This window comes from Macrosteles quadrilineatus, unplaced genomic scaffold, assembly GCF_028750875.1.
Source record: "Macrosteles quadrilineatus isolate MER2022 unplaced genomic scaffold, UCM_ALF_1.0 Scaffold_5__1_contigs__length_97177068, whole genome shotgun sequence".
In the NCBI taxonomy this organism is placed as follows: Eukaryota; Metazoa; Arthropoda; class Insecta; order Hemiptera; family Cicadellidae; genus Macrosteles; species Macrosteles quadrilineatus.
The window spans coordinates 86281969-86426147 of record NW_026542598.1 but is presented as its reverse complement, the minus strand read 5'-3'; the positions used below and the strand labels follow the sequence as shown (position 1 = coordinate 86426147).

Sequence of the window (144179 nt, the reverse complement as noted above, 5' to 3'; positions counted from 1 at the left end):
TTATAACACTTACAATGCTAATTAAGAAGCTCTTGACAATAAAATAATAAAACGGTAAAAACATTTAATTAGGCTGACTGTTTTTAGTTGAGTAGGGAAATACGTTTACAATGGGCATGGATGCATGAGCTATTACAGGACTCGGTGGACTCTATACATTGTTGGTTCAAAACCGGAGTCTACACTTTATCAACCACCATTTTATCACAGTGCCATATTATCACAGTGACATATTATTAACAGCACCATCTTATTACATCACCCTTACCCCATTACGATCTTATCACACCACCATCTTATTACATCTTATCGCATCACCATCTTATCACAGCAACATCTTAGCACACCACCATCTTGTCGCATCATCATCTTATCACCGTGCCATCTTATCACATCGCCATGTTACAACAGCATAATATTATTACCAGCATCATCTTATTGCGTCACCATATTATTGCACCACCATCTTATCACAGTTTTATATTCTCACAGCGGCATATTATTAACAGCGCCATCTTATCACATCGCAATCTTATCGCACCACCATCTTATCATATCACCGTGCCATCTTATAACAGTGTCATGTTATTAACAGCGCCATCTTATCAAATCACCACCTTTTCACATTACCCTCTCATCACACCACCATCTTATCACATCGTCATCTTATCACAGCGCCATATATCACTAAACCAGCTCGCTCACCAATACTGTAGGTCCTAGCTGAGGATCCAGCGTATTTTAGTCAGTAAACAATACTACAAAATGCATCTCACTCCACTCCGCACTCTTTCACAAATATTTGGCATAATAAACCAAGGTGTGACCCCTTCCAATTATATATAATGATGATAATTGACTTAACTTTCGTCGGTCACCACACAAACTAGCATGCCTTAAGAGGAAGAGTAGTGACGTAAACGAATAAAATGTAATGCAATTTTGACAATGATTATGACGTATTTGAATTAAATCTATTTACAGTTAGCAATATGCTCAATGGTACTAAATGAACAAATAAAAACAATAAAACATTGAGTTAACTAAAAACAGCAACCATAATTTAGGAGCTAACACATGTTTTTTTATTAAAAAATTGCATTACACGGGCATTACATGCACGTGCGAAGTTTCCCGCGTGAATACCGAGCAGGGCCCGCGGTTTCTGCACCCCGCACATACTAAGTAGGAACACCTTGAGGATGTCGTTGTATAAGACATGAACTAGACCTTTCAATAGCTTGTAGATTTTATTTAAAATATTTTTAAAAGTGATGTAAAATTAAAGAAAACTTATTGATAAGACATTTAATTCCCATTTCATAGGTGTAGCCAGTTTAATTGGGTTTTGGTAGAGAAGATTTTGGCATAAAACACTACAATTCATTCAACTCTGTTTTATTCGAATGGAACAAAAGCTACAGCTGGTTGATATAGAAGGGATGTCTACCCTCAAAAGTCAAAGTCGAAGACAAGAACCGTACAGTCCTTTTAATAACGTAAATTGGTGATGTAAGGTTTTGTAGAGTGGTTGAAAGATTTAACTAAGCACATAAATATAGATTTTATCCCATGTCCAAGTGTTGCCACTATTATTGGTAGATCGATAATTGCAACTTCAAGCAAAGAGTTGAATACTTTAATATAAAGAATACTAGAAGTTTATAGCAGAACATTGTAGCTTAAAAGTAACTATTAAAACATTTTAACCCCAAAGGTACCGTTAATCTATTATAGTTTTGTGTGAAAGAGGAATACAGGTGGATAGGATATAGAGGAGATAGGATCTAGGATATATGATCTAGATATAGAATGTAGAGGAGGATGGGATTAGAGGAATTCAGCTTTAAAGTAAGCAACCTAATTCATAGCAATATAATTAGTGATGAATTATTTGTAATGAGTAGAGTATCGTATCGTACCCCATTTATACATCTATTTCATTATTGTAACAAATATTTTGGTACTATAAAGGGATTTTAACTCTGGTAAAACAACTAAGCTTGAATAATGAGCAAGGTAATTTTTCAAATGACTTCGCCAGCAGAAAGTCCCGCCCAGCTACATATCAACAGCAGAAACAAAATACTCATCGCCACAAGTAGTAAGTGGTGGTCCATGATAGCGCCAATCCCTTTTGTTTTGTGTAAAAAGTTTTGTTCAAATTACATTCTTATTCTATTACGTGGCATTGTTTTGTTATCTTCTATACAAAACGTATTGTAAAAAAGTTGTTTAATAATATTTATAACTCTCTAAATAAAAAAACCTATGCTTGAAAAGCATCTTAATATGGATATTCATCATAGAGAGGTTAACCATCCTATTTTTCAGATTTCCGATAAGTTTTCCCATTGTAAAAACTTTAGATACACTGCAAGGTTAAGCATAGATAATCCTGGATTTGATGAGAACTCTAAGATTAGAAAGTCGATGTTTTATTTATATTTTTACTTCGTGCCAGAATAAAACTACAATACCTTTTATTTGAAGAAGTTGATACAAATAAATATCTTTCTTTGTTACTGCAGTATTTTTTTTAATATTTAGTTGAAACTCTTGATAAGTTTACATTATGTAGATAAAACACAAAATTATTACTTGATGTTCTCGTTTTAACTATCTTTGAAGGAAATGTGTACGAGCTACACTGAGGAAAAAAAACTTATTTTCTAAAATCGAACCCTTTTCTAACTTTTAAAGGTCACGAATGAAAATAAAAGTAGTTAAAAATATACATTCAGTGGTCTAACTGCAAGAATAGTAAGCTAGAAATAAATATACATTTGCCACCAGTACGGAGATCGGCGAGCGTGGACTTTTAAGAATGGTCCATTTAAATGATTTATATTGCGCCTTTTACTTAGGCGACATTTATTTGTATCCTTAACAAATAAAAGTGTTGCTCTTAAGCTGTTTATTCTAAGAATATTTTCTTGTTAATACTGGGTTACGAAATTTATTTTCCACACGGATTTGGCTAACATTTGATCAAACTATTAAATTGATATTGTGTGAACTGAAATTTTTTCGAGTGCAGGATTTTTTATAAGCTGCATTATCCTATTTCATATAGAACACAATTAGAAAGAAAATATTCCATTTTATAAGGATTGAATTTACAACAGAATTTTATATCACCCCTATTTTTAAAACCCCGGCTACAATCGAAATTTTACCTATTTCTCTCCAGTAGGCTAACTATGATATTTCATGATGATTGTTGTTCATGTACTATTAGAGGTCTTAGGAGTATTACTATTTGGTAAAACTTTCAAATTATTTATTGTTATAAACACTGTTTCATTTCTGTATCAGAATCTCAATTTTTCTCTGACTATACACCAAGCAGAGTGATCTTAGTAATTGAATAGCAAAATACCACAAAACTGACACAGGTCCATAATATATTTATGGAGATATAAAAAAGATAAGCTTTGCATATCTACACTTTTCCCTTTGGTGCAAAGGTCATCATTCTCTACTACAAGAGAACTACTTTTGAATCTTAAAATTTTATATTTCTAGGATAACTAGTTCCCAAATAATGTTCCTTACATGAGAGTCTATAAAATTATTGCGATTCAAATTATTATCCATAAAAATCATCAAATGAATTTGAACATGAAACTAAAACATGTAAAAAATATAATTATTTTACTATAGCCCCAACTCATTATTTGACTTATTATTGAACACAACTAGTAATCCTATATTGTATCTTTTTAATCTGCTCTCAAAGAAAGGGTCGAGATGGTAAAGACAAGAGGAAGGGTAGGGAGAGAGAGAGATAGAGAGAGGGGGGAAGAGAGAGTGAGAGAGAGAAAGAGAGTGAGGGGGGAGAGAGAGAAAGAGGGAGAGAGAGCTGCAACAGGAGACGAGTTAGTGAGATAAATAAGTTCACTTCCACCTGTCAACTTATATTTCTATCTCGAGGTCTAAATCAAAACTGTAACAATCCATCGTGAGCTGGTTTATCAAACTGAGACCGATATAGTCGAAGACATAAGGTGTTGTTTATTTTATATTGCCAAATTCTCTGTGTATTTATCTTAATTAGTCATAAGATTGGTTGCCAAAATAGGCAATGATGACATTTATGGCCGATTTTGTTTAAGTTCACAGATTCTATCTTAAAATGCCCCCACCCAACGATGGTAGTTATTTACATCGTTGCCCCCACCACAGCAAAACTGTAAACTAAGCAAGTTTATATTTTCCAAATTTCCTGTTTTGCCTACACTTTTAGGTCCCCATTTCATCAAAAACCTTAATTCAACTATTTATTCTTGGTTTCATTTTAAAACGTCTTAAACTTATATTTACCCACACTAATCACGAAACAAATGTGATATTGTTAATTAGAATCTAAATAAAATGTCTTTACTGCTTGTAACATGGAAATACATGCATGCGTTGCAATATTTATAACAATATAGAGTAACTTAAGACATACAATGCAAACCTTTTTTTTAAATACAAGCTCAGAAAGTACAAATCCCATTCCTTAAACTTACTACTCTCATCAATCTCTTTATATATATTACTCTTTATATATTACTACAGTATTTAATCACTCGAAAAAAATATCTAAAGACAAACAAACCATCTACTCATACAACGCCCTTAACTTACTCCACATCTTCAAGGCTGCCTGGACATTTATTGCTAAGTCAATTTTTAAAACAATATATGAATTTTTGCTCTTCTAGTTCCTTAATGAATTTAGGGAATCTATTAAAAAACCAAGTATTCCAATGAGTAATTATTGTTACCTTTTCCAGGGAAATATATTAATTTAAAGGTTTCCTTTCATACATGATTGAACATAAAACGTCCACGCAGGTTTCTGAAGAAAGTTGCCCGTAAAAGACAACCATAAATCAAATAAATGGAACTCTATAAAACATGTGAGTCCTAAGAGACCTGTGGCTGGAAACGTGGTCTTCTAAAGTCACGTATGTGTTAGGCAAAATGTGGGTTTTATAATAAAATATAGTGCTGACGTAGTATTACAATTATTGCAAGAAGTAATTAATATTCTTACAAGCTTTTATTGTTATTGTTTGGCATTTATCTGAATTTAGTTTCTGATATTATTGTGCCATTTTCAGAAATAATAATGTAATTTGAAATATTTTTTAAAATTCCTTTAAAAAACTAGTAAAATGTTGGTTTTCCTATATAAAAAAAATATTTTGTAGTTTAAATTCATAACTAAAACTAAAACCTATAATACCTTAAACTGACACATATACAGGGTGATTGATATAAGTGTGCCAGCCGTTTTATTCGAAAACCATAAGAGATATAAAAAAAAGTTACATGGTAAGTGCCTTGGACTTTTTATTTAAAAAAAATTAGTAAAGTCGAAAAAATTATTTTAGCCGCCATTTTTCCAATATGGCCGCCAACTGTGATTTTTCTTATAGAACACCCTGTATTTTATGATGTATTCTGGTAGAAAATGTAATTTTAAGATGATTTTATTCTTGTAATTTTTTCATAAGCCTAACCGTTTCAAAGATAATCTTTGAAACGGTTAGGTTTATGAAAAAATTACAAGAATTAAACTGTGTATGATTTTAATTTAATGATAATTAACCAACAAAATAAGAATAACATTGATAATGCCACCACGAAAAAACATTGCGGAATGAATTGACACATATATCTGGGTATGTAGTATTATTGGTACTTATGCTCGCTAAGGAAAAAAAGTTTAATTTGAAAAAAGTACGTCAGTTGCTTTTGAAGGTTCGAAAATGGGTTTACGTGTTTCTTAGTTCTTAGAATTTTAAAAAATTACCCAGGGTAGAAACCAGCTGATATTGAGAAAACTAAGATATACAAAATCTAGATGCATCTTTCATTTATTCAGTTGAGTCCAATGTTAAGAGATAATATTTCTCAGATTCTACACTCTTTTAAAACTTTGTATTTAATTAAATTAAATGGATTTTATTAGCATTTAGATTACATCACCCAAGTATCTTTACATTGTAATTGTGTGCACACAAAATACATTTTTAAGTAGACCCTTTCTTTAAATAAATGGTTTTGACTTTTTAGTTCCTCTCCTGAAAGGAGATTTGTGCGGTCGGAGGCAGACAGTTAAGTGAGATTTTCGCGTCTCACTTCGATTTATTAAGGTTCGGGGTTTCCTCAAGTACGCCATATTACTTGAAAACAGCTGATGTTGTAAAACAACCTTTATAACAACTTACTGAACCCTATTGGCCATTATAAGCCACATGTTGGTTATTACAAGATTGAATTTTTACTATCAATTTATGGTACACACTACTTTTTTAAAGTTGAAAAAATATTTCCAGTAAAAAAGAAAGAAATAATGGAAACCTGTGCAGATATTTTATTTAACTGTACTTAACTTTATTTTTTTATAAGTTGGTATACTAAAATAACCTATGAAATATGTCCTAATAATTAAAATAATGGTGAATAAGAGGTAGGGAATAAACGAAAAACTAATTTCAAATATAAATATTATAAACAAAAATTAATAAGAAAATTTTAAAATGAAAAAATATTAATAAAAAAAATATTGACACAATACAGAAAAGTATATGGAGCGTAAACAGGTTGACTTGTACACTTTATTTTTGAATGGATAAATTATAAATCTCGCCTTGTAATCAGAGGATCACCGGTTCAATCCTGTCAAACGTCAGAATCCTTTTGACAACTCGAACCCCAACATTTATTGACAATTGGCTTTTAACCAATTATCCTAGCAAAAGCAACAGACTGTCATAGTCACTAAGCTACAAAGAACTTCTCAATCAATTTCACACCACTCTCCATTTTATAACTCATATTGCATTCTTTTTAAATACGTCCCCAAATTTTCACTTTTCATTCTCAAATTATTCGTTGATAAAATCCCACCATACACATGATCCTCTCGGTATCTCTTTTTCAGAAACAGCTTGTTTTTAAAGGACCCAAGCTTGTATCCAAGGATGAAATACAATCCAATAAATTCCCCCTCGATATACGTCAGGTGGGCAACTTCCTGACCTCTCACTGCCCACAAATCTTCTTCAGTCTGGATATAACCTGCGGAGAGTATTTGTCAGCTGAGCATTTATGTTTTCAGAAACCTCTCCTATGGATAATATTAAACATGTATTTTCAGACTCCCCTCCACTAGTTTGTATTTGTTTAATGCATTTATATGGTACGTTTTACTACATTTCATTTCATTACAAAAACTATGGTTTGTATAAGCTTTTGCCACTCTCTGGCTTTGTTACCAGATAGTTTCTGACTTTTTATAAATCAAATTTAAAGGGAACTTTAAGTCTTTTGAGTATTAATTAGACCTCACCAACACGTTTTGAAAGCTTTGAGAGGATATGCAACTGTTATATTAAGAATGAATAGATACGTTTTTAATTGAAGTGGAATTAAATTGACTGGGTATTTTTTTAGGAATCCATACAGTACCCTTTTAACACAATTTTAAAATAACTTAAAAAACAATGTCAGTGTTAAAAGAATTTTATCCTTTAACATAAGTAAAATTATTAAAGGTTTTTTTTATTTGTTTTGTTGTGTGCATGTGTTTTTTTTTTTTTTTTTTTTTTTTTTTTTAGGGTGAGGAGGGAAAATGCTTTTACGCACACAGATAGCCAGCCTGTAGTGTGAGACTCCTGAGTTTATCACAGACTACTCACTAAAAAAACCCCTCTACTCTGTTGGACACAGACCTGGAATTGTTTGTCACATTACTTCAAGTCAGGCCAACATGTGACCTAAGCCCACGGGGCTCGCACCGTTTCTGGCATTATTTATTTTTTGACCTACACCGCATCCCGGTCGAGGTCAAGCTTCTTGGCGCGGAGAACACCCTGGATGTAAAGTGACACACAGGTCCAATTGTCCTCACCCTCCATCATCATCGGTATGACCGTGTCCACCGACAGCAGTCCTACGAACTGTTGAGCCTCTAGGCGGGGCCTTTCCCAATGCTGGCAGTGGAAGAAAGTGTGTTCCACGTCATCGGGAATGCCTGGGCAGTATATGCAATCGGGTGACACGGCTTTGCCCATCCTGAACAAGTACGACCGGAAAAAGCCGTGACCCGTCAGAAATTGGGTGAGGTAGAAGTTCACCTCTCCGCACCGCCGATTAACCCAAGGTTGGACCTGTTGTATCAGTCGCCTGGTCCAGAGCCCCCTTGTCTCCTGTTCCCAGTTCTCCTGCCACAGCTGGAAGGTCCGGGTGCGTTCCTCAATTCTTGCCTGGTCCTCCCCACGGCGCTGATAAATTGCCTTCCTCTCCGCCGCCAAAAGTTTGACGGGGATGACCCTAGCAACCACCAGGACGGCGGGTTCGGACACTGTTCGATAGGCAGATGCTACCCTTAGTGCTATCTGACGCTGCACTCGGGCGAGCCGCATCCTATATACCTCCTTATTGAGAGCGTCTGCCCAGACCTCCGCACCGTACAGGAGCACGGACTGGACCGCAGACATCAACAGCCTTCTGCGGCTGGACCGTGGACCTCCGACATTGGCCATTAACCGACTAACGGAAGAAACCATTTTAGCGGCCTTGTCCGCCGTACGGGTGATCTGGTCTCGCCAGCTGAGCTTGCTGTCCACCATGACCCCAAGGTACTTTGCGGCACGAGTGGTTTGGACTTCAACGTTCCCCACCATCAAAGGCACGATGGTGTCAATCCTCTTTTTAGTCAGAATCACAATCTCAGTTTTGCTCAGAGCGAGCGAGAGACCATGTTCTGCCATCCATGCGTTAATGGTTCGCATGACTCGATTTAGTTTCAGCTGGGCAAGCTCAATGCTACGTGCAGCTATTAAAGCCGCAACGTCATCTGCATACCCAACTAGGACAGTTTCCTCAGGCATCTCGGATCTCAAGAGGCTGTCATAGGCGACGTTCCAGAGGTCCGGGCCCAGTATGGATCCTTGAGCAGCACCAGAAGTTACATCCATCGTCCTGGAGCCTTCTGTAGTGTCGTAAATGATGAGGCGGTACCGGAGGTAGTCCTCTATCATGCGCATGAGGTATGCCGGGACGTGGAAAGTGTTCTCCAGTGCGTCGAGCATATCGCACCACCTCGCGGAATTAAATGCGTTTCGCACATCAAGTGTTACAAGCAGCACAACCCGACGAGAATAGTTGTTAAACTCCTCAGCTCTCATTACGGCTCGCTTTACCTCCTCAATAGCGTCAACCGTTGACCGTCCCTTCCTGAAGCCGTACTGACGAGGGGATAGATTCCCTGCAGCAACCACGGCTGAATTCAGTCGGGAACGGATCAACTTTTCCAAGACTTTCCCAGCAGTGTCCAACATACAGAGAGGTCTGTAAGAGGAGGGTAGGTCTGGGTTTCCTTTTCCCTTCCCCACGAGCACAAGCCTAGCTGTTTTCCAGCAGAAGGGAAACTTCCCCTCGGCCAGACAGGCATTGTACGTGCTCAAAAGGATTTGTGGGTTTATTGAAAAGACTCTCTTCAGGGCCTCACCAGGTACCCCATCCGGTCCAGGAGCCTTGTTGTTCTTCAGGGACAGAACGGCCGCCTCCAACTCCTCGAGACTGAAAAGCGGTACGTCGTCCACCCTTCCGAACTCCCGCAATGGGCGCAGTGTGTGAGTCGGGAAAAGGGACTTTACGATCCTCTCCATAGAGGCCCCGTCCATAACGGAAGGTGGAGAGCGGGTGCCAAGCTTCTTGGTTACTATCTTGTAACCAAGGCCCCACGGATCGGAATCGACATCGTCCCTTAATTTCTCCCAGCAACTGCGTTTGCTCCGGTTAATGGCCCGGCGAAGAGACTTCCTAGCCACCTTGTAAGCGTCAGACTTAAGACGTCTATCTTCAGGTTCTCTGGCCCTGGTAGCAAGACGTCTGGCTCTCAATGCTGCCCGTCGTAGTTCTGCGATCTCGGTTGTCCACCAGTACAAAGGTCGCTTATCGCACCGGGATCTCCTGCAAGGCATTGACTCTTCGCAGGCCGAGACTATCAGCCTCGTCAATGATGTAACTGATGTCTCTGCGTGAGCCCCGCCAGATGCAGCAGGTACCACTGGCTCTCCCCGTAGTATGACTTCAGTGAATTTAGCCACGTCCAGCTTTTTGGTGTTCCACCGAACGGGCACCTGCCGAGACACGGTAGCTTGTCTCTGATGACTATCCATGACATCAAAAATGATGTACTGGTGGTCACTGGCCGTATAATCCTCTAGGACTCTCCAGGCTCGTATCCTCGGCAAGAGGGACTCAGATGCAAGCGTGATGTCTGGGATCGTTCCCCTCATTCCGGGACGCTGGAAAGTTGGCGTGTTGCCCTCGTTTATGACAACAAGTCCAGCCCTGGCAGCAAAGTCCAGGATGTACTTCCCCCGGGAATTAGTGAGAGTCATTCCCCACTCGACAGCCCTAGCATTGAAATCCCCCGCCACGACAACGTGCCCGGCGGTATCGCGCACGCTCTCTTCCAGGCGGTCTATCTTTCCACGAAAGTCACGGATAGCCTCGTTGGGGGTGAGGTATACACTAAAGTAAGTGACATCCCCGCACCGAACCCAAACGAATCCTCGGCCCTTCGCGTGACTCCTTACCTGCACTTTAGCTGTATTACGAACCCAGAACGCAGCAGTACCAAGTGTATCGGGAAACCAAAGAGATGGGTCCCTGTCCCGGTACTGGTACTGTTCGCTGACCAAGAGCGCGTCAACACCGTGTTCGAGGGCAAGCTGACTGAGAAGCGCGTCAGCCGTCCTGGATCGATCTACATTGCACTGGAGGATCCTTATCTTCGTGGTTGGGCTTTCGCTTGTTGTAGTGCGCCTTTAAATGCACTGCACTGCCCAGACCCAGCTATATGTTTAGCGTTTTTATCATTGAGGCCTTTCTCCTTACAGAGGAAACAGGTCTCAACTTTACAGTCCCTACGAGTGTGACCCACCTCCCCGCATCGAAGGCAGTTCTTGCCTCGGTCGGGCCCTTCGCAGTTTCGGGAGGAATGGCCGAAATCAAGGCATTTAAAACACCTCGTTACTTCCACCCTCCGTCTCAACCTGCAATTAACCCATCCAACCCTCAAATGCTGGAGTGCCAAAACCTTACTGGCGTTTGCGTCTGCCATTTCGGCGACCGCCATCCGCTGTTGACTCCGGTTTGGTTTCGTGAGCCACACCCTCCGACTAGCCGTTTGTCCGGCAAGCTCGGGGACAGCTTTTTTTAGGGCATCAATGACGTCATCCTCCGTTGACACACAATCCATATCCCGAACCTCGACGGACGTCTTGGGTTCGAGAGCACGAACGGTGCCCTGACCTTCCACAGCTGCCTTTAGTTCGGCAGCAAAGGCGGCTTTATCTTTAGACTTACCCAGTTCGAGGAGGACGTCCCCGTCCCGGGTTTGTCTAATCGACCGTACAACCGTGTCGGTTTGCTCTGGCTTAGCCTTGGCCTTGATAACACCCAAGACTTCGGCGAATGATCTTCCCTCCAAAGGCTTGACCAAAATTGCCTCAGTCCTGGGCTTTTTGGGCCGCGACTTTTTAGCGAGTGCCGAGCCAGGCACAGCTTGGGCCACGCCGGTCGACTGCGCCCTCACTGCCACATATGTCTTGGAGCCGACTTCCGCGTGCCTCAATTTCCTCTTCTCCTTTTTCGTAAGGCGCTTTTCCCACACAGTCCCAGATGGTGTTTCTACGACTGACCCCTTTCGGGAGCTACCCTCAATGGGTGTCACAGGTTGCTGTGGCTGTTGAGGTTTCGCTGGAGCGGCAACTACGTCAGAGAAGGACCTAGAAGTCTGGGTCGCCTTGACCTTAACTTTAGGCTTTGCTGTCTGAACAACCTCTTCTCTTTTTGGAGGGCTTTCTGATGTAGGCCTCCTGCGTTTCTTGGAAGGTCGCGCATGTGTGCATGTGTGTGTACAACATTTTCAATAATATTATTTTTTGGGGTAAATGTTTGTAAGGTTGTGCATCAGATGTCGTTTAAAAAATTGCTAAACAAACGAAATATGTTATAAAAGATACACTTATCCTTTGAGTTGTTTCCAGCAATAACATAAATCCTAATATTTAATTGTTTTTGATTTGCTTACGCATAAATTAATGGCAGTTATCCAGAATTCATTAATAATAACAACTGTATTCAGGTAATTTATGATCACCGTTTAGGACGAAATAATTGCTGATAGTGGTTGTGTCCAGGATAAGTAACCCATTTAGTAACCTAAAACCTGTAAACTTTCCATTATCACAAAAAAGTGATTTGTCATATATATTTGTTGGTCTCTTCTAGGTTTTTCCTATAGGTTTTTAATATTTTTTGGTTGCCACAATCAAATTAGGTGATATATTCTTTACTATAGAATAACACTACATGTTTATGATGTAAATACACAGCAGTGCTCTGAAATATATTTTATTCGTCTTTGCCAAACTTTTAAAATACAATATGTTCACACGAGTATTTTATTTCCACCCTTGTAACAGTATGATATAACTGATTAAGTATACAGGCTAATTAAAAAAGTGTACTTACCATTATAATTTAGGAATACAACATTTATTTCCTCGACCTAAATTAATTCCAATATTTGAACGAGTAAAATTGTACTAAATTCTGACTCTAAGGCATAAAATGTCTTAAGGGGCGTCAACCGTTTTATGATCCCCATCAACATGATTTATGTGTAGACTTTTACACGTAACAAAGCTTTTGTTATGTCTGTAAATATAATAAAATACTGTTCACGTTAAAATGCAATGTTTCAGGCGATTGCTATGTATTTAAAATCTAATAAAACATAAAAGAAGAATTTTAATACCTAAACAAACTAAGTTTAGTACAAATTTTAGTATCCAGTATGTTTTATTTCATAAAATACGATCTACAATCTTTTATCACACGTACTAGTATAGTCTAAATATTGTATATATAAGGAAATACTTCCTATGCCAAACCCTTAACACTTTCTTAAAACAGTGACGAAATTCATCTATGTATTTTATTCTGAATGTGAATTCTCGATGAAAATAGAATGGAGTGAGATGCCTTGTGTTGCTTTCTTACTGACTAAAATCAGCTGTTTCATTAGCCAGGACCATTTTATTAAAAGTCCAATGATCAAGGACAGCTGGGTCCAGTTTTGAATTATCAATGAATTACTGATCTTTTACAGGATCGAACCGGTGCCCTTACAATTACTACGCGAAACAAATTCATTACAAATTATTGGCCAATGTTTTTTACTCCCTCGTGTCTCAGAGCTCTTGAAACAATTAGCCTAAAGAAGAAACAGTTTCATTAATTATAATTAATACTTTCCTATAAAACTTCTTCCAATAACGTGTACACTTACTCTTATTCTAATATTGAAATGTAATGGTAAAATTTTACATTTTATTCGTAACAGCGTAGAATATAGTTATTTGTACAACTAGTGAGAAAAGTGAGCAATTGACTCACTCGAGAGAAATCCTTACTCACGAGCCGTAGGCGAGTGAGGAATGGTTTCTCGAGTGAGGCAATTGTACTTTGAACTCGAGTTGCACATTATACTTTTCCTACAGTTACCATAAAACAAATAAATTGGTGAAGAAACATAACCTATTTTTACACAGAACTGAACTTTTAATATAACATTTAACGTGAAGTGACAAATACAACAGTACAACAGCTGACCAGCTGATTTACAGCCAGTGCTGCCAACGTATTTCGCGCGCATACGACGTTGCCTGCATGTTACGCGCTCACTATTTCGTGCATTCACGTTGCAAATCTGGAGTGAGACAAAGTAATTAGAGTGAGACAATGTTAACATTGTCTCACTGATGAGCGAATTGGCCACTTTGCTTTCTCAAATCAGTGAGAGAACATGTACATTGTTAGGTAACTGTAGGAAAAATTATTTATTCTATGGCTTTTTAATAGCAATTTCCTGCCTCTAGTAATGAATTATAGCATTAAAACTTTATAAAAAATTATTACGAAATTTGTACATTTAGTAACCTAATACCTGTAAACTTTTCATTCACAAAAAAGTGATTTGTCATGGATATTTGTTGGTCAGACTCTTCCAGGTTTTTTTCTGTATTTATTTATTAACGGAAAACACCATTTTACATATGCATACAAAGATGGAAAAACGTTACATTTCAGGTTTATATTTGTCATACATGAAGATAGAACAGACTAAAAAATGACTTAATATATAAAAATGAATCAAATCATACTACAATCAACAACAATATATAACAATTTAACAATCAACATGGGGAAGAACAGGTTTTGTAATTAGCTAACAATGATAAAGAATAAAAAACAAAAGTAACAGTAAAATAGTTCACACAAAGATTGGCAATTAAAACAAGAAGACTCTACTAACCCAAAACAACATATATTATATTCGTTTCTGTAGGGTTTTCTTTATACTTTTTTTGACACCACAATCAAATTAGGTGATATATTTTTTACATAATACACAAAATGTTTTACTTAAATGCCCTAACATCATACATATATAATTATATCATAGATAAAAGGAAATCTATGATTATATTACCTCTCCGTTCAGCCTAGATACTGAGAGAAAGGGAATCTGCAGTTTTTACTGTTAAAAAAACTGTCAACTTTTATGTTTAATAAAAAATAACAACTTTAACCTAAGTGTAGACGCATAATTGTAAAAAACCAAGATATTCATACAGTTATTTAGACGAGTAGTTTATGTAAAAAATAAAATGACCATCTAAACAAAAATAGGTTGTGTAATTTTGTTGTTCAATAGTAACTACTTTGCAAACTCTCAATCACTTTTATTCATAAACCCCTACAGTAAACGTAAATTGTTTGTGTAAGTATGTTCTGTGGTTTCAGAGGGAAGAATTTGAAACTCCAATAAATGTAAAGTAGGTGGTGTGAAGTTAACTGAATTCACTGGTTTACGCGTGAAGGGTTCACGTTGTAGAATCTCTTCCTAGCAGTGTTGTTACATTCTCACCTTCACCTTGCATTGATTTTATGAATTTGAAATAGGATGGGATGAAAAACATCTTTTGGGTTTTGTTGTTCTGTAAAACCTTAAATTTAAAATACTGCATACGGTTTTGTTTTAAATATTCTTCCTCAATATCCGTTTGGATCAGCTAAGGGAAAATTTAAAGTATGTTTATTATTGGAATATGTAAAGGATTTTTTCTTTACTAATCGCATTTTCTTATTGTTTTTAGGCCAATATAAACTACTGTGTGTTAGCTTTGTTAAGTGGTTGGGTAGCTGAGTGGTTATAATGATCACCTAACAATCAAAAGGTTTCCAGATTGATCCTGAGAAAGGTCATTAGCTTTTTGATGGTTCTAAAATGGACCCAGCTGTTCCTGATCATTGGGCTTTAAATACACAATCCTGACTATTGAAACAGCTGACCTTAGTCAGTAACAAAGCTACACAGATTATTACACTACAATCTATACTCATACTTTATTTATTTATTTATTTTATTTCCCAAAGGCATAGCCACTTTACAATGAAAAAACATTCACAACTTGAAATGACAGAAATAAATAGTCATTTTTCACTCATATTTGGGTAAAAATACTTACATAGGTTGCGTCAACATCTCATTGAATGATTGATGGTTGTAATTTGTGATCTTATTCCACGACCCCTAAATAGTTCCCACAATGATGAATTTAGCAGAGGTGGTCCTTCACCGATGGTTTCCACAAAACAAAGACATAGCGTTGTTTTCAAGTCGTGTGCTATTCGGGAATTTATATTTATCCGTGAGAAAAAAACCGATTTGTAGTTTATGATGTTTTTATTTTTTGAAGAAACTAGCAACATATAGGCTGACAAATAATATCAAATGGATGTTTAGGATCCACCATAAGTCTATTTAGTTCATCTGTGAGTTTTAACTGTTTAAAGCATTACAGGGCAATTTCCATGTTAACTTTATATTGCATTTCAAATTGCAGAAAGATGTCAAATAGAACATAAAAAATTGAACCAAAATCATTTTTACAATTGGGCCTTGTATGATTGATGTAGAACAACAGCTAATTAATTTATTTTAATTAATTTTGGAAGTCATTCAGTTGGCTATTTTTAGGCAAACTGAAAAGGATTGTACTTGTTATTGAATACATTCGTTTATTTACGTATAAAATAGTAATATATAATATAACTTTTACTGGATAATACATTTTATCAAATAGAACACTTCGTGTGGGATAAGGGTCTAGTTTGACTTTATTTGTTGCAATAAAGAATTCTGCAAGACAAGCAGCATTGTTACCCATGCAATGCAAAAAGTGTTGGTTAGGAAAATAAATAATTTTTTTCAATCGGACAATTTGTCGAAAGACTTTGTTTTCAACCGTCGACTGTGATTTACGCCACGGTCAGAAGCCAGGAAGTGTGTCTGGCCCGGCGGGTGTCTGCGATTTATTGAGATCCGTTCTCTTCCGCCTCCTAAATTTATATGCATTTACAAAAAAAAAACATAAATAATTGAGTATAAACATATCTTTGAAGTTTGTTTCATTTATTGCAAAACAGCTCATTTGCTTATACGTTGTCTTCTCTAAACGCAAATCATATACAAAGAAAAGTTCATAAGGAGTGATCCTAGTTTCTGATATTTAATTTTTGCGTATTCAAATATGCAGCTTTTGGTCAAGGCGAATCGAGAGGATAAACTGTAGGATGTTTTTGCATATTGATTATTGTGAGAGATTCATTTAATGATCATCAGACCATTTACTTAAATATAATTTTTATTAGGGATAATATGAATGGTTCACTCTGGTATCCAAAAGTCAATAAGGTTTGTTATATTATTACAAATTTAGATAGGCAAACAACTCGAGGCATTTTAACCTGAATGTGAGTGAAGGATGAGTGGAAGATAGATTGAAATTATTAAATAGCTTAGTAAAAGTCGTAGATGCTATTTATTTAGTTTAGGTATTTAGTTGTTTACTTAGCCAGAAATACGTTAAAGGTCCTATACAATTAAGTACAGCTCGTTTCATCCATCGAAAAGCTTACTTTTCAAGGAATAATCAGGTGAAATTCTGCTAACCAGGTGAGAAAAATAACTACACGAAAAGTTCAAACTATATTAAAAATCCATAAACTATATTACATACTCAAATGAACAAATATAAATATTAGTTATAGCAATATTACATTCAATAATATAGACACAAAAAAATGTGGTAACAATTCCAACTAATCATTATTTCCAAACCGATTTCGTGGTAACGCAGCTGATGGTAACCAACATAGGTTATGATGAACAGCTGATTGTCCATATCCACACCACAAAGTGTGGACTAACTAGCTCTCTGGACCGAGCTGGAATGACTGCGGACCTAATTTAAGGTCTCGTTATCCTTTGTGTGGTCAGCACGGCGTGGTATTGAGGTGATGATGTCCCGCGCTGTGAAAATTACTGTTAATACCACATAGCTATGATCACATACTATAACACTCACTCCCATACCATACTTGCATAGTAGTATCGTTATACAATAATAGTCATCAGTAGGGGTTCGCCATTTGATAGGAATCCTATACATCATCTGCAGCTTATTCTTTGAAAAAAATAAAACAATTGATTTGTTTACATAGTGAGGTATTTTCAATATTACTAACATATACTTCCCTCTTATTTGTTAGTTGGTTTAACTGTAATACTGTAATACTGTATGCTTCATCAAAGACATTATAGCTTATGACAAATTCCATTTAGGCGTAGTTGAAAAGTTGGATTATACAAAGGAAATCAAAAAATACAATAGACAACATCATTCTCTGTTGGAGGCCCCTTCAATTACTTTTCTTTTTATTCTAAGACTGGCTGCAGGTTTTGCATTGGCAAGATTTTATCTCTATGGTCAATCGTAAAGTTTTTACAGTACATTGTTTTCAAACAGTGATCCAAGATTGGTATTCTTCTTAGTTTATATTTTAAAATTGAACCTTTTTTGTCAGATGTGTAATAAGAACAGGAGCAAAGATTTATCCTGTTATACTTCATATTACATTGTAAAGCTGATAAGTACTTCAGAACTAGATATCAAAACGTGGCCGGTTAGATCCTAAAACTGTTCCAGGATAAGGAAAATCTGTTCTTAGTCAGTAACAAAACTACACAAATATCACATTCCATCTGATACTCACCCTTTCCTCATCTTTGGGCTAAAAACGCCAAGTCGCAGCCCCAAATTAATTTTTATCAATGAAATAATAATAGATAATTTACATACCCTAAACTATAGAATATTCATTTCGCACTATATTGTTAACTCGTGACATAGACTATCCAGCGATTTGTATGTCAAATAGAGGAAGTATTTCGGCATGTTTCAGCCTCCATCAGCAAATCCCCAATGGACATAGCGAGTTTACGAGACCCCATTCCCATGATTTACAGCTGACTTTCTCACAGCTTAAGTGACGTTTGCTTTAAAAGCAGGTCTATAAATTTACTGACACTTCGGAGTTTTATGTAAATATCTAACTTGAAATATGACATTCGTCTTTGAAACTTTTGATCTGTGTGCACTAAACATGTTGGATGCATGCACACAGCTTAAGATACATTGTATGTCACATTTTGACTTTCACCATTTGCAGTGATTTTCTCCAGTCAATTTATAACGCAAGAAGTTGATCTGTAATCATTTCAAGTGGTGTTAAGGCTTCTTATCAGCCTAGTCTGACCTACCGTCTTCTGTGTTTTACTTTGAAAGGTATCTTGAATTTGCAAATAAAATATTCATTTGAAAATCAATATTTAAAATACATAATGTATAGGTTTTATCCTTGTGCATTTCTTAAAGGTTCCTATCGATATACAACCGTAACTTAAAATTGGATTTATTTTAGTTCAAGTAATGACTGATAAAACTAGTCAAAATCGTTGAAATTGTCATGTATTTCACTCTACATCTCCCCAGTATGCATCAAAAAGTGTTGTAAAGTGTATTTTATTATATTCATTATATGGTTTTATGACACATCTATGGGAAAATATCCAAGGATTAGAGGAGGTAGCTGGTTTAGTAGTAGAGCGTGGGACTTGGGTATTTAAGGTTCCGGGTTCTAATACCATCTATCACAAATTTTTCAATTCCCCAACCCTCTAGGCCTAGCATGAAATAATGTGTAAAGTTCCGGGCTACGACCTGGCGAGAAAATATTCAACAATATCCAAAAAAAGTCAGTAAAGCAATGTGGCTCTTAATAAGAAGACATAAATGTGCCTTAGGGTTTCAATGTGCCAATATATTGCTCAGTATAATTTTACTGAACCCCATCAACACCTCCCACTTCCGTATATGCGGTAGGAAGAGTATTGTTTGGCAATACCACACCGAGTTTATGGCGAGCGGAGCCATTACAGTAAACGTGTAAACTGCATTTGATGGTTTAACACTTTCGACTCTTGAAAAAGCTTCATGACCTGAAACCTTATGGCGTGTGAATATAAGTCAAACACCCATCCACTCGAGTAGTTCAATGGGTCTGCAATATAATTTTGTTTATTCATTCCAACAGTAGTTACAAAATAGTATAACAGAAAGGTTATTTTCTAATTTAAAGTAATAATAATAATTCAATAACTTCTTCATCTTGTTATTAAATTACTTGAAAGTACAAAATATAAATCAAATTACTCCTGTAATTATATAAGTACTCCCAAAAATCTACAAATGAAATTGTGTAAGTGGTGATCAATTTCGATTGGACACTCCAATCATCATCAGACCCAATAGGCGAATGACAACGGGTGGCGTCATCCTGTAATCCAGCTACTAGGAGGTCACGAATTGTGGATATTTATAGGCATGCACTGTGGATGCGATACTCCCTGGTGTGGATTAACGTCCGCACGAGTGAGTGCCACGACTATCCGCAGTACTATCCTGATAATTAGACCAATTCGTATATACCAAGGAAAAATGTGGTTCGGAATCCACTATAAACTGTAGGTCCCTTAGTTGCCATTAGCTGTATGGGCTATTAATTAACAGCTGTGTCTAAGGAATGTCGGCCTTAGTCACTAACAAGACTACAAGATCGCGCCACTCATCCTACACTCATCTCCATTCATACTTGGCTTAAAATACCTACTATGTATGGTCGCCATTTCATTGAACAGTAACAGTATTAACAGACAAGAATCTTAATATCCAATAGTAGATGACGCCATTGAGATTCTTGTCATTCGCCTATTGGGTCTGATGATGATTGGAGTGTCCAATCGAAATCGACCACCTTTCATGTATTCACCGACTTGTGAGTAAACAGTATGTGTGTAAATATATTATTACAAGTGTTATATGACTTATTTTCTTTCAGGTAATTATAGTTCTCACCTTTGAAGGTTGAATTGGTAATCGTGACTTTATGGTATTTAAGGGATTGTTTCTGACATTTCCGTAAATAATACACTCGTGATCAATGGGAAATGTTTCAAATTCTTGTAATAATTACCTACCAATTATAATAATAAACTAGTGATGGCAATACACAAGTATAAATTAGATAAACAACAATATTAAAACAATATGATATTGTGATCATTACAGAGTCTGATATTATTGTTACTTCAACTTTATACATTATTGTTGTTTTCTTCAACTTCAACTGTTAATTGTTATATATTTCTTTTCTCTTAAATATTTTTTGTAAGCTGGAATGTACCGTTGGAAGTAAAAATTAATAAATGTATGAAAATACATACCTATCTAACTCATTACTGAAAACATAAATTTGCTGACCAAGAACTCTCTGAAACCTGCTTTGAGCCAAATAAATAATACATGTAATATCACATACAACATTACCCACAACAGAAGATATTGGGGATATTTGAGAAAAGTAATATCACAAAGAAGCAGTGTGATCACGTCTAGTTTTGCAAGCCCAGACGAAGGAGATAAGACTGGATTCCACCGACAATATCTTCTGCTTAGGGGATATTTGTGCTTCCTAACTATCTCACCCGGTGGTGCAAGTCTCTGTGTAGGTTTTCCAATATGTTCCAATACACAAAAGTGTATTTGTCTGCCAAAACATATTGAAAATAAATTTATTAGGTACTGCACAAAACTAGTGGTATAAAAATATAGAAAATATGTCAAGTCAATTTCTACTTAGGTCAACCGAGGAAAGATTTACTATAGTTATTTTCATTAAATTGTTACAATTAATCAATTTAAATTTCAAACTTTTTTTAAAAAGAGAAATACATATATTAAAATCCTAAATAAATGTATAAACTGTAATTCCTACCCATTAGCGTCCTAAGAATACTTTTCGTTGATATAATTAACTTCAATCACAGATTACATTAAAGTAAATTATTTTAATTAAATTATTTGATTACCTTAATGTTTACATAACTAAACTCTTAGCCAACTAATTTATCAATAGTTCTTAACCTGTTCAAATCGAATCAGTGTGATGAATTTTGAATGAATTCTCGAGCCAACAGATTGTAAATCAACAATTGATTGAAAACATAAATATTCAACCAACGATTAATATTGAACGATGCGGCAATGAAAGCGGTATTTCAATTACCTCCGTCCGTAAGTGATTTAAGTGCATCAATAGTTTATATTTCACTATCTACCATTAATTATGTAATCCAATTACTACGAAATTCGAATTTTGTTGATAACTCAAAACACTAATTGTGCTATTATTGGGTAAGTTATTATTTGTCATTTGGTATAAGTCAATAAGTAATTTATTGGGCCAAACTGACAATAGTATTGGGCTTCATTGTCAGTTTTTATGGGACACGTGATAGTTTTGTTTAAGATTTTTTAAATGTAATTACCTCATTGGTAGTGATGAACTATGCTGGATTTCGTTTGCAAAATCCAAGGTGTGAGGGAATTTAAATAAATAATAGTTTTATGTATAAATTATTATTGAGATAGGGACGCCACCTAGGTGCGTTTTTCACCCAAATATGGGTGAAGGATGAGTGTAGAATGGAGTGTGATGATCTGTGTAGCAATGTTACTAAGATCAGCTGTTTTATTAGCTAAGATCACTTATTTCCAATGATCAAGAACAGCTGATCCACTTTCGAACCATCAAAAAGCTATTGTCCTTTCTCAGGATCGAACCGGCGATCTTTTGATTGTAAGGTGAGCACTATAACCACTGAGCTACCCAGCCACAGATTGGGAAGATGTGTGTACCTTTGTTACTGACTAAAATAAACTGTTTTAACGTATGACCAGACCCTATGTATAAAAAACCATTTTCAAGCTGGTCCAGTTTTTAGACGACCATACAAGAGAAGCACTGTAACCATCTATCCACTTATTACTTGAACTTTTTAAGAACTAAGCCATCTATCAATTATATTCAATATCTATTAACATCACACAATAGCAGGTTTCCCTGTAACATCCCTTTTCCAGCCGTTCTACCTGATTTTTATGACTGAGGTGTCATTTTAAGACGTAGCACACCTGCTGATGGTAAAAAGATGATTACTCTTAGAGATTTGACCCCCTTTCTTTCATTTTATTTATAGAGTCCATTTAAAAACCCCAGTTATACTAACCATTTTTTATAGCATTTTAAATTTGAATTGTAATTTAACAGCTGTGTCTTTAGTTGACAGTTCATAGTTTGTGAAAATAAAATTTAAATAGGTTACATTTTTTATCACTACGGCCTGATTAAGGTAGGTAAATCTCTTTATGGTATATTTAAAATCAACAAATTAATTGCAAATTAGAAGTTTTATTCACCTAACAAATGTTATAGACAAACATAATTTTGAAAAGGTAAATGGGTATCGCACTGGATACATTTTGCTTTGGAAACAGATTTTAGGCCCTAACCTGCGCTAATTGTGCACGGGTACCCTTGTTTGTCCTTATTAAGGACCAATAGATAAAATGGGTTCCAGAACAAATTGGCCTGTGAACATAAGTAATTAGCATCTTGCCATCATAGAGTCAGGATAGTTAGTTAACAAAGAAAGTTTTAATTAAGTAAGGGTCAATATTGTTTCGTGTACACACAAACTAAAATGCATTATGATACGACTTGAAAAAAGCCTTTGAAACAGCAGTTGAGTAAATATAACTTGAAATTTGAAGTCAAAGTAGAGTTTTAATGCTGCCTTGGTTTTCCGCTTTTATGTTATGGCCGGAGTTTTAATTAACCGAATGTCTCGAACATAGAATGACACCAGAAAACCCGAAACTTTCCAAACCATTACAAATTCTATTAAAAGTTTTAGACTTGTTCAATATGTTACATTTTATTTTTAAGGATATAATTGGACACTCCTGCATTTAAAAACATCCAACAGAAAAATCGTATTCCTATAATCACGCCATGTCATAATTTTGATGTAATGTATTATTTCATTTACCTGCTTAAACAAGGTTGAAAAATCAAACTAAACCTATTTGTTCATTTAAAATATCATTATTATATACTAGTACTTGTCCTAACTCTCTTAATTTGACAACTATTTATTTTATTTATTTATTTTTTTTTACTTTAAACACCAATGATCTTAAAAGTTTGTAAGAATTATTGAAAAAACAAGACAGTATGAAATGGTTCGTAAAATTTACTTAATAAAGGAGAAAAATATTTTCAAATGTTTAAATATCTTTCAATGAGTAACAAATCTATATGGGCAAATCAATTAATAATAAGGGCAAGTTTGATATAAAAGCACACACAGGCTATCGATTATATTGGTTTTATCTATATTATATATTTTATATATTTTATCTATATTGGTTATATGTATTATATTATATTACTTTAATATTTGCAATTCAAAAGTAAGAAAAGTTTTGGAACAGTAATAACCATTTCAAGAGGTTGTTTAAAATCACAAGAATACATAAATAAAGACGAAAATAATTAATTGTCTTATATGTCCGTTTTTTATGGATTTAAACATGATGGATTCAAAATACATGTATTCATATGGAAAATTAAATGCATTAAACTTAATGTATACAATTGAATTAGAATAAAAGATTTCATCTTTTATACATTTTTATGTAAAACCGATGATAACTGTTTTCAAGGTTCCTGGATGTGATCGTGAATTGTATTGAAAGAGTTATATATCAAAACAATAATACATTATGTATCGTAGAGCTATCAACTTTAGCTTGGTAAAATTAAACAATATATTGGTAGACATGTTTCATTAGCATGAGGAGCTTAGCGACTGTATAGTTTCGGTGCCGAATTAGTGCCATATTCAGGTTGTACATGAATAATATGTTGAATAGTATATATAATCTTGTCGTTCTCTATTGAGGACGCAGAACTTTAAAATGTTACCACTTCAAAGTTTTATTTAATTTTTTTATTATTCAGCAGAAAATGCATCCCGTTAACATTAAGTAACCTGACCTCCAACTGCCTTAGTGTAAACGTGGTTTTAGTGCAATTTACACAATTTATTTTGTATTCCATTTATTTAAGAGATAATAAACACACATTTAAACCATTACCAGGCTACCAGGCTAGCTCGTGTATTAGAGAACAGTTTACTGATATAATATCAGGTTGATATAGTGTTAGTGTTTGCTTTATGAGTGGAATTGCAAATGATATCAGCCAATACTGCAATGGTGGTTTACAATACTGCAATATGCATTAACTATCAAATGACCAATAATACCTGTGCGTTTGTATCAGTGCTGATTTAATGGCCATGGAATGTGTTTTAAGGTTAAAGTATCGTTTCTTAAGAAATCATTTGTTTTATTAACAAATCAAATGGGTAACTAAGAAAAACAATGAAAATGAGAAAAGAGGATGAAATATACTTAGAAGTGCCAGGATGTTTACAATGATTGATGTGACATTTATAAAAAAATACTTCCTTCAATTACTATTTCTTTCGATACCTAGTATTAGTAAAACGATAATGGCATTGAGTAATTTTATTTCATAATTATCAAGTTTAAAAAGAATTAAGTAAAAATAAATGGTATCAGCACTCTGACACATCATATTTTCTCCCATAAGCTTGTCAACATATAAGCGGGGAGAGTAAAAGTGATATTTATAGATAAAAATTACAAAAGTTAATAACTTTTCAACCGTAATTGTAACAGCATGGAGTGTTGTACTATTTTTTTTAGAATTATTACGACCATAACGTATTGATTTTGATCAAAACCAGCTTTTCACCAAAAATCCATTTTTTTGTTATTTCATGGGTGTTATGGGAAAATAACATAAAACATTATTTTAAATGAATGTACAGTAATAAAATACGTTTCCGAATACTTTTTTTCATTCCTCGTGTATTTATAAACATACACTAGGGCTATACATTATGTTACAATGGCTGTCATTTTTCAACAGTATTACTTCGCTTTATCAGGCCCAAAATAAATCCGAAATCTAAAATGATACTAAAGTCTTTTATACATTTATTTATTGACTAGTAAATCTCTGCAGGGTAGTTATGAATATGTACAATGTTAAAGTAATATTTTACCATAACCATATTTCTTTATGAATCTTTACTACAAATGTTTCAACCTAATGTATGGGAGAAGGCAAACGCATTTGTAACCTCTCAAATGATGTTTTCTAAGGCTCGAGACTAAAAGCATTGTGACTGAAGTGCTTAATGGCTTGAATTGTGCGAGAATTAAATTAATCCGTGAGCGAGAAATATTAGGCGAAGTGTTGAGTGTAAGTGTTTGAGACAGGCTCCGAGTTTTAAATATGACTTTTTATTTATTTGCTTAAAGGCGTTATTTCAATAAACAAAATCATAGTCAAATAAATTTACTATCGTTATTTCACAACCACTCTATACAAAAATATTGTTATTATTTATTTATATTATTTATTACAAGCAACTGGAGTGGAGCTCGGAAAGTTTTTTTTTTTAATAAGAGTGCGTCTGTATGTTAATCGGGAATGTTAGCTATCATCACACCAAATTTCAGCCCAATCCGACCAGTACTTTACGCGTTTAATTGTCACAAACATCCATAAATAAATCCAAACTTTCTTACTTATAATATTAGTATGATTAGTGCTTAACTTGCAGTAAATTTAACTATTTCATTTACGTTTTTACACCAGAAAATTCATATGCATCTACACATATTTATAAAGCCTTATAAAAGTAGTTCGATTTGTAAATAAATTGGTTTCTCCCCAGAGACATGTTTTCGGTTATAAAAGAACATTAAAAACTTAACTTCAAAGTAGAACACTTTGAAAACACAAGCTATTAAATATTATTTCAATTGCAGCTTTGCTCTTTATAAGTCTGCGACGAACAGTCTTAAAATAGAGACTCGTGTTTCTTTGAAGATATTAGGGAGAAAATGTTCAATTTATTTCTTCATCGTTTCATATGACTTAAAAATATTGTTGAGTTTTATATATTCAGGTAGACCTCTGATTTGTAGTGATTATAATGTGGAAATTTTTATTCAAGTACAACGTTGTTGATGAACTGGTAGAGTAAGCTACATAATATAATTTCATCCAGATTTCTGCGAAACTGTTGTAGCAACTGTAACATAAAAATGCTTTATTTCTTAACAAATCATCATTTGAGTTATGTTTGGTAAAAACCGTCAGTGTGTACCAAATAAGTAGGTAATTGGCAGAAGCACACTACGTCAATGGCTAAATTTAATTACCATTAACATAATAAAGATTAACATAAAAAAAGTTCATTAGATTTCTACTTCTGCCTAGTGGTTTTAAGGGCATGTCAGATTTATTGTCTAACATAATGTGTGTTCGTAAATGTCAAATGGATATCGTGCCTTTTTTGTTTACTTTGTATTGTTTTGTATTGATGCCAAAATAAAATTACAATTTTCATGTACAATTTGGTAAACAACATAGTTTACAGTTGTAACAAATTGGAACGAAAATGATAGCATTATCTTTCGAGGGTTTTTGCTGTAGTTCCAAATTATTTTTCGTTTACGCCTCTAAGACAGTTTCATTTAAATGAAATTTTTTATATTGATTGCGTTTTAATGAAGAATAAATATACATAATTAAAAATATTAAAATTAACTAGCCTACATGAGAAAAACTCTTTATCAATCAGTTTTTTACAGGAAGCATTAAAAACACTAAACCACTTTTGTAATCTTAGATGAGCTAAATGGTTTAATTGATAAACATTAGTTTTCCTTATCCGTTTGGTTAACAAATCCGTTTGGCTGATTTTAAAATTAATAAACTCATTAAGTCCCTACTCGAAGTTTTTAATTTTTCCAATACTGTGAAAAGCTTCATGGCAACTTTTTTTTAATGAACAGTAAAACCTGGCACCGTTTATACAACATAACATACATTTTTGGGTAGATTATAGGCTGAATTACAACTGGATTGAAAAACGATTCACATAATCGAAACTGTAAAATCCGATTTAAAACGTGAGCTCTAAAATTATGACACTCACTCATAAATATTTCAACAGTCGAAAACAGGTTAAAATCGTTTCATCGATAAGATTTGCAGTTATTGTCAGGCGTTCCATTAAAGGTAATCCGTTTAGCTTTTGATCGCGTGCGTAAATATTCTTTACGCCACAACAATGCATCACACATTATTGGAGTGGGTAATACAATTATCTGTTATGCCCGATAATGGAATAGGCCTGGATCAATGGGATGAATTTCAGTTGCTTTTCAATAGCTGTGAAAAGGGTTTAAACGGAGTACAAAATATACGTAGGTAGAAATTAGTTCTTTGGAATTAACTATAGTTTTTAACAAGGGTGTTTAAGGGAAGTAGTTGAGTATTAGATTATTGTTAAACTTCAATACATGGCTAAAATTATACGAAGCATGCTATGATTTTCAGCAACTGCTAAAAATATTGTTTACGGTTATGCCCCTAAACACAATAAAAATTGGTAACCAAACCTAAAAAGGCTGTAAACTATTCAGGTAATTTAATTTTAGTACGGTACTCTTAGTTAGTTAATTGTGGTTTAAAATAATTTAAAGTAATGAGTATAGATGCAATTATAATGTTTATGAATAAATATAATGTGTTTAGGACGTTTATTTATCATATATAAGTAAAACTGAACATGACATAAGTAATAAACTGTAGTTGGAACGTATATTTTCTTTTACAACGTTCTGAAGTAACTATTCTTAGAAACCTTTCTACATTTTTCACACAGCAGTATTTAGTAACATGTGTTGTTATATGTTTCAGATTTGCTGAGAAACGTGTATTACCAGTAAGTATTTATTATTCATCTGAATTATAAAAGATTAGAATCTAATCTTAAAGTTTGTTGCCAGTTTAGCATCAAAAAGACAAGTAATATTACAATGTTACTTATCAATAGCTAATATTCTTTTGGTAAGAATATTGATTGAATAGATCGCTAACAAATATCTCAAGGCTTAGGTCATATTTAGAAATATAGCACTTAGATTGAACTGTGTCAGATTCAGTATTGTGTTATTAATATAGACAGAATCAGAATCGGAATCTTTATTGCTGGTAAATATTTTCACAAATTCATTAGACAACCTCTAAATAAAATTGTTGTTTCAATACAGTAAAATTCTTTCAGGTTAACGGTATAAAACCTAGTACGATATTTTAGGTTACTTTATCAGTTTTGTCTTAATAATATGGTTAAAATATTAACCTACGACAGTTTTTTTAACTAGCCTTTTCAATTCAGTTCTTAGAATTGAAAAGGTTCATTTTACAGTATTGTATACTTACTTTATAGCATCGTTTTGTTACTTTACAGTAAACCCAATTTGGACCAATGAGGTTCAAGTATTCAGAGAAAGAAGTAAAATTGTAATGCTTCGAACGTCAACTTATCAGCTGTTAAGGCCAATTAAACTATACAATGAGTGAGTGGTTGGGACAATGAGTTGTTGCATTACAATCAGAGTCAAGGAGAGGTTATAAACGAAAACATGACTTCTTTTATATGTTATAGTAGTGGTTGTACTAATTAATTACAAATCGGTCTTGGGTTACGCATTAAAACGCCTTAAAATTCATTACTTTTCACGTTAAAATATACACAATGATTTAAAAGTTTTCTGACCCTACTTTATAACCATGTACGCATTTAAAGATTTACCAAAGGTCTATAAACGTTCCTCTAAATATTTTCTACAGGAAATAGAAAACATTTCCACAGACAAAGTAAGTTTCACCCAACAGAAGTGTTCTGGCGCTAAAGACTTCGCACACAAAACCCATAAGAGGATTTGTGTCTTCGGTTCGGCATTGATGTTTTCAAAGCGCAAAGTTTCCAAAGAGTCCGCAAACCATTGATTTAAATCGGAATCACTGCCTTGAATATTTATTTTGGTATTGATTTAATTTGCAATGAAATATAGATAAGTACTTTACTCGCATTCACTTAATTGAGACGGTGACGTATTAATGTACGTAATTCGTTCTTAATATTAATAGAAAGAGATAATACGTTCAGGTTTGTTTCTTATTAATCAACTGTTAAAACAGTCAATAGGATAATAATTTATGGAAATCAAAGATCTCATCAAGATCATCGAATATCTAACCACTAAATAGCTACTGACTATTTTCAGGATAAGCCCGGCGGCTTTTTGATTGCAAGGTGAGAACTATAACTTCACTACTCTATGCTCCTCTACTGTTGAAAAATTAGGAATAAAATCAATGTTTGTAGCATTGGATAGGTTTAATTTTGAAGTCAATGACATAGGCTTACGTATTTTAAATACCGAATTTATCTTTACTAACGATGCCTTTATGGGGCAAGTACGGTATGTGAATAGGTGTTATAGTATGTGATCATAACTATGTGGTATTAATAGTAATTTTCACAGTGCGGGACATCATCACCTCAATTCCACGCTGTGCTGACCACACAAAGGATAACGAGACCTTAAATTAGGTCCGCAGTCATTCCAGCTCGGTCCGGAGAGCTAGTTAGTCCACACTTTGTGGTGTGGATATGGACAATCAGCTGTTCATCATAACCTATGTTGGTTACCATCAACTGCTTTACCACGAAACTGTGTTGGAAATAATGATTATATGAAACCGTTAACACTTATTACAATGTTTTAAAACTTATTGAATGTGTCGAAAACGTACATAACATTTTAGTTGCACATAGTAACAGGCTCAGTCGACTATGAAGTCTGTATGTATTAAAATCTTTGCTATAGCTAGATTATAAATATGGATCCGTGTTAGGTTAGGTTGGATTATAATCAAGATACACTTCTTAGTAGCTCAACACAAACTTAAACACAGGTAGAGGTTTTTTTAACCAGATAGGTTAGGTTAGGATGGGTTAAGTTAGGTTAGGTTAGGTTATGTTATAGGTTAGGTTAGGTTAGGTTATGTTATGTTGTGTCAGTTTGTGTTACTATAGGTTAGGTTAGGTTACATTAGATACACGATTCACTTCCTGTTAGCTAAACACAAACTTAAACACCGGTAGATGTTTATTAATCAATTAGGTTAGGTTAGGTTGGGTTAAGTTAGGTTAGGTTAGATTAGGTTATGTAAGGTTAGGTTAGGTTATGTAATGTTGTGTCAGGTTTTCTTACAATAGGTTAGGTTAGGTTACATTAGATACACGATCCTGGTAGCTCAACCCAAACACACAGGTTGAGGTTTATTTATCGGTCCTAAATACATAGTACAACATGATACTGCAATGGCCACAGCCCGGTTAACACTACGGCTTACACAACATTAAACCTTGTTTATAGATGACACATTGACTCACAGATAAACTTCATGGCTGCTGAACATACACTTCCTTCAACCCTTTTTTTATAATCGCTTATTCAATTACTTGCCCAATTGATTTACCAATAAAGAGATACAGTATACTATGTACAAGAATTTAAGCAGAATATGAATTATAAAAGTTTGTGTAAAATATGAATGGAGTGAATAATCAATGCAGTTTAAGAACAGCTTTTTTACCAGGATTGCTTAAATCCAATGGCCCAGGTCAAGAACTTCATGGTTTATGGACGAACAAATAAATAACCCCCGCTACACACTATTTGAATTTACATCTGCCTGATTTGTTATAAAAATATTTCCCTAAACATTTTAGATTCATTTTCTATTTATGTAACATTAGCATAGACGATTACTTAGGTTTGCTGCTACGCGAAAGAAAAAGGAGTTTTTTTTCTAGAAAGATATTAATAGTATATTATAAAAAATATATTCACCAAATTTGATTACATATCCAAAAACAAAAAGCAACAGTTTACTTTTCCATTACCATAATGAGGATTTTTTTAATGTTTAGTTTTTGGGGATTTTCTCCGTAACCCTTAATTGTACAGCAGTTCAAAATCTTCTATGATATTTGAGCTTTACTAGCTCATAGTTTTTGTGAACTGTTTGAATGAAAGGGATTTAAATTAAGGAAGTACAGAAAACAGTCTGCAACGTTTTCGTCTCGAATTTCCAATCCAGCAGCCAATCACTCGGTTGGCACAGTCTCGGTTTTCAAGTAAACAAGCCGTTTCTTGGAATTGGATAAAATCTAATTCCCGTTCTGATATTGTTATATTGTACGTCTAGAGCTAAGCACAGTTAAAATAAATACGATAGTACCCAGGCAAATTGCCTCTATATGCTATATCTCTCAAATAGGGTTTCAATGCAAAAATATTATTAGATTGCGTTATATTTTTATTTTAGTTATCAAACCCCCTTTTAAGAAAGTATAAATCTGTTAATGGAGAAGATAATATTGGAACAAAAATAATATAGATCACTATCGTTGCGTTATCCGAGAAAATAACAGTTAATAAAGTCTTTTTATCTACAGTTTTATACTTTATGTTTATAAATATTTTAGAAAATCCAATTTTACCTTGGTAATAACGAATTCTAGTGAGGAAACAAACGTTTCGAAGCAGAGCGTTGTGACTGAAGTGCTTAATGGCTTGAATTGTTCAAGAATTGAATTAATCTCAGAAGCGGAATATAATTATTTAAGTTGGCCCATTGCACGCCTAGCAACTAATGTATTTTGTATTTTGTTTTGTTGTTGAATTTCTTACAAATAATGTATACCTTTTCCCTTTACCTACTATGAATTTTTATTATTTTTTCAAGTTTATTATTGTTTTAGTTGATGAATTTATTCCAAATTGTTTTTAAGGCCAGTACAAAATACTCCCTAATTCATCAGAAGAATTGAAAAAAAACTAAAGGAGCTTTGCATCTTCTAGACGGGTCAGATTTTCTTTTAACGTGTTAAGAATTTACATTTTTGAAATCTAGTGTTAGTTCTTCCACGTTAAATGTCTTAGAGAAAGATAATTCTAGGTATACATTGAAAATGAAATTTTTTGTACAAACTGTTCTGTAATCAAAATTTATTTTGGCATTATTTTGCATTGAGTCCCTATCACAGACTAGGGGTGAACTATATTTGAATTATATTCACTCAATTGTCTTAATAAAAAATACAAGTAGTAAACGTTATATAGCCTTGTCAACAAAATAAAACTTACAAATAATTTTCTAAAAATATAACTAAATTTAAAAATTCAAATAAAAGCCAAATTAGAGTAGAGAGAAAGAGTGGTATCCTAAGTACCTAGATTCTAAACTCTACACGAATAAAGTTGTAAAAGAAAGGGTTATATACTTTTTTGTAAGTTTGTCCAGGTACTTCCTTCTAAGAGTATCTTGTAGCGTGGTAAACATTTTCCAAGAAGTAAATGTTTTTCTAAGAACGATGTATGCTTTGGGATATATATATATCCGTTCGGTGTCTGAAAACGTAGCCATTGGCGTGTGAAGGGTTGTAAATAAGAGTTTTTCTCACAACCTAGCCAAGAAAAAAATACTTTTGAGGATGTAAGATTCCTATTACATTAGAACAGTTTTTGTATGTACAAGATTTTAAAATATATATTATTGTTTTGTTTTATTTACATCTTTAAAATATAAATGTCACAAAATACTAGTACTTTCTTATTTTTATAAACCATTTAATAGAGGTTTTAATATAGACTTCTTCCTTACATGTTCCTCTAACCCTTCTCGGAGTCATCCATTTTTATTCGGACGTAAATAGCAATCAATAAGGACAAGTCGAGTAACTATTACACTTCACCACTTAAAGATACTCTTTTATACATTTTTAGACATAACAAATACAATCCTTAGTATGTTTTTGACATTTTGTCCACCTATCCATTCAGGATATATGAAAAATAGGCATAAATTTACCATGCGTAACGTTGCATAACAATAAATAATATATTTATACTTATACAACAGCTATACAATTAAACAATATATCTTTTAAACCTCTGAAAAATACATAAGGAAAAATGCTAAAATAAACAAAGGCCTAGGTATTTTATGGCATAAAGTATCCCTGTCCAACGATTGTGAACGGGTGAATTCAAGGTTAAAAGATGACTATTATGTTAAATCAAGTTTAAGAATATAAAATGGGCAATTAAGTACAGCATTATATGTTTCTGTTTCATTTTTTGAAGATTTTATAGTTTGTATGTGAATGTATACATTTCCTTATAATTTCACAATTAAAGAACATCAATTCTTGTTAAAGAAAGGCAAACAGCAGCAATAAGGCAAACGTCCCGAAATGTATTCTGAGCCTAATTGCCTGACTCAAGACAAGCTAATCCGCTAAGTGGCATAGTCATAATGTTCACTGCATCTGCACCTTACTGTTCATTCTCACAGATATTAAACATTTTTGGAAGATAGATTCATTTTGTTTAAAATTCGATGGTATTTTAGTTGTTGTTAGTCTGGTAAATTATCAAATGATTGGTGTGTGTATAGTGAATGGTGTAACGTATTGAAATAATTAATTCATGTAAATTGTATTTAACACATTCAAATATATGTTTTACCTTTAACTATTTATACAACTAGACATTTCATCCTCGTGTTAAATTCTTCGCCTGTTTTCTTTAAACAAAATTGTCGTAGTTGATGTGAGCTACTGACAGATTGCGCTGATCTAAATTACAAAATTTCTTTCGAATACAAGAATTTTTTAACAAGTCAAACTAATTAAGTGACTTGTTATGAGCTATAGCAACTGTTATGATGAATACCAACTTGTTCAGCAATAACAAATTGGTAGGAAATAGAAGTTTAGGCATTAGCTTATTCTATGACTGCTCACACAACTTAGTTCTTTTTAAATACAAAATTGGCAAAAACTTTTCCATATCGATGGAATGTCTACTCTAGTATCCAGTAGTCAAAGGTTTTACCCTTGGGTAAGATTTCGAAAAAAATACTATGGAAAATATTTGTATAGCTACCATTATAACAAACTCCACAACAACAAAAAATCGTTTTTTCCAAATCAAATATTTTGGAGAAAAAATGCAATCTTCTATATATCTAATTCCGTAAGCCCAAAATTTTACAATGAAATTATGAGCGAACGGGAGGCCGTAGAAAGCTGGGAGAGGTCTCATTTAAAGGTCTGGGCATGAAGTTTTGGGGAAAATTATTCATTTTTCTAAATTATGCACCAAAAGGTCGTTACGTAATAAAATAATTTACATTTAAATAACATGGGAATCCAGGTCATGTCTGCTTTGGTTACTTAAAAACATGTGGTTTATTTAATTTAAAGCATATGGTAATATGTACTGTAATATGTATACTATTATAAAGCTGAAATCTATATATCTAATTCCGTAAGCCCAAAATTTTACAATGAAATTGTGAGTGAACGGCAGGCCGTAGAAAGCTGGGAGAGGTCTCATTTTAAAGGTCTGGGCATGAAATTTTGGGGAAAATTATTCATTTTTCTTAATTATGCACCAAAAGGTTATTACGGAATAAAACAATTCACATTTAAATAGCATGGGAATCTAATTTTATGTCTTTTTATTTAGTGCAAACACAGCTGTGATTATATAAATTGAAAAATATAACCACACCTGAATGTGCATTATTTTGTTATTGTAAAGTTGTTAGTGAAGTAGTAAACAACACAAAGTGAAAATTATATCAAATCTTTTGAACAAACAATTTGATACTTTTACACTTAATACTTTACAATGGCTTGCACAGTAATAATGTATAATGTCGGAAGACTACCACTCAGAGGTATTGTTCCTCGAAATGAGAACTACAGGCGCCAGATTTGGCACGATATTAATGGAAGAAGAATAAATGAGCATCGGATGAACATGAAGTTATTCCTGTGTATAGATTACCAATTTTAAATGAGATTGCATTACACAGCATAGGGCCAATGAACGATGGATGCATTCATTGTGGTGCATTGCACAATTTGATTTGGTGAAATTGTGGCGCAAGGCCGAACCTTCACAAAAGATGGCATTTATTTGAAAATCCCAGTGTTTACCCATGGTCAACTTTATATTGCTTTTAGATGGGTAAAGAGGGTAGATGATGTTAATAGTACTAGAACCAAAAAAAAGGCCAAGGAATAGACCAAAATGGATACCATACAACAAATGTTGTTTCAGAGAGATTTTGTTATAGAATTAATTAGCATTTTACAATTTGGATGATGACATTATCTCTATATGTGTTTTTCTAAGTGAATTTGTCTATATTTAAAGAAATCTATATATATTTAATTAATAGTCATGAAGATTGTTATTGGAAAATGTTCCTTAGTTGTATTATGATTTGAAAGTTTATATTATAAACACACCGCATATCCTTTGGAATTTGTATTTTAAATAGAGCAGACATCAAAACACATTATGCAGGTATGTAAAAACTATTATACATATCATAATAAAAAAGTTAAATGATAATTCAAGGTAGGGTAACCCATGAGACCAATAATTTGTACAAAATAATTACTATAATCTCAGAGTAAATAAAACAAATTTTGTTTTATTTACTCTAAGCTATAATATAGGGGCTATTGCCCCTACAAGCCACTAGTATAAACAAATTGTGTAATTTTATAGTGGGAAATTAGAATATGGTGGTTCCCTTGTTATTGAAATTGATACGAAATCAACATTTTATATCAAAAGCTCCAATTAAAACAGTGGATGTCCACATGGCTTCGATCCAGTGGATGTCCACATGGCTTCGATCCAGTGGATGTCCACATGGCTTCGATCCAGTGGATGTCCACATGGCTTCGATCCAGTGGATGTCCACATGGCTTCGATCCAGTGGACTTTTTATAAGATAAAGGATAAGGTTTTGTTTTATATGTGTAATGATATGTAAGAATATGTGTAACCTTAGCTTATTGGTGCAATCGTTTTTGTGTTCACACTTTCGAATAAAAATTACAGATTACAATCAAAATGGAAACATTTGTACCTCATACTTATCCTCTGTTCGAAGCACTATTTGTATTACAGGCTGGACCACAGTTCTAGGCGTCTGGCTGACGCATGCGCATTAATTTGCTGTGTTAATTCCCAATCTGTCAAAACTTGGGCTAACATATGATTAAATGCAAATTCGTTATTACGCATGCGTCAGCCAGACGCCTAGAACTGTGGTCCAGCCTTTACATCTCTTTGAAAATACCTGAAACATTTTACACCTCCAGCGATGGTAAGGCTGTAAAATAAAGAAAGAAGAAGGTGAATCGTTGAACAGTATTGAAGTCGATTCCAATACCGTAAACCATACTTAATGATGCGGAGTGTCGTGATCCTGGGCCTGGCTGTTACCGATACTGACCCTCCCCCCTCAACTGTTGCTGTTACATTTACTGGCATCCCCCCGCAGGTTATACTTTTGTATTTATTTGACAATGTCATGTAATAAAAGGTTTACATTTGTAGGAGGTGGAAGTAGTTTTAACGTATTCACCGTGGCTAAGAATAGTGGATATAAGATTAGAGTGTAATTTAAATTTAAAATAACCAAACCAAAAGTTAAACTAAACATTTACATTGATGGAAATGATTTAAAATTAAATGTAAGGCTCAAAATAAATAGAAAATTACATATTAATGTTAAAGAAGGTTGGTGAATTAGAAAAGATTTTGCGAGTGATTTTTTTTTATTGCGTAACAAAATATGTAAATCACTTAAATATTCATGTAAGAAGATTTGCTTCAATAAAGGCCTTTGAAATCATTAGCACCTAAGAACACCAATATTGACCATACATTTTACAATGTTTGTGGTGACTTTGTATCCAGGATCTTTACCTAACGTAAGAAAGCTTATAGGAATGAAAAACGTCTTGGGAGAATTTTTCTGGACATAGGTTTTACAAGCATAGCTCATTTTATCTTCGAATGTAAAAACTGATTACTTTATTATCAGTTGTAAATAATTTATCCTATGATATGTTAAAGTCGTGAAAAATTTCACTTACTTAAAATACAAAACATACATTGAAGCAAAACTTACACACCAAACATAACATCTTTACCATTCTAACTCTAGAAATTAATATATTACTTACCTGTGTTTAATTCACGATCATCTTCTCTAGTAGGAACCTTGTTGAGGTTTAACCGTTGTGTACCTGAAACAATGTACTATATGAACCTTAAACCAAATGAAACTTAAACAATTGAAAAGGTTAAAAGTAAAATGGCAAATGTCCCAGATACTTTTTAAGAAAGAAAATAAACTTTGGGGTGGCCAGTCACCTGAACGGCCTTTTGAGTCCATTCCAGCCCCGTAGACTTAATGACGTGGAGTTTGTAACCGTCTGACTGAGTGTCAGAGATACTGCTGACCCACCCTGTACTATCAGGACACTTTTGGATCAACTGTTGTGACCAAAGTATTTGAGGGGTGTAGCTATAAAAGTAGGCAAACTATATAGTTATATAGTTACATTAGTGGAACTGGTTTCGATTAAGTTACAACTAGTAGCAATTGATTTTGTTTAGGTAATTATGCCATTGACACATTTAAAGGATTTTTTTTAGTAAGGGAATGGTTTAATCCTGGTCTTGGAACCATGTAACGTCAATGTATTGTTAAATAGAATCAATAATGGTGTTGCTATCTGATGGGCTATCAATTATTGATAGTTCAGTGACAAATGGGTCTGGGCTTAGAATCGATTGGGCATGGGTTAAGTCAGCAATCAAAATATTTTAAGGTGATTAATATCTATGTAATCAACTTGCCTAGATCACTCCCCCTTACATTGTCAAAATTGCTGAATCCCTATACTGTGCTCTACGTAAATGGATAATATTTATGAAACGGTCAAGATCACTTAAAGTATTGAATATTGTAAGCTAAGCAAACATAGCTATGAAACTTACAAAATGCGGAAAAAATCACATAGTGAGCGCAGCGAACGAGCTCCAACCTAAAAGTGAGTGAGTGTAGCGAACGAACTTCAACCAGGACGTGATTGAGTCATGCGAACGAGCTCATCTTGAAAATAAAGAAGTTAAACGGGGCAAAGCCCGCGGGTACAGCTAGTCAGTCTATATCTAACAGTAAACCTTAATATTGATATAAGAAGTTGGTAAGCAATACTTTATACAAATGATAAATTGAAGCTACCAATGTTTACATGGGTTTGTATTAGATTGGATAAGAATTTGTCAGCGCTATTTCCAATTTATATTATTTAAAGGTTATGTAGAGAACGATCTATTTCGATTTACAAGACGTTTTCTGATTATTGTGTACAGTAAGGCATCGTGTCAAAAATTATTGAATATTAATTTTCTATTAAATAAAACAGATAAACGTCAAGCATAAAGTATATAAATAGTTTGAATGTTCTTTTATGCTCATTCCTTTGTATATTTATCTCGAACCATCGTGAGAATTAACAGAAGTACTCATCAACAGACATTATGACTAAAGCACTTAACATCTTAACTTGTTTAAGTCACGCAATTAGCGCGGGAATACATCTTGCAATATGGCGCGAAATTTCTCTTCCTGCATTTTGTCACTAAGAACCCAGTTTATCTTATGAAATGTATAATTAATTATGACTTTCACGTTATCATTCTTCAGCCAGAGTTATAATGTTTCACCAGCTATTAAGTAATAAGCTTAGGTCATTTAATGTCTGCGGTTTTATCGCATGAATGTGTTTAAAAAAAAGTTTAAATAAGTTTTAAATAAGTTTTAAAATATAATATAGCAAACAACAAAAACTAAAACAATTCTTTTCAGAAAGGACTTTTACTTTGTTTTGACAGTTACCATTTACAGAGAGTCCCTTAGGAAAATAGAGTAGCCTATATTTTTTCCAAAATAGTTTCTTTAACCAGACATTTGCTATTTTCCCCCATAAACGTTTTCATCTTAGAACAATTCCAAACTATCTTTATGAAACTTTGTATGTATGTAAGGTAGAAGAGACTCATGTAAAAAATAATCTTGGCTAAGTTCAAAACTTTAAAATGCCAATTAGATTAGTATAACTTAAATTACTTTAAAATGACAGATTTTTTTAACTACATCAAGTTATAAAAGATCGAATAAAAAACAGCTGTAATTTTAAGATTTTTTTTTGTAAAATGAGGTGGAATGAGTCTAGTCAGATTGAACCTCATTTGGCTTAACTTACTTTGCATTACATTTTCTGCGGTAGTATTATTGTATTGAGTGTTTACCAAACAAAGTCTCAAAAGTAATTGAAAATTATCTACAACTTTGATAACTATAATTTTTATAAATACATGTAGTATCCTTACTACTATGAAGAGTAGAATACATAACTAAAAGTTATAAAAAATATGAATTGGAAATGAGTGTAAGTAACATAGATGTAGCTTTGTTCGAATTAGAAGGCCAGTTTAACCAAACTCTTCTCAGGGTTGAACTTGAGTCGTTTAGTATGTAAGGTGAGAGCTATAACCACTTGGTTACCAAGCTGAATTCGTTCATGCCACGAGTACATACGATACAATAGCAAAAACTTTACTAAATTTCCCTGAACAAATTCTCACACAAAGATTAAAAATATGTTACAAAAGCATAATTTAAAAATTGTATTTAATCGTAATTTTTACTCTATTAATGTGTTAACATGTAAAATAAAATTATACGTCCTTATTTGTGTCTTTAATTATTTAAGCTTCTTCCAAAGTCTCACGACTCGAAGCAATACATATTTCCTCTGTCAGATTAAGCTGCACTGTGACAACTGTTAGCTCTGCGGGAATAAAACTGAACAACACTGAAGTCTCTGTGGTTTAAAATCAGTTTTCTCCATCAATCATTACCAGTAAGCTAGGTTTATCATCATTTAATTATCATATTGTCAGGACTAATATCATACGGAATAAGTGACTTAAACTATGCCATTGTTGGTACTTTGGAAAAACAGGTGCTTAAAAAACTATATTAAAATTTAAATATTTTATAAAAAATTAAAATTGAAAAGGACAATTTCTTTATAAATAATGTATAACATTGTTTATCTTATGTGGCGTTCAACTTGTAAATGTAGAATATATAACATGGTGTAGATATAAAGTCAATGTTACTATTCAGCACTTTGTTTTAACATAAGCTTTAAAATGACACATAAAATGGTTTAGTAGGGTTTGTAAAAAAGGGATGTTACAGAGAAAATCCTGGTTTTATTAAGTATATACAATGATAAATATAAACGTTTTGCTGCTATAAGTTATAGCTTCCAATAAGGAGTGATAGTAGCGACAGAAGTTGAATCAATAACTCCGGTTGAGTCGGGATGGCGAGACCCAGTAATAAGTTTAATCCTTTGTACCACACTGCCTCCAGACATGGTCCGTGTATAGCTGGCCTTACCCTGACTTTATATATTGCCTCCACCACTCGTACCAGTAGACAATGGAATGGGAAGGCTGAATAGGGAATATTAAGTTGTCGACCAAAACTTTAATACCAAAACTAATTATGTTTAAATGGGAAATGTGGTTGAATTCGTTCACATTTTCTTGTGTGATTTTTATTTATAGAGAGTACTCTAACGCAGAAAATTATCTACTCGGAAAAGGATACCAGTTTTATAGACGGGTGGATTTACACCTCAAGTCAAAATGATTGGGTTATTATATTATGTATCACACACCTTAAGGTTGTTATTCACGGATGCATTAATCTGAGCCAACATTACATACCACCAGCTACTCATACAATTAAATACCCCCACCACATCAAACCTGCAGACCAAGGGAATTTACATTTGCTTGATTGTTTTTTCAGACGGATCAATAATTTTTTCAAACGCAGTAGAATGGTAAAGAAATATTTAGTGACAAAAACTACTTGTTAGACAAACAAAAAATCTAAATGTTCGTCTTAAGATGGAGATAGTATCCGTAAATTCCATTAGGCAAGGGTAGGCTTTGTATTTAGTGACTCCGTTCGACTTGAGTTCAATTCCCTACATATTTACGAAATCGCCGAATAGTAGGTAAGCGTTTCCCTAAAAGTGTCAGTAATTCCATAGACTAAGCAACACAAGTAGACTCCTCATCCCATTGTAAATTTTGAAGCTTGTTTTTTGTGTCTAGTTCATGTACGTCCACACTGATCGCTGGGGTAGACGACATTTTATTTCTATTATTTTAGGATTATTTTCATGATTTTTGCGTAACTAGTTGGGTATATAACTAGGAGACCGGTTATTGTTTATGATTATATTCGTTTATTTGGTTAAATGAGGTTTTAAATGACTGAAATAACAAGAGAAACAAATATTATAAACAAAAACTATCTCTAGAGTTAGACGTACAGAACTAACAATAAAATTGGCTTTAGCTTTTCCATAAGGATGACAAATCTACTAAGGGAGTATGTTTTATTCGTGGTGACCCTTTCATTTAAGATTTAACTGGTGTACAATAGTAAAATATAACACAACTGCAATGCAATGTAGAAGTAAATCTTAAAAAAGTAAAAAAAAAAAAAAAAAAAAAAAAAAAAAAAAACTATCATTATTCTAGTGTTAACTGACCAGAGTGTTTTGTGATGTAATGCTGTAACAACATAGCAAAAGGAATTTTATGTTACTTCTTTAATCTCAATTAATGATTACTATGTTCATATGATGTTCATATATAATGGTTACTTTTGTCTCAACATCGAAAAGTAATTAGTTTGTTATCCTTCCTTTAGAAAGTGTGTATTAACGAACAGTTGAGTAAAGACACGATCAGGCGATCCACTTGAAATCCCCAGAACAGCAAAGCGGATACTTAGAGCAAACACTCAAATATCCAGTTTCAAGTAACTTAGTTTGATACAGTCTTCGATCTTGTGTCCAAACAGTATGATGTCACACTTGTTACACATTTTTACACTTTTTTTGTAGGTAACCACTCTGATATGGTATTTTGTATGAAAACAGCATTATGAGGTCTATACACTTTTCAAATTTTCATCCTGATAGTAAAGCGTAAATGAGGTTATAACATTGAAAGTGAAAATTACTGGTGTACCTATTCCAAAAGCCTTGGTCGCATCTTCTAAATCCATTTAACTCTTGTAAATTTGTATGGTGGGAATGTAATTTTTTTGAGGAATATTGTAAAATGCATCTTATTATATCCCTATTACAGCAACAAAGAGTATATTTTTGAGCATTATTTAATAGTAGTTGAGAAGAAAGTAATATGCTTGCCAACTTTATGATTGAATGAACATAAAAATATTATAAGCACATACTAAAATAAGAGTGGATATTTTTAAAGTGCTGCAATGAGGATTTTTTAAGCAATTTACGAGTATTCTTAACTTGATATTTTTTAAAGACAGATAATACTACATTATACCTTACTCAAAGTCAAATCATAGCTAACTTCTTTATAGAAAAATATCTATTCAACTATTCAATATTTTATTCTAATGTTTAATTGACCAACCATAAATTTCGCATTTTTCATGAGAAAGAGAATAGAACATACTATATATAAAAGCAAAAGTTATAGAAAGAAGCTAAAATGCATCATGAGCAAATTATTTTCCAAAGCTTTAAGGTTGATACTAAACCACACTTGCGAAGCTCCGGCTGGCTTGGTCCCAACAATATGTATTGGAACTGGGCCAGTTTAATGTGTAGTGTTTATAGAGAAATAAAGAACTGATAATTAAATTTATCATGCTAACTGTCCAACCAGCTATAAATCTCCATGATTTGTTTAAAAATATTATTAATCCGTGCAGTTTTCATTACAATCACTTCGCATATTTGTACGTTATTGACATTGAAGTTTGCTATTGTTTGATGCACTCTTTAAAATACCAATAAAGATCAAAAATATAATAATGACGATGAATGCTAATGTTTAATACTTCATTTTAGTTTGTTTGATATATATGATTATCACTACAACTTTACAGGATGGACATCTCAGCAATGCAACAAATGGTATTTAAAAACAATGTATTTTAGTAAACATTTTTAATAGGAATAATACCTTTTTGTATGACGATTACAATTGAATAATAATACAAACAAGTGGAATTGATTACTAAATTGCCAATTAATTTATTGTGACAGATACAGAAGACAGGTGTAAGAAGAAAATTTTATAATTCTTTGTTCTTGTTGTTTCTTTAAATGTAGAAATGAGGTATTTTGTTCCTTAATAAATAGATTTAAAACATGTGTATTACATTTTTCAAAAACTGGTTCCTGGATGATAATGTGTTAGAACCCAACCCACATTTGATCATGATATAACCACATAACATAGTATGTAGCAAGAAACCAAATGGAAAAGCAAAGTATTTCGATTTGTATAACACGATTTAAATGGTTTTTATCTTACACTGTTTTAATTTTGCAAAGTTATTATAAAAAATCCTCCCTAAATTTCCCCTTGAATGTTTTCATATAGACAAAATATTGAATTTCCTTAGCTAAAACCTCTAAAACAGATACATACATATTATTATGAATTGCAAATAAAATCTATAGCTGTCACAAAAAGTATGAATTTTGGCAGTTAATTTACAAGTTCAACGCCACATTAGATAAACAATGTAATACATTATTTATAAATAAATTTTAATTTTCAATTTTAATTTTTTTTTTAATATTTAAATTTCAATAGGCCTATAGTTTTTTAAGCAGCTGTTTTTCCAAAGTACCAATAATGGCATAGTTTAAGTTACCCTTTCCGAATGATATTAGTCCTGACAATATGATAATTAAAACATAATAAACCTAGCTTTTGGTAATTATTGATAAGAAGATAACAGATTTTAAACCACAGAGACTTTGGTGTTGTACAGTTTTATTCCCGCAGAGCTAACAGTTGTCGCAGTGCAGCTTAATCTGACAGAGGAAATATGTATTGCTTCGAGTCGTGAGACTTTGGAAGAAGCTTAAATAATTAAATAAGTAGTGGCACAAATAAGGACATGTAATTTCATTTTACATGTTAACACATTATTAGAGTAAAAGTTACGATTAAATACAATTTTAAGTTATGCTTTTGTAACATATTTTTAATCAATGTGTGAGATTCTGTTCAGGGAAATTTAGTAAAGTCAAAGTGTTTGCTATCGTATCGTATGTACTAGTGGCATCAACGAATTCAGCTTGGTAGCCAGGTGGTTAATCCGTTTTTGCACTTAAAACGGCAGCAATGTTTTTTCTCTAAATCTTTCAAAATATTTTAGTTTCAGGGTAAAATAATAAAAACTATGTACTTAAAATAATTAATGGCGATTTGTAGTGTAAAAACTCCGGTTTGATAATTATCTTGTTTTTATTCATTACCATCATAACAAGGCAGGCAACATATTTTGTTCTGTTTCGCAATTAAAGCTGGCAGGAAGAGTTGGATGATTCCCAACTAGAAGTCAAAGGACATGTCCATGTCACAAGTACATCTACAATACGTCACAATACAATGCAACTAGTTCTGCATCTCTTGGCAGTTGATGTTTGAATTAGTCAAGCCAACCATTGGTCCTCAATCATTGGATTCAACAATTAAACTGGTTTTATATGGGTTTTAAAGTCGGTGGCTCAGTCAAGCAAATCGGACTTTATAACAGTGATGTCATGGGTTCACTTCACGGTTCCACCACTAATTTTATCATTAGTACACTCTTTTATTCTACCGTCTTCACTCCTTGATTTGCATACATTTCACATACATAGATATTTGAGTTTGGATACACCACATACAATGTGGACAAGACAATTACAGATTTAAAGAGGCCGACAACCTCTAAAAGAAAAGAAAAAATAATGATTCAAAACCCGAAGTAAATAATAAAAGATTCAGCTGCTAGCCATTGAGATGTTAAAATCCTTAAAACAGCTGTTCTTTTAGTTTTTTTTTTTTTTTTTTTTTTTTTTTTTACTTTATTTAATTTACAATCTGTTCAAGTTGAACAATAAGCAAATTACAAAATTTCAAACTAATTAATAACAACTTTTATTCACCTGCTCAGGTTGAAATGCCTTCAGTTTTAGGAGATGAAACTGGATGTTTACACAGTTATGAATTAATAATAATCTATATGTAACACGAGGTTTTACGATTGAATCATTCGTTTTAATTTTACCTTAGATTAAAATAATAATCAGCAATTATAACATAGTCCAACACCAAATCAATATTAACTTAAACAATTATGGAGGAATTGCTTTATACTTACTCCTAATATCTTATTACTGTCATTTATCATAAATATGAGTGTAAAAATATAAATAGTTTTTTAAAACGTAATTTATATATATAAATAAACTTTAAAGGATAAAGGTTTCCTACAAAATCCCTACTGAGTCTGACTTGCAGTTATTACACTTCATTGCAGACGTTTCTTGCAACTGTCTCAGCGTTTATAAATGAAGCAGTCTGTTCATGACTCATACTGTAACCGTTTGTAATTATATTTGTTTTCTCATGCAACATTATACTTGACATATAGCTTTTGCACCCTTGACTCTTAAACCAACATGTAAAATTTTAAACTATAACAAATCTAAATGATTTTAACCCACTGCTGAAATGATGGGGTCCTTTGTAAAGTATATGTTATAGCAATTTCAACAATTTAAAAATTATGTTTTGTGTTCAAAAAAAGAAATTGCAATTACTTACAATTACAATCCGAAGCAGAGTCACAGGTGTTTGAGATGTCGCATTGCGTATTTGAAACGTGTGAGTGAAACTACTGCACTGCAAGTAATTGAGACTTGAAGTCTTAAGGTTTGCCTTAGAGTTGAGTGTGTTTTAAAGTAATGAAATAACATTTAATATTAAAATGTTTTGTGTATATCACCCCTAATTTATTGCATACAAGTTCCTTCATGGTTAACTTGCTAGCTAAGGTTATTGTGGACATTTTCCTTAAAAAAAAACAAAGTTTTAACGACAATTCAGGATCTGGACACCTATGTAATGTTTTAATTAAGTTTTCACCTGAGGACAGGATCGGACTCTAAAACGTCGTGAAACATTTTTTTTTTTTTGACTAGGCAAAGTATATGAGAGCATTATTTCATATTATAATTCATTTTAGGCAATGTACAGAATACCTTATTGCCTTTGCCTGTAACATATACATTATTATATCTGTCGATTACCTACATAGTGTCTAATTCGATCTGACTAGGTGTTCATATGTTAAGTGCTTTGCTATTGATCTGTCAGATTGATTGACAGATACACTAACTAACAACAATACATGCATATGTATTGTCGAACATAAGTGTTGATGTACACACGCATATGTATTGTATTGCTACTTCATGTACTATTAGGATAGAAGAAGAACAGGGTGGTTTTTTATTGTACAGAAAATCATGGGGTTTTATGTTATGAAAACATAAGGAGATTAATAAATCAAAGAAATCCAAGTTGTGGATAAAATCCCTAGTGATAATGAATTAATTGAGTACCGTTAGTTCTTGTTGTTTCAAATTACAATCACTTTATCTATGTTACAATTAAAAACACATTTCGGTCCTTTCCGTTAATTCACTACCCGACCAGAACTGTTTCATAATCAGCAAGTTTGATTGGTTAGGTTAGTTTAGAATAGTTTCATTTTATATTTTCAATATTTATTGACTAGGCTAACTTTAAAAAATATCGGAATTGCAATAAAAATAGTAGTAGTAGTGAATTAACAGAAAACAACCCACATTTCAAATACAACTGTATTAAGCATTACTTAATAAGCTCATAATCAATCAATCATTTATCTAAACTATCATGACATTCATGATCAGATATAAAGCATGTATTATAATTATTATCCTAAGCACTTAAGTTAGGTTAAAAAGTCCAAATTTTTGACAAAATCGATAATTAACAGCAATAAAATCAGTGACTCGACTAACCTACGTTAATTTTCATGCTAAAACTGACTACAATTTTGACAAGGGAATTAAATGTCTACTTCAGTAAAGTCAAACATCATGTAACCATTTATACTACCTTCCCCCTTTAGGTAATTCTGACAAATAAAATTACTTTTGTGCTTAAAAATAAACATTGCATTCGTTGAAGTAACAGAAACTGGGTACTTTTTCGAAATTCACAAATGCTGGGATAACAGGGAAGGGGTTGACCGCAACGTTCTCCTTCCGCTGGAGATAATGCAATCACATGGTAGATGATCCCTCGACGTCCCCCCTTGAAACCCCTTGTCATCCCCCCCCCCCGCTGGACCACCCTCCTCGCCATGCTACCCGACAAAACCACTTCCCTTGGGTGACCGACCTAACTTCCTAACATTTACAAATTTAAGCTTTTCACTTTTTCATTTGAATTTCCGAGATATATTTGATCTCAAAGTCTGTGATGTGAAAATGTTTTGGTTTTAATAACGTTGCAAGGGGGTGTGCTAGTTTTCGTTCTTTTTAACCCTAATTACGATGTTTTTTGTCACTTATAATGCCTGAAATTGTTGGGTACAATTATTTATAAACAAATCTTGGATGACGAAAATCTCAGCTTATTCAAATAACGTAAAATAATTTACTCCAAACCTTTTTTTGTAGGCAAGCTTAAAGGTATATAAGTATTAAATAGTGGCGTTTATTGGAATTATTACCAAATGTCCAAAAGAGTAGAATCTAAAGCAGCTAAAGTGAAGACTACGTATGCTTATAATTCAACACGGCCCTTTAAAATCTTTTAAATCATATGTGTTGAGCATTGAAAAATCTAAAATCATGTTTTCAAACTGATAAAATTGTATATTTCCCTTATGAATGGACATGAAGGACAATTTATAGAACTATCCGTTGTAATATAAAAGTGTTCTCTAAGTTCTTAACGTCTTGACATCTAGAATTCATCAATTTTGAAAACAATGGGGATCCTTTTACTTAACATATCCAAATAGGTCAAACAAAAGTATTCATCATGAACAATATAATGCTTGATATCTCAAAACTACCATCTTAAGAAAATAATAGTTGATTTATAATGTCACTAGTCTCTAAAAAATTTTGATTTCAAAAAAGGGACATACTTCATTTTCATAGTCATGTTGACACAAAAACTCAATGCAACGATACGATAATTACCTTTATAGGCCTAATATCCAAAAGAAATCTGTTTTTGTGGGTGTTTTTTGTTTGTGAAATATACCAAACCCCCAAGGGGAATGAAAATAAATTTTCATTGTTTCTGCAATATTTTGTTGTACCGGTATTTAAGTTTTAAAATTTCAAGATTCACAAAAGATTTGTAAATTTAAAAATACTTTCAAGTTGTACATACCTTCCAAAACTAGGCAGTCCTTTACATACTAAAAAGCTGAAGAAAGGTTAGTAACCTGCCTTTTTTGCTTACAAAAGAAAGAAAAAAGTCATTCTAAGAACTATTACTAAATCCAAGCTGCAGATAAATGGGCTATTCAGAGGTTTCCGTCAAATATTGCACACGGGTCATAAACTTAAGCAAATTCCGCCAGGAAATGGAGACCTAGCGACTGTGAAATGTGTGACATTCGTAAGGTAATGTTTTGTCACACTCCACACTGCTCAAGTGACTTAGACTTTGCTATTTGTAAAGACCATAAAATTACTTATTGTGAAAAAAGTTTACGAACATACTTTTCGATTTAATATTGTAGGTGTATGTACTTTATTAATTACTTTTCGTCCTTGGATGACGATTTTGTATGAGTTTGCTGATTTCGTGAATCTTATAGCAGTTTATGCCTTCTTTATCAGTTCTAGTATGGGTTAATCACATTCCTTCATATATTTATCACTCATAAGTCAGCTGGAGACATTTCAGAGGTATTTAATTTATGTTGTGTTTCAACACCATTGATAAGTTGCAAGGGAACGGTCCAAACCCTGTCCTTGTTAATTTACAATGTCGACTTCAAGTTAGATGATATCATTAGATAGCGTAATGACAAATATCATCTGGGTCTAGTGAGGATTGCCTTTGCTTGGAATCAGACCTGCAAATATTCTGGTGGAGAGTAAACTGAATATTTATAAATATTAGAGGTTTTATTACCAATAATTATTTTTTAAGGTAATATATTATTTGGATAAATATTATATATCTGGTTGTAATTTTTTATCGACATACATCGATTGTACGTATATAATTTGAATATCTTGAGGGGACGGCTTTTGAGTAGACTCTTTCACATTGTCCTGCTGTAGTTAGGTCAGGTCACCGTTACACAGTTTAGCTTAATTTACTTTATAGTACGCTACGAACAAGGTACAATACAATTGATAAAAACAATAATTGATATGTTTGGTAATGTGTTGAAGAGAAATTTACAAAGGCGTAACATCAAAACCTCTTTTTTTCATGAGTTTCAAAAGGTAAAATTTACTTTGTTTGTCATGATCATAGACTAAACTGAACTAACCTAACCTTGGGTCAGCCCCCATCTTGTAAGTACTATAATAGTAAATAAATATTATAATTACATACTTATATTGTATTAAATATATATATATATATATATATATATATATATATATGGAATAAAATTCTTTTCCGCTCATACACCAAAGTTTCTCCGCCGATCTGTATCAGTAAAAAATTATACACTGGCTGTTTCATAAGATTTCAAGAATATATAAATTCAACTTTCAGTCAATTTTCAGTTGAATAACCACAAAAACTTTATATGAAATATCAAACTTCGTGAAAACCCGTCTCTACGCGAGCGTTTGACAAAGTTTACTTGTAAGCTGATATTCCGTTGACGATATCAATTTCACCGCTAGAGGTATATTATTTTATTTTAACTTGAAATAAATATTATGTCTCTTTGACTAGTCTGCTGTTTAAATTTACCTAGTTTTTACGAAACATGCATACGATATTCAAACAATAAGACCCGAGGTAAAACATTGGCTTGTGAAAACACAATTACTTAAATATTATACTCTTTTGTAACAATCCCTAATAAAAATCACTTGTATATCATAAACTTACTTAATGGCTTAGCTTAACGTAAAAAGATAATTAGAAACATCTCATGGAAAATAAAATGTTAATAAATAATAATAAAAGAATAGTACAGTAAAACAATGTAAGCTAAAGCTATTTCAATTTTAATTCAGTTACCTTCTTACATACACAATTAAATTCAAACTAAATTAGCGTAAAAGTAAGCAACGTCCTAATCGGTAATCATATGTATATAAGGTAAAGATATACTGTATAAGTAGTAGTATTTAACAAGTAAAAAAGCAAGAGCCAAAAATAGGAAATTAAACCTGTTTAGAAACTGTTAATCAGGGTTATACTTGTGTACTCCTTTTTAAAACAACAACAAAACACGTCTGTTATTTATTCATGTCCACTTCTATTTTTGAATTTTTTTATAAATTTAAATACATCAAAGTTCTTCAATGGCATAATGTTTAATTATTTTAACAGGAATTTACAATGATCTGTTCTGATTGTACCCAAATATTCCTTGTTTCAACATCCTTCAATAATCTAATTCAAGTTCTATATTTTAATTGATTAAGCCTTAATATATTGATCTAATTAATTTAGGGTAACAAACTGTTCTTCTGTTTATGTATTGTTTTAAATCTTTGTGATTCAACAGTAAACATTGTCTTGATTTCTGAAACAGCTGATTTTATAACATTTCAACAGAGTACCCACTGTTAGGTATGTTTATAGATTAAGTCAATTTCCAATGTTTCTGCTCTATAAATCAACAAAATCAGAAGCAAGACCCGTCCATTAAGCTCAGCTCTGCTGTGCCAAGAACAGTTTCAGCTCATTCTCTCCAGGGATTAGGGAGGGATTAATGTAAGCTTTCACGTTTACATGAAGTCATTGTCTCAGAATCAATTTCGTGTCACAAGTAAACAATTAGACCCCAAAGTAGTCTTGCTATTAACGAATTTGTTACGATTATTGTTGGAAATAGGTTAACTAGTTAATATAGTAAAATAGAAATCGTACAGCGGTTGAAAACTCGACCAAAAATAATATGTAATGTACAGACTTCTCTATTTCAACCCACACTGTAAATAAAACATGTTATTGGAATTTGTTTGGATTTTATGTTTTTTGTTGTTGTTATTTTGTCACCAGCATTGCAACCCATAAGGCCCTGTTATTTTTTTAAATTTAAAATTCATTTTTCGTGCTTATTTTTTAGCTTATTTTAATTTATAAAGAGATTCTGTACATCTACAGGAAGATATCTTTCATTTGGTACAAACCGCGTGTTAATCGGTCCAGTAGTATGGTCAGGCTAGCTTTCATAAGTTTTGCAAAAGTTTTTTAGTATATAAGATTATTTTATACTTATTATTGCCGAAATGTCTCTCAGTCATGGATCCAAATTAAAAAATAAATTGTAACATAAGTAATAATAAATAATATAATAATAATAATAATAATAATAATAATAATAATAATAATAATAATAATAATAATAATAATAATTTCAATTTCAATTTCAATTTGTTTATTTTCTCGCATGCGAAAATTTGTTGTACACTGCAGCGCCTTGTATACCTCTCTAGCTGCAAGCTATTTGAGAGGAAAACTTATATCTATTGCCTTATTATACTATCTTTTACAGGTACATCGTATAAATCCATTTATTTTATTTTCGAATTAAATAATATTTAATAAACAACCATAATTTGAACAAAAACATTTTTTTTCTTTTTTTTTCTTTTTATGTTTTTTTTAATTATTATATTTGACTATGAGTTTGTATGTTTATTATATATGCGTGTGTGTGTGCATCATAATAGTATTATGGAAATAGTTAACCCTGGGCCGGGCTGGTAGCCCCGTGTTAAAACTCGGGGCCGTCAATGCCTCTGTCACCCAGTTTCACCATTCCATATCATGTGTAAGTTTACATATACATGAGACAACCAAACACAATAATACTCATACTCATAAAATACTCATAAAACAACGAGTGATTAGCATTTTACAATACCAAAAGACTTTATGAATAAAAACTAAAATAAATAATAATAATAATAATAATAATATAGAGATATTGTATAAATAAATACTATGTATTGTATTGTGAATAAACTGTAGTTAATAAATCGATTGTGTGTAGACTGTTCCAATGAATATTTTTTAACCAATCTTTTACTGGATCCAGTTTGTAGTTTTTTAGTTTTATTTTTAATACTTTATCACATAATGTACATGTTTAGATGTTTTTTAGGTTTTAGGAGAAACGTAAAGAGTCAATTTTATTGTATATGTTTTAAATATTCTAATTATTACACACATTTTTTTAGTTATCAGCTTGACAGAAAAATCCATTTCACTGTGTTGTTAAATGTGTGTATAATACAAAAAACCAAATAATTTGTCTATAAATTTGTGATTCATTTATTTAAGCGAAATAGCTAATTTCAAAATATAAATATTTACAGTTATCTTCACCCTAAAAAATATATCAATCTAAGGAAATTTAAACGTCTAATATAATTTTCTAAGTACGGTATTACCGTTTATATTATTTTGAAATATTTAATCACAATTGATTTTTGTTTTACTTATCTACAAAGAAATCCTTTCCTTTTTCACTAATCTAGTGACTTAAGTTAACTTAAGATCAATTATTTATAGAATTTCAATCACTAATATTTTACATTGTTATCTTATCACTGCGGAAAACAAAAGCGGTGCGAAATCCTTTACGAAAAATCTCACTGAGACAAAAGCTACACGCTTTGTATAACTGTTAATGGATTGCTAAGTTAATTAATCTAGTGGAAGCTCACCCTCGGATATCTGACAGCCTCTCGTCCAGATACTAGGTGTACAATGCAGTTGTCTGCTTGCAATATTGAGCGGAGCCAGCATATTCAATATCAATGATTTTTTTGCATTTTAAATAGAATGCCTATTTGCAGAGGTATCCAAAGTCAATCATAAGTCAGGATTAAGTGAATTACTTGCAGGAACCGTATTCTATGTTTCATCTGGTTCTCATAAATTAAATGTCTACTTGCAGTATCCAATGCCAATGATATATTTGGTTCGCATAAATGGAATGCCTATTTACAGATTCTAAAGTCAATAGTACATATGGTTCACGTAGACGGATTGTTTACTTGTAGTATCCAAACCCAATGGTACATGTAAATGAATAGTCTACTTGCAGTATCCTCAATAAATCAATGGTCCATTTATTTTGTTCACATAAATAAAATGCCTAATTGCAGTATCCGAAGTCAATGGTAGGCTTAGGCCTACTTCTGCTTCACTTATATGGGATGTCTATGTGCAGTATTCAAAGTAAATGATACGTCGGGTTCAAGTCAACGAATTGTGTTATATTTGGTTCACATTAGTGGAATTCCTATTTGTAGACTGCAAATAGGAATTGAACATGTTCCAATCAGATAGATATTCAAAGTCTACATTAATTGCACGTCTTGCTCACATAAAATGCTGTAAGTTATTTACAGATTCCAAACGCAATATGGTGCATCAGCCTAATTCCGGCAACCCTTATTATTGGTTTAAGTCCTGTGGTCCGAATATTACCATTTCAGATTTATACCTTCCCATATGGTTGGTTACATGACTGTGCCAAATTTCCTGCAGATCGCTTAAGCCTGTCAGGTGGAGCCTGACCTGTATTTGTAAAACAAAGGCAGTGAGTGTAGTATAAGAGCTTCGCTTCACTCCGCTCAATAATTTCGGTACTGCAAATGAATCATGGTAGGCCTAAGCAATACCTGTATTATTAAAAGGCAATAACGATTATTATTATATTATTATTACCCATTGTATGTAGAATTTGCTTTTCTTTATTTTTTTTCAATGTCTTCTTTCTTCATTATTAAAAAAAGAATCATTTATTTGTACAGAAGACTTATTTGCATTGAACATTCATAAAACTCACCAATTCAATTACCTCAATAACTGTTTACCAGTATTATTGTTGTGAGGGATTGGGGTTAGCCTCACTTAGTATAGGCCTATAACTTAGGTCTAGTTTTATTTTAGCAGTTAAAAGTAAGAAATTGTCGTCAACCACTTTCAAAATTTCCCTATTGTGCAATAAAATTTATCAATACAACTATTTTATTGTCTAAGTTACACCATTTAGTCTTAAACCTTACCTGTAAACCACGTGGTTGTGATTTCATTTCGTAAAACGATTTTGTATTTTTAGCTACAAGAACATTTTTTACAAAGTTTCTTGCAAATCAAGGGCGGTGTGATTTTTGTTGGTATAATTATGTTGTAGTGTTTTTTTAATGACCTCGTTTTATCTTCTCCTTCTCCAAGCAACATAAACTTAGGCCTAATTAGTTAACTATTCATTGTTGTTAAAAAGAACAGAACCATTTTACAATTAAATATAAACGGCATGGAGTTTAATCGGGTCGCCGGAATTTTATCCCCCTGGAATTTTACCCCCTGGGCAAAGCTGACGTCACTATGACGTAGTAACCTGAGTGGCCAAAAGTTTGTTCGTGGCCGGAATTTTACCCCCGCGGATTTGGAAGTCTAATGAAAATAGTCAGAGCGTGATTAATTAGATTAGCGATAAAAACCGGAATTTTACCCCCTATCCATATAACTAGCGTTTAGGCAACTGAAGATGTACGGGCCGGATTTTTACCCCCGGAATTTTACCCCCCGGAATTTTACCCCCTGGCTGATTTTAGAAATTGAATGATTGATTATCTTATTTCAGTTTTTAATTAATTGTAAACATTTCATTATTTAGTAGCCCATCTTTATTTATTTATTTTGTAATCTCAACTAAGTAAACAGAATTCGCTGTTTTATTTTTATCATATTAACCAACAGTTGGCTTCAAAGATCGAATCCTGACACTCGAATCTCAAAATTAATATTAAAACCCTGTTCGATTAGTTAATGTTACATATAAATTAAGATAGGCTACTTATTAATAAAATGTTTACCATTAAATTAAAACTGAATGACGATAATTAATCATTCTCACTAATTTATATCTGGCCAGGGGGTAAAATTCCGGGGGGTAAAATTCCGGGGGGTAAAATTCCGGGGGTAAAATTCCGGGGGTAAAATTCCGGGGGGTAAAATTCCGGGGGTAAAATTCCGGGGGGTAAAAATCCGGGACGTACACTCTAGGTTTTTATAATTTGATGTGTTCTGATTAAATTCACAACCGTGAAAATATATGTTTAATTCCGCGTTTATCCATCGAGCTGATGTCGCGAAACTCAAAAGTTCGCGGCCGGAATTTTACCCCCTGGTTTGTGACGTCACGTTTGCCCAGGGGGTAAAATTCCAGGGGGATAAAAATCCGCTACCCCGTTTAATCACTCAATATAGAACTGATTGTTAATCATTTCGTATTACATACAATATACTATAATATGCTCTTTAGTATTATCCAATTTTTTCTTTTGTACTGTATTTATCATGTGGTAGATTTGTTGACTAATGTTGAGGCTCTTGTTTACTTTTTAGTGTTTACTCGCAAATAATGACATGGCGACCAATTAACCCATAAGGCCCATGTTAAATTTCCCAAAGTTTGCAATCATGTAGGGAAAAGTCCTATGGTCCGATTTGTACCGTTTCAGATTTATACCTTCCCATGGTTGGTTACTATGACTGTGTTAAAATTCATGCAGATCGCTTCAGCCGTTCAGGAGGAGTATTTGTAATAAAAAAGCAGGAGTGTAGTATAAGAGCTTCGCTCGCTTCGCTCGCTCCGCTCAATGATTTGTTAAAATACCGAAATGCTTTACCTTTCTCACTTGGACTTTCCTCAGAAAATAAAATTTGTATTTTTTAGGCTATTTCTTAGTAGAGAACGATTAGAATATTTTGTGCTCTGCAATAATTATTTAATCATATCAATGGTGTTGATTTATATTCTCCAATTGCATGTATTTTAACTGTATTTAATGTTAGCGAATTCCCATAAATGGAAGTAACTATTACCATAAGTGCCCGGGACTGATGAGTTCGCGAACCGGCAAGATCGTGCGATGGAAACGTATTATCGCGTTTTGAATTGCTCATAGATGTTTTTTTTACAGATTTTCCCCTTGAAACCCATGTTTCCCATCCCATGTTTAAGGCATTTCCATAAATGCCCAATTCTCATAACAGCCATCGTGTAGAGCTTAAGAAAACGAATAATTTTGTTGTACAAAAGGTAAAATAGAAAATAAACAAAACTGTAATTTTTTATTTCAATCTTATTCCTATGGAGAAAAAGAAATCTGTTGCGTTTTCTCATTTATGGATAAATGTTCCAAATTTGGCAAATTTAATTTGTTCACCCTATACTATTAATGTGTGGTAAAAACGCAATTTACCTTCCCCCGTAGCAGTAAACTTAAGCACTCGTTTAATATATTGTTATTTAAATGAGGAATTAATACGCCTTGTTTTGTGGAAATTAATTAGTAAAAATCCAATAAGAAAAATTAAAATTCGCTAAGTCTGCAGGTTTGCTGTGGCGGGGATATTTTAACATAAGTTGACCTTAAACATGAAAACAACTTGCTTTACTAACTAAATAGATTACTTTTATTTAAAAAATGTATTAAACATATTTCTGTTAAGGAATACGTGGCTTTATTAAATTAAAACCCCAGGGTAAACACATGTTGTGAGGTTTTCGTGTTATTTCAACGTCAACCATTGTTTACCTTCTGATATTACTCCATTTGCATATTGTGTTTCTACTAATTCGATTTTTTTTATGCTCTACTTACAATTATCAAGGAAGAGAATTAACTACACCACAAAATGACGATTGGACAACCAGATTTTATTCAAAAGATATAAAAAGTGTTAAAAATCCCGGGAAATGAGTGTTTTACATTTTGTGAGGACAGAAACACGACCACAGATCGTAAATTTGGCGGTTGTCATGACGACTGCGGCAAACATTCAAATAAAATATATTTAAAACTCTTTCTTGGTAAAGAAAAACACAAAAAATGACATTCCTGCTGGGATTGAATAAATTATTTTTATATAAAGGAGGGGCTTTATTACAGTACGTTTTTGATATTATTTTGTTAGCTATAAGTTATTGGATCTTTAATTTTTAGGTTGCTTATAACTAGATTTATTGACAAGGTAAATTTTAATAGGCCTATGTAATAGATAGATGTGATGGATTGTAAATTGATAAAATTGACAATGCTAATTGCAAATACTAAATATTAAACCAAACATTTTTGTTTCAGATTGAGTTAGCTGTCCAACTTTTCTAGTAGCGATGGTATGTTATACATATTTTTGTATTTCATTTATTGGTCAATTACTTACTACATTTAATGTAATTGGTACAATGTTTAAGTGTAAATATATTACCAGAACCCTACTAAGAGATGAAAACAAGAGTTGGGACGGATAAGGTTAGATTGACCCAACTCATTGTATTTGTTTATTTTGGGGTTTCCCCGTAAAATTATGAAAATTAAAAAATAACCATAACCGCTATACTGACTAAACTTACATTCAAAATGCTAAGGGCAACTTATTGCAAGATGTTCTAAAAAAAAAAACCGAAAAAGTATGCAATTAGTATGTCAATATCTAGATAACATATAACATTGTTAATATAAGAGTTTATAGTTACCGATAATATAAATTAACACGAGGTAAGTGTAAAATGAGTTTAGTGTTCAACGTTTTTATATCGTTGCTTCGTAAATTTGTGTTTTAACAACTAACGCACATTAATTTCCAATTCTAATGAAAATCATCGATTCAGGAAACCTTCTAGGGTTCATATATCATTTAATAAATGGTTTTATGAAATATTTAGACGCAGTAAAGTTTGAAAATCTAGTAAATTATTTACATATTGTTGCACTCAAAGATGTCTCTAATGCATAAATGATATAAAAATTCTAGAAAGTAAATTCGACCCTTTAAACAGATTTAGCAAAGGCGGAAGGACTACTAAACAGGTTAAAATTATCTTCTTAGCTCAAGTTCCTGGTCAAGAAATAACCTAAGTTAATTTTACTTATTTTGATTTGCTTGTAATGTGCCTCTAAATGTCTCCATGAATGTCTACAAGACAAGGTTTACAAGCTAGATATTGAATAATCCACAAGTGGTGTATGTGGTAGAACTTCCCCAGAGGCCTGTAAATCTTTGGGAGTTGTCTTAACATTGAACGCACACTTGATATATCGCTTACGCTCCTGTATATAGTATCTATGCTTAACACTATTAACGTTAAGAATCGTTTGATGTATACTCAAGGAAAATTTTTTTGAATTTTAGTTACTTGTAATTAAAATAATAATTTACATAAAATTATGCATACAACAATTGAGACAGAATTAAAATTCTAAGCTGTAAAAGTAAAATTGAAAATTCTTCCTTTCATCTCTTTCTGTATGTGTCGTTAGACTGTTTTTGTTGTTTATTTTCTTGCTTAAATAAAGTTAAAACTAATCACTTGAAAAAAATAAGTTGAATAATTATCAAGTTTTATCAACTACAAGCTATAAAATATATAAGCTGAACATATGATAGTTAAATTTAAAATATGGGCAACTTTGTTTATTTTGAGAGCTGCCTAGGCAGAAATGAACTATTATTTTGAAACAATAACTTGTTTACATAAGTTTTGCGATTATAAGAACCGCGAATCAGAAAACTGTATGGATCATAAACGGAAAAAAATGAAGTCTAACCCGACGAACTCGAAAACAAACATGTTTGTATTTTATTTAATTGGAACTTTTAAGAAAAGCCATACGTTAAGATTGTCAGAATAAGATTAAGGTCAGTGACTTTATTTGTTTACGTATATGATCCATGTCGTTTCTATTCTAATATACGTGGTAACACCTAACAACCTGTAGATTTTACTAGCTTTCGATTAAATATACCCACCAATCTTATGAATCAGGTGGATACAAAGTCAAAGATACAATTTTAAAGTTAGTTCTCTCTTATTTCAATAGAGGGTGTGTTTTGTTCATTTATTTTTTATCGAAACTTAAAACCTATTTTACTAAAAATTATAATATTCTAAATAAACTGTTGCTTACTCCTCTGTTATAACAACCAATTAAAAATCATGTTCGTAAAATCCACCCTGAAATAAAAGTAAGAAGCAAGTAGTAATCATCAGATACTTATAGGCCACCACAATTTTACCCAAATAAACACGTGCTTAACGTGATTCAATAGGATAAGAAGTCGAAATTCACAGATAAAAGACAATGCACTGACTGAATAAAAATTCATAATTAAATAAAAACTGGGACGAAAATGTTATACTGTTCATGAGTCATATGAGGAGTTTTACAATCCTTATATGACTCAATACTTGCTCAGCTGATCAACCCCTCTGCCAACCCCCATCTTGGTTCAAGTTGTAAGTGGATATCTTAGTGTTTGCCCAAGTATCGGCTTACCCCACTGAGGGATTGAATGCGAAGGGATTATTGTCAAGCTTTGTGCGAAGACTTACCGTCAACTACGATTGTAATGGCTTCCAAACTCATTGTGTGAATTTTTTAGGATTATAATTAGGTTTGTCTAGATGTATAAGGTATTTCTATCTAAAGTCTTTGACTTTATGATGGTAGAGCAAGTTCAGAGATGGTAGTCAGTGTCAAAGATTATAAGGTATTATGGCCGCAGATTTCGATAAAATAAGCAACTTACTCATATTTTAATTTGGATATATCTCACTCTTCCTTAGAGAAACATATATTTTTGGATTTTCTAAATTTCTTGATGTTAGGCTACCCTTTGAAATCTTACTTAATGCTACTTTTAGTCGATATAGTGGATTTTGTTATATCAGGAAAAGTATAGTTTGATAAACTGATTAAGATTTACTTCAAACCTGGTAAATTCGAATTGAATTATACATTTTGAAAAATATATAAAAATAGTGCCACAACTTGCTTAAAGCTTTTTTTACATTCTTTTAGAACTTGACAGATAGTTTTAAAAATTGTTGCGGATATTAAGCTTTAAACTATATACAGCATCTGACATTTTATTCCCACTTTAGGGGAGTCATATTGCGTAAACCATAATTTTAATATTTTAACCAACACCATTAATTAATTTAATGAACATATCTACTGAAAATAGTATTCGAAAGGTGGTAAGCTTGTAAAAACTAACCATGCAGTGCAGCTTAAAGTAGCCGTAGGGCAAAGAATGTTAGGTAAAATAAAAACATAGTATTTATTATTTAGGACACAAGGTTACCAAAATAAACAGTGCACATATTCGTGATAATTTAATTGTATTGCCAAATAAATTTTGAAAATATAGAGTAAAATAATTAAAAATATTTAAAACAGACAAAAATCATGTAAAATCTGCATCCTTGGATTATTTTAGTAAAATCCTAGAAAGAAAGGAAATTACTTATGGTAATAAAACTATTTCGTTACTAATATTTATGTGAATATTTAATTTTTATTTTCGTAAGGCTTTCAGCAGCAAGCGAGTAGGACTTGTTATCTTCGTCGTGTATTCTCGGGGTTCATCTTAAACAGCCTCAGTAAAGGAAACCTTTCTCTGTCGAGATCGTTACAGGCAAGGGAGCTCCACTGATGAAATCTTGATGAGAAAAATCCGTTCTCTCTTTCCTTGTCTGTTCTTTTATGGAAAACACGACTCGTCAATAACACAAACAACGTCATTGACTTGCTTTTCTGAGGTGGGTTTTATGGCAAAAATTATAACTTGTTATGATGTCAAATTAAATCAGATGTAAATAAGCATAAACAGTATGTTTTATTTAACAACTTGAAAATGTATACATGTGGTCTTTATCACTCCTTAAAGATGAAAATATGAACTTTAAGAGCAAAAGTGTGTTCAGTATGGCTTTCATGAGGATTGCGCAATTTTTACAACGAGCCATTAAAGTGTCCCGAAAGTTTTCTTTAACCTACTTATTTGGAATAAATTAAAAACAAATTCTAAGACCAGGTAGTTGATCAATATCCTACACTACAAAAGAGGGAAGCGAACTGGCGTAGTGGTTAGAGCGCAGGACTTCAGTCCCTGAGGTCCCGGGTTCGATCCCCACCAAGTCACCAATGGATTTTATCCAAATGATAATGCTGCAACTCCTAGATCTAGCCTCAAGGAATGTTAAAAACAATCCCGGGCTCGTGCCTAGCGTACTAGGACAAAAAAACATTACAAAAGAAAACTATATACTTAAAATAACTCACTATATAGCAAGCGTCATTTTAAGAGTCACATAAGTTATGTCATTTCAATATGTACTATTTAAATGATATACAAACGTCGCTATGTAAGTGAAGAAAATATATTAGACATACCTAAAAAAATAAAAATGAACAACACTAATTTTTTTTTACTTGCCACAACTTATTGTAAATATAAGATTTGGATTGATAATGTTTAAGTTTTATCAATATACAGTATATACATATATTTATAATATATTAATATATATATAATTTGAACTACGAGAACAAAACCAGGTTAAAAATTAAAAATACAAAACAGTTGTATCCACAGAGAAGGGTCTGAATCGCTGCAAGATCTCAACTCCATCTTAATTCCTAACAATCAAGGAACTGTTGTTGTAGTTAAGCCTAGGATACAGCCTGTACCTGTTAGTCTTAGTGGTAATTACAATAGACTCCGTTACACAGAGTTTCCCTTAACTTAGAATAGTAGGTAAACAAAGGAAAGTAAGGTGAATACTGGCTTTGCAAATTTAACAAATTAAGAGGAGAAATCTATTAGAATCACATTACAATTTCAGTTGAACCGTGATATAATGAGCACAAACAATTTAAGAAGTATGAAGTATTTGTCTCCTTAAAGACTCACAACGCCATAAATTGAATGCTGCATCCCAAAATATAAAATCGTAACCAGTATATACAAGATTAATTGTGAATGTTGTGCCAATTGCTAGGATGGACAGGCTATAAATATTTTCAAAATATTTTAAAATGTAATCTCTGCGTGAAAACCAGAAAGGTTGGAATATTGTGGATAACATATTTGAAAAGGCTTCAGCTAGTATTAAGGAAAAATAAAAAACCTTGAAGTTTATGTAATTATTGACGTCCACGAAGAAAATATAATGAATACTTGGAATTCTGTGAGTTTGTAAGGCTAATATAAATAGTGACAAATTTAAAAAAATACACATCGACTTCACCTTCTTATAACACAAACGAGCAATATTATTAATGCAGGAACGAAATTTTGATTTTCTCGGTCTGCGATCCTTATTATGTATGTATTTATTTATATTATCAAAGGTACCATAAGGAGAGTTAACATTAACAATACATAAGTCAATATTTACAAATGATTAAATGAAAATACTAATAAAAATTTGTAATTAACGACTTGTAATTAACGACAGTTTATTGATTGCACCTTTTGATGGCCTGAGTATTTGAATAATATTGATCTCCATTGTATTATTTGCAATATGTTTACCATCCTAAAAAAGTTTAAAATATAAATAATTACATAAAAATCGTTTTTGAATGTGTTATATATGTAAAAGTCATGTTATCAAGCTGTACACGTTTACTGACAAAGTGGGCTACATGGTGAAATTGACATGCTGCCCGGCAAGAATTCAAAAAATAAGCTAAATTTATCCTATATGTAATTATGTTTTTTTTTAGTTAACCAGAATAATATCTTAAAACATTTCCTATTACAAATATTTAGTCATTATATGATTTTCCTATTACAAATTCAATGCAAAAAAATAAAATAATATAGTCGAAGAGGCAATAATGTAGTATCTTGTACAAGAAATCTATCAATAGTTAGATTTGCAGACCAAGACAGGTTGATTGCATTCTCGTTGAAAGTTGCTGAAAAGTTTTCAGCCGACGAAAACTTCAAACTCTGCAATTAAATTTTATCCCCTTGTTACTTTGGTCTTGGAAAGTCAGACTTTATTATCTGTGGCTCTTATTTATTGGGATCGTAAGGCCTGCCAAATTTTAATAAATAAATATGAATATTAAATAGTTATACATTTTATGAAAAAAAAATAATTTTATATATTGATAGCTATAGTTACGAATTACAATAAAGGTGTTTCTATGAATCCTCATATACTGCATTTACGAGTTATCACCAGAGTATGTTTATATTAGTAGAAACTTTTTATAATTATTATGAGTTTTTTTAACTGTTAGTTTTAGTGTGGTTAACACAACCATATTCGTATCTCAGATGATGTAAGTAATTTGAAGCTAACATCTTTAAACCATCCTCGATACTTTATTTTTGCTAGGGACAACCATTTATGTAAGCATTAACTACAATAACATACTAGTTCAACAATTAGCCTAGGATACACAACAATGAAATTATATTTCTCTTTTCAGCCAATAGATACAAGAACATAGTGAGAAGGTGATTTCAAATGAGTTACAAAATACACATGTATATGTGTACGTACATGCAGATTAAATTACAGGGGAAGGATCTATAGGCATAATGCATATTGGTAGCTTAATCAAACATGTAACAATAAATGAAACTCCATCGGACACCCGAAATTATCATAAAGGAATCTTGGTTATTGGTAGACGAGGGTGGTTGAGTTGGTAGCGCCACAGACTTTGGACCGAGGCAGCGATGTCGTGGGTTCGAATCCTGGTTGCTGCCACTACTTTTTATCAATACAGTTTACCCGTGTATTGTACCGGCTCACCCCTTGCTTTGCTGGATACGTACCAAGTACCTGCCCAATTTCTTCAAGGGATTAAAAATAAATACCCCAAAAGAGTTGTTTTAGTAAACAATCAATGACTAAACGGCAATGCAATAAAAACAATTATATAACTCCTAAGCTAAACTCTCCAAGATGTTTGCAATATATACGTACTATTGAGGTTTCAGATGTGAGTTCAACGTAAAGGAAAGTTTGATCAAAGTCTTTGAGCCAAAAGAGGTAGAGACAAGCTTGTGATAATTATTTACGTTCTTTGTCAGCATCTTCGGTTCTCTTTTACAAATTTATTATTCTGGATGCTCAGTTTTGCACTAAATCTTTTCTACTGAAATATAGTTAACAATTTTTAACTGTCTTGATTTCCTATTTGACCCTTTTGACAACTATTCTGTGTTTATTTGTATGTAAATTTAATATTTTCGTTATCTTAATTTGTTATATTTATGAATTTGGTATAACGAAAGGATTACAATATAATTAGAGATATTATTGCTCTACTCGGCCATTTCTTAACATCTTATTGACGTGTGGGTTTGATTTAATAAAAACAATTATTTTTGTCACCGATTTAAATCTTCTGCTAATAATACATTGACGTTGTTCTAGTAGGTTTTTGTATTCCTTTGTTTGTGTAGTAAAACTTTTTTTATCATAGTTTGAAATTATTTACATTATCCTGCCTTTGTGTGTTGCATTTATTGAGCATCATCAAAATAATTTAATTCGCCCACTTAATGGATGATTCTTTTACTAACTTTGATGACTTACAAAACGACAAAGTTACCAAGTCTTGTAAAAAACTGCAAATCATTTCTTATAACATTTTAAAACAATTCATTATGAATGATTAATGTCAAAAACAAATCTGTATTAATTTGAAAGCAACTAATTGTAGACTAACTGAATCTGATTTTAGAACTGGTTAAATAATCTATTCCGAATTTTAGTTTGCAGAGAAACTCAAAGTTCGATCAGACAATCTTGATCAAGACAGATTAATGAGGACTGACTCTTGTCTAAGGGACAAGCCTGATTGAGATTATATTACAAACTTTCCTACCAGTATTTAAGTTTCTATGACCTTAATAAGGTTTTATATAATAAATACCCCCGCCGCAGCAAACCTGCCGTCTAAGCGAATTTCCATTTGGCTGAATTGATTTTCAATTGATCTATTTAAATAACATTAGGTTTAACGAGTACCTAGGTTTGCTGCTACAAGGAATCTAATAAAGTGTGTGTTTTAAGTAAAATAATTATTGCTTAGTATAAAATGAATATATTTGCCAAGTTTGATCCAAATATATCCATAAACAAGCAAACTACAACATTTTACAATATTATCCATAAAAATAAAAAATAACATGGGAATTTTAAATTTACCATTTTTTAGTTTTCTCCGTAACCAATAACCGTACAAAAACATTTTGATATACTAAATTGTTTGTTTTTTAAGCTCTTTAACACGGTTTAGAGAAAAATTGGGAAATTTTGTATTTTGAGGGTCAAAAGTGAGAAAACCCAATTTTTACCCCATAAAACCCTGTTCCCATGGTCCGATCATGCTGGATCACGAACTCATTCAAGTTTATCCCGCCTTGAATTTTTTAAATCGGATAAAAATTACTCAAGTTATCGTGTTCACGGCCATATATATATATACATACATACATATATAAACATTTGAACGATTGGTGTTTTTGGCCTCTGGGGACATCAAAATGAAAAATTAAATCGGTCCCGGGCCTAAGTCTTACCATGAGACCTACGGTAATAACTACTTCCCTATAGGGAAATTCGCTAAAAGACTGTCCCGAAACTACATAGCAGCATTAATAATGTTTTATCAGTAGAGGGAATACGGGGGTTCTACATCGCCCGAAGAGGACCCTCTTTGGGCGAGGTGAGTTATTGGTTGAGATGTGGGGGCAGGTGGTATGCGGGTGTGGTTTAGTATGTAGTGTGTACGTACTAACCTTACTTAATGTACTGCATACGTAGGTTGTCTGCTTTCCCGCCATAACGTTACATTACGTACTTATACGTAGGTACCTTTGTTTATTAAATCAATTATTAAACTATATTTGTTTATTTGTTAAATTAAATTATGAATAAAAAGTGTGCCTCGACTGGGTATCGAACCCCGGTCTCCTAGATGAGGGGTTGACGTCATATCCATTGGGCCACGATGCCAGTTACAGGTCCTGCGTTTATAGTGGTAAATGACAACCTCATACATTCCTAATGTACATATGTACAGAGTGTGTAATATACTTAAAAACATTATACTTTTATTCTATTTAATATATCTATATGTTGTAGTCCGTTACAAATGTCAAACAAATGATAATTATGGTATCCGCTGTTAAAAACGGTTGAAAAAAGATTTAAACGGAACTTAAACTTAAACGGAGCTTAAAAACGGCCTTTCTAAAGGCCACCAATTGTTAAATGTTAAATGGACATTTCATAGATGTTATGTTTTCGTGGGATGATATATTATCTGAATAATGTTTTTTCTTAACAGTTGACTGTGTATGAGCCAGAGGTTCATGGGTTCGATCCTTACCAATCACCAAAATGTTTTTTCTTCTGGTAATATAGCAGATATGTTGTAAAAATAGGTTTTCCTATTTTTGACCCTAAAAACCCAAAATTTCAAAATTTCTTTCCAAACCATTTTGTAGAGCTTAAAAACTAATAATTTAGTATATTAAAGCATTATAATGCACCTATTGGTTACGGAGAAAAGTCCAAAAATGTTTAAATTTATAATTCTTATGTTATTTATAGGGAGAAAAAGCCAAATGTTATAGTTTGCATGTTTATGAACATATTTTGATCAAATTTGGAAAATGCATTCATTTAGTACTAAACTATTAATAAAAAAATAAAATTATAACACTCTTTCACCTTCCCTGTTGCAGCAAACCTAAGAATTCGTTTAAATCATCCAATTTAAATATATAAATGTGATAATTTTAAGGATACATTTTAGTGTAAATCCAATCAGGTAAATGGAAATTCGCTAAGCATGCAGGTTTGCTGCGGTGGGGGTATTGCTAGAAGTATCGTGTCTATGGCGGAGTTTAGTAATACATCCTTCATTCTTCACACCCATTTTGTTATAGTAAACTTAACACAAAAAAGCTTAGAATTAAGATCTTAAATCCCAAACTGTAAGTTTTAGTAATTCAGAAAAAAACACACTTCCTGTTGTGTTTATTGGTCGGTGGTTCGTTAGTTAAAAAGCCTCTAGAGAAACGTCAACCTCACCACCATGCTAGAGGTCCCTCTTTTTCTTCTTTTATTATTTTTTCATTTTTCTTGTTTTTCTTCTTTTTTAAATTTTTCTCATATACATTTTCTTCTTTTTTATTAATAATTCCAGTTATTTATTGGGGGGGAAGAGGTTCACACAGGTCTAGACCAAATAACCCTGTGCTATGGAGACCCCCCTTATGCAAAATTACTTCAAGCTTAGTCTGTCGAAAGTGAGTGTTCTTCTTCCATCTCTACGAACTCTTCTTGTGGGATTTTTGAGTGTCCCCACGGTAAGGAGCTTATCCCATTGGATAAGATGTATCTTTTATCATCATTAGCTGATAATGCAATCTTGTTTAGCTCAACACTGTATAAATCATGCTTGTAGCTTCTTATCATATTCATCTTGCAATACCGGTCAACACGTGTTTTTAAACAGTCCTTATAGTCTTGAAAAGATATGGTATTTTCCACTACTGATTTGGTTATACCTTTACATTTTTTTATGAGATGTTCATCTTCAGATCTGCTTGCATACATCTTTGATCTTAACCCTGCGTGTTCATACATGATTTTTCCTTTGAGTTCATCTTTGAATTTTCCAATAACCTTCTTGTTTGTGGTGCTGAAGCAGGGGTGATTTGGTGGATAATCGCTAGTGTCAAAGTAATTTATCATCTTCTTCATGTCATCATAGAAATCCTCGGTTTGTATGTGATAGGTCAGACTGTCTGTATCAGTATATTGTAATTGAGCTTTGTCCTTGTATCGAGCTTTTATTACATTGTAGTGGAAATCGTACATTAGCGTCTTTGATATATCTAAGATACTCATACCCAAATAAATAGGTTTGTTAAATAACAGTTTTGTTTTACTCATATGGAGAGCTGCCAGTTGATCTGTAAAAATCGTTCTCCTCTTGAAGTTGGGTTGTGCCAACCACTTGTCTACTTGTTTTTCTTTCGTTGCCAACCGGATGTCTACTCGATTTCTAACATTTTCCATCGTCTTTCCAAAAACACTATTATTCATTAGTTTGTAAAAGTCCTTGTCAAATTGATTTGTAGCACTTGTTCTCTTGTTGGTATTCAAATCTATGTAGGGTTTGAGCCAGTTCTTTTGTTTAAAGCTGATTGCTCTATGGATTTTCTTTACTTTCAAACCGAGAGACATATATTGTTTTAGGTTTCTGTAGTGTGTGACGTATTTTTCTTTATCGTATAATGTTGCTAGCAATTTCTCTTGTCTGGATCCTGGAGGAATTCGGCGTTCAGGTGCTAGGGGGAAATCAGAGTGTAGATCGTGCAATTCTTTTGGATACTCCAAGTCCACTTCTAAGATATATCCAATGTCACTATCATCGGGAACCTTTGTTACGTCAATAAGGTGGGCATCTTCAACCCATTTGAATTCTGCATATGGCATGTGTTGGCACATTGCCCATCCATATAAGTTGTTGGCATCAAGATATGTTAGGTATGATGAAGGAGTATCTTTATCATAATTATTCTCATCCATATATTTATTGTTGGCGGCTGCGTAGCGGTTTGAAACTTGTGATAGACCTCCCCGAATTCCGTTGCCAATCATCAAAATCATGTTGTAATCAGTTAAAAGTTCTAGTTCTATCCTGGTAGTCTTGAACATGGCACTCCACGCTAGTCCGGGAGCTGTATAATACCATGCAGGGTCGAGCTTGTAGGTCTGCATACACACATTCCTAAAATTTTCCATGACGTCGGCTAACTGTAATACATCTGACTTGTTGTACAAGAGAGTATATTCCTTCATATTCTTTATCTCAAAAGTCCTCCATACCTCACTTGCATGCTGGTAATCTTCTTCTTTAATTTCAGACATGGTCAACTTGTTGTAAAAGTCCGTTTTTGGTAGTAATGATGTACGCTCATATTTTTCTAATGAGTCCATTGCATCATATGGATACACACCCTTTTGAAGCAGGAGTTGTAGCTGTTTACCTGAGTAGTATTTTGATGTATGTTTGAACTGAGAGGGTGTCAAGTTTTTGACTAGTTCCCCCAAGCTACTCGACATGAATTTCAATGAATCTACGAATCTCAGATCAATACCTCCTTTCACATGAATAGTATATGAAATATATCGTTCTTCGTTGTTAGGGATAACATCGATGGTCTCATTGTTTAATCCAAACATTTTAATAAATATATGAGTATCGTAACCAGAAAGGTTATGGATAAATATTGGGATAAATGATGGTTTTTTAAAGTTTAAGTTACAGCTATTGTGTGCAGGACCTCTGAATTTTCCTGACAGATGATCATGATCCCTAACTAATGGATCTTGTGTTGTAAACTCTCCTCCACAAATGTGACATTGAGTAGCCATTGAAATAGTAGTAAGATTCTCCTCTGAAAGTATCATGGGTTTGACAGCTTCTTTAGAATATAGATGTCGTATTTTCTTCGTCTCTTCGAGCATCCTATCTACAAACATGCGGGGTGCATCCTCGCCAAAGTATGTTACTGGCGTTCCATAATTGTGTTCTTCATTTACTATATAATAAGAAAAACTAATTGCATCATGTTTCTGGTATTTCTTCGTGTACGATCCTGTCGTGTCTTCTTCTTCTTTGCTGGTAGACTGTATTTTGCTGAGCATACATTCGAAGTCAGCATATATTGTGAATGGCACTCTCATACTTCTGTTGTAATCCTTAAACTTCAATACTTCTCCTTCATTCGGCATTATAATTTTTACTGGTTCATGTTTTTTGCAATATTCCTTGTGCATCTCCAACAAATCTTCTGTTCCAAAGTGTAATAAACATCTCCTACATAGCCAAATACGATTCTCGTGTTTTGTTTTTTGTGAGCGCACGAGTCTACTAAGGTCATTAATTAGACAATAATGTGAATTTCTTCCGTCTTTTAAGTAAAGCAAGTCTACATGTAGCTCCTTTTCTTCGTTGGTTGTAAGTAGGGGGAACACTGTAAATTTTTCATCATAGCTGTATACATTGATAGATATCCCAGATCGCTTTTCAAACAACTTCACATTGTTTAAATCTATCGGAAATTCGATCCCTTGTAGAACACTATCAAACTCGTGTTCATATTGTCTGTAGTTATGTACTCTATGTGGGTTCTCGTTAAACCCTACTGGATGAATGGCTGCGAGCACTGACCACAGGAAACATTTATAGTCGTTGTTTTGAATATTGATGATAGCTTTCTTTAGTTTTAATGGTGTCGGTAAATCGATGTAGGACGATCCTCTCAGAGGAACATAGCGGTTGATTCGTAGTTCAGTGTTAATAATTTTACTTAGAGTCCAGCCCGAGCCTTTCGATTGAAATTCCTCCATCTCTTTCAAAATCTTTTCCTCCTTTCTTCGCAGCTGTTCTTCGATGTCATCAGTAGGATATAACGTTACGTTTTTTGTTTTGAAGTTCATTTCTTGCATAATTTCTTCATCGTTACTTATTTTTTTGTATTCAGTCAAGAGTACAAAGTTTATTTTAATGTTGTGCTTTTGCAAGTTTTCACGCACCTTATCACTTAGTAAGTTTCTTGAAAGTTGAAAAAACTGCTTTGTATCTTTAATGGGTGATTTATTTTCAATTAAATATGTTTTCATCCTGTTCTTGAACGCCTTTTCCACTTCAATTATTTTCAAACTTTGTTTAGGATTTTTGGTTTTAGCGTTGTTAGGGTCCTCGATGAGTAATGATGATCTGATGTTATCAATATTGGAGCTGGCAGTAGGTTGGGTGATGCTGGTCGATGGTTGTGTATCCGCTGGACGTAGTTTCTTTGGAGCTGGTGCATATTCACTTTCACTTTTCACTCTGCAACGCTTAAGATGACGTGTCCTATGTGATAGTGTAATCAATGTTCCACAAAAATCACATGGCCTCTGGGGTTCGATGGTGTTTACTTGTTCCCCGAAACATTTTTTCAAGTGACGCGAAAAGTTTTTTGATGAAATAGTCTTTTTACACTTGTCACAAGTTTTTCTCTTCATGTTTTTTTCAATAATTCTGTTTTTCTGCAAATAAAAACAACTTTCTAACAAAATTTCATAAAAAGACAAAAGTAATGTAAATACAAAAAACTATTCAAAAACTATTAAAAAGATAAATCCTCAAACGATCTAATATTGGTAGTACAGAAACTGTAGTGCAAATGATCTTCACTCCTCGGCAGTCGAAGACTTAATGACTGAGAGGCTCCTGCGGTTCTATTTATACCCTCGGTTATTCAGGTTTCGATAGAATTTGGTATTAAGGAGACAAATTCACAAATAATGAATAATTGGTAGAGTTTTGGCTTGAAAAGCCAATTATTGATCGGTAATGATCTTTACTCCTCAACAGTCAAACAACAGCCAAAAGAATCAATGACTTTGAGACTCGACCTGCAACTCTTTTAAAGTCCCTAATCGCCTTATTTTAGTAATATTTGACGTGAAATAGTTAAATACCTCCTTTCGTTCAGTTTTATCAAACTTAGTATAAACATGTTATACCACATAAATTTAATTAATTTCATGAACTAGGATAATATAACTATAAGATGAGGGATTTATGGGTATTTAAATGGGCTAGACATTGATTTGTAAGATTTCTAAACTTAAGTATGAGGGTTCTGCTACTGTAGTGTATTTTAGTTTAAATATCAACCAGTTATAGCATATAACGACACATTAAAGGTTTATTGAAATATATTTATAAAGAAGTAAGATATAACTTCTTGATCAGCATTGTACATGTTATTGAATTTACATGTCATTCGCCTATTATATATATATATATTCGTCTATATCCTATTGACTGGGACGGGTGGCGTCGTTTTATAATCCAGCTACTAGGAGGTCTTGAATTATGGATATATGCACTGTAGATAAGATTCTCTCTAGTGTGGATTAACGTCCGCAGGAGTAATTACTACGACTATCCGCAGTACTATCCTGATAATTAGACCAATTCTTATATGCCAAGGCTAAAAAATGTGGGTTGGATTCCACTATAAACTGTAGGTCCCTTAATTACAATTAGCTGTATGGCATATCAATTAACAGCTGTGTCTAAGAAATATGTCGGCCTTAGTCACTAACAAGACTACAAGATCGTGCTACTTATCCTACACTCATCACCATTCATACTTGGTTTAAAATACCTACTATGTATAGTCGCAATTTCATCGAAACGTTTAAGTATTGGGTCTGATGATGATTGGAGTGTCCAATCAAAATCGATCACCACTTGCCATCTTTTTTTGTATTTTGGCCGTGTTGTGAGTAACAGTATAAGCGTAAATATATCTTTTAAGTGATATAAGACAACTTTTATTTACTTTCCGTAAGTAAGATATGTTATTTTATAGATTATCCTTGATAATGAAGGTTATTCCAAGAAAGCTTTTAGTTTTCCTCCTGACAACTTAACGTGATTTAATAACTCGAATAAGTGGGTTTTAAGTAGTATTAATACTCCATGTCAATATTGCGTCATTAAAACATACCATTTGACACAATAAAAAAAAAAGAAAAGATTTTTGAAAACATTTTTAAAACCTTTTTAAAACCGTTTGAAACCAATTTTGCCTAATATAAACATAAAATATCAGTAATATCACATACACTTATTCACGTTCGTGAACAAACTTGATTAAACCATAACAAGGAGGAATTTGGCATGAACATATAAAGTCACATAATCTTATTTGCGTTAAACCGTCCATGTGATATGAAGAGATGAAGTTAGATGTGAATTTGATAATATATAGATATATATATATATATATATTTTGTATATATATATATATATATATATATATATATTTTGTATATATATATATATACAATGATATGAACAGGTATTTTATGTAGGCATAATTCAGGGATGAACATAAGATCACATAAGCTTATTTGAGTTTGACCAAAATGACTAAACCACGGAATAATTAGAGGTTTAAATGGGTCAAAAGAAGGAATTTTTAATCTATTTGTATCGTTTTTTAAATATAAGTATTGTAATAGAAAATACCATTACGGTATATTATTAATAAGTATATAATTGATTTATAATCATTAACTCAGCTTGATCGGTAAAGAAATAAATAAAAACATACACCCTTAACAGCAGATCAGCGCATTCAGCAAATTTCCAATATTTTTTTCTCGTCAAAGAATACATTAGGATATAGGTATATTAGGTTAGCTGTTTCAAAAGTTTTTAAATCAAATTATTAGTAACACCTAAAGGAAGACACATACCGATTTCAATGAACATATAAAAATCGATAAGGAAGGAGAGATAAAAAATGTTTATTCCAACTTAAAGTTTCTATCCATTTTTACTGTATAAATTTAAGGATATAGTTGCTTTTTTATAGTTTTTACAGATCAGCAATAAATAAGAGATGTTTCTATGTACGATACGTTTCCTCCCCTTTGACTTTTGGATCCGGAAACAATAGATCCGGTCTATTGTTTTCCAAATCTTGGAGGTACTCACCCTATGTAAATTAAATGTCGGAATGTAAAAAAAATAACTTATAGAAACAAGTTTTAATTTTTTATGCCTATTACTTTTTGTTATCAGTGATAAAAATCTGCACTTATATATATATCTAAATCTATATATATATTTTTTTTTTTTACTTTTAAAATAGTTTTATATGAAGGTATTTGTTGTTGGTGCCAAATTAGTCGATGCTTGGTTACAATTACCAACTAAGCTCCTTTGACACTATACGATTTTTGCTCGTGTGGCTATTAATCATTATGTAATCGATCATTGGAGCTTTTGACTCCATTCACATTAATACGATTAGACTACCAATCGTGTACGACTTTCACCCGCGTAGCAACCGTAGGTGACAACGGTTGTGCCACGGTCCGGTATCCGACTCCCGTACAAGTAATAACCGTGTCTAGAGCTGGAACCGTGCGGCCATACGTCTATTACTTAAAAAGTAAAATATTAATGGAAATTCTGTGACAGTGTATAGGTAATTTGTCCGGTTAAAAGTGATAATAGCTGAAACATTGTTTAGAAAATTAGTCAAACGAGCAAATAATAATCTAATTCATCACCTATTGGCATACATTCGAACCAACCTCCTAGTCCCTAAATACCCTCTTAAGTATGTGGATCAGTCTTAAAAATTCATAAATGGTTAGTACAACCGTTTAAAGATTATGTCAAGAAGGTAGGTTTTATAAAAAGAGATTTTTTTTAACCATACACTCCATCATAAAGAGATATAAACAATATTTATTTTGTATATAAAACAAATCCATGAAGTCATACGATTTATGAAGTATATTAGAGAGTAAACTTACGATCGTGGTGTTTTTATATTTTTACTTTCATAAAGCAGCAGTTCATTCTAAAAATGTTTTGTTAATTTTAATATTTTTTTTTATAATATTTTAAAACACGCTTTTACATGTTGCTTTCACCTGTAGAAAGCTGTTTTATTTTACGCTAACTGAATAGTTAAACAGTCAAATAAACACACGTTTTTATCTGTTTCTAAATCTTCGAATGTAGCAAACGATTAAATAATAATCAACAAATTAAATAATTTGTTAGAAACAAATTTTAAACATCTATATTTGTGTTGTCAAGGCTCACCTACATTATTTATGCTATAATTTTTTTTACTGATAACTTCTAATGAATGCTTAACGATCTGTTTCAATTTGAGTTAACATGTTGCAACAAAGTTTTTCCAGCATTGGGAATTAAAGAAAACTGTTACCTTACTGATAACCTGTCATTTAAGCTGGATCATTTTATTTCTTTGATTTGAGACATCCCCATAATCAAAAAAATTTTCTCTGTACAGAATCCTGAAAAATGGGGTGATATCAACCATTTCATGAGCTCCATTTTTTACCCAAAAACTCTGGGTTACCAGCTGGACAGTGATAATTTGCGTTGAATAGGCTAAAGCAGCAACACCATTGAGAGTTGGTTAACGTTTTTTAACGTGTTGTCTGTAAGTCACAGTATATGCCCCACATCAGAAAATTCTCACGTTGTTCAGTGGAGTTTCTCTTAATACCTGTCCCAAAGTTTGAAAGTATAGACTCATTTGTCGAAATAGGTTGGATAACTCTTGTAGCTATAAGATTTGAATTGCAATTTTCATTTCCTCTTTTTGAACATGGAAACTATTTGACTCTCCTAAATCATAAAAATAAACTTGACCGTATCTAATCGATCGTTGAATACATAAACACTAATTCCTTCACTTATGTTAGGTCTAATATTTTCACTAAAACTTTCAATAGTAAATGAGTTTTTGAAACTTCGTATTTTTGACTTAAAATGTCTGGATTGTGTTGGTGAATTCAGTCAAAAAACATTTTATAAGTTTGTCAGAGCAATTGGCAACATAACCTAGAAGTAAACAATCCATTTTGCGTTTTTTCTCAATTGAAGTAGAGCGAGTAATACAAAAGTTTACAATGAAAACATAAGGTCCGCCAAGATTTGGTATAATCTTACTACTTGAACTTATCATAGTCAAGGCATTAATATAGTTTGTACTAAATGTGTTGAAATATCTCGATCTATAAGTGTCAGAAGTAAACATTTCTTGCATATGCATTCGTTTGATCTGACATTAGGCAAAAATTAACATCGACCGAATGGGTTGCCATGCTGGTGACAAAATAACAATGAAATATAAACAGAAAATTTGTGATTTACTTGTATATAGAATGTATTTTTTGATAAAACTTGAGAAATCTTTTTATGTCATTGTAAGCTATTGAAAATTCAGGTAAATAACATTTTTTACCTTTTGTTGCAGTGAATCTAAGTAGGATCTATTCATAAAAAATAATGCTATTTAAATTGCGAATAAATCCAACATGCTTGCTGAGTGACTTTTCATTTAATTGCCTAACTCAAAACTCTGGATTGTGTTGGTAAATTCAGTTAAAAAACTTTTGTATACGTTTGTCAGAGCAATTGGCAACATAACGTAGAAGTAAACAATCCATTTTGCGTTTTTTCTCAATTGAAGTAGAGCGAGTAATACAAAAGTTTACAATGAAAACATAAGGTCCGCCAAGATTTGGTATAATCTTACTACTTGAACTTATCATAGTCAAGGCATTAATAAATGTGTTGAAATATCTCCATCTGTAATTGTCAGAAGTAAACATTTCTCGCATCTGCATTCGTTTGATCTGACATTAGGCAAGTTTACTTTACCACCTTGACAACACTATGTGCTTCGATCATTTTTTCTATTCCAAATCAAGTTGGCTGCAAATCTGGCAAATATTATTCATCTCACCAAGTGAATGTGTATCTGGATGGGTATCTGTTAGACCAGACCTCTCTTTTTCTACTCTCCACATACGCATAAGATATCTTATTATTAATTGTCTCCTCCTTCCGTTTTCAATATTTCTTCTTTAAACTTGAGACATTTTCTGTTCTTCCAACAAAACTGATTAACTGTCTAACTTGGTCTACTGAATCTACTGGATCTACTGAATATTAAAAACATTAATATTTACTCTCAAAAAGCTAAATAAGTTTCTTTTTATAAACAGCTGTTTCTTTGAGAAGGTCTCACAGCCTTAAGAGAAGGAACTTTACAATTCTAAAACCTTATTGCAAAACTACATATTGAGACGAATCTTTTAACACGTTAAAGATTAAAATTGGTCAACAAATAAGGGAGGAGTTGCGTTAACAAAAAAAAAACTGCTTCACGTATTATTTAAAAGCAGAAAAATGAATATTAAATTTATGAAAAATTAACATGGACCTAATGGGTTTCCATGCTGGTGACAAAATAACAATGAAATATAAACAGAAAAATTGCGATTTACTTGTATATGAATGTATTTTTTGATAAAACTTTTGAAAAATCTTTTTATGTCATTGTAAGCTATTGAAAATTCAGGTAAGTAACATTTTTTACCTTTTGTTGCAGTGAATCTAAGTAGGATCTGTTCATAAAAAATAATGCTATTTAAATTGCGAATAAATCCGACATGCTTGCTGAGTGACTTTTCATTTAATTGCCCAACTTAAAATATATATATATACACTTACTAATATTATAAATGTAAAAAATTGTGTGTTTGTTTGTTTGAAGTTCAATCACGCATTAACTACTGGACAGATTGGACTCAAATTTGGCATGATTATAGCTTAAACTCCCAAATAACATATAGGCATATTCTTATGCCAAAATTCCTTTCGGGCTCCAACTCAGTGGCTCTTATCTGTGGTTCCCCATGTTAACCTTATGAGTATTCATATTTAAAGGGAATAAAAGAATTTAGTCAGCTGTTTCAACTAAAAAATTTGGTTCTATGGTATGCAAAAGCATTAAAAGTTATAATATTTACCAACAGGGTGCGGCACTATTACATTTATTTTGCATTTATGGAAACAGCTAATTTGAACTAAGCAACAACAAAAACCTTTGATATGCAATGTCAAAGAAGAATTGTTGTACAGTTACTTTTATGTTTTAAATTTAATAAATAATTTGTGATATATTAGTAATATTTAATAATTAGTTTTTCTCTATTGTTTAGGTGGTTTAGTTGAAGTGGTAGGACATTATGGCTATAGTAGATGTGTAATAAACTATACCGTAAATTTAAAGGAAAATGTTATCAAATTGTGTCCTCCCCATTGCAACTGCAAAGCTTGAGTATAACTGCAATAAACATTTTATACAGGGTGGCGCAGATGGATCGGGTGGTTTTAAAATACTTGTCAAACTGTCAATTTTAAGGGTATTGGATTGAAATAAAGTGCAAAACGTGTAGTTACAATGGAAGTTTATTGACAAAAAATTTGTTAAGTTAGTTTTTAAAAATTACATACATTAAATGCCTTCCTTCTCGAGCGACGCATTCTTGAAGTCGGTCTTGAGGTTCCGCATTGCTCGCTCAAGCACATCACCAGGAATTGATGTGATTTCGTTGTGAATTGCAGCCTTCAACTCCTGAATGGTCCGGGGTTTGTTCATGAAGACCCTTGTTTCAGGAGTTGAAGGCTGCAATTCACAACGAAATCACATCAATTCCTGGTGATGTGCTTGAGCGAGCAATGCGGAACCTCAAGACCGACTTCAAGAATGCGTCGCTCGAGAAGGAAGGCATTTAATGTATGTAATTTTTAAAAACTAACCTAACTAATTTTTTGTCAATAAACTTCCATTGTAACTACACGTTTTGCACTTTATTTCAATCCAATACATTTGAAATTGACAGTTTGACAAGTATTTTAAAACCACCCGATCCATCTGCGCCACCCTGTACTTATATGCCAATCCCGTACGAAGGATGGGTACTCTGCTAGTATATATATATATATATATATATATATATATATATATATATATATATATATTAAGCTGGGCAATTAAATGAAAAGCACTCACAATTTGATTGAGAGGTCAAGGAAAAACATCCGCCCCTGCAGCACAGCTATCAACTGAGTGACTTTTAATTTAATTTCCCAACTTAAAAAAAAAAAATGTACACATATATATGCTCGTTGTCCATAATGTATCAAATTGTGCTTTTGAACTGTATAAAAACATGTCCTTGACAGTAAGCCAACCCAATCTTCTCAGTTTATAAAACTTTTTGTTATTTTACAGTATCGCATTTTACCTTGTTATTAATAAAATACCCCCGCCGCAGCAAACCTGCAGACCAAGCGAATTTCCATTTACCTGCTTTGATTTCTGATTAAATCTATTTCAATAACAATAGGTTTAAGTACTTAGGTTTTTTGCTTCTACAAGGAGGGCTATAAAGTAAGTTTTTTATTAAAATATCACTTCCTTAGTATAAATTAATAAATTTGTCAAGTTTGATCAAAATCTATCCATAAACAACCAAATTATAACAGTTTACTTAATCTCCATAAAAATGTTAAATTGAAACTTTTTATTTTCTCCGTTACCAATATTCGTACAATAACACTTTGATATACTAAAATATTTTTTTTTTTTAAACTCTTTTAAAAGGTTTAGAGAGAAATTGGAAAAATTTCATGTTTTGAGGTGCAAAAATGAGAAAGACCAATGTTTACCACATAAAACCTGTATAATCCCTTTCCCCATGGTCTGATCGTGCTGATTTGCAAACTTTTTCGAATAGACATGGCATGTACGTATTTATATAAAAAATGTACCAGAGTACCCATTTTAGCGAATAGCCTCGGGACCGATTTACTTTTTTCATTTTGATGTCCCCTGAGGCCAAAAAAAACCATTCGTTCAAATTTGTATATATGTATATATTTGTAGATTTGTACATATGTATCGTATATTGTATATATGTCCGTGAACGCGATAACTTGAGTATTTTTTGTCCGATTTTGATTAAATTTGGTTTAAAGGTGTAAGGCGGGATAAACTAGAATGACGAACCAGCATGATCGGACCATGGAAAAGAAGTTTTACAGGGGGTTTTATGTGGTAAAATTTGTTTTTATTATTTTTGAACCTAAAAACATAATAGTTTTCAATTTCTCTCTAAACCTTTTTAAAAATCTCAAAATAATAATTTAATATATCAAAGTGTTTTTGTACGATTATTGGTAAGAGACGAAATTCTAAAAATGTTAATCTTTTATTTCTATGTTATTCTTATGGAGAATATTGTAAAATGTCGTAGTTTGCTTGTTTATGGATACATTTTGATCAAACTTGACAAATTTATTTGTTTGTACTAAACTATATTTTAGAAAGAAAAAAAACACTTTATTTGTGCCCTCATAGCAGCAAACCTAGGTATTCGTTAAACCTAATGTTATTCAAATATATTTAATGGATTCAGTTACGTGTAAATTCGCGTAATCAACAGGTTCGCTGTGTGTTCACATTATCTAATATGAATTTGAACGGATGGTGTTTTTAGCTGCTGGAGACATCGAGACATCATAACGAAAAAGTGAATTGTTCCCGGGTCCATGTCTTGCCATTAGCCTGTGGTGATAGCTGATTTCCTAAAACCTTTTTACTTTCACCCCTATACATAGTACGTGGAGAAATTATTGTTTTCGTCAGAATTTTTGAGTCACAGTTTTGATTGGATATACCGGTATCCGTTTTGAGTCACTTTTTTGCCCCTATACATAGTAAATGGAGTAAGTATTGGTTTCGTAAAAATTTTTGAGTTTGAGTTTTGAATGGATATATCCATTTTGGGTCCTTCTGAACCCCAAAAAAGTGGTTTTCAAAGTGATGTCTGTGTGTCTGGATGTGTTTAGTGCTAGACACTACACCTGTGGTCTGATTTAGATCAAGTTTGGTGGGTGGGTTATAATCCATGGTATCTCCAGGCGTTTTTTTTCCATTTTTTAAGTGTTCATTTTTAAGATTTTCCTATAAAAACCCTATTGAATAACGAAAAAAATCAGATTTTCTAAAAATGGACAGAACGATTTTGATAAAATAATAGTATGTCGTAGCCCTTTAAATTCTGTACAAAATGTTACGACTTCCATTTCTGTAAAAATGTACGGTTAAAAAGTTATTGTAAATTATGTTATTTTCCCATAAAAACCTGATAAATAAAAAAATCGGATTTTCGAAAAAGAAATCGGTTTTATTTAACTTAGTATGTTATGGTCCTCAACACTTTAAATGTTTTTTATGTTTTTTTTTTATTTAGATTTTTATTGAAGATTTTTCTATAAAACCCTGTAAAATAGCGGAAAATCGAATTTTCTCAAAAATGACGCGAACGATTTTTTTAAAACTTAGTATGTTATAGTTCTTTATATTCTAAACAAAATAGTACAAGCCCAATTCCGTAAAAATTACTGTTTAAACGTTATTGTAACTTATGTTATTTTGCCATAAAACCATATAATTAAAAAAGCCAACCTTTTTTTAGAAAATCAGGTTTTGATCGAAATAATATGTTACGGTCCTTATAATTATAACAAAAATATAGTACAACACCTCATTGTTGTAAAAGTTACGGTTTAAAAGTTATTCCAACTTTTGTGATTCTTCCTACAAAATTATTATAGTTACTCCCACTGCTTACCCATGATAAAAGTTGTTGACAAGCTTATGGGGAGAAAGTATGTGTAAGATTGCTGATACCATTTATTTAACAAATTTTTGACAAGTATAACTTAACGATGATTAGATTTGCTCCAGGGCAACAATAAGGGAAAAATAAAAAAAGATATTCAAATCTATTACGCGTAACAATGGTTTTCTAAGAATGATGGCACAAAAATACAAAATGTGTTTTAATGTAACCATCGATAGATTATTTTCTATACGCGTAAAAAAAGCTCTCTGTGTACTATAGTTAGTTTTAAATACAGTACATTTAAAATTGGAAAATTTAAGTGGCCACCTCACCATGTTTAGTTAGTTTTAAGTGGAAACTTTCTTTTAAATTTCAACTTAATACTTTGTATAGCTATAGGCCTATTTAACCACAATTCATGTACCAAGTTTGTATACTCTAAGTAGTCTAAAGTGATGCAAGAGAAGCAAGAATAAAACGAGAATGGTTCTACTGTAATAATGTTTATGGGGAAACTTGGATAGTTAATATTTCATATAAATAGTTGCGAGAAACATAGTATATGCTATACAATAAATATGTATTTTTCAGACTCACTTCATATATATTATTGGCTATGTGTTATTTTGTATTTTATGTAAGTGAATAATCCTGTACTATTACATCAAGTAAGGTCGTATAAACTTAAACCCGACATCCTAAATATACAGTACTTAATGGTTTTGAATAAAGGAATCTATACAGTAACAATTTCGAACACTCTAAAAACAAGTACCTGACCTTAATACTATGAACTGTAATCCCTGTTGCAGCAAACCTGCAGACTCAGCGAAATTCCGTTTGCCAGATTTTACGTTTGATGAGTTTAATTGTTGATTGTCATTTGAACTCATTACTTTCAAACAAACTCTCCATCAGGACATCAGGATAACACTACTTTAAATATCTCAGTTACAAATGGTATTCTGAATGTTATTTTTAAAGCCTAATGCGGTGATGATAAAAACATATACGTCAACATTTTAAATTTCATGGAATAACATAGTCACATACAGTAATTTAAAAATAGTAATATTTAATAAGGTGAAAGTTGTACTTTAAATTAATAACTATTTATACGTCTCTTTTATTTCCTTAATTGAAATTATATCATATTACTATTATTTATTGTCTATCAAATAAAAAAATAAGGACTTATGAATATTATTATACCGAAGCATAAGGCATTTGAAATGTTAAAAGTATTTAAGATATTATAAAAAATGTGATGTTTTCTAGGGAATTAAAAATAGATTAGGAAACCCTGCAAAAACCTGATAGCTGGAGTAAAATTACATTTAGAAGTTTTTCAAATTAAGTATAAATAGGTTTATCCAATTAAATTACAGTTGCAAAACGAAGCCTTTCTATTTAAGTGTAGCTAATACTCAATTTTTTTTGTAATATTTGTTTACTTTTAAATAATTGATATTAAATCATAATAGCTTTAACTACCTACCTCATAATAGAGCGGAGTGAAAGCGAACTCTGTGTTGTTGCCTCCAGAGCTGACCGCATTCTGCCCTTCTTTGTCAGAAATGCTAATCTCAAAGCGGAAATATATTTCCGGTAGAGCAACCGGTAGGGCCAACGATACATCGTTGGGTAGGGCAGGTGGTAGGGCAGCCGGTAGGGCACCTGTTAGCTTCTTGGCAGTAAATAATTAGCCCACATCCGCAGTACTGAAGTTTTGCAGTATACACTGTTTTAGGAGTGGGTTCAAGTTACACTGTGTAGAAACTCGAGAAATCTAGTGATAACCGTTTGAGCATAGATAAAACATACTGGAGTTATGACTGAGTCTATTTTCGGGTAAATGATTTCTTTGTTGTCTTATTTTTTTTCTGTTGCATTCAATTGTTTTTCATTAAACACATATACATATGTTCAGTGTGAATAATGTGTTTACGTTTGCGTCCAGATCAATTTTAAATTATGATAACAGAGATCTGCCAGCTTCTATTAATACAGCGTAAAGTCGGATAAGTTTATTCCTAATAACCTTCATACATTTATTTTCATTATTAGTTGACCGTTGTTTGTAAGGTATCCTGTGCTTTTACTTTGATATGACATTTTCTAATATATTAGAAACCAAATATCGTAATTTCTTTTATTGAATTTTAAATATGATATTGCAAATTCAATGGTAAATTTGTTATTTAATTAGTATTTGTAATATCATGGCTAAAACATATGTTAGTCTATAGTAATATTACCTGGAGGGTAATACTTTGGACAATTACCAAAACTATTAACTTAGTTTTTTTTTTTTTTTTTTTTTTATCAAATGATACATTAGTCAAACTAACCAATCTTGGGTACAACGTGTTCCGTTCCTGGTCAGAACTATTTTCAGGGATTATTTACGCCTGAGTGTTTGTAAGGGGCTTAATTATTTTGTCTAAATATGAAATGACCGGTTAAACGATAGGCGTATTGTTTACTTCTGTGTGTACATACGTGTCTGTAAATATCCGACAAATATCACATAGTTGGATTTATCTTACTACAGTATTATAAAGCTGGGCTCAAATTGACCAAAAATTAAGCTACAGTTACGAGGATACTTATAGAACTGTTCCCGCTCCGATATTGAGCTAGGGCTCTGTCCCGTGGGCATTCAAGTTCTGAGGTTAGAGTTTTTAAAGTAAACATTGATTGGTATCAATGATAACGAAGAACAAACCCACACAGTTTGAATGTAAACAAGCAGAACTGTCACAGGTAAATAATTATAATAAAAAAAAAAATTAATCCAGATTTTATTAATTAATTAATTAAGGTTCAGAGTGTTTTAATTAACCCTGTGTGGTAATTTTTTTTTTATATTCCCAAATTATAATGCTGCTATTAACACTGTATAATAAATATTGATTTTATTCTATATGTTAATGTCATTAGTATAGGATTCTTTAAGTTTGTTATGTTTTTAGTCTACACTGAGTCTGTTCTAATATTTGTGGAATGCTGTAATAGTATATTAAGTTTCTGGTTCTGGAAATAGGTTTTTACCGGACGAGTGTGGTTCAATAAACACATTTTAGCCGAGTTGCATACTATATTTTATGTCATACTACTCTAAGTGAACGTAACAATAAAAAATCTGTACAAGTCCTGATATATTTCCACCGACTAAATTACTAACAATCACTACCCATATCTCCTAAAGAGAGGTTATGTTTTTGTTTATAATCACTTATTCTTAAATATAATCAGCTGGTTGGTGTCTGGTAAAAACTCAATACACTACAATAGTGTATAATGAAACCCCGTCCGATTAAGCTAGTGGAACAGCTATTTCCAGACTAGATCCTGCGTGATAAGTTTAATCATGGATATTATATTGATTAAAATTTAATAATCAATGTCATATAAACCTAGGCTCTTATACTGCGTTTTAAAAGAATTAATTTTTATGAAAATCAATTCAAACAAATTGAAATTCGCTGAGTCGGCAGGATTGCTGCGGCGGAGGTATTTATATATATTTTATTTGTAAACAGTTAACACTATTGCGATATTTTTTCGTTTACAGTACAAACCATTCACCATGTGATTAGATTATACATTAAAATCAATCATTAGTTTTGTATCCTAGGTAGGTTATATAAGTTTTTACTGTCTGAGCCAACAAAAACGCACTACTGTATTATCAAACTACTCAATACGTTCAATTTAGTATCTAAATTAAATGGTATATGTGAAACAAATTTTTCAGACATTTTAAAAGACAACCAAAATTGTCTCTTTTGTATACACTGACTCCGTTAAACAAGGCACGAGTAAAACTCCTACTAATGTGTAAACTAGTGATTTGTAGGCACAAAAGTAAAAAAAAAACTCTGATGTGTAACAAATTATTGTTATATCTCCAAAATAAGAACTAAATTGTCTATGTGCCAGAATAAATGTCACATGGCAAAACTACTACAATACTGAGTATGTATTTTTTAATCTTATACTCCTTTTGAAAAGGCCAAGCAAAACTCGTATAAAGTTAGGGTATCAAGCAAACATTACCTTAGATTTATGTTTCTGGTTAACATCAAAATGTAAATTGAATTCTGTGTAAGTTTATGTGGTGCAATTCCTTCAGATAGTGTTCTTAAATTAACTCGCTCCAAATAAATAGACTTATTTAAAATTTAGCAGGTTCATCAATGATAGATGCCTAGTGATAATGTTGACCATACAGTACTGAATTATTAATTTGTTTCTTAATCCACATTTTTAACTATTCATTTGTAAATAGTATTGTGATTTTCTTTCAACGAAGCCATTATTATATCGTTAAAAATCTTTAAAATGTTTTTGATAATCATTGAAAAAAACAAAGTTTTGGTTGATTAAATAAGAGTATTTCCTAGTTGTCTAAGCCACCCACGGAGTTCCTTTTCATTAATGTTGACACACGTATTTTTTAGTTAGCTTAAGAAGCATAAAGAAAAGAAACACCACTTTGGGTTTTATAGTTATGTTTGAATGCTCTCCTTAAATTTATGTATACAATTTTAGTATTTACCCTGCATGTTAGGTAACTATTTAACGTTTTATTTAACAATTGGAGCTGACACTCTGGCGTCACACATTTACTTACTGAATGACTATCAAAGATTTACACACTCTTAAGGCCTTTTCACACCGGCGTACTGGACGTACTGTATGTTTGGTACGGCCAGTTCGTACAGTACGCGGTCCTTTCACACCGCACAGAAACTTCCAAAACGTACACTTGTTCGTTTGCAGTCAGACAAGTAACACTGGCTGAGCACGTGGTTTTGAAGTGTTCACTGCGCATGCGCGAGCCCATGTACGCCACGTACGATTTAGAAAAATCGCTCTCCGAGCGATTCTCAGAAAACCATCGCGTACGTGTTCTGTACGCGCGGTGTGAACGAGCTTATATGATAACATGGACAGCGATTTGTTGAAAAAAAAAACCTAACAAACGTACAGTACGTCCAGTACACCGGTGTGAAAAGGCCTTTAAACTTAATTCATACTTAAACAAAAGTTTTATTCGAACAACTTTTAAAGATCTATACGTTTATTTTACTAATAGCAGTTTACCTTACAAATGGAAAAATATTTCCTCTAAATATTTAAGTGTAAGGTAATTAAAACCACATAGTAAAGAAGCGTTACTTATTATCGCGATATTATAATTCTACACTACTTGACTTGATGAGTTATTTGCAACCTGAAAGTTTGGTGTAGGTATAACTAACACGTTTGGAAAATTCAAAGATGAACTCAAAGGAAAAATCATGTATGAACACGCAGGGTTAAGATCAAAGATGTATGCAAGCAGATCTGAAGATGAACATCTCATAAAAAAATGAAAAGGTATAACCAAATCAGTAGTGGAAAATACCATATCTTTTCAAGACTATAAGGACTGTTTATGAGGTTGTCATTTACCACTATAAACACAGGACCTGTAACTGGCACCGTAACCCAATGGATAACACTTCAAACCCTTACCTAGGAGACCGGGGTTCGATACCCGGTCGAGGCACACACTTTTTATCCACAATTTAACAAAAAACAAATATAGTTTATAATTTATGGTATACCTACGTATACAGTACGTAAAGTGAGGTTATGGCGGGAAAGCAGACAACCTACGTATGCAGTACATTAAGTAAGGTTAGTACGTACACACTACATACTAAACCACACCCGCATACCACCTGCCCCCACATCTCAACCAATAACTCACCTCGCCCAAAGAGGGTCCTCTTCGGGCGATGTAGAACCCCCGTATTCCCTCTACTTTTATCTATTGTATTCAGACAAAAACTCATTTCTCAATAGGCGGAAAATCTGAACTCGCCTTTCTGTATTTGATTTTCCTTATATTTTACTAACGTACACATTAAATTAGGCGTATTAAATTTTATTTCAACTGCTGAGTTGAAACATAACATATGTTTTTTTTGTTTTTTTTTCACCAAGTATAATCTAAAACATATACCAAACAAACATTGCATTTCTTAAACACGCAAACAATAATTTTTTTGTGAGAAGTTTGAAAATCGAATATTTCAGTAACAAATTAAAATTAAAAAAAGGGAAATAACAAATTTATATTTTTAAACTAACTCATTCAAGATATTATTAACAACCCAAACAAGTTCTTAGTTAACGATTGAATCCATCTCTGGACCTAATCAAATAGAAGGTCCTTTTATAAAAGTCCATAACTAAGAATATTGAGTGTAAAATCTTTATGAGCTTCCTTACTCTGTTCATAAAAAACAGTTTCTAGCTTTAATCTTTCGCAATTTTGGCTTGTTTAAAACATTCTACCTAAATAAAATACCCAATATTTACATGATACCCATTTGTAATAAATATGTTTAAATTTGTTCCTTTAGGCCTACAGTTAGCAGTGGTTGAAACATGAACCATTTATTTTAAGACTTTTGTTCTTCTGTTGAACAGAAGTTTTCAATTTATAAAATTTTCTCCTAAGAGATACCTATTTTTACCCCGAATATCTATGGACGGCGTAGGATTGGCGATAAGCTGCTAGTTTGTAGCGTCAACACATGGCTTAAACACTTTGGTGATCGGAAGGATTTGAACCGGGCTTTCTCAATATAATATAATATAATGTGCTAGTTCCATTTGTTTATTGTTGAATATTTTGGCTCATTAAAACTTGTATGTATTTTACTATTTTTAGTGTCATAAGTCTCTGTTAAGTATATTTGATTTTATAATCACTGTTTGTAGCCAATGTTTTTTGGAATAAACTATATATTCATTCATTCATAAGTACCGGGCTCTGACAACCATGCTCCATCTATATCATTAATACCCAATTCTCACCAGACATGACAATTTTCTAACTGTATAATTTAACTGCAATCAAGATGTTAAGCCGTTAATAGACCTATATGCAGCACATGCCACCTACTTATGAAGATGTGGAGTGATCAGCCTCATCACTTCCATATCCCCCCCTCCGATTTTCTCCCACAACCCCTTCACCTAACCCTTATCTTCACATTTCAACATTACTTCACACATCGTTGCATTTTCACTAGTGCATTACATAACCGTGTTATTAATCCAATTGTAATATTTCAAAGTATCGATGTAAATGTTATAAAAATAATTGCAAGCTTCACTAAATTCTCCTTCAGTTACTGTACATGTCGGTGTCTTTCTATAACTCGTTAGCCAATCATATTTTGAATTCAGTTCATTGTTTTGGATTAATCTGGTTGGGATATTCAAATTACATATATTCCTGTGGTGAAATTATTTAAATTAAAGCTTTTTCCTGTTTAGTACCATTTAAAATGTATAATATTTTCTCAAATTATTAAGAATAGCTAATTCAATATTAGGTACAATAATTTTTCAGTTTTGATAACTTAGCATCAAATGAATTACTGTACCTTAATTATCTCAATATTATTTATATCATTATCCGTAAAAATCTTTATTCAGTTAACAGTTTCCAACAGAATGAGAAGAGAAGGTACTATTAAACATTAAAAGAGGACCAACGTACTCAAAAATGTGAAATTAATGTGGTTGGATGGGATTATAAATCACAATAGTGATAGTATAAACTTTGGTACAGGGGTATAATCGTCAAGGATCTCCGGAGTAGTTCCTGAAAGAATAATACAATAGAATTTTCTTTTAATAAATAGGTATGTAAGGCTTATGAAGGGTATCCAAATTCCGAGTACATCAAATAGTCGGAAATTGTTTTTCAATTATCAATAGCCTATGAAAACTCAATTATGCTTAGTCATATACCCTACGACAGTTAATGCTTCAAATTGATCATTGGCAGTTAAATTTTATCACCAGCCAACTCAATATTATACATGATTCAATTTAGTTGTTTATTTTCTAGTACAGATGTAACGTTAATTGAGAAAACGTTTTCCACAAACATTCACGCTTTCATATAACAATATGATTTAAGCTTGGTTATTTAAGCAAACTTCAATAATACAAACGATGCAAATAACTGTTTTACATAGACTTTTTTTACCATAAAAGCCACTCGGACTTTTAAACATGACTAGTAGAGTGAGTTTAATATTTGAGTCACGTTAGAACCATCGTTTTATTTCCAACTTTATTACCATTGTACAACCACATAAAGTCCATTCAAACTGTTTTTACGTGGTTAACCACTATCTGATGTTACTACTAACGAATTAACCACAAATCTCGAATTAACACAGCCTAATTGCTAATTTAATGGAATCATGTTTTAGTGGTCACTCTTTAAGTTTATTGTTAGAGCATTAGTACATAATTTTGTGTCTCGTGGTAGTAGGTATTTTTTCAGTGTTTACTATTATTTAAACATAACTATCATTCTAATTTTTGTTAAGTAAAAAACAAATATATATTAAATCTTATTGCTTTGGGCCGTTCTCGTAAAAAAAAACGTTAACACATGCGACTCGCATAGATACACAAAAAGTTCGAAAACAAGTTCTGGGTACGTCAATGGTTCAGAAGTTAGCATGGCAACACCGAGAAAGAATGTCGTGCGTTCGATCCCCGGTGAAGCTAAAAATTTATTCGTACAGTTCTTGTACTTTTTTTGCTAGCTTTTTCACTATACGTTCCACGAACATGAGGCTCAAATAGGGAAAACTTCCAGAATAAAGAAGGCCAACGATTCCTTTATAAATAAAACAACTAAGTAAGACTCCCGACCCGAATACACTGATACTTGTAAATAAAATGCAATTACATGGTAAACAGTGTCTCGGCAAAGCCATGTACGACGGAAGTGAATTTTCCATCAGCATTTCATTAGGGACGTGATACTGAACATCCTTGGAACGATACTGCTACCAAGTTTCGGCCTCATTCTGTAGGCTCTTCCTAAAAGCTCTTCTACACTAAGTACACTTCTTTGTCGTGAAATGCAATCAGTTAATTTGTAAAAAAAGTCAAAATCAACTAAGCTTTTTAAGATTAAGCAATGTTTTGAAAGTAAATATATAGCCCTTTTTTAGTAGATGGGTTTGCAAATTTGAATTTTGTCACTTACTGTTTGGAAAAAGTATAATCAACAGCCATAAACAACATATGAGATCGATTGCAAATTGCTGTAGTTATAACAGTTGTTCGAAATATGTTTCAGCTAACGTTTTTATCGTCAAAAGTGCTGTGTGTGTCAAGTGTATTTTTTATAAAGTATGTACATATTTCAGTTACAAAATCACTTTAGTGGTAAGTAAATTTATAACGGAGTAGCAAATATAAAAAATATAAATAAAATAAATCGTGGAGTAAGAAATCTGGATATTTCCAGTTTTCAAATAACATACGTACAAAACCCATTATCATCCCAAATTCCTAGTTTTAATAACACAAAACTTAACATTAAAATTTATGTTGTAAATTTAATTCCTCTTCAACCAAAACTGAACAAATTGTGAACTATATATTTACTAAACACATAAAAATATCTCCATTTCATTTAATGTACACTGCATATGCACAATATTTGCGACACCCTATGTGGCACGATGCAAACAAAACATGACACCACATAAAACAACGCGATGACAGCTTGCTGTGTTTGGCTTGAAATACGATGTGTCGACCAGCCAAAAAAGATGGCTTCCCTGTATGGTTAACATTCAATGAATTTTATAATAGATAAAGCAGTTGACTTTGGTAGTTATTGAATAATGACTTAGGAGAGATTTTGAAGACAGGGGAAGTTATATTTGTCAATAAAGCTAATTTTTACCTGGTGGTGCACTTCTAAACCACAGGGAATCGGTTTTAACACGTAACGAATTTTGTTAGTGAACGGCGGGTTTTGAATCCGCGTTTGCAAGGGAAGACTCATGTCTACAACTAGGCTAAACTTTACCAGCTGTAAAACTACTTAATATTATATCTGCTGCAAACATTGAGTTGTTACTCATACATTGATAACGTGTCTAATGGTGATATATGTTTAAAATCTCTCAACTGCTCAGGCAATATAACTTTTTTTAAAACATCTTGACAAAACTTTTTAAATGGAAAAAATACTATCCATTTATATCTTGTATAGGTTCATATTGCGTCAGAATGAAAATAATTACATTATATACCTAAGCCATATAATATCGTACTTTATTGGAAAAGAAATCAACGTAACTTGTTGACAAAGATAGCCATTGTAAACTCTTTTTACTCAAATTCACCCCCTTGAGAAATTTTACGGTTTGGTCGTAAATATGTTTAATAGTAATTTATTCTTCAATTCATTACATTCGTATTTTTAAATTCCTAGCTTAGTAGACGGTAAAGTACTAGAATTTACAGACTTATTAGAAGTTCGTAAACACTTAAATGAAAATACAATCAGTCTCTTGTAATTGAACTTCTGGTCTTGGTGTTCGTTATCTAAGTTTGATTATAACTTGTAGAACTTCAATTGTAGCAAATAGCATTTTTCCAAATTTATTGATTGCAAATAAAATTGTAAGAAATCATATTTTTTACGAAATAAGATTGATAGAGAGCGATCCTTTTCGAAACAAATGTTTCATTTTCAAACCTCCTGTCCTCTACGTATAAATATTTGAACACAGTGTCGTCGTCAATACATAAAAATACAAAGATTTCACCTCATAAATAATAATAAATAAATAATTTATTTTAATCGCGTAAAATTTTGTATAAATACTCCTGTATCAGACTAGAAAGTGTCATATCTAGTGGTTGGAACGCAGAAGACGCCGACCTTGAAGAATCATGTTAGAATCTCACTATTCACCAATAGCTATGTTATATTGCCATCGCCCAATATTTCGGAACACACTGTAGGCTACATCACTTAATTATAATACCCCCGCCGCAGCAAACCTGCAGACTAAGCGAATTTCAATTTGCCTGATTGGATTTACACTAAAATGTCTTCTTAAAAATATCACATTTATTCCCTATTTAAATAGAATTAGTTTAACACATACTTAGGTTTGCTGCAACAGGGAGGGTAAAAGTGTTTTTTTATGTAAAATGTAAATAGTTAGTAAGAAATTAAAACATTTTCCAAATTTGGGCAAAATATGTTAATAAACAAGCTAGCTATAACTTTACTTATTCTCCATAAGAATAACACGGGAATTTTAAATTAACAATTTCTCCGTAACCATTAGGCGCATAATAACGCTTCAATATACTAAATTATTTGTTTTCTTAAGCTCTACAAAATAGTTTGGAAAGAAATTGCAAAATTTTATGTTTTTTGGGTCAAAAATTGGAAAAACCCATTTTTACCCCATAAAAGCCCCTATAAACCTCCGTTCCCATTGTCCGATCATGCTGGTTCGCGAACTCGTTCGAATAAACGTAGGTTTACACGTTTGTACCAAATTTCATCAAAATCGGATCATTTATGCTCGAGTTATCGCGCTAACGGACACATGTATATATGAATTTGAACGGATGGTGTTTTTGGCCTCTAGGGACCTCAAAACGAAAAAAAATCGGTCCCGCGTCCAGGTCTTACCATGAATACTACGGTAAAACGATAAAAGATTGTTCCTTCGGTGAATAAGTTATGTTTCTGTAAATAACTCCCTCTAATAATATCCATGAAATCATTTATTACTGTCATATTTTTTTATTTTGTACGATACTTAAAAAAACATTTTCAATGCTACTTTTCAAACAAGAGCAATACAGTATTGAGGAAGATGTAAAAGTTTTGTTGATTCCTCAACAAACTTGGAATATTGTTCGTTATAAATTAGCATGACCTTAAAAATAATACTAATGGACTTCGGAAGTTTTATTGGTCTATATTTCCAATAAAACTTCAATGTAGTCAACTCTCTTTCTTTTCTACCCTCTGTTATTGAGTTATATTCGGAATGACTTACCTTGAGTGATTTTATTTGCGTAATATGCATGGAGAATTCTTAATGGTAATAATTTAATTCTGAATTGAGGGATAAAAGTCATAATTACTTCGTCCCCGGCTGTTTTAACCTAACCTTTGAAAAATAAAAATTATATTAATTGATCCTAGTAAAAGTTCACGTCCATATATCTATACTCATGGTTTTAAATTTTAACTTAAATATTTGTAGTAACCAAAAGCAAGAGCAAGAACTGATGGCATATTAATCTTAGCAATCGATTGTTTTTGTTAATTTCTATTGGGTGTTTTAACATATAAAGGTGCGATGATGGTAAATGTTCAAATTTAAATTCTAATTAATGGTTACATTTAACTTCCCTTTTTTTCTAATGGATTCACATGATTTGATAAAAAATACCTATACCTTACTAAATTTTTATAGAAATAAGATAAATCCTAAGAACTTTTGAGAGGTTGGTTTCTTTGCTTCGACGAAAATGTAACATGAGCTTGCGTGCTGGTGTAATCTTATTCGTCACCTTCCTTTACATGGTTTTATCTTTCTGTATTTCACTTTCTAGTGGTTCATGTCTGATATCCAGGAGTTCCTTACTCGTCTACCTTTTATAATATTTTTATGTTAAAAGTATTTGTTATTCATATTTATGTGGGATACACAATATGAATTCATTATTTATAATTTTAATACTTGTTAAATTACGTAAGCGAGACTTTACTTAATTAATGGTTAAAAAAATTGTGTTTACCACTCATCAAGACAGTTACTTAGTTCTCGTATGTTTTTAAAAATTTTCATAAATTCAGAACGCAGAATGAGTATTTATCTTGAAATTTAGTGGAGAATGGAATGATGTAACTCATGTAACATCTGTGTCTGAAGTCAAAACCATTTATAAAATACCATCATTAAGTAAACCTTGGTCCAGGTTCTAAACCCCAATAAAAAATTGGCTATATGTTAACATCGAACTTCCCAGTTTACTTGACAAGTTTCAGGCGAAACCAGATCCCAGTTTACTTGAAAAGTGTCAGGCTAAACCATATCCCAGTTTACTTTACAAGTGTCAGACTAAACCAGATCTCAGTTTACTTTACAATAACTAAACCAGATCCCAGTTTACTTGACAAGTTTCAGGATAAACCAGATCCCAGTTTACTTGACAAGTTTCAGGCTAAACCATATCCCAGTTTACTTTACAATAGTAAGACTAAACCAGATCCCAGTTTACTTGACAAGTTTCAGGCTAAACTAGATCCCAGTTTACTTTACAATAGTGAGACTAAACCAGATCCCAGTTTACTTGACAAGTTTCAGGCTAAACCAGATCCCAGTTTACTTGACAAGTATCAGACTAAACCAGATCCCAGATTACTTGACAAGTTTCAGGCTAAACCAGATCCCAGTTTACTTGACAAGTATCAGGCTAAACCAGATCCCAGTTTACTTGACAAGTATCAGGCTAAACCAGATCCCAGTTTACTTGACAAGTTTCAGGCCAAACCAGATCCTAGTTTATTTGACAAGTTTCAGGCTAAAGCAGATTCCAGATTACTTGACTAGTTTCAGGCTAAAGCAGATCCCACTTTACTCGACTAGTTTCAGGCTAAAGCAGATCCCAGTTTACTTTACAAGTGTCAGACTAAACCAGATCCCAGTTTACTTGAAAACTTTCAGGCTAAATCATATCCTAGTTTATTTGACAAGTTTCAGGCTAAAACAGATCCCAGTTTACTTGACGAGTTTCAGGCTAAAGCAGATCCGAGTTTACTTGACAAGTGTCAGGCTAAAGCAGATCCCAGTATACTTGACAAGTGTCAGGCTAAAGCAGATCCCAGTATACTTGACAAGTGTCAGGCTAAAGCAGATCCCAGTATACTTGACAAGTGTCAGGCTAAAACAGATCCCAGTATACTTGACAAGTGTCAGGCTAAACCAGATCCCAGTTTACTTGACAAGTGTCAGGCTAAACCAGATCCCAGTTTACTTGACAAGTGTCAGGCTAAACCAGATCCCAGTTTACTTGACAAGTGTCAGGCTAAAGCAGATCCCAGTATACTTGACAAGTGTCAGGCTAAAACAGATCCCAGTATACTTGACAAGTTTCAGGCTAAACCAGATCCCAGTTTACTTGACAAGTTTCAGACTAAACCAGATCCCAGTTTACCCTCGCCCTTAGAACGAGTATTTGTGGCAGAGGGCGTCTCGTATTACGATGAAATCTTGATGAGTAAAAGCCAACCCTTCGCCCGGATCCTTCCCAAAACATTTTATTAAACTGTTTTTATCACGGAATATTAATCAAAACCTCTTTCATCTGAAAGATGTTTACTTTGAACGCAATCTATGACTATGGTTTCTTACAAGAAACAGTGCAAACTGATTTTTACATTGGAATTTTATAGAATAAAATAAAAATAAAATAAAAAATAAGATAAAAAACAATGTACGACAACTGTAAGAATATTTTTAAGTCTTTTGAGAAAATCACGATTTATTTTTAATATTTGGACTTCACAGTCATTTAATTGTGTTTTTATAAACGATCTATAAAATATTTTAGATGCCATATAAACTTTACGTTAGTGTATTCTTATAGGACACTGACTAGTATTTGATAGTAAATTAATATCGTACATGTTCCTGCAAGTCATTGGGAAACGTCTACCAAAATAAGAATGCTAGAATATCAAAAGCAAAGAAATAAAGATTCAAAAATATGTTTTTAAACACCTATATGCAACCTGATTTAACGAATAATTTGTCTAACATAATATTTAAAATAACTCTTAACTGTAAGCTTGCCAAAATGGTTTGGGTGGGGTTATATTTTTGCTTTTTTACATGTTTGGTAAGGGTATGGGTAACCCTTGGTCTTTTGACCATTTTAGTAAGACACGGTAGCACCATTAATTTGCATCCCAAAGCAGTTTTGTATCTAGATCCACAATAACCAGTCAGCTACTTAAACAATGTACCTTACAGTAGCAAACCTACGTACTCATTGGTCATAATGTATTTTGCGAGGATCAAGACTCGAACCATCTTTTGTTAAGAATCAGATATGATGATAAAACCAAGGTAGAGACTGTAGATCCGGCGAATTTCTAGATTTGCTGCAATGAGCGTATTCTGGCAATAAACAGTATTAATTTGTAACCCAAGGATGCAATAAATAACGAGCTTTAGACAGCAAACAAAGCAACGTAATTTAACCTCCGCAACTGTCAAGACTCGTCTTGCTTATCCTTCTCTTTTATCTAAATTCCGTCTGATTTTCTTGATACTGTTACAATTCTAGAATTAATTTATTATAAAAACATATTTTTGAGTCTACTCAATCACAGTTATAAATTATCTCCAGGAATGTTATGGTGTGATTAGAACAACAAGTTATTTTGTTGTTTTTTTTTTAAGATCTACGTTCGATTCAATTCTTTTATAAATTGTTCAGGCAGTCAAAGGTAAAATAAAAATTCTATCTAACTATCCGACTTGTTAAATTATGTTTTTATTGGAAAAACGTATGCTGGTTCATAAAGAAACGTTCAATTTGTTTCTGATATTATGTTTAGTTAAACTAATATGCTGTACGAGTTATATAAAGATAAACATTTTACTACCAAACGAAAATAATACAATTCATTACTAGGGCGTAAAGCAACTCTTTTTGACCCGAGTTCAAGTTTAACTCAGAAAATGAGAGGATTAAAAATGGTCTACGTCTTTTGTATTGATCATTTTTAAATGGGAAGATTGCTAGTTCGGTCCTCATATGAAACAATTCTAGGTCGAGACACTATCTACCATAATGGCTACCACTTAATGATGCGTTTTAGCAAAATATTTACTTATATAGTAATAAACCCAGGTTTTTTACGATTGGGTAGACTTCCGTATCTGTTGGCACAAACAACTGCATGAAAATATCGATCAGTATAAGTTATTGATTATTCGATATATCGTTTGGTAAGTTAGGTAAGGTTAACCTAACCTAACTAACCAAACGATATATCGAATGGAACAATCGAATAATCGATATTTTCATTCGGTTGTTTGTGCCAACAGATACGGAGTCTACCCCATTTGCTTACAAAATACGTAACAACTCAACACTTGACCATATAAAAAAAAAAACTACCAAAATTGTCTTTGACACTAAACACTGTACATTTAAAATCTTTGGTTTTCAAACCATCTTATAAATTGGACTCCCTTTCCCGTTAAGACAGTGTCCGACCATAATCCACGGTTGTTTCTGTGGAGTATCCACGAGTGGCAGGAGCAGATATGAGATCACTCGCTTTATAGCCACTTGGGCACATTTCATGGCGTCCCCTATAACGCAACAACTGTGGCGTTATAGCTGTGGATGTACACAATAACAGAAGTCTTCAAACATTTGTTGTTTTTTTAGAGTGTGTCATTTGCCCCAGATTACCTGACAAGCACTATAACCTCACAGCTACACAGGTTCTTCGGTCTTTAACTGATAAGGAGACAGTTTTTTATGTTTTACTTTTTTATTCAGATCCATAAATATTCTTATATTGGTAACCATGGTCCAGTTGTGAAATCAAAAAGCTGTATGTATTTTCAATATTATATCCCGAAATGGAATTTTGTGGGGAGTAGTGAACGATATTAATAATCGTAATGGAAATCGACAGATTTTTTTAATGAATAAAACATTGTTCTACTGTAGTTATTCTCTTTTAACAATCGATATTATAGTTTTACGATTCATTTGAAAGTCAGAAAAAAAGTTCTGTAATAAAATAATACAGACACTAGCACTCCTGTTGACCTTAACAGAAACAATTTTTGTATGGGAAAGGAAAACCTTTGTTAGAAACAGGCAAAAGATTGTTCGGGGCGGAAAATGTAATGTTTAGGACAGACAAGATCATAGAATTTGAAAGAGTAGAAAATTTAGATTGTTTTGAAGGCTGTACGGATTTGAGCTATTCTCGTGTACAGAGTGATGGAAAAACATATTTTCACAACGCCTAAATATTCTTAATAAATATAACAATAATATAACTAATATAACTAATAATATAACTATGGTTTAGTTTGAAATCGAATACATCTTTTTTTACAAGATGAACCCCATTGTACTTTGTTACATGTAACCTCTGTCATCAAAAAGATATAGGCTAATCATACCTAACCAAATGAGATGGGATACCTATTTAAATGTTTGCTAAGACTTTTTAGATCCATAGCCATAAGTGTTTACCGAGATAAAAGCCCAGTAGCGCTACTGAGGCTGTTTTTGCCCTCATCTGTGGAGGGTGATTGTGACAGAGGGCGTGTCGTGTTCTGATGAAATCTTGATGAGTAAACACCGACCCTTCCTTTCACATTTTCCAGTCACGATTTTATTAAACTGCTTTTATCATGGAGGATCAATCATATTTCTTCTCAACGAGCGCTTTTTTTTCAAGGTTGAAAATTAAGGTTGGTAAATCCTATTAGTTTATAGTTTGATAATTAATTATAAACTTTTTTATTAGTTGAAATAAATACTTTAAAATATCTGTATAAGTGATTTTTCTTAGGAAGTTTGAAGGAATAAATCTGTACAGTCCAAATAATATTACTGTGAAATATTAAAGGTAATTAATATTGTACTTGTACTCCGCTGTACTTAAAAATATAACATTGCAATTTCATCTATAACAGATCGTATTGAATGCAACAACTAGAGCAGCAAATTTTGAAACTTTTGATATTAATGTACAAATCATAATTTAAACATGGTATAACTTATGTGACAAATTCAACTAATATAACTTTCCTAATTAACTAGTATGAACTTGTTCAACTAGATATTAGTTCCAAAACGTACATAAATAATTTGTACAACGTGCACACGCTAATGTAGATGTAGTTCTCAAATACATAGAAGTTTCTCCTCCTTAGAAGCTCACTATACTATATTATATTGTTTCATGGATAGGTAAACCTACTGATTAACGCAGCCTCCGAACCCCCCCCCCCCAGCCTACACGGTGTTTTCATTAGAAAAACTCTTTGGTGAATGGCAGGATTAGAACCTAAGGCCTTTAGATATGAGGTCCTCTAATCGACTACTGAATCAGTTGAGCTTCAAAATGTATGTAAAATAAAAGTGTATCCTATTTAAAACAGTTTTTATCGCCTTTAAATTTCATTAAACCACTTGAATGTTTATCTTATATTATTCTTTTGAAGTTCGAAAGACATCCAAACAGAAATCAAAATATTTTAACAAATTACAGTAAATAAATACGCTTCAGTAGAACAAACACTGTAAAATAACAACTAGAAGAGCTTTTTACGACATGACAGTTATGGGTTTTCAAGAGCGACAATAACATTGTGTGATAAAAGCGAAAACAAAGACCGCGCCAATGTAGGCGGTGAGTGGTGCGGGGTCCAACATTTTATTGTGAAAAACGTTTCGTCATTTAAGATCTGTCAGATTGATTGTTACCTACTACACATCTACAACGTTACAATTCTCTTTTACTAAATTAAATTAGGTCAAAACATTCTTTGTTCTATTCTACTATGTATACTTGTTTGTACAGTTAAAATGTATTTTAATTGTGTTCTATCTTACAAAGGTTATACATATAGGTATATTAATAACAAAAAGAATTTGAATGATGAAACAAAAAATACTGTGGATTTGGTATGGAATCTTCTTGGGTGAACGCTGGTTTTAAATCAGTCCGTCTACAAATTGTTATTTTTTTTTATTTAAATTTGAATTACCTAACTAATTGAAGAACAGATTTCGTTTATTTGCTCATACTTTTTAATTTAGGTAAAAATTCAATCGCATTTGATTACATAGCCCATGTTATCATCTACCTCTACTACCTCTAATTAATTGCTATGCACTATATACCTAAAACTTAAGCATTACATGCTTCCTTTACAGACACTATATACTATTCTTTAAACATTTTTAGCAGTATAATTTTGGTGGTTTAAGGACGATTGTCATGTATAACTACCTCAATCCGTCAAAGCTATCATCTTATTCAATCCACTACTACACTTAACACTCATGTATAACAATTTTACACTGCATTTCACGATTAAACCTTTTATTTTATAAAACACCCACTTAACTTTTTTAGTGCTGTACAGATCTGTTAACAATATATTTATACCATTTATTTTTAAACCAAAATATTTTGAAACTAAAGATCACACTTTAAAATTATGAATTAGAAGTTCTAATATATAAATTAGATAAACGAAAAATTGTTAGAATGGTGTAGATATTAAGTAATTCACAATTTATAATACGTGCTTTAGCATTTATAAAAAACCCTGGTTAACAATAGTTAAAAAGAAGATAACCGATTTTTAAACCACAGAGACTTTAGTGTTGTACAGTTTTATTCCCGCAGAGCTAACAGTTGTCGCAGTGCAGCTTAATCTGACAGAGGAAATATGTATTGCTTCGAGTCTTGAGACTTTGGAAGAAGCTTAAATAATTAAATGAGTGGAGATGTAAAAACGAACATACCGTAGGGCCTATGATTTTATACTAGCTTATTGCTAACATATTCCCTCATAATTATCTTTAAATCAAGAATTGTAAAAAAAATAGCGTCTTCAAAGAATAGATGTACATGTAGCCTATAACAATTATAGGCTAACTATAGGCCAACGATAACTCGATGCTCTTTATTTTGTTGATACTGTAGTATGAACCACGGACAACACAGATAACTGTATGAATCATAAACATAAACACAATTTCAAATAAATAAACACATGTCCACTTTCAAGCCAGTGACGTAATTCGATTTGGAAACACACAGCTTTTGTTCTAATAGCCGTGGTAAACTCCAAATATATCTCTATAATTGAGAGGTACACGCCTTATAATCAATGGTTCACCAGTTTGATTCTGCATGACGTCAATAATATTTTGATTATTCAAAACTGAACCCAGTTGCCCTTGAAATGGTCTAAGATTATAAATAAACAAGTTTTAATGTTTTATTTTATTTTTATAAAATTTATGGTAAAGAAACAGCTGATAGTAGTCAGTATTAAGCCACATAGATAAAGAAACAGCTGATAGTAGTCAGTATTAAGCCACACAGATCATATTACTCCTTTTACAGTTATTTTGCATTGATATTTAGCACACAATAGTCACATTTAATGTTCTGGAAATCTTTTTAATTATTAATTCATCACTAATATTAAATATAACAAACTCCAAAATTTGTTAAAGAGGTTTCTAGGTGTGAAGGGGATGTTTAAAGTTGTATTAAAACCCATGTGCACTGGCCAAGCAGAACAAACAGTGGAAGTTTCGCTGTCTACAAACGTTGGGTCATAATCTTTTACGACCAGTTGAGGCTGTTTGCTGACTTATGTTGGACGGCTTTCACGCTATGACTCCCAATGTGGGTTGAGACTCTGATATAACATACAGTCAATGTTAAAAAAAGATTATAATAAATATGCTAAATTAATTATATTTAGCTAACTTGATATAGCAATTTTTTACTATAAGGTAAAACTACTGTTTCAATTAAATTCGTTACAACGTTGAGGTACTTCTTTTCAAGTATTTAAATTACTTTAATACTTTTCATTGAAATGGTGACTATACAACGTAGGTAGTTTAAGAGTATGAATGGAGATGAGTGTAGGATGAGTGGTGCGATCATGTAGTCTTGTTATTGATAAAGGCCGACATTCCTTAGAGACACCTGTTAATTAATAACCTATGCAACTAAGGGACCTACAGTTTATAATGGAATCAAAACCACAATTTTGCCTCGATTAAGGAATTGGTCTAATTATCAGGATAGTACTGTGGATAGTCGTAATAATCACTAGTGCGGACGTTAATCCACACCAGGGAGTGTTGCATCCACAGTGCATGATATTAATTCAAGAATAATCATCGTAGGTTGGTTTTAAGAAGGAATAGACACGATTAAAGATAAAAATAATATTATATCGTTGTTCAAAGTTCATATTCTGCGTTTGGTTTTTTTTTTCAAAAACGCTAAGCACGAGCCTTGGATCTTTTTCACATTACATCAGGCTAGACCTAGAGGTTGCGGCACTATCACTTAGATAAAAATCTATGGTGATTGGCGGAATTTGAACACGGAACCTCGGGAACCGAAATCCCACACTCTAACCACTAGACCAGTTCACTCCCCTCATATTATGTATTTAAATTTAGATATCTTCAAAAACAGCATGACGAAACAGTTTACTGTTTATAACACAAAAAGTGTTTATTAAGTGCTGGTTTTCCATTTTCACTTCGACTTGGTCCTTAAAGATTACAAATTCTATACCATTGAATAAATCTGCATTAGCTGTTTGTTCACGTAGTAAAACCATAGTAATTTGGGAGGTAACGCCAAATGGCAACCCTTATAGTTGCCTTACAGAGTCAAACATTTTGATTTTCGATGATTAAATTAGTGTTAGTTAGAAAATATATGATGGAATACAGATCAAACGGAACAGTCATTTCAGCTCTTACCCATTTTCCAGCCACTGATTCATCTCATTAAACATGTGTTTGTGTCTAATAAAGCCACTTTAGACTCTAATAATGAAATATACTGAGCCTGGTATTGATCATCATGTAGTCTACCCTGTTTAGAGAGGGTTGGGTATTTATACAAAGACAACAGCCATAAACGTTTTGGCACTGCAAGCAGCGCAACTCTAGGCCTATCTGCAAGTCAAATTTAATCCTGCCTAATCGGTCGACACCGTTCGACAACATCTGGGTTCCCGGAATTATTTTAGTTCAGTTAGATATATTGAAAGGTTCGCGCTCACATCCGTGTACGTTCCATTGTAATATGGAGTGCAATGTAGGCTGAAAGGTTCAGTATGGTTCAAGTTTACACAAAAAATCACTATTCTTTGATTAAGTTCTTAGTAACTAGTTTCAACCGTTAAATTTGGATACGGAAGTATAAACACCCAGATAAAATCTTTCGGCTTCTATACGTCTATACGAAAAGCATTGGAAGACCTGTAGTACTCACAGTTAATTCTTTTTTTCCACTTTTCAACGAACCATAGGGATTATATCCAAAGCTGTTTGTATTAAAAGATAATTTTAAAATACTTTTTATTCCCTTAGTTGTGAAGATTTGCATTGAATACATTTTCACACATGTCTAAGTGGACACAAAAGCCTAAAACAACAATTGGGCCGAACGATAATTATGCTAGCGGATGCAAATGTTGGTGGGATGTGAAGGGTTTTTTTACAATTAGAATTCCTCCAAGATGAAGCTTGGTGGAAGAACGGTAGAAGTCTTGGGTGGAAGTTGCTGGTTTTTAAATACTTTGTGAAAACCTTCTAATGCGCTACGATTTACCATGTTGTACTTACTGTTTGTATAGGTTTATAAACTTGTTAAAACTGACTTGTATCTTTATTCTCCTGAGTTACGGAAGAACATTGTAAAAATAGAGATAATTAAATGTCTTAGTAATCCATGGTGTTGGGGAGCGAGCTGGTCTAAGTGTTGAGCACTTTTCCCCTAGGATTAGCCTTAAGTTATGTGAAAAACGGTTCCGGGCTAGAATTAGAGTCCTAGTATATGAAGGTGCATTGAAAGGAAAAAAGAGGGAAAAGTATTTCATGGAGTTAAAAAAGTAAACTAATTCCTTTTTTATATAAATTCTAAACCTCCTTCGTCGTGTAGTTGTAAGAGACAACACCCAATAAGCAGTTTGTTGTCAAGTATCAAAGACAGCATCAACGCTTCATTACCCTGCGAGAATCTCCCTTTCAAATATCATCAGGCTTCGTCTCAGCAACATCTTGATTCTCCTTGTATTCGTATACAATGTTTCTCGATAATGTAACTGTTAATTATGGTTTTTAATTTCCATTCTTTTTTAAATAAATATTGATATGGTAAACCCTAGGGTCTGTACGTGTTTGTTGATTAAGAAATCGAAGTGTACAGTACTTTTCACACAAAGTAGCTTCTGTTTTTACAAGAGACATTTAGTAGGTCTGATTACTGAGTTTGTTTGTTACTGTCGGTTACTTTGTTTGTGCCACGACTGCGCTTGAAAAACAACGTAAGCGCTTAAGCACTGATCTTTAATATTAAATTTAACAAAATTTAATCCGCTATAGAATTTTTGTTCCTAAGAAGTAGCATACAAAGAACTAAAGAGAATGTTAAATTCAACTGCAATTAGCGCAATATATTAGGCGTCCATACTACTATTAGCTTTAGTAAAAAATGGCTAAAAATAGTCCAGGACACTCTTGGATTTAATACCTACTTAAGCGAATGAAGTTAAATTTTAATTGTTGGACGCAGGTTACAAATAATTGAGTTTAATTGGGGATCTCAAAAAGAAAACTAAAGGAAAAAGGATGTAATTACTTCAAGTAAGAATATTACTGGTTGATTTTTAGTTTAAAAAGTATATTCCCTGTCCATCGATGATTTGTTAGCTTATAATATTATATATTACTAGAAACACATTCTGATTTATTTCTAAATTAAATTTTTATCTAAAACAAACCAAACTTTAGTAGGCCAAGTGTTGTAAATCAAAAACATATTTATTTATAAAGACTAATGTTTACTTTTACGAAATGTTATTTTAATAAAGTAAAAAACAACAAAGAGAGCTGTAATGGTGTCATGACAGTTATGGGATTACAAGAAAGACGGCAATAACAAAGAAAAGATAAGAGCGAAAACAAAGAGGGTTCCAAAAGCTGCGGCAGACAATGTAAGCTACCAAGCTTTTAATGGATTGTTGTTTGTTACTTTTAAAATCTTATTGTTCCGTTATTATTGGTAAAGCAAAGCTGTTCAGATTAATTTGACTTTTTATACGAGCGTTTTATTTATAACTAACCAATAAAATACTATGTAAGGTAAACGCACCAGTAGCTGACAGTATAAGAAACTATACGCACTTAATAATCCGTGGTTTTGAATAAATAGGAACTAAAGAGATATTACGGATTTTATGTGATTCTAAATTTAGTGTAGTTTTCAAATTTGTCATACAAAAAGGGTTTTTTAAATATATTTTATAACATTTTTAAACTTAATTCAACCTTTGTACGTGTTCCAGTGGCTGACAGTGAAAAAAGTGCTTGTACCAGTAGCTGACAGTCAGTTGTCCCAGTAGCTGACACTGCAACTTAAATGTATTAGCTGCTAAACCTAAAGGTTTTATAATTTATAAGACGAATAAAATCTAACTTAATAATTAAATTATAAAATCACATAAAACGTTATTAAGAAAATTTATTTTACATATTTTAAAATAAATAATATTTACATTAAAATATATATACAGGGTGACAAAAAAGTCTGGAAACGGCTTGATATCTTTTTAACTAAATTCGTTTGAAAATTCAAACTTTTCACATCAACTTATATGTATGATAACTACTTTTTGCAAGCATTACCATTTTTTGACCTCTACCAGGGGACGACCCATGAGGAGTAGGTACATAATCTTTGATGTAAGCATAGGTTGATATGCACATCATTTTAAAGGTCTGGTCCAGTGGAGTTCATTGCCGGAAACCGCGTCAAAAAAGGTTCATCCGTTACAAAATGGCGGCTGTCCAAAGTTCTTGCGGAATATACCTACAGAGGCCTTAGTATTGGTAAATACTCATATTCAACATTAGCCGGGAAATCTGAAACTCGGTAAAATTTGTTTTGAAGATTTTATAATATTAATCTATGAGCTAGTTGACTTAAAAATACAGTTTCAGCTCTCAAGCTAATGTTTAATACGAGTATTTACGAATACTAAGGCCTGTGCGGGTATATTCCACAAGAACTTTGGACAGCCGCCATTTTGTAACGGATGAACCTTTTTTGACGCAGTTTCTGGCAATGAACTCCACTTGACCAGACCTTTAAAATGATGTGCATATCAACATATGCTTACATTAAAGATTATGTACCTACTCCTCGTGGGCCGTCCCCTGGTAGAGGTAAAAAAATGATAATGCTTGGAAAAAGTAGTTTTCATACATGTAAGTTGATGTGAAAGGTTTGAATTTTCTAACGGATTTATTTAAAAAGATATTAAACCGTTTCCAGACTTGTTTGTCACCCTGTATATATTTTATACAGGGTGGCTGGTCATCAGTGTCACAAAATTTTTTTGGCGTAAGTACAAAGTAAATGCAGTGTAATGATGCATATAAAAGGTTCCAAGTCCAAAAATTAGCTTCCCAAAGAATTATTTTACGTTTTTCAAAAATAATTATGTTTTCAAACTTAATACAGCTATTTCTCAACTATCTGTAAATGGATTTGAGTAGACAATGTCATATTCGTGTTCTACATTAAATTTTGAATAAGAATAATAGAAAATGACGGAGGATCAGTTGTAAAAACTCCATTTTAAATAGACTCAAAGATAAAAATTAAGATGTTTGATAAAAATTTAAAAAACATTTGTCTATTGTATTTGTTCACACCCTGTATACCAGAAAGTGTACGAATATGTTAAAAGCTGCGCCATTTCATTAGCTTTCCAACCATATGCTACACTATTGAGGTTTAGATATTCTGTTGTTTGTTTTGGTGGTTTGAATACCAGAAAACAGGGTGTCTTTAACATTTAAAACATAGAAAGCCGGTATGTATTAAGTAAAAGTTGTATTTTTGTTTCAGCTTTAACAGTAAAAAAAGTAAAAAAGTTCCCTGTTTTCTGGTATTCAAACCACTAAAACAAACAACAGAATATCTAAACCTCAATAGTGTAGCATATGGTTGAAAAGCTTATAAAATGGCGCAGTTTTTAACATATTCGGACACTTTCTTGTATACAGGGTGTGAACAAATACAATAGACCAATGTTTTTTTTAATTTTTTTCAAACATCTTAATTTTTATCTTTGAATCTATTTACAATGGAGTTTTTACAACTGATACTTCGTCATTTTATATTATTCTTATTCAAAATTTAATGTAGAACACGAAAATGACATTGTCTACTCAAATCCATTTACAGGTAATTGAGAAATAGCTGTATTAAGTTTGAAAACATAGTTATTTTTGAAAAACATAAAATAATTCTTTGGGAAGCTAATTTTTGGACTTGGAACCTTTTATATGCATCATCACACTGCATTTACTTTGTACTTAAGCCAAAAAAAATTTGTAACACTGATGACCAGCCACCCTGTATATATTTTAAAAAAATATACATTTTTTAAGATAATTTGGCTTATAAATTAAAAAATTAAAATCATTTTATAAAAATGTGAGATCACATAAATTATAAATAGCATGCAAATTTCGTTGGGTGAAACCAATTTAATATTGTGCAAGTAGCAAATATCCCCTGTCAGCTATTGGAACTTGTATGGATTTTGTGTACCAATGCCTGACATTGATATAATTTTAAATCCAAAACCCCTAACGCCCCAATTTTTTCATGAAATTGTCAACAAAGGTATAATTGATCAAAATAATGAGCCTAATCATTAATACTATTTAAGAAATTTAGCGAAATGACAAAAAACCAAACTAACTTTCTTAACAATTTCATTAAGGGAATCGACTAAATGTGATGTGTACGGACAGGGTCGCTTTCAAACCACCACCATTTCGCAAGTATGGGCTAAATTTAACTGATTTTTTTGTAAACAAATCAAGAATAAACATATGTTCTTCTAACAATGCAATCATGTGTAAATATTTTTAAGAGACCACATTATAATGTAAAGAAACTCAAACTGTCAGCTACTGGAGCACTGTCAGCTACTGGTACATTTACCTTAATTTTGATAATTTACTCGTTTTAGTTGGATTGAAGTTACTTTATATTTGCATAGACATTTAACCTACTTATTGACTGTTTCAAAATTCGATGCAAATTTTTTATTTTTTTATATTTTTATATGTAGGCCTATGTGTTACTTGATTACTATGTTATTTATTCAATCTGGCGTTTTGTACTACCAATGCTTATTTGTTACTGTCGTGCAATTTGCATTAATTGGAGTTGAAAATTGTACATCAAACCATCGCTTGACTTCAAAACCACAAAGTGCTGATTAATCTTTTAACATACGATTGATAGTTTTGCCTGAAATTAATGGAAAAAAGTTAAAGTCACTGAATTATTAGCCTCTGAAATCTCTCAATCGGAAAAAAGGTTTTATTCCATAATATGTCAACTGAACCATGATGACCAACTATTGCTTAAGACTTAAGACCTGCTAGAGTCATAATGCATATATGCTGTTTTTGCATCACTGCATGTGTCCTTACACCAATCATAAGTCAATTAAGTATTTAATCGTATTCAATCGTCGTGTGCACCTGTGTGTTTTTTTTGCGTGTAAATTTATTGGTATTGATTATTCTGTCTAAATTGGCAAAATGTTAGATACCTTTGATGCTCGTGTGACACTAAAAATTTACTCTAGGAGTCTAAAACATGTAGACATTTCACATGAATTGCCCAATAAATCTGTCAACAACCATTTTTGTAGTTAAATAATATTTGTATAGAGACAAATAATTATAACCTCTACAACACTCGGTTATGGTTTTGTGAAAAGAAACTGTTGATATTGCGCAACTGTTATAGCTTACGTCTACAAAAAGATAAAAGATGAAATAGAACACGAAGAGGCAGAGCCTAATGGCTAGATCTCCTACGTGGTTAGATTGACCAATGCAGCTGAAGTTAGCGACCGTAAATACCCTATACCGACAATCCCTTTGTTGTTGTGTGAAGTGATCTTACCAATCTTTTGATAACGTAAAGGCCTCAAATAATAACAACTTCTATGTCAAATGTCTTATTATTTCGGAAAAAATTGTTTTTACTTGATGAGAGTATGTTGCATATATTTTTTAATGATTAAGTAAATTTAATTAGGCCTAGTACCGAAAAGAATACTCACAAACCAAAACAATGGTAAAATTTGCTATGAAATGTGTAACAAAATAATGTGCATAACCACTATCTGTTTTTGACAAGCTGGACATGTGCAGTCAAAAAAATACAGTTTAGAACCGATTGCACTTGGAGTATTCTACCATTAGAAAATACAAGCAGACAAAACAGTAGTTTTTAGGATACTTCCTAAATTCTAACAACATATATAACAACTTTACACATCAGCAAATTTCAAATACATTTTTATCTTATCGTGATGATATTTTAATATTTTTTCAAGTTTTTATTCCAAATCCATTCGTAAATTTAGATTGTTTGATTTTCATTTGATAAATAATTTAAACAAATTATGAAATTAGTTATGGTCTAGTACACATAGGAAAAAGTAATGGGTAACTTATTTCTCTGTTCAATTAACATCATGTAACATTACGTCAGTAATTTGCTCGTTGTGCTTATTTATATAGGTATAGTAATTATTCCCAAAACGAAAATAAGATGAAATCTTTCTTGATTTAATAAGTAGTAATTGACTCATTCCTTTTATGTTGTACGCTCGCAATTGATTATCAATAACAATTAAACTGCTTGCAAAGAACTCAATCAAACATTAATTACTAAAAACCAATTTCTCCCTGCAATGTTAGAGACAACAATAAGCAGTTTGTTGTCAAGTATCAAAGACAGCATCAACGCTTCATTACCCTGCGAGAATTTCCCTTTCAAATATCATCAGCCTGTGTCTGTGAGATGGTGGAGAAACGCCTTGTTCCTCAATGCGTGGCAATGTTGCCTACGATCTTTGGTAACGAGAAACAGTTCCATTTATATCAATTAATCAATTGAAACAGTTAATTGAAGTGATTACAGATTACGGTAGTTAAAGATTTGTTAATACTCTTCCAGAAACTATTTTACTCATTAATTCGGTTTAGGCCTAAAGGGTTGGAATGATCACTTATAAATTTATTGGTGATTGGTGGGATTTGAACCCTTTACCTCAGAAACCAAAGAGTTTCGCTCACCTTTGATTGGCTCAATTTCAAGAAGAAATGGTTTATTTATTTTTTGATGCCCCACCTTCACATTCTAGGAGACTATTTCCATCCCGGAACTGTTTTACACATTACTTCGGGCTAATCCTAAAGGGTTGCAGCATCGGATTTGAACCCGGGGCTTTGGGCACCGAAGCCCCGTACTCTACCACTAGACCAGCTCACTTCCCAAACTAAAAATAGGTAACTGATATCCAAGAAACAAAATACTAAATAACCGTTATTACTTTAACTTTACTAGGGTTGTATTGGGCAAAAACTTTGGGTGAAAGAAGAAATTTTAAGAACAATTAGCTACAGCTGATCTATTTAGAGGGGATATCTACTTCTGTTCCCACAAAAAATTCTTCATCTCATGAGCTGTACATCATTGTATGCTATTAAATAATTAAATAATATCGGTTAAGTACAAAGTCCGTTATGGTAGAATAAATATTGTATTAACATTTGGCTACAGAGGATCATGTTCATAATGTTACACGATAAGGGGATCCCGTTCCACATAAATAAACACGGCACATTGCAAACGACTGGGTTGTAGATATTACTACAGTTGAACATGTTCCTAAACCATGTATAGTGTAGATATTGTAGTGCACATAACCTACAATTTCTACAATAAACATCGTTTTAGGTTAAACAAGGTTCGTAATGCTTATAACACATCATGATCATAGTTCAATTATTTTATGTTGTAAGATATGATTTTAATTTCGTGTTTTGATGTTTAACCGTTTGATAGCGATTAAATAATTTAAGAATTAATATTATATTACATTTAATTATAACAATTTTGTTTGCACCAACCATGAAACTTAATATACTTCGATAATTACTATTTAACCTTTCAAAATAATTAATTTTTCATTAAATAATCAGTAGTAATATCATGAATAGCTAATAAAGCTAATGAGTTTTAAAAATTACGCTTTATACTTGAATGGATTAATTAATAAAACGGTACATCTATTTTACATATTATCGGAATCATCTAAGTCCAACTAATAGTTATTCCCTGGTCGAAATTTGTAAGTAATACGATTATCCAAGTGTAATCTTAACATAATCGTAGTAATGCATTACCCTATAAACCATTATTAGATTGTTCCAGATTTACATATTTACAACATCCTAATACAAACAGGTATCATGACCACTTTGTTTACATTTTGTTGGTTCTGTTGTTTTCTTTTTTTTTTATTAAAAGTAAATAATAAATTAAAATATTATTTCTATCTGTTAATCTTTTTTTTAATTTAAATAATTAAATGCATGATTTATCATTACAAAAGCTATACTCTTTTGACACCAAGAGTAATCCACAGTTAAAAATACTTAACTACCGGATAAAATAAATATTTCTCAACTATTGAACACATGACTACGATAAATATTTTTTGCCATCACTTATGCCCTAGACTAAAAACGTAAACTTCGCATTATGGATAAAATGCTAAAGCAATGCATTAATGTATCTCAATAAAAAGATAACAGTTCTGTACATCATTTACACCATTCTAACTCCTATAAATCACGTTTTGTCTGCTGGTCTACCATCAAATATTTAATTTTTAAATGACAATAGTTAAAGACCAAATCCCTAGACAGTGATGGTCAAAGTTTAAAGGGCGCCCAGCATAAGTCAACAAGCAGCTTCAAATGGCCGTAAAAGATTATGACCCAACGTTTGAATGGTCTCTGTTTACTCTGGCTAGTGCAAGAGTAGGGCTCAGGGTTTGTACAAGTATACAATTGTTCAATATAGAGTCCCTTACCTCCCTATGAGCCTAAAAGGTTTTAGGCAGCAATTACAAATAACACTCAAATAACCTAAAACCTGGATTATATTTAGTTCAAGTTCTGGATCAGACTGTAGGTCTGGTTCAGGTTCTGATTACACATTTCTCCTTAATCAAATCCTGATTCGTTTTAGCTTAGGTTCTGAATCACATTTGAAAGACCTGATTCACGGACTAAATATTAACTAACTAGTAAGTTTACTAGTTAGATAACTGAATTGAATCAACTGTTAGTTAACAGTAAATTTCTACTTAAACTATCAAGTGGGAAGTGCTATTGTTTTTGTGGATGATTTCTAGGTCCATAACTACGACACGTGACACATTATCTATAATGTAAAGTATCTTGACCCTAACAATATAGACTTTTCTTAACTCATCTTAGCCATTTTACTGTACCTAAGCTAAGAGAGGAATATGTGACTGCATTCAACGTAGTTTTGTTGTACAATTTGCTGTGCTTTCAAATATCAATGAAATATATATTTTTAAGCTTTCTTTCAAAAAGGCTTTTTCATTATGTACATTAAATATTAAATTACCTCGAAATACTGCAGAATTTCTTAAGACAAAGTTTATTTAACTTGTTTAACTAGGCTATCATATTAGTTATCCACAATTATATTTATAATATAATTTTTATTTAGGACATTAAAAAAATTGTGTTAAGTACTTACAAACTTAAATAAATATCCTCAAACAAGTTTTCATTTGTTGAAACTTAGGTTTCCAAAGATAGGAATCGGCCAAAGGTAAAAAGCATGCTCAACTCTTCTAATGGAAGGATAATAACAATGGAACAATAAAACCCGGTTTTAATGGCCAATTGTTTGAACCTTCAAAGCGTTTAGGTTTAATTGTTTAAGGCACAATCAATACAATTATCTCTCCCCATTGCATTGTTTTTACTAAGCCTCTTAAACATATCCCAAAACATCTACATTTCATAATGAAAAACACGTTTGAAACTACGATTGTCGTTTTGAAAAACACAGAAGCTTTTTTTTACTAAATTTAACTGTGCCATTTGCAATGGTTGTAAAAAAATTATTAAAGCATAGAGTTGTCTTAACTTTCGGATACAGAGCTGAATCTAAACATCATTACTGTGGAGTTAACTGAAAGACCCCCTTGTGCATTTAAACAATTCTTATGAAATAAACTGAAATCAAAGTCAAAGTCAAAGTCCTTTATTCAACCAGATTAACAATACATTGCATTGGCCAAGTCAAGAGATTACATTTTTATGAAATTAATTAACTAGGTACTAAATACATTATATACAAATTGTTTTCTTTTATGTTTAATAAGGTTAAAGAGTACCAGGAAATTCCCGGACGCTGTAGCAGACCTTATTTATCAACATGGACTTAACTAATTTCCTGAATTTTCCGATGTCCTGTTCGGCTTTCAAAGGGAGAGGGAGGTCATTACAAAGTTTTACTGCATTGAAGTGGAAATTTTTCTGAAAGAAAGTGGTTGAGTGTCGTGGTACTGAAAGATTGAAATTGTTGCGGAGACGATAACTATGGATACTTGGAGAGCTATATGATGATTGGTTTTTCTTGATAAATGATAATGTTTCTAAAATGTAAATGGAAGGGAAAGTTAGAACTTTATGTGATCTGAAGACATCTCTGCAGGTTTGACGACGGTGAAGGGAAATGAAAACAATTGGCCATAAATGCCTGAACTTCAATTTATAAAATACTGCTTTTAAATATTTTTAGCACTACGAACAATACTATTTATTTTTAGTTGTTGTGCACACCAGTAGCATTTATGAAGGAAACAAAAATTTTTTTAAGAAAGACGTTGTAACCCATTTATTTTTCTAATAATCCGGGATCGAACCTCGACCCTCTCGCACTGTAGTTCGAGACGCTTACCACTAGGTTAGTAAAACGACCGTTAAAATGTTTTTAAGACTATCTTCAATATAATAGTCAATGCAATGAATGATCAAATGCTTGCACGAATGAATGATTATTCCACTAAAATGCTTCAAGGTACACATTTTTACAATATTTTTAATGGCAATAAGTTTTACAAACAAAATTTATAAATAATTTACGGAGAGGAAAAATTAACAAAACTTGTGAACTTAAATTTTGACATAACAGAACTCTGCCTGTTCGTCTGCTGGGTTTCTATGGAAATGTATTCATGTATACTATTAATTTAAAATAAAAAGATTACAAGCATCTTTCGTTTCAAACCAAAACCAACACAAGATTGATTCATTTTCTGGTTTTTCCTGGAAATGTTAAAAAATATATTTTCAAAACAATTGAGGCTTGCAGTATTTTAAAATTCTCATAAATAAATTTACGAGTACATTTAATGATTTACAATAATGTAAGTAGTTCAGACAAGTTTGCCGGAGGAACTGAAGGACAGTTAGTTTGTGTTGTAAGATACGGAGATACTGACTCTATCAAATATAGATAAGCTAATCCCTCCCAACCCTCACGTACAAACTCTTATCATCCCTCGTGAATATCTGCAAAACTTCCACGGTTAGCAACAAGGGACTGTTGGACAAATATGATCTGATTTACTTGATATATTTTAGGTCAACCGAAGGTATCCGCTATCTTAAAAAATTATATATAATTATTTTAATGTATGTTTTTGTCATTACACATATGTTTGCTTTCTCTCTCTATAAATAGTATGTGGAAAATATAGGTTTCGTCAACATTTTGAAATTTGAGTTTTGGGTGGAAGTATCCATTTTGAGTCCCCTTGAATTTAGCAGACCAGGTTAATTTTAATTTATCTAAATAGCTTCTTAAGTATTTTACGTGTTATTAAATTTACGGAAAGTAAATAAAAATAGTCTAATAACACTCTTAAAACATATTGCTTATTTACACTTGTCCTGTTAACTCATTTGCACAGGTCTGATCGAAATCGATGACCACTTATCACCTTTAATATGTATTTACCATCTCATGATTAAAGAGTTTAATGTTTAAATATGTGTTTCAAGAAAAAATACTAGACATATTTATTTACTTTCCGTAAGTAATTATCGCCTTTCTTACACATAGTTTTTAGTTGTTTCTTCATCGTGCTTGTCCACTTTCCATTTTACCATGAGCCAATTTTACTAAAAATCACTAAACGTAGATTGGTCTTTTATTGCAGACATTTAGCTCGTGATGACCATTCATACGATACTTGGACATCAATGAAACACAGCTTCGTATCGCCTTGCGGCGTATTTATACAAAGACAACAAACATGAACGGTTCAGTTTAGCAAGTAGCCCAACTGAGCCAATCTGCAAGTCAAATTTAATTCTGCCTAATCGGACGACAACGTGCAATAACATCTGTGTTCCCGCGCTTTTTGGTTAATTGGGGGATGTTTTACAAAACAGTTTCAAACCCTAGTTTTGTAATTGGTTCGTAATATGTGTTCTTGTGTTTATAAAAACTTTTTCATCAATGAATATTGACATGTTTCAAAATACTCAGGGAAGCAAACTTATTACCTATTGGATTAAAAAAAAAATTAAATGTATAATTATCGACTCATGTTTAGCTAATAGTTTTAAATTTATTCAAAATGTATAATAAATTTAAAAATAAATCATTGATGCTATTTTTCACACCCAGGTATATTTTAGCTTCATTTTATACTGAAACTAATGTCTTTATGATTTTCCTATTCAGTCTAAACCTTAGTATTTTTCTCCTATTTGTCGACCTGGTATTAGAAAGCCTCCTAAATTTAAACTCTAATGATAAACGGTATTTTTTTCAAGGTCGGCGTCATATTTTAACCTTGCTTTTGCCCGTACACATATGTTAGGTCTCATTAGCACATGTGAGTGGCTATGTGAGTGGAGCGTATCCAGCAAAGCACGGATTGAGCCGGTACAGTACAGAAGGTTGAACTGTACTGATAAAAAGTACAGTAGTGGAAGGTACCAGGATCCAAACCCTACCAACTGAGCCACCGTCTCACATAATTTTAGAATCACGATCCACGAGGGATTGAACTAGTAAACTTCTAGTTTGAAGGCGACACAATAATGTAAACATAAACAAATATGTATTATTAAAGGTGTAGGTAAGATAAGACGAATAATAAACATGTAATGCTTACAAAAACGAACTTTCAATACACAACTTTATTATGCTACAACCTCTAACACTCCTATTTGGAGGTAAATGGCAACTTTCTGTGTTATGTTATGTGCTGCAGATCAACCAAAGGTTTTACTCACTCTATGTAAGCCATTGTGTAATGCAATCAGGATAAGCTCTCCCTTTTCGATCCCCAACCTCCCCCCTCCACCCCCTAATCCACCCCCTCCAGTAGCTTCAGTCGCTCTGGGTCCTAAGCTAATCTTGTATCTGGATACCCAAGCCAACTCTATTTAGCCATTTATCCTCAAAGTTTATACCTCAGAAGAAACTAATTGATAAACATTTAGATTTATTTTTTTGTAACATTGGTAGTGTTATATTTTAGAATCTTTTACTGTCGTGGTTTTAGTTATGTACCACACTATAATAGGCACTAAATATACAAAGAAATAATTTATGTTTGCTAATTTATATATTAAGAGCTAATGAGGATCACGAAATTTTGAAGAACCCATAAAAAGCACACCTATCAACAGCACTTAAATAATTAAGTCTTGATGTAAAGCTTCCACGAAAAATATGAGTTTAAAAAAAAATCTCCCTAAAACGCACACACCTTAATTAATGGTTATATTTAATCTATGTATTTAAGCCTTGTACAATTAGAGCAAAAAATATTGACAAACAAAGCTCCCTCTAAGGAGACCACAAACATCTTACATTTTTCTTAGCCGATGTATAAGGAATATACAATTGAAAGATGTGTGTTTAGCTATAATAAAACTAATTAAATGGTGGGTAATTAACGATTTTTATTGCAGTGAACCACCTTCACTCGCCGTGGTGTAGCCCGGCTAAAAATATTATCTGTAAATTTTGAGATATTGTCTGCCTCATTTAACCCTGAAATAACTCACCCAATTTGGTCTCAAGTATATACGTTTTGTGTATTAAATAAAGCAAGAGATGAGCCGGTAAACTGTACCTAAAATTTTTAAGTATTGTTTATGTAATTGCAAAATAATACCCCAAAATCTTATGAGGTTTTAAACCTTCTATGGGTCAAGTTCGTTACTAGAATTGCAGTCAAAATGTAAAAATGTGAAATTCAATAATTTTATTATTGGCTAGGTTCAACCGACAGCATTAAAACTGGTCAAATCACAAAATATGTATCATATATATTGTCCCAAACTAGAGTAAATCTTATCTTTATCCCTGTATAAATAACTAACAAAAAAAACAATATGTGTACTAACCTCCAAATTGTAGTTTTAATGCCATAGCCTTGTGAAACGAAATCTAAAGAGATCGTGTAGAATCACTGGAAGGACAGCAAGTTTCGCAGGATGTTCTTACGACAGGTCGTAAAAGATTACGACCAAGCGGATTTCTACGACCAAGTAGCGGTCTACGACTCCAACAAAAGCCCACGATTTGTAATATAACCTACACAGAATGGTACAGTGAGATTGAACCTAAATAGATCTAGAAATTGTACACAATTGTATCCAACTCCATTCCTCTCAAACGTTGTTGCTGTATCAACTTAAGTATTGAATTATGTTTAATATTAAGGGTGATATTTGTATGATAATAGAAGTTGATAATTACTACATCGTTAGAGATTTTGTTTAGATGTTTAATGAATTGTTTATTAGTTGGGTGTTATAGTTACTAGATTATTAGACAAATTTTAATTCATTATCATAACATTGAAACATCATTTATTTCGGAAAGGAATATTTACATCATACATCATTCCAAATCTGAACAAAAACTATTTACGATATTATTTAGATCTGTTACAAATAATATAGAAATATTATGTGAAGAGCTTTTGTTAAGCTTTGCGAAATTATCCCCCACAAAGGTACATTTACTCCTGTGTTTGGAAGAGAGTCATTATATTTCTGGAGAATTTTACTTTCTCCCCATATACATAGTCTATTGAGAAAGTATTGTTTTCGTAAAAATTGTCGAGTTTGAGTTTTTAGTGGATATATCGATTTGGGGTCCCCCGTAAACCCAAAAAAGTGGTTTTCGAAGTGATGTCTGTGTGTGTGTCTGTATGTGTGGATGTGTACAGAGCTACAGACCACACCTGATGTACGGTTTTAATTAAATTTGGTATGTAGGTACTAATCCATGGTATCTCCAGGTTTTTTTTTGTTAATTTTTTGGAAATGTAGACTATTAATGGGGATTTTCCCTTAAAAACCCATAAAATAACGGAAAAATAAGATTTTCTCAAAAATGGCCCAAACGATTTTGATAAAAATTTAGTATGCTATATTCTGTTAGATTTTCAACACAATGGTACAAATTCCATTACCGTTAAAATTACAGTTCAAAAGTTATTGCAAACTTTTGTGATTTTTTCCTACATATTATCATAGTTACTCCCACCGCTTACCCATATTAAAGGTTGTTGACAAGCTTATGGGAGAAAGTATGTGTCCGATTGCTGATACCATGTATTTTTTTTATTTAAAGATGTAAAAAAGGATTATGGAACATTTGAAAATCACGCTGAAGGACTAAGTAATTGGGGACTGACATTACATTAATTTGTGTCCCTTTATTAAAACATATGGAAAGTACAGACTCCGATAAGCCATGTCTCAAGGTTACTTAATAATCTGTGTAAAAAAATTTTTGTTTCTTCTGAGACTAGCAATGTTATTTCGTGACGATGAAAAAATTACATGATCGATTAGACATTTTTTTAATGGCAATAAACACTTTTTTCACAGAGAAGGCAACGCTCATTAATTCAAGTCAAGTTTTTTACTCTGATCGCTCAAAAGATAACCGAGAAAAGAATATAAGAGGTCCAACCAATCCGGCCTCAGGCTTGTAGCTAATGTCAACTTAATGAGCAAAACATCACTTCTTTGCTTACATTCAAAATAGCCACTTAAAATTTTTAAATATTGTGTTTAATCACTTTAAGAGAAGCTACGAGTGTTTTCCATTAAATGTCCAACTGTTAATAATTGTACAAAATAAATATGAATTACATTTAGATTTACTTTAAAGCAAATAAAACAGCAATCTTAAGTTATATTAAAATTTTTCTTTTTAACTTGTTTTATATTTGGTATCTCATGAAAGCTGATGAAAGAATACAATAATCTTATAAATATTCATTAAGGTATTATGTATGAGACCTAGACTACAGTTTCACTCGTAGCCTATTAATATTTTTTGTAACAGGTTTAGGGTTGGCATAACGTACTAAAATTATCCTACTATCATAATATGTATATCGTAACCTTAAACGTTTTTTTAAAACTCATTTTTATTGTACAAAAAAAGTTTTCCCCTTTGAACTTCCTAAACAAGTTTTATTTTATAATTTGTTATCAAAATGTTATAGATTGTAATTATTATATGTATACCTAGAGAATGTTATATTTTAAGAGATTTAACTTTAAAACAAATTAAATGTGAATACATATTATTATTTAAAAACTCAATGTGGTAAAAGCAACGTAAATCTTACCGTAGAACATGTTTTATAAACATATCTAGAGGGGAACCGGAGATAGTTTGTGGGTAGATGTAAGATAGAGGACAATCTAATATAGATAAGCTAATCCCGGCGTTAGACCGTAACATAAACAGTAGTGCCTTTCTTATCATACATTTTGCTACACTTTTGGAATGTAAAGACACTTGCTGCTCGTTGTTGAATACTGTTTATGTATTTACTCATTAAAGTATGTATTATTTTGAACTTGTTTGAAATATATTTGTGTTGTTTTCTGTTTGAAAAATTCTTGTGATTTTCTTGTTAATTTTGATTTGGAATTATTAATCTGGTAGCGTCATAAATTTGTAGGAATGTTTGTCTTGTATTTTGTATAAGGAGTTTTAATATTGGTTTGTTCCTAAATTTAACCATTGTTATGTATTATTATGTATTTTTACGTAGTATTATTATTGCCTTATACTAATATATTTATATGGTTATACCACTTCTTATATGTATTTGGTTTATTATCTTTATTAGGCATAGCAATTTAAGCACTATACATTATTATAATTCCAACATCAGTACTTCAGTAAACTTCAAGAAGTTTCAGTTCCAACGTCAGCTCTTCAGTGAACTTCAAGAAGTTTCTGATAATTCCAAAATCAGAACTTCAGTGAACTTCAAGAAGTTTCTGATAATTCCAAAATCAGAACTTCAGTGAACTTCAAGAAGTTTCTGGCTGTGATTGTCCAAACGCAATTCTTGTATCAAAGGCCAAGAGCTGTGTGTTGGACATCAACGCTTGGAACAATGAATCAACAATGAATCAACAATAAATCAACAATACATCGCTGATGAGCCATCTTCATGTCAACCAGCTGTTTACAATCAACAACGATCAAGGTTCACAAAGTGAATCAGCTGATCAAATAAAAATCATCACCAACCCGACAATCGAACAGCGATTATTCAATTTCAACCATCGCGGCTGTTATCAATTAGGAATCAACAATGAACCAACAATGCAACAACGTTGATTCAACATCAATTCAAAACATCAGCTGTTTAGATTTGTCAAATATCAATGTTGTTGAGCAATGTTTGTAGGTCGATAATTTTATCATTCACATAGTTGACCTTAACAAGGCTTCGCATTCTAACATTATGAGGTAGTTTTAATATACTTCTTTATTCTATTGGCTTTAAATAGTATGAGTGGATTTCTCAACCGATTGTAAAATATGTCCTTTTGGACTTATGTAAAATAAGTCCTCTTTTGTTTGAAGTATGTGGGTTATGTTTGAGTGTGTTATTTTTGACTAGATGATTATCTTCTAGTTTATAGTGTGTTTACGAATTTTCCCTTTTCCTTTAACTTAAGCGCCAATGGACAAGCAAGCGTCTAAAAACTTATGGTTGTCCAGTTAAAATATTTCTAAGGTCACTTATAAGAACCTAATAGGAATATTGAATCTATTTTTAAGGCAATTGTATACATTTTAATTGTTTTCAAACAAATCATTAGGAGCAGTTGTTATGATTACCGTTAATATTATGTATGTCTTGCAGTTAAATCTTTTCGAAACGTAGGAACAATTTAAAATAAAACATTCTTCAAATTTAATCCTTAAACAACCAACAATATTAAATCAAACCAATCACCAATCATCAATCTTTACCAACTGAAAACTTAAGGAAACTACAAATTACAATTAGTTAACTATATAATCAAACTTGGAAACAAGTTTAACTGATGGTTTACTAGCTAGGCAAACAGTTTGATTCAAGACAAGTCTCAGAATTTAAAGCAGTCTGGAAACAAGGTAGTTCATCTATAATCAAACAACGCCATAATGTATTTCTAACGAATAATTAGAATTATAGGTAACAAAATTAATAAATATAAAACCACTAAGCATAATCGTTAGTTTCTGACTATAAATTGTGTTGAGTGTTTTTAAGCTATTCTCTGTTTATTATAATGTATTCGAATCATACATCATGTGTTTAAAAGAAGGTTAACATCTAGGTTCTTTTTCAGAAGAGTCGCGATTGAAAATGATTATATGATAACAGAATAGTATTGATTCTTTGATCAAAATATGTCATACAATAACAAAAATTTAAGTTCAAATCATGAATTCAACTTAAGAGATAACTACAGTTATTGTTAAAAATAGCATCTTCCAACTTATTAAATATATACTGTTTATACAACATTAAGTGTATTTTGGTCAGCAGCTAAAATCAGAATAAATGTAGGCCTATATAATTTTTCAAAGTATGTGTGTACAGTCGTAAACATCTTCTTTCAAAATAATTGTGTAAAATATCATATTCATTTCATTTTTCCAGTACTTTATTAATCAAAAATTTTCCACTAATAACCAGTAGTCCAGCTGTCAGGTGATCAAAATTAATAAAAACAATTACATATCTTGAATCCAAGCTACATTTTTGTTATGGCAATTAACTCATGCGATTGCTTTGGTTAAGCAAAATTGATTGAACTTCTAAAATTAGCTGAAGAAGGTTTGACCAGTCAATTGAGAAGTAGGGAAAATTATTAAAACCTAAAACATAGAGCGTTGGTAATAAGAGTTTAAATTTAACACTTTTTAAACGTATTTTAGTAATTTTACTACCAAGGCAAAGCTTGAAAACTGTAAATATAGTACAGCATAATATTTCATTAGGAGTATAAAACTAAACAAACAATAGGCGGAAGTGACATAAAGGACAATATTTGACTGTAAATATTAAGCAACTGTTAACATTTATACTGTGCACCAAATTATAGCTTAAACTATCACTATATTTAAGCTACGTTTTAATGATAGTTTACTATGAACGAGCTTAGGTAAGTAATAAACTATGTATATGTTACAATTAATTGGCCCTGCAGCTATGAAACAAGTTATGTGGTCTAGTTAAGCTCAATCAGTAAAGTAGTTTTTGCAATCCTGTATGACAAACACACGTTTTCACTTCTATAAGCAGGATTATCTAGGCAACTGTAGTGCAAAGTGGAATAGCCAGGTATGTTGTTAATCAACTAACAACTTTTCGTTCCATTTAAAAATATTATAGCCTTCATTATACTCAGGTATGGTCTTCACAACGTTGAAATCTAAATCTGAACAGTTTGAATCACTGTGTAGCCGGAAAGGTTTTCCTTTAATTCCATTCTGTTTGGTTGAAGTTATACGTAGCCAAAACACCAAGGTATGTATTGTAAGTGGATGGCGAAAGCTTAAGGAATGTAATAGTAGCTTATTCACTGACCATAATTGGCTGGTTCCATAGGAAGGAGTATTTACAAAATCTTAATTAGTCTAATAAGGACAACTGTATCTATCTTTAGACCATCACAAATCTTATTGGTAACAACTTTCTGATAACTTAGCGTAAACTAAGCGTAAATTCTCCTGCTCATTAATTAAATTGTCTATAATTAATTTCGAACTCTCGAAAATAGTTATTTTTGCATTAAAATGGTATAATATTACCGTTTCCGTCTGTGATCCTACATTTGTTGTATAGAACAAGCGGTTTCGAGGTTATAACCTTATCTTCAGGCTCTTGTTATCACTCTTGCGAGATCTTCGAGTTTTATAAACACACAAAAACTAACATTTAAATAAATAAACACGAGACATTGACAGACGAAGACGATTAACATAAATTCGGGAACTAGTTCCACACACGACGCGGCACGGGCAGACGTTTTTTCATGACTGGGGGAAAAAATGTTAGTTTTTGTGTGTTTATAAAACTCGACGATCTTGCAAGAGTGACAACAAGAGCCTGAAGATGAGATTATAACCTCGAAACCGCTTGCTCTATACAACAAATGTAGGATCACAGACGGAAACAGGTAATATTATACCATTATAATATTTAAGAAGTGATCCTGAACCAAATAACATCAATATGAAGTTATTTGTGCAGCTAGTGAGCAAAGTAAGCAATTGCCTCACTTGCACTTTGCACTCGAGTTGCACATTATATTTTTCCTACAGTGACCATAAAACAAATAAATTGGTAAAGAAACGCTCCTTCACGTTGCAAATCTGGAGTGAGACAAAGTAATTAGAGTGGACAATGCGTACATAATTTAATATTCCTATATTTAATTTGACATAATCTAGAATATATAGTATTTATGCAAGTTTAAAATTTCTTACTACAATAATATAATTATGACAAATGAAATGTACCAAAGACAAAATGGTAAGGCAATCATGAACCACCGTACGGACTGTAATCTAACCATTAATAACCATACAAAACAGTAGCAGACCATTTGATTTGATCCTGAAGTTTGGCGGATATGTTTGATTAATGTGCTGCCCAAACTCCTTAGACACTTAGTGAGACGAAGTTGATTATAGTTGTCTAACTTGTCTAACATTACACATCAATATTGTCAGCAGTCGGGCACCATTCACCACTACTTCACATAAAATAGATTAGGCTATAATAGATGTGTAATACAAAGGAAAGAATTTTTATAAAGTCTATATAATGGAGCCTGTCTCTTGACTCGTCTACCTGCAGTAGAATGATTTTTGATTTGAGGTCCGGCCCAGTCGTAGGCAGGTCAGGGAAGAGGTTAGGTTAGGTAAGGTTAGGTTAGGTTATGTCAGGAAAGGCTAGGTTAGGTTAGGTTAGGTTTTAAGTTAGGTTAGGTTAGGTGAGGTTAGGTTAAGTTAGGTTAGGTTAGGTTAGATTAGGTTGGGCTAGGAACATCACACAGACTAAGGCGTTTACTCCAGGAATATTTTTATAGAAGAATATCTAACAGTTTAAATGGAAAGTAGTCCAAAACCCTAATATTTTTGATGATATACCGGAAATCAAACTCGTTCTTCTCACCGAAGTATATGACGCTTACTGCTAGACTAGTAAAACATGTACCAATTAACTAAACTTTCAGAAAACTTTTGTTCACAAACATTTTTTCCGTTGCTTTTTTTCGGTAATTAGTTGCTATTATCTGTTTGGTTATCTTGTATTACCATTATCTTTTTTAACTCAGTTGTGGTAGGTTAGGATTGGTTAGATTCGGTTGGGTAAAACTATACACCAAATCACGTTGATATATTTATGGCTGGAAAACAAAAATGCTCCTTTTCTTGGTTGGGTTGTAATATTTCAGGTCGGCAAAGTAACGAATTCGGCTATTAAAATACGCAACGCCGTTTCATTGAAAAATCATTTATTTACTAGAATCATAAGATCTATTATTTATTCATTTCTTGTTTATTAACAATATTTCATGACTAAACTGAGAAAAATAAGATAGTAGTGGGGATCCGTTTTAGTAAGCACACTTTTGTATATAGAAGCATGTAAGTGTATCTTATGAAGCCTAGTGTGGCTATAAAAGAGTATCGTATTACTTATTAGTATTATAGTGCTAAATAGTGTTTCAAACTGGTTCATTTTGGCTATCCATTGTGATCATTTTACTGTTGTACTACTGAACTGACCCGACTAATCTTGTCTATTGACCACTAATCTTGTCTATATCCACGAGGTTAGTTAGTATTTAGTAGCAATATTGCTGGTGAGGTTTCAAGAATAATCTTATGTCTATGGATCATGTGTCCGTTCGACATTAGGATATGGTTAGTAATAAATACAAGCACTTGTAACTTGTATAATTATTTATTCATAACTGAATAGTAAATATTATGATATGAAAATTGTAAATAATTAACACATGGATAATTTATAAAAAGTACAGAAGCAAAATATATAATAACTATTCACACTTCTTATCAGGTTTTGACTACAAAATAGAGTTTAGACGAACAAATGATCATGGAAATGCGGACTTCCTTTCAAGATTCCCTATTGAAAAACATTCAAATACCAGCATGGACCAGACTGATGTTTTCTATATGAACCAAATTGCAACAATCAACCTAAACCATAACCTAATTGCTCAAGAAACGAAAAAGGATGAAAACATGCAACACTTGCTACTAGCTTTGGAAACTGGAAAATCGCTGGAGCACCATGGTTATCATGACGGTGAGCTAGGTCTACATGATGGTTGTATCATGAAAGGTTGGAGAGTAATGATTCCTAGATCTTTACAAAAACATGTCCTCGAAGAACTACATTTTGGTCATCTAGGAATGGTAAAAACCAAAGCCTTAGCACGAAGCTTTTGCTACTGGAAAGGTTTGGACAAAGATATAGAAGATAACATTTCAAAATGCAGACAGTGCAGGGAAAAACAAAATTTACCGAAGAAAGAAATTAACCATCCCTGGGAGCCAGCAAGTGAACCATGGGAGCGGGTCCACATAGATTTTGCTGGGCCGACCAACGGAAATTACTTTCTGTTGGTAGTAGACGCATTCAGCAAGTGGGTTGAAGTCATACCTACGAAGAGTATTACATCTTCATGGACAATCAGAGAGCTGCGTAAAATATTCACCACCTTTGGACTACCAAGTGTTATAGTCTCTGATAATGGTCGTCAGTTCACCTCTTCTGAATTTAGTAACTTTTTGAAGAAATGTGGAACTTTGCACAAAATGACAGCTCCTTACCATCCTTCTTCGAACGGCCAAGTCGAACGCTTCGTACAAACGATAAAGAAACTTATCAACTGCATGTCAGATGAACCTGGTACACTGGAAGAAAAGCTTCACCAACTGCTGATGAAACTACGTCAAGCTCCGAATTCAACTGGTAACAGCTCATACTTCTTGATGTTCAATAGAAGGATCCGAACATACTTAAGTTTACTCTTGCCTAAGACAAAGGAAGAAACAAAACAACCCAAAGGAATAGTGAGATATTTCAAACCAGGCGAACGAGTACAAGTACGGAACTATTCCGGCAAATGTAAATGGGGTTACGGAAATGTCCAAAGTAGAGACGGTCATGTTCACTATTTTATCAAGATGGACGATGGACAAATTTGGAGACGCCACATTGATCAAATGTTGCGTACGAAAGTTTAAGGGGAGGCCATTGTTAGGGGGAGACCACTGTTATATATTTTGCTTCTGTACTTTTTATAAATTATCCATGTGTTAATTATTTACAATTTTCATATCATAATATTTACTATTCAGTTATGAATAAATAATTATACAAGTTACAAGTGCTTGTATTTATGATTGAATATTGTAACTAATGGCTTGTGATCCGTTACCAGGATGAATTTACGTCCATAGCAATATTGGAAGAACTTTTTTAGTCCCCAATAAATTCCAGTGGCCTCTTTGTCAATTTGGCTATATTTCTCTTCTGGTTTTGTCAGTGTTCTTGAAGCGAAGACTATGGGTCTTTCACTTCCATCTGGAAATCTATGTGACAGTACTGCACCAAGTCCCACCGGAGATGCGTCTGTTGCCAATACCAAAGGTAAGACTGGATCAAAATGAGTAAGGACAATTTCATTTGTAATGATCTCCTTGACCTTCTGAAAGCTTTGTTCACATTGATCTGTCCACTTGTATTTCTTCTCCTTTTTCAGTAGTCCATGTAACGGATTGAGAATTGTTGCCAGGTTCTCGATAAATCTGTTATAATAGTTGACAAGACCTAAGAAGGTTCTTAGTTCACTAACATTCTGGGGTCTTCTTGCTTGCCTGATAGCCTTAACTTTATCTTCTGATTTGTGGATTCCGTGGGCATCTATAGTGTGACCTAAGTACTCAATTTGTTTGTGTAGAAACTTGCATTTATCTCTATTTACTCTTAGTCCGTTCATTTTTATTCTCTGAAGTACCATTTCCAACCGAGTGAGCAACTCTTCTTCTGATTTTCCTTGGATGATTATGTCATCGAAGAAACATTGAGTGCCTTCTATACCCATTAAGACCTTGTCCATGATTCTTTGCCAAATTCCAGGAGCTACTTTAACGCCGAACATGAGTCTATTAACTCTGAACTGTCCCTTATGTGTACTTAAGGTTTGTATGTCAGCACTTGCTTCATCCATTTGTAGGTGTAAGTAAGCCTTTTTTAAGTCCAGAGTACAGAAAATCTTGCCACCGCTCATATTTGCAAAAATATCTTCAATTCTCGGTATTGGATAGTGTTCGTCTTGAATTTGTCTGTTCACCGTAACCTTATAATCAGCACATAGGTATTCTAATTTCACCATTGAGTTTCATTACTGGTACTATGGGTGTTCCCCATTCAGAATTGTCCGTCTTTGTTATTATTCCTGAAGTTTCTAAGCGCTCTAGTTCTTCTTCTACTTTTTGTTTCAAAGAATAAGGTATTGGCCTTGCTTTCATAAATATTGGTCGAGCGTCAGGTGCCAGTTGTAAGTGGCCAAGTTGATCAGGTATTTGGCCTATATCTGGCTCGAAAACATCCTTGTATTTGTTTAGAAGTTCATCTAAACGTCCTCCATTTTTTTTTTATTGCTTTTACTTCTTTCCAGTCCAACTCTACTTCCCGTAGCCAGTCTCGACCGAAAATAGGATCCAAGTGACCGTCTACAATGTAGAGTTTACCCATAAAACTCTGGCTTTTGTATGAACATTGAACAAACACAACGCCTTTGGGCTTGAATAATTCACCTGTATACGTTTTAAGTCGTAGCTGTGTATTGAAAAGTCTTCTGTTTGTATTAAGTTTCTTGAACATATTATATGGTAACGTGCTGATGGCTGAACCTGTATCCAGCTCCAGCTGGACTGGATTCCCTTCTAGCAAAATATCAATAAGTATTTTATCACTACTGCTATTGTTCAATTTGTAAATTTCATGAGTTTCTTCTTGACAACTATCGTTTCCATCTTCTTCAGTCTGGTGAACTTTTGTTTGCTTTGCTTGCATACAGACACTGGCAATGTGACCCTGCTTTTTGCATTTGTGACACGTATCAGAAGCAAACTTGCAGTTGTTGGCTCTATGGTCCCGTGAACCACAGCGGTAGCACCTTCCTTTCAGTTTGTCAAGGGGTGAAGGCTGAGATTTCTTAGGTATATAGTTTGATTTTTTGTTTCCAATCATGTGAACAGTATTGTTTGTAAAATCCGTTGATGTTTTGAACAGAGAACTTTCGTCTTTGGCTAGTTCCATTGCTGTTGCCAATTTAACAACGTCTTGAAATGATTTAGTTGTTTTTTCTTGTAGTATCCTTGCTCTAACATCAGCATCCTTAATTCCTCTGATGAACTGCATGCGTAAAAGTGTGTTGGCTATGGTTTTCCCACAATTCTCACATGAAAAATCACAATCTGTTGTTAATTTTTGGAGTTCAGCAGAATACATTTTCACCGATTCTGATGGGTCCTGTACTCTTGATAAAAACCTATGCTGCAGTGCCCATGTACTCGGCTGAGGGTCAACATAATCTGATAGTAACTTTACCAGATCTGAGTAGGTCTTATCCAGTGGGTTCTCAGGCGCACACAAATCATACAATTTCTGATGTAGGGTAGGAGACAAGGCATGAAGAAGGGTGTAAACCTTGTCCCTGGGCTGTAGTCCATGTCCATGTAAATGCATAAAAATCTCTAAGCGCCTGATGAAGTTCTTGAACGTTTCATCGTCTTGAAAAGGAGTGAATGATATAGCCGAAGTAAGAGAACGGTACATATGATTACTTCTGTTGGTCGTACTACCTTGTTGCAGATCTTTTTCTAGTTCTATTTGTGTTTTTCTAATTTGTAACTGATCTTTTACTTTGTAATATCGTTCTTCCATGTCAACTCTGTATCTAACTTCTTCATCAACATCTTCTTCCTTTGACTTCAATTCTATCTTCAGTTGAACCGCCTCAAATATTTTCCAGTTTTCTTCTAATAAATCCATTCTGTTTTGTAAGACTTCTGTTGGTATGGTGGATACATCATCTAAAAGTCTGTCTGCCTTTGTAATCTGGCCTTTTTACAATAGCCCGTACTTTCTTCAAATCTGTTATTGAATCAATGTTATGTAATATTTCCATTATGTAGTTGACTAGTGCAGATATGAACAATTAAAATAGGTAATTAAATAATAAAATGTAAAAAATTGAAGGTAGTAGTGTAGTTTCTTTTTTTTATCCTCGTCGCCAATTAATAAATATAAGCACTTGTAACTTGTATAATTATTTATTCATAACTGAATAGTAAATATTATGATATGAAAATTGTAAATAATTAACACATGGATAATTTATAAAAAGTACAGAAGAAAAATATATAACAGTTAGGATTAAATATATATTTCTTATAACGATTTAAAATGTCGGATACCAAAAACAAAAGAGGGTTGCTCCTTTCTGTTGAAAGGTATAAACTAGATTTAAATACATATTAGGTGTTAAAAACCCGTTTCTTTGCAGAAAAGTTTTTTTATTGGAAATTTAACCACCTTAAAATTCAGCAGTGAAGTACAATTAATTGCAATTGCCATGGGGCTTTGGTGTTTTATATGCTGATATCACTACGTTTATGTGATTATAAAAACTGAATAACAAGATAAAAGAAATGCATTTACAGTAAATTTTCCAATTGAAATTACCAACATTTAAATGTTCCATTACAATCCCAGGATGGGTTAGAATATTCAACAAAAGCCATGTTAAACTTTGAAAGCAGCAGACACCAAAAGGTTGCAAACATTCACTTCAGGCAGCGCCACTGAAATATTCAAACGTCAACACTCCACAAGTGATTCGTGACAAACGGATTACCTGATGTGACAGTGAGGTAAATCCAACATTGTAGAGTATAGTAAATCAAGTATTTTACAAACAGAACAGCATTATGGGTAAGTTTATTGTTAATGACTGTGGAATGCATGTTTAAAACTATTGCTGATTGAAGCTGGTCATCACTGCTTAGTAAACAAGAGGTTTGAGTGTTATCTAAATTCTGAATCCATCTTCAGGGAAGAACGAGCTTCCAACAAGATTAGCACACAAACTTGGATTCTGGGAAATAAAATATTGACAAAGAGCAATGTTCAGAGCAGGCAAATTTAAACGGACAAACAAGAATTAAAGCGAGAAACCAGAGGGCGATCATGTAAACCCTCTGATATACAATGACAATGCGACAAGATCTATTAGGTTCCTGCTTATAGCTATTGTACTAACCGTATTGTGGTTCCTACCTAAAGAAGGGTTTACATACCAAATTCTGAAATGTTATAATGTCTCTGTTACTAATGGGAAATGAATCCTACTGTATACACAAATTACACAATGGACAATTTATAGAAAGAAACTACAGCAATGATTGGGTAAAATAATCTTTTTGTTGTCTTGGGGAATTTTTATTTATTTTTTTGAAGGTTTATAACTTTATTTTTAAGTAAGGGGGATTAGAGGTCATAAGGGATTAATAAGAGTGAGTTAGGTCTAATAAAGAAATACTTGCACCTCACTAAAGGTTTATTTACAAATGTAAAAATAATATCTAAAACCTATTTTCTAATACTTTTGAAAATAAGGAAAAATTTCTTATAATGGTAAAAAACCCCAAGGGTGTTGCAATACTTGAAGGGTTAATGAAGATTGTTTAAGTGTTCAAAAACATTTACAACGTTTTTAGTATCACTAATAATGCATCAAATGTGATTAATTTTTTCTGAAATAATTTTATAATGTAACTTTTGTTTAAGAAAAGGGACTATTGTTGATATTTTCCCAGCACAATGGGTAGGCATTACAGCCTATTGATAAATCCAAGGACAGACTAAAACGGTCTAATCTCAAAAGCAATTGACCAGTATAATACGGTTTTATTGTTTTCATTGTTGTTGCCCTATTAGCTGAGCCCTGCTTTCACTTTTGTTCAATGCTTTTGTTTCAATATTGTTGGATTTGGTTTCTTTCTTAATAATAGGTCTAAGAATAAAGGCTGTGAAACAAAATCTGAATTATTATTGATAACAGTTTTTTTTTTTCTAGTTAGGATAAGATTGCAATAGGCAGTGTTAGAGTTGACTTAGATCATTTAATATTCAGAAAGGATATTATTTGAAATAAATATAAAAATCTGCTTAATTGTGTAATCATGTTCTAAGGATTTTAAAAGCTAAACAACTTACGTTTTTATTTGGTTTAATCATTAATGACTCCACAAAAACAACGTAACTCAAACAATACATAAATGCAGAGTTAGTAAAATCATATGATGTATAGTATTGTTACTGACAAATATCAGCTGGTAAGCCAAGACCATTTAACATAAGGCCAATAATATGTATCATTTGGGAAATATTTTTAACCATCAAAGGTCTACTGACTTATCCAACTATCTAACCTGGGACCTATAACCACTCATCTAGGTATTACCGAAGCCTATCAATTTCTTATGCAAACCCTGTATCTAACACCACTGCCTGAAATCAATGGTTTTAGTTATTGACTGAAAACATTAAAAGGCTTCGGCTTGATTTCCAGGACCATTACAACAACGTTTGTTAAACATGCAGTACTAATACCAGCTGATATCCCCAAGGCAGGAGACAATTAACTTGTGTAATTGCTTTGGTTAAGCAAATTTAATTAGTGACCCGAAGTTGGCGTTAGCTGAAGAAGTTTGACCGCAGGAGGGGAAAACTACTTACAGCCTCTGCTTACATTCTCTGAAGTCAATACTTTATTGTTTTATTCCATTGATTATCGATTAAACTTTTCAAGTATTACTCAATTATGACAAAATTATTACTAAAACTGTGTTTTTATCAGATATGTTCAAAGTAAAATATGGAATAGAACAATTCATTGTGATTTCGCTCTAAACCTGTTGGGTCTTTCATGGTATATTAGCTTATATACCAACTTTTCATTAGAACTCTGACAAGTCCTTCTAGCGAATGAACCTAGTTTAAGCTTTTTATCTAGTCATAATCGTATTTTACTCCAAGGCTGTTTTAAACACATTATGTGTTTGTCTTTCCCTGACTTAACATAGAACACAACAAAACAATACAGGACACAGCATTATTGATCTCTTACTTGTATATTGTATCAAGGCCTATAGTTTATGACCCAAAAAGGAAAGGATTATGGTTTGATGAAAAATATATTACGTGGGTTAAATGCCCTAAAAGAATAAATAACCTGCGAAGCAACATTTTGAAAATCAATAAGTTTTAGAATTATAATGTAATCACTTATGTGTCAGTACAAAAAATAACAAAAATTCTCTCCAATTAATTATGTCCTAGGTCCTCGGCTTTTTAAGTGGTAAATAAAATAGTACCAAAAAACTGCATTTGTATATTTTTTTTCTCATAAATCAATAATATCAATGATAAATATATATTTTATTTCCAATGAACATTTTATGTATGCTAGTACTAACAGACAAAAAGCAGGTGTTCTGTATTTAACAAAGAAAGGGATTATGTTAACTACAACCAATTAGGCGTAGTTTGTTTTCCAAAGTTAAATTCTCAGTCTCTTTATTCACCTGCGAATTCATTTGCCATTTCGACCCTTCTCACCTTTTATAAACAGTTGTAGAATAATTTGCACCGATATTCTCTTCAAACTGTTTCATCTGATTTGCTGGTTCTTAAATGGTGATGAATTGTAAGATATCAAAGGATGAATTGACGATGGAAAATCTGTTTATATTTATGTTATTCTAAATTGTTATTGGTATCCAGGATTTTAAACTAGTTTTTAAAACTACTATGCTTAAAATATGTTTTTGGTAAAGTGGCATTTACTTTTTTAATTGAAATTGTTTGTGATAGTAAATTTTTTTTACTATTTCGGATACTTTCCATCATGATTATAAAATAAATAATCACTAGTTATTTTTAATATTCATTCACTATAAAAAAATTCGCATTATATTAACCTAATTATTTTATTAGTTTTGATGAAATGTAATTTTATTGTGTGCCATATTTCAAAGTGAACAAAAAAAAATATATTTTTGATTGAACCAAGTATACCACGGCACATAACTAATAGGTTTTTTTATTGATGCTTAAGAAATGTATGGCAATTTTTATTATGGTTCCTTTCCATTTTCTTACATATTTCTTAATTGGACTAAGTATGTATCTTTTTTTATTTTGAAATTTATGACTTAATATTTTTTTAAGGTTTTCAAAAGATTTTACTAATCAGCATGATCAGACTATGTGAATAGAATTTATAACTCGTTAAACCTAATTTTAAAAAATTACGTCTGGAAACTTAATGTAAATCAAATCAGACAAATAAATATTCGCTTAGTCTACAGGTTTGCTGTGACAGGGATGTTATTAAAGTATTTCTGATTCAACATTGCATCTTGTAAGAAAAGCCAAACCACTTATCATTATTCCAGTACCATCTCCTGTAAGTAGTTTTCCCCTTCTGCGGTCAAACTTCTTCAGCCAACGCAAACTTCGGGTCACTAATTAAATTTGCTTAACCAAACCAATTAAACGAGTTAATTTGTTCTTGCCTTGAGAGAGTCAGCCAGTGTTAATACTGCGTGTTAAACACTACTTGTATTAGATAATTGTAATCTTCTCATTTCCATTATATCACTGTAATACGTTTAAAATACAAAAGAAAGCACGAATACTAGTAAAAAGAATAATAGTTGATACCGCTGTGTTCTTTTTATGATTAGTTATGAGTGGTGTATTTATGAATCTAATATTTTCGGGTGAACTTTTCACTTCTAATACACTTTTGGAGAGTGAAAAATGTATTTATCCTAAATCAATCTAAGATATTAAAAAAGGGTCACTAACATCTTTAGTTTTGCAATTCTAACAGAACAACTGCAGTTTCAGAAATCAAAACTTCTAAAACTTAAACTTGCATAAATTTGAACAATTAAGGTTTTTTTTTGTTACATATATAATATCTTTAATTGAATCCATAAATAAATAGGCCTACAAATACCTACACGGGAACAAAAAAGATAATAAACATTGCTCTACTCTGTCACAACAAGCTTTTGAGTCAGCATAAATACGACTTAAAATCAGATTAATCAGCTGTAAGCCTCCTGAGAAACCAGAACTATTCTAACTCAAACTTTCTTGAAATCGAAACAGAAAAATCTGAATTCGTTGTTTTGCTATATATATATATATATATATATATATCCTCCATAATGTTAGGGATATACCAAATTCAACGTTGTTTACAAATTAATACGAAAAATGTATACATTTTATATTTATATATTTGGTAAAATAATGTTAGCCCATGGACAACGTTATCTAAATGAAATATGATTCATTAGTTTGAAGTTTAGACCATGTTTAGATAGCTTACGATTGGACGCTAGGCTTGTCAACCCTGTGGGAATTTAACATGGTAGCTGATTGCCTGCAGTGACTGTCCAGCCTTAACAACAATTTACAGAAACATTTACTGTCAACAATAAAATAAAAATTAACACAATAAGTAAAAAAAATTTCGTGAATTAAATTACCCGTTCATCATTATTAACTTTAATCTAAGTTTTCTGTTATATTTTTTCCTTGTAGCTAGATTATTTATTTGGTCCAATTCTATATTTTACAGGTTAGTATACATTAATTTTCCATCATTTTGATAAATAATCCGTCTTAAAACTGGTATATTAATGTAGAATCGTTGTTCCTAAAAAAAATGATTTTTCTGTTGTAATTGCATTTTAACTAAGCTTCAACAACAGGTAATTGAACAGTCACCGATTTTAAACAAACAAACTTGATAACTTTATAGCACCTGATCCCATCTTAAATACTAAAAGATTGGCAATCATATAAGAGTATGCTTAAGTCCTCAGCGTAAAATCGCTTTAAATATCATAATGTAGCCTAAACATGAAAATGGGACCAGGACCATCACATAACTTAGCTGTATTACAATCAAAAAAATTATTTTTATCAAAACAAGTTACTCAACACTTCAAAAGGTTGTTTGATTAATCAGATTGACTAATTGCAAAGTCGTCAACAGAAACAGGACGATAACTTGATGATGTTTTCCCGTAATGCGATTTGCAATAACGAAGTTTCCTTGGATGATAAGGGTTTCTGAAATAAATCACTCCTTAACATTAGATAGATTATATTTTAATGAATTTACCGTATTCTATTTAACAGGATTGAACTTAATACGTGGACCTAAACTAAATGTATATCCATGCCTGCACACACTAAGGTGGAAACTCTGTCTATCACAGGACTTTGTTCCCCAAGGCCCAAGGTTCTTATCCCACTAATTGCCAAAGGCTTGTAGAATGCCATGGCCTTCTCATCCTGAAATACTGAGTAACTCACTAGAACCTAGTTTTCTAGGATATGAAGGTAGTGCATGAAACATAGACTAAATTTATATTTATGTCTACATCCATCTACTTCATTTGCACATCCATACATATTCTTTTTAATTCTTTCGTCGTGTCATAAAACATGTTTTTCTTTTGAGAATATCCTTGAGAATATTTTAAACTCCATCTGAATAAACCTCTGCGTTTTCTTTATATTTTTTTTATTAATTAACTTATGTAACATCAGTTAAAGTGGATAGGCTGCATTTCTTTTTGTTTTCTTTTCGACTTAAACCATTGTAACAAACTATTTAAATAGGCTGAGAATTTTCACCCTATGATTTTTACATTATTAAAAAAAACTCAACGCGGCTTGAAGAGTACAAATCGTGTGTCTCCCAAGAGATGAGCGTATCGTCGAGTGTTCCACTTAAGATTTATAGTCCTGTGCTGTCACTAACTTGCTGAGTAACGCTACATTCTACACTGTTCTATCTAGGTTTTATAACGACTCGTTAAAAATATGGTATTATTTCATTATACATCAATGAAATTCTAAATTTGATATATAGCACTAAAGAACATGTGTCAGATGAATTTAAATTTACACATAATTTCATACAAGGAATATAATTTCAGATTACCACATCACAAATTGACAATACTTAGGAACAAACCTCAATATATGGGACTAAGATTGTACAATGAATTACTGTATCTACAAAAATTAAATACTACTCCAATGCAAAGATAAAATAAAGGGAAAAATAATTGATAAAGCTTCCTATTCACTGGATGAATATTTGGGTAACCCTATAGTGTAGATAACAATTCTTTGATATCCTAATTGAGTTTATTTGAATTATTTTAACTATTAATATATTTTATTTTTAAATACACTATTATGATTAAAAACATGTTCTTATGTATTAATTTTACTTTATGAGAAGGTTTTTTTGTATGTCTAAATAAAGTAGATGATTAAAGTGAAAAGTTGGAATAACCAAGAAGTGATCATTGTGGCAAAATCTTATTTTCACTACAGTATTAATTAAGTAATTTAATTAATATCCTGCTTGTAAGTTAACATAGTGTGTGTAAAAATAAGCTAATATTATGTATACAATATACATTGAAAGTTAAAAAAAATTTGTTTGGTTTATTTTTTTTTATTTGTTACAGTTTTCATTAAACAAGCATCAAAACATCAAACTTTTGAAGATCTCAGCCAAAAGAGAGGCACACAATATCTTGCCTAATGAGCCCCCCCGTAAAAACTTTCTTTTGGGAAAATCCTTAAAGGCTTCAGAGAAATTCTACCCTTAGAACACTTCCTATTCATTTTTTTTATATATGTTGTCTATCAGTACTTTCATAGCAAAACCCATTGGAAATTTGAAACAAAAGTTAAAAATTCTGTAGTTTGATTTATAAAGTGCGGAAACTAACCAGGCAATATTTTTAAACATGTAAAGTTTCGGATATTGGTGACAAGCATACTCTGACAATGTTTGCAGTGCTTTTCCATCATGTTTACTGAGGGAATGGCCACTGAAATATTCAACTGTGTAAATACTGAATCAGTGCGAAGCTTCAATTTCACTCAGTAGTTAATACCACAGTACCTGAAATGTTAAATACCAAATTAAGAAACACATATCCCAAAGATGACGTGAAATTTTCCTTACAATGTGATAGAATAGAATGTTCATTGACTAAGACAATTTAAATTACACTTTTTAGCAAACGTTGAACGTCTGCCATTTTTGACTCGGTTGTCCATTTGATGTGTTGTATTCTTATATTTCATTACAACGGGAGTATTTCACCCTGAATATTAGTGTATAAACAACGTCATCATTTTATGCCACTTTAAACTAGAATTCAAACAACATTACATCCTCGAAATCCCCTTTCTTATGCAAAGAGGAAATCTGGCTCATAAGCACCAGTAATAAAAAGTTCTCCCTTCAAACGAGCCGTAAAGATCTTAAGAAACCGCCATCTTGAAAACACATTAGCTGCATTGTGTCGTCTGCTCAAAAGAAGTGTCTATTGCCGCAAGATTGAAGAGTATCTCGCTTTTAAAATGATAATATGGGGTTTCTTTATAAATTTACATGTACAGCTTGAAACTTGTTGTTTGGTTGGAAAAGTTGTTAAGTATTTTAATAAAGCATTTGTTCATGCTACACATATTTAACGTTAGGCATTTAATTAAGTATGATTTCGACTCTCAACAATATGATTCAAACAGAGAAGGCAACGAACTACATTATTGATGTATTAACGCAGAATCATTTATTTGGTGTTGCAGTATAGGATTTTAAATTATAAAAAGGTTAACTAAGAGATTTTTACGTCACGCAAAAAGTTATTTAAATACTTACAACACCAATGACAGAGAAAAACATTTTCTCCGACGTGGTATTTCGTTTATTGAAACTAAAACATTATGAAAACCCGCACAGTGCCGAATAAGTGTGTAAATAAATACTGTACCACCAAATGTTGAAAGAGTTGCAAATAAGTAATTTTTTTAATAAAAGACTTGAAATCCAAACCAACCATATCGTTACGTAACACATATACCAGGATATTCATATTTCCCATTATTCTTGTTAAAGTTAAGGGAACATCACAAATGTCCAAGTTAATATTGACTGTTAAAACTCGGGAAATGAAAACTGATTTAGCATCACAATTGAGAGTCAAAAATAAACTAAGAGTATCGTTGGTAAAACAAAAGTTACTGCATTCATGTTAAATGTGTTTTAAAACGTCCATCATTGTACTCCCATAATGTTGTTCGTAATATTTCAACTTGTTTTAAGTCGAACTAAAAATAAAAAAATAAGTGTTTCCATATTATATAGGCTATAATAGATTATATATTGTAATTTAACGTTAGTTTTGATTAATTGAATTATATTGATTCGGTCAGAGGTAGACAGTGTATTGGAATTGGTTTAATCTAAAGCAAAATAAACGTTAGTTGAGAACTCATGTCATTGACAAAGGGGGATGTCAACGACCTGGTGGGACCCCCAACCAGTTACATCTGTGAAATTGGTCAAAATATAATATGATAAATATACTCGTATATATAAAATAACAAAAAACTTATAAGATATGTCAAAAAAATTTAGATATTTAAAAATAAGATTATTAATATGTATTGTATAAATAATGTAGTGTTACAAAATTCTAATGAATTTAAAAAAACTTTTTCGCAACTTTATTTGTTTAAGGAAAATTCACTAACGTTTCAGGTCAGAATAAAAATAGTAGCAACTTCTTGAAGTATATCCTAACGACAAAACAAGATTATCTCTTTGTGAAGTTGAACAAAGAATCTGTGGACACCACTCTCCATCAGAAGAACCCTGTACGTTAGCTTCTGTCAATGCTCCCTCAAGTTGCCATACCTGTTGTTAAAACTCTCATAGGTTAAAATGTTGACCCATAGGTTTAAAGGATATCTTCATCATATCCATGTGGAGTAGCAGTAGTCAATTCAATTGAAATTAATGATGATTTACTCCCAATCTGAAATGCCATATTCGAAATTGGATCACCACAAACATGAATATATCAGTCAGTTTAGCCAAACATAAAATCAAAACTATGAACTCAACACACTATTGCACTAATCCAACGTTAAAAATTCTTTAAGCGTCCCAGCTCTCTTATACTTTTATACTAGTAAAATATGAAAAAGAGTCGTAGATTTTTTGCTATTACTGTGTTTCCTTTGAACAATATAGAGGTTGATAGTCTAGTTTATTTTATTTTTTAAAGTATATTTTAAATATTTTTTAAGTTTGACAAATCTTAAACATAAAAATGACAAATTAATGAAATCATTTAGTAGATTGTATACGCAACTTCGACCTCATTTTTATGTGATGTATGCCAATGATCACAAACACAAACACAACAGCGAGTGTAGTGTTTGAAGTCATTAATAGTTGAACGTAGTGATCACTGACCATCCTGCGAGATTAAACCACATCCAAACCACATAGGCCTACTCGTCCTCCCACATATGTGTGTTTGTGATAAATACATTGGAAACATGGAAATATTATTGATCAACACATCTCTTGTGAAATGCACTTTAGTAATTTATTGGTGTGTATTGTTGTGTATATTTAACGTATGGGTGCGATTATAATGCAAAACATAGCAAGTTAAGTCTGCATATGCTCCTTAATGGTTTTTGTGCATGTAAGCATAAACTCATATCTCAAGATTAATTGTGATATTTTTAAGTGAGTTAAAAGTGAAAATCTCGTGTCTCACTGTCCATGAACTTTTGAGCTTGAGCTTATAAACCGTATATTTCATTTAACATTTAGGATTTTTTACTAAACCTCTCGAGATTAAAGATCTATCTTACCACAAGATATCACCTCGAATGTCATTTTTTAAAGCTCGAATTTTCAGGCTTTCGGGCAACACTATTAATTACATATAAAAATTATGTATTGCAGTTATAGTCTTTAATCTTTTGCAGTTAATGTCTTACTCGGTATAATAAATTGTGATACATGTATACTTTTTCATTGAGGTGAAGAATAAATGCTTTTTATGGTTGCCATACCTTTAATGTTGATGTATTCTGAAAAATTATAGATAGTGATTGTTTAATATATATGTTATTATTTAAAAATTCCTTTTTTCCCATTGAATGTTTTTTAGGAAACTCAAAGTGATTATACGTGATGGCATCATTTATTGTACTTAAAAAAAACATACCCAATTTCGTTTATTGAATTTAATTTGACAGTATTGGTAAGCCTTTTGATTTCCCTTAGTTTAAATAAACTGTGATTGTTGTGAGCTTTAATGAAAAATGCCCCCTTATAGAGAAAAAGTTAACTTTTGGAAACCGATATGATTATTTTTCTATGTATAAACCCATTTGTTGAGATTATAAAAGTCAATCCCCTTTTCAGACACACTTTGAGTGGTCAACCCACAGGGCTACCACAGACAGCGACATAACATTAAATTTCCCCAGGGTAAGGAACCTGTCACCGAATTGACTCGCTACTCAGGCCCGCATGAGAAATTAGAAGCAACGATTCTTAGGATACGTAATTATGAATTATGATATTAACCCTCCAAAGAATACATGTTTCAAAGTAACCTCAGCACATCATGTCTTAGACTTAAGGAGAAGTATTTTAAGGGTTTTTAAATTTTACTTCTCAGCTTTCAAAAAGTTCTATACTTATGTATATGGGGTTTAAGGAGTGTTTTTAATTTATATAAGTAAAATATCATCAGTATTAAGCTTTTTGTCGTATATGATGTGAGTTTTGTTCCGTACTGAAGTGTTTGAAATAGTATTCCGCCAAAATTGTTAACATGGTTATAGTACTAGCCTGTCAGTCAGAAGGTTCACAGTTCAATCCTGAGAGAGGCCCGAATTTTATGGCTCAAAACTGGACCCATCTGTCCTCCATCAATGTTCGGCTAAAGAAAACATCTGATTTCAATCACTAACAATACTAAAACCTACAACATTCTGCTTCCAGTCCTGCCCACGGCAATGCGTGTAATTGATAGGCCTACCATTAATAGTTTTTATGTTTTGTGTAAAATGTGTGTTTCATTTATTTTGACGACATCAAATAAAGTGGATACTTTTTACCCTGACGACGGCAGGGTTATGAAAAACCCTTCGAAACATATGTATCAAGTTTCGATACTACGACATGTTAAGGATTGTCTGATGAGGTAATTTTAGCCATTATTCGTCATAAAACGCAATCCTGCGGCTAGAAAAAGAATTATCAATACAACCTCATTACATTTTACGTCTGCTTGAAAGTAAATTTAAAACCATGAATTGGAACATTAGTTAAATAAAATTAATTTTATCATAAAAATCATCGTGTTTAATACAGTAAAATCCCATATCATGTTAGTAAATACAGCTATGAACATTGATAATAATAGCTACGATAAAGTTGGTATCTAACACGAAGTTAAGCTAAGTTGTCAAAGCAGTTGCCGTGGCTTATGAATGAGTTATGTTCGAACAGTGTATGTTTGTCTTGTGTAAGCAAGCTGTCAAGCTCTGTCAAGTTAACCTGCATCAATACATCGTGTTAACATGTGTTACTGCTTTTATTAGGTGTATGTAAATTTATGTTCGAAATCAGTTATATGTTTGAACACTAGGTTATCTTTGGATTTGAATAGTAGGTACGTAGAAAACAATATTGTGTACGTAGTAATTAAACGTGTTTAAGTCTCTAGCTACTTATTTTTTATACAAAAATAATGTATGGTTTTACTTAAAGCATGTCCATTTACACTGAACTCTTCAATGTTGTTGACGCAATTAAGCTATCATACATGTATACAGTATTATAAGAACTACCTCTAGCATGCAATCTCTGGTGCCTTCAGCTACACCAGATTGCAGCTCAAAACTCATTGTTATGTTTATAGCGTCATAAAAGTGTCGACTGTACTCAGCTCTTTAACTGTTATTATTTCCCCTTCCCTTTTTGGCACATAAATATCTGGTTGAGTGTTAGTGCTTACCCAATAATCCGAAAATTGCAAATTCAGTCCTACGAAAATAACAAAGCACTGTGTAGGTTTGGTACTACAGCTCAATCAATTCCAGCTGACCTAATAATCAGTAAGATCTAGCTACAGTTGTATATTAACTACAGGAAAGCCCCAGTATTTGTATCTGCTGCACTAACCCGGTCTGTCTTTAAGTTTGGAACTGTTCCAAATGCAGCCCCTGATTCATACTCTCTTGCCACAAGAATATTAATTGGGAATGTTTTTGCTGATATTGTAGGCTGCAGAAAATTTCTGGGGGTGTTCAATTTATTTTTCCTACATTTACCGGACAAAGTGGGATTCCTTACACTGATTATAACACGCCAAGTTGCCAATTGCTGTATTTACTTACTTTTGCCACACTCCAGTATTCCTACGAAACAACACAAAACAGTGTGCTTTTATTAGGCATGCATATATGTATGCTTAAAAGTAAGTTGGCAACACTATAAGACACAACGAATACGATCAGCTGGTGCAGCGTTTAAAATTTCGTTCAACGCTTGGATTTAACCTAACATAACCTCACCTAACCCACAAATAACTTACACTTAAACATTGTAAAGTTGTCTAAATTAAGAAATGATAATATTGGGTTTAATCAAACTAAAAGAACATTTACCAACATTTTATTTTTAGTTTGATTATTCTAAGGTTTGTATTTCTATGAACTTTTATTTACCCCCAGCAAACTTACACATGACTATATTGTATATCAAACAATTTAAACTTTTTCTGTCGTTGAAGAGATAAAATTAATTAATATATTCTATTCGTCAATTATAAATTATTAAGATAGGGGACATCTCCTAGGTGCATTTTAACTTAAATATGAGTGAAGAATGAGTGTAAAAGGTTGTGAGATGATTACTGTGGCGTTGTTACTAAGATCAGATTTTTTCAGTCAGGATTATTTATTTAAAGCCCAATGATCAGGGACAGCTTTTAGTACACTATAAGCTTTTTATTTCGTAAACTCTTATCTTATCGTATTTTTTTTACCTGGCAGGGTTGCATGAAATAATTTTTCTTTTACCTCCATAATACTCTTTTATATAGACAACACAAGTCAAATAAACGTGTTAAACTCACCCAAAATGAGGTTGTACTGCAAATTAAAACTTACACAAGTCAAACTTTAAAAAGGAATTCAGGCTAAGATTGCTAACCGGCAAATCATCAGTTCGAAGAAACTATTGTTGTTTGAACCAAAACAATTATTGAAGGTTAAAGGACTGATTGGTCCAACAACAGAATAAAACGTTTGAATCCCACAAACAATTGGTCATTAAAATACAGCTTTATTGTTCTCATTGTTTTGCCCCCTTAACTGGGTCTCGTTTTCACTTTCGTTCCAAAATAGTCTATTACGGCTTCTCCCATAACAATAGGCCTAATAATAAACTGAATAACGGTTGGAAAAGTGGACGTAATCTTATACATATTTTCGAACGTATTGTCAAGATTAGATTGCTGTATATTTTAAAGCTTACTTTAGTTTTCAGTCTTGACTTTTTTTCATTAAAGAGCAATATTGCTTAAGAGTAGACACAGTTAAAAAATACATGTTAAGCCATCGTTTGTTAAGTGATTCAACTAAGGGATTTAAGGGATTTATTTATGGGGGGGGTTTATTTATGGGATTCAAACAGTGACATTTAATAAT

At 32.4% G+C, this 144179-nt stretch overlaps 1 protein-coding gene across 1 annotated transcript; it reads left to right on the top strand.

Annotated features, from left to right (window-relative positions):
* The first annotated feature begins 125866 nt into the window (after positions 1-125866).
* LOC128995759 (uncharacterized protein K02A2.6-like) lies at positions 125867-126703 on the top strand. Its single transcript, XM_054420777.1, has one exon. It carries the CDS (start codon positions 125867-125869, stop codon positions 126701-126703), a length of 837 nt encoding a protein of 278 aa, XP_054276752.1.
* The last annotated feature ends 17476 nt before the right edge of the window (positions 126704-144179 follow it).

Bases quoted from the DNA above. Each gene is read 5' to 3' on its own strand.
- LOC128995759 (XM_054420777.1), top strand. From the start codon at position 125,867: ATGGTAAAAACCAAAGCCTTAGCACGAAGCTTTTGCTACTGGAAAGGT.